The sequence below is a fragment of the Cibotium barometz genome, chromosome 8 (assembly GCF_041138505.1).
Source record: "Cibotium barometz isolate CiBa-2024 chromosome 8, ASM4113850v1, whole genome shotgun sequence".
NCBI classification, from domain to species: domain Eukaryota; kingdom Viridiplantae; phylum Streptophyta; class Polypodiopsida; order Cyatheales; family Cibotiaceae; genus Cibotium; species Cibotium barometz.
The window spans coordinates 62,623,348-62,767,526 of record NC_141053.1 but is presented as its reverse complement, the minus strand read 5'-3'; the positions used below and the strand labels follow the sequence as shown (position 1 = coordinate 62,767,526).

General features: G+C 43.8%; 2 protein-coding genes across 7 annotated transcripts; both read right to left on the bottom strand.

The window, feature by feature from the left end:
• Window positions 1-6,585: 6,585 nt before the first annotated feature.
• On the bottom strand, window positions 6,586-9,143 carry LOC147636530 (COBRA-like protein 7). The gene is made up of 2 exons (XM_086801158.1): window positions 8,158-9,143; window positions 6,586-7,994 (listed from the first exon to the last, which is right to left on the bottom strand). Exons 1-2 carry the CDS (start codon window positions 8,702-8,704, stop codon window positions 6,610-6,612), a joined length of 1,932 nt encoding a protein of 643 aa, XP_086657284.1. The 5' UTR covers window positions 8,705-9,143; the 3' UTR covers window positions 6,586-6,609.
• Window positions 9,144-39,317: 30,174 nt separating this feature from the next.
• LOC147636529 (zinc finger protein CONSTANS-LIKE 9-like) lies at window positions 39,318-99,505 on the bottom strand. 6 transcript variants are annotated; one of them, XM_086801995.1, is made up of 6 exons: window positions 98,877-99,505; window positions 97,734-98,150; window positions 40,796-41,044; window positions 40,344-40,693; window positions 40,077-40,237; window positions 39,318-39,964 (listed from the first exon to the last, which is right to left on the bottom strand). In XM_086801995.1, the coding sequence occupies exons 1-5, from the start codon at window positions 99,285-99,287 to the stop codon at window positions 40,108-40,110; spliced, it is 1,557 nt and encodes a 518-aa protein (XP_086658121.1). In that variant the 5' UTR covers window positions 99,288-99,505; the 3' UTR covers window positions 39,318-39,964; window positions 40,077-40,107. The 6 variants fall into 6 exon arrangements, with proteins under 6 accessions (XP_086658121.1, XP_086658122.1, XP_086658123.1 ...); XM_086801996.1 differs by having other exon boundaries at window positions 39,318-39,926; XM_086801997.1 differs by having other exon boundaries at window positions 40,105-40,237.
• Between the last annotated feature and the right edge of the window lie 44,674 nt (window positions 99,506-144,179).

Sequence of the window (144,179 nt, the reverse complement as noted above, 5' to 3'; positions counted from 1 at the left end):
CCAGATGATTGAGAAGGGTTTGCAGGTTCGGTTTAACCCTGATGGTTGTTATGTTGAAGACTTTAAAGACAAGTGCAGGTTGGTTGCAAAAGGCAACAGAGTGGGACGTTGAATGTAAACATGCCTGAAGTGACTGCTGCGATGTTTGCAAATGGTTCAGGAATTGTTGCAGACACATACATTTGGCATAAAAGAATTGGACATGTGAATGTGCAGAGAATGAAGTCTATGCAGACTAAAGAAATTGTGACAGGGCTGCAAAAGTTTAAAGTTCAAGGTATGCAGAGAATATGTGAAGCATGCCAATTTGGAAAGCAAACAAAACATGTATTTCCACGTAACAGAAATGTGAGAAAAAATGTACTAGATGTTGTGCATTCAAATGTATGGGGTCCTACGAAGACCATGTCTATGGGAGGCTGCAGGTATTATGTGACATTTATTGATGACCACTCAAGGAAAGTGTGGGTATACTTCATGAAGGAGAAGAGCAACGTGTTCACTCATTTTCAGAATTTTAGAGTTATGATTGAAAAGCAATCAGGGAAATATGTAAAGTGCCTAAGGTCAGATGGAGGGGGAAAGTACTTCTCCAATGAGTTCTCTGAATTTTTAAAGAAGAATGGTATTCGGAGACAGTTTACATGCAGGTACACTCCGCAGCAAAATGGAGTTGCTGAGTGAAAAAATAGACACATTGCTGAGATTGCGCAAGCATTGATGGAAGAGAAGAATATGCCGTATAGCTATTGGGCTGAGGCTGTTTCTACAGCAGTTTACATCATGAACAGGACTCCAACTATAGCCATACATGATGTAACTCCCCAAAGGAGAGGTTTACTGGCAGAAAACCTGATTTGTCTCATCTGAAAGTCTTTGGATGCATTGCATATGTGCATGTGCCAGATGAGCTGAGAACTAAGCTAGATCCAAACACAAAAAAATGTGTGTTTATTGGATACTCCCTTGAGCAAAAGGGATACAGGTGTTATAACCCTGCTACACGTGAGTTGAGGGTAAGCAGGGATGTTGTCTTTGACGAGATGAGTAGCTGGTATGCTGTTGAAAAAGAAGCTGTTGGGCTGATGTGAGTGGAAATGTGGTTGCACAGAATACACGTCAGCAATCACAGTCTTTGAGTGGACCAGAAGAGTCCTCATCTAGTGGTTCAATTGATAGACCATGGAGTGGCAGACTGCGTCATAATACCAGTCCTGCAAATGTGATTAGTACACCACATAAAGGAAAAGATAAAGTGGTTGAGCCCCTTAGTATGCTTGACATTTTTGCAAGGCATTCTCATGTTGATGGGAGAGTCTAGTGGCTCAGAGATGAGCCTTGATGAGGAGCTTGGGATACCAGCTATGAGAACACCTGGTATAAAGAAGGCTATGGAAGCCATGAATGCAAAGCTGCAAAGATCTGGAAGAGTGAAGAATCCTCTGCTGCTTATGATGGTTATGTGGCACATCACTATGCATACATGGCAAAGGTTGTGCAGGTTATAGAGCCCACATGCATTGATGAGGCTGTTGGAAATGTGTGTTGGGAGAAAGCTATGGATGAGGAGATGGATGCACTATATGGAAATGAGACTTGGAATTTAGTGCAATTGCCTGAAGGCAAGAAAGCCATTGGATGCAAGTGGGTGTACAAAGTAAAACATAATAGTGATGGAAGCATAAATAGGTACAAGGCTAGATTGGTAGCCAAAGGATATGCGCAGACATATGGCATTGATTATGAGGAAACTTTCAGCCCAGTTGCCAAGATGGAAACAGTGTCAAGAGTTGTGATAGTAGTGGCTACGTCAAAGCAACATGCTGTTGGGTTGGTGAGTCAGTTTATGCAGGTTCCTCGGAAGCCGCATTTGGATGCATTGAGATGCATACTGAGGTATGTGAGGTCTACTTTGCATTGTGGACTGAAACTGGGACAGAGATATGTATACATGGGTACACAGATGCTGATTGGGCTGGTAGTATCTCAGATAGAAGATCTACTAGTGGATTCATGTTTTCTTTGGGGAGTGCAGCTGTGACTTGGAGCAACAAGAAGCAACCTACAGTTGCTCTACCCAGTACAGAGGCCGAGTACAAAGGAGCTGCTATGGCAGCATGTGAGGTAGCTTGGTTGAGAAAGCTACTTGCAGATTTGGGTCTATCAGTGGATAGACAAGTTGCCATTTTCTGTGACAACATTAGCAGTATACAGTTGGCCAGGAACCTAGTTTTTCATGCTCGCACGAAGCATATAGAGGTCCACTATCATTTTGTCAGAGAGAAGGTCTTGGCAGGAGACCTTGACCTTGTTTATGTCAGCACACACACCGGATCAGGTAGCTGACATCTTCACCAAAGCATTGGGTACAGAGAAGCTCTGCAGATTCAGGGATTCACTTGGTGTACATGAGATGGAGTTGAGCTCGAGGGGGAGTGTTGAGATATCGAGCTCATCTAGTGAGGCGGTGGACACTAATGCCCGCCTGGGGGGTAGGCCCCACACTTACACTACTGGCATGGTTGGTGAGATCATGGGTGATATGCGGCCAGTGGGATGACAGGCTGTGTGACAGCGATTCTAGAGACTGGCATAGTTATAGCTCCAGCTCATTTAGTTGGGTTCACACTATAGAGAACCCTAGTATGTATTTGGTTGAGTACCTTTTCATATGTGTGTACTCTTATCTTTGTATATGGTGTGTTGAGTGTTGAGTGAAGAAGAAGATTTTCAGCCTCTCACCTTGTGTGTTCTCCATTAGGGTTTTGTAAGTGTGTGTGTGCTTGCAAGAGCTCAAGCTCTCTTCTCCCCTGCATCTTTTCAATTTTGAGAAAGATTGTTGGAACAAGAAGAATACTCCAAACAACACTCAAGAAAAAGAACCAAATGAAGGGGCTTCCTAAGGAGGCCAACCATCAAAAAGACTCTTCTAGTTAATGGAAGAGGGGACCCCTCTCCTCTTGTGCTTAACCCACTCATTGAATTCCTACCCTTATGTAAAACTACAGGATCTAAGCCAACACTGTAACCTATGAGACACATGTGATAGACCACTCTAACAAATGACCAAGAGTGCCAGTGTATGTATGGTGGTAGTAGTTTACCACTTGAGGGGGAGTGTTAAAATAACCAATAATTTGGGGTAAACGTTTGGAGCAAGGGGGAGTGGCATGTGACCCTCAAAAATTTGTATAAGTTGCAAAAGTTATAGACTATGGCTCTCAAAATGTCAAAGGGAGCCTAAAGGTTAAAGAATATGTGGAATGGCGAGCCCATGTGGAGGCCAAAAGTAGGCACCTAGAAGAAGTGGGAATAGAAGCAAAGTGGGTGCTCACTTCAAGGAAGATGGTGCTCAAATCTAGAAAAGATTATGAGATACTTAATCAAGCTCATGGGCCTTGTTTAATGGCTAATGGAGATGTACTAAAGCCTATAAAAAGACACTCTATCTAATGGATCAATTATATGAGCTTTTGAGCTAAACCTCTTGCCTTGTCATTATGCTTCATTTTTTTCATTAGCATTGTCATTAGTGTTAATCTCTTTCTTGCTTTTTATTAGCATTATTATTAGTGTTAATCTCTTTCTTGCTTTTCTAACATGCTAATATGTTGGTTTTAATCCATTTCTACACACTCTGATGTGCAAGTTAGGGTTAGTGGGTTGTGTGGTTTCCAAAACGACACTTCATCAGCTTGGCTTTGAGGATATAGGCTAGTTTGCAGCTGAGGACACATTATGTGAATGCCCTTTGTGAATCCCTTTGGTTTGATGTAGTCCTAAACATTGGCTTTTACCCTTCCTCATGTTCCCTCTTCCTCGTCCAAATGGAAAAGACTTGGAACTTGGTTCCATTGGTGAAGACACTTCTATAATGAGGTCTTATGGAGAGTGGGACTCCTGCTTGCACTTTATGCCCTTACTGTTGTGTGTTTTGAGGATTACTTATTCCTAATAGTAACAAAAGCGACATGTTCTAGTTGTTGTAATTATAATTGCTAGGCCACTTGTTGTTGGTCTTGGTTAACTTTGGAGAAACCCAGCTCAAGGTCAACACTAAAACATTTAAAACATTGTGGCATTCCGACATGGTTTGACCACGACATTGTGGTCTCGGGGGGTCACTCGTATAAATATGTAAGTATCACGTGGGTTCAACAGAAGGACATTTTAAATATTTAAAACTTACAGAAATATATTTACAGAGGGGATTTATTTATTGTATTTTTAAAAAAAAATTTACAGATTTGAATAGGAAAGGATACATTATATTCACTAAAAAATTCACAGATAAGGAACTTTTTAAATAGGCCTTGAACGCACGTGATATAGAGGATTTACATATAGTGACCCCCCCGAGATTGTGGTCGTAGTCAACTTACGATAAACCCAGCTTATTAAGGTCAACACCAAACACTTAAAACATTTTGGCATTGGACATGGTTTAGCCACTTCTTGATAGAGCGAACCATGAGGTTCATGGTTTTACTCCCACTCCTTCACTAGAGCTTCACCCAAAGATAGGGTAGTTTAATGGCCTTTTCACAAAATTTATATGGCATTGTTTACAGAGCTAGTTGGCAAATCTGGAGCTCAGAACACTATTATTGGGGCGGCTCCTATTATCAGGTGTTCTGCTACTCCTATGCTCATGTCCACATTTCACTTGGATCATTTCTTCCCAAAGCTCCTCACTTGAGGTCTATCCAAAGGAGTCTAACCTTGTTAACAGTGGAGCACTCTACAGTAATGTGTTAGTTTACTGGGATCAAAGGCTTGGTGGGTTTTAGAAATTGTGGTTTGATGCGCTACAATATACTATATTGTTGACTGTTTTATTGTTTCCAAATATTGCTCTAGAATGGTTTGCATGAAAGGTTTTTAGTTCTTCTAGAGTAGGTATGAAACTAATTTTAGACACGTATTTTTTTTGTTAGACTCACGTCTGCAAAAGCTCACATGCCCAAGTTCATAACTATGGACTTAAGCCCACAGGCTCAGGTGTCTAGACTCATGAATTGAACTCCAGGTCTATAGGCTCATGTGTCCAAGTTTGTGTATGCAAGCTTACGTTATTTTGTATGAACTAAGCACATGTAGTTTCTTTTTATGGATAGCCTACCTAGGGCACGTACTTTTAGGAACTAGGCATATAATAGGGTAGGGTTATTAGTCAAGGAAATAAGACATCAAGCAAAGAAGGCACCAAAATGCTCCCTTGCTACTCATTAATTAATTTTCCAAGGGATACTAGGGGATATTCATCGTAAATGAAGTTCATTTTATAGGTTTTGAGAGTTTATTTTTTTAGTAGTGTATTTAGATATGAACTTGTCTTTTCTGGCATGTCAAACTACTCTCTCGCCAAGGACCTACTTGTGATTGCGCTTTGAGAGAGAGAAGGTGCAAGAGATCTCTCTCTCTCTCTCTCTCTCTCTCTCTCCTCAAAGCACTCTACTTGCAATTGCGCTTTGTAAGAGAGACTCTCTCTTATAAATAGACCGCACGAGCTTTGTAGAAGGTGAACTAGGCGACCCTTGTGTTTCTCTCTGTTGTGCCACATCTCTATCTGCCTCCTTCTCTAGGACTCTGTGTGTGTGTGTGTGTGTGTGTGTGTGTGTGTGTGTGTGTGTGTGTGTGTGTGGAGGTGCAGCTCTTAGGGCTGCCATGATTGTTGTGTTAGGTGAGGGAGGATGCCTAACAGGGTGGGGTGGGTGAGCAAGGATATGCATCTCTCAAGTGTCTGTTGGAGGGGGATGGACTTGCCTCTAGGTTAGGGCTGAATTTGAATGCCGACCCCAAACTTCAATTAGAAGGCCAAATTTTACTTTGGCCTTAGCTAGCCTTCAAATTCACATAAAGACACACACATATATATATAATCAAATTGATGGCCTTCTACTTCCAGCCCAATTTTAGAAAAGGCCTTCTCTACAGTGCTCCCAAAAACCCGGTTTCTACAATAATTCTCTTGGTTGAAATTTAAAAATCCCGATTGGAATTTGACATTACCTTTAATTTTAAGAGTTGAAATTTGCACATTTTAGTTATAAATTTGAGCATTTGTATTTCTAGTGATTTTCAAGTCTAAATCCTGATTAAGCCTAAGCATTGCCTAACACTTTTTTCGAGCACGGCAGCATTGCGAGTCTAGGTAGAGAGTCCGGACTTTTTACAGGGTAGAGAGTCCGGACTTTTTACAGGGTATAAAAGGTACCTGAGATATTTATTAATACCCACATAAGGAGGCGTGATTGCACGTCCAAGATCTCAATGGGTGCATGCACATGCATTGGAACGTATCATCTCTCTCTCTGGGATATAGCTATTGTGCTATCTTCAATCTAGTAAGGCCTCGGGGCTCTACCCTACATTCCTACGCAATTAAGCAGGCTTATGTTTTGCAAATGAAAACCAGAAGTAGTAACCAGAAACTATCCTCAACTCGCCACAAAAAGCACATGAAAAACCAAAACAAAAAGAATCCGTAAAGCTGCAACAAAGCTGTTTACTAATTAGTGTGTTTGCTTAGAGAAGTCGAAAGGGCCAAGAGCCCAACAGCGAAACTACTAATAGTGTGTTAGCGAAACTACTAATTAGTGTGTTTACTTAGAGAAGTCCAAAGGGCCAAAAGTCCAACAGTAACAGGGGAAGAACAAAAGCGGGCAAAACGCTAAGAAACGCATCCGCACTGCCGGATAAAAAAACGTCTGGGAGCACACACTCATTTCCATCAAAGAACACCTTGATAGGGAAGTAGTCGCGAGCTGTCAGATTGCCCTTCAAACCTTCCTTGGTGAATGACAGCACCGACTGTTGAATACCAGGATCATAGTTGTCATAGATTCCATGTAAGTAGTTGAGCCCTGGTAACCCGTACATAAAAATAGTGTTGTTCCCGGGAGTGGAGTAATTGAAGCTATAGGCCTGCTGGAAGCCAGAGAAAATGGCAGGGCCAAGCTCGACCGCAGCAGACCATTCTGCAAATTGTAGCCCTTGCCAGTTGAACACTGTGATCCGCGCACTCCACCCGTCTGTAAAGGCTGATACAAGGTGCCAGTTGATGCTCACACCACAGTTATCAGGACACGGCAAGAGCTGTGGTACAGGCAAATTGTTGAGCTGAGCCCATGCAAGCGTCTCTGCTGTACGATTCGCAAACGGCACTGCTACGAGCTCGAATGGAATGAGCAAAGCCTCGGCAGTGCTGTCGCAAGTTTTCTTGGATGGGCAACCGCATGCACATGTGCTACATGGCGCAACTGAGTCGTTGTAGTAAGCCGAAAACGAGACACAACACTTTGGAGGGGAGTTGGGCACGTCTGTGACATTGCATGTGACTTGCCAGGTGAGAATAGCCGCTTGTCTTCGTTGTGCACTGCTGGGATCAGGAAAGCGAGTGGGTTGGACCAGACGTGGCTGGTCACAGACGTAATCGGCATCAAAGGATCCAGAGATTTTCCAGCTCACAGGAGGGTAGATGACAGTGCTATTCTTGTTCTCAGGAGGAAGCTTGAATACTAACAACTGAAAGATCGCCTTCGACTTGCTGGGATCCTGGGTTGCAGGGAGGAGTGTGCCATTGCGACAACAATACTCGATCATGCCAACATTGGTGTCATTGGCTTTGTACTGATCATGGTCTATGATTGTAGGCGTAGCTTCACAACTCATTACGTGAGAAAAGTCAGTTTCAGCATAGAAGGTTCCTGCAGGCCCGAACAGGCAATCACTCTGCTCTTGCTCCATTGTCTGTGCACCTCTCATGGAATAGATAAACTCGCCATACTGCCATGCCCACTGTAACTTCCAGAAGTCCAAGCGCCCCGCCGGGCTATCATTGGACATGGTCACTTGCGCCATATATTTGTCAGCATAAGCCTGAAGCACATCATAAGAGATTGTGATGTCGCCCTTGTATCGTGGCAAATAGTTATTGTCAGTGAGTGTCAGACTCGAGTTTACTTTGATGCAGCATGTCATGATGGTATTATCTGCAAAACGCGCGATTGAAAGGTGATTACAAGATCATTAGGAAAATTGCTATAAGGAAGAGGTTGCAAAAATTGCAAAAACAAACGAATGGCTAAATTGGTTTATGCAGTACATGCAGGTTTACAAAAATTTCAAAGGAGGTCGAGCCAGCAATCTCCATACCAGTTGCCGCTGGCGTGCTACATTGATATCCAGGATTGACGAGGGTGATGTTGTTTGGCATGGATGTTACGCGGTCCTTCCCAAATTCAGTTCCCTTGAGGATGAGGCTCACGCCCATCTCAGCGTAATCCATGGCAGTACCAATCCCTGTCTTCAGAACAGTGTTAGGGCTTGTGAGCGTGATACCTCCACTGGCATTGGCGGGCAGCTGCGAGCCGTCTGCAACCAGGGCACCACCCGCGCTCACAAGTATCTCCCTGTTCACATAGCCGATGAAGACCTCCCAGCCTTTCACATTCTCCTCGCCTGCGTTGAAGATCTCGAGGTTTGCACTGAAGGCATAGGGCTGATCGAGGGGGTTCTGCACCAGAGGAAATGCTTGCACGAGGGATTGCAGGCTGTACATGACAGACACCCCGCTAGGGCAAGATTTGGAAGCTGCGGCAAAGGGAGGGGGTGGAGGAATCGCTCTGGAATCTTGAGGGGCAGATGAGGACAAAGCGGCAGAAAGCAGAAGCAGAGGGAGAAAAAAGAGAAAGGGATACATGGCGAGGTTCGGGAAAAATGGGAGCCTACGTAAATGATTGCGTTTAGCTTAGCCCCACCTGCAAGGAAAGCTGTCTTCCACCAAGTTCGTTAGCTATGGAAGATTTATTCACACTTCAAGCGATCGCCGCGTGATCGAACAAAACGAATCACGTGTTTTATCCCGTTTAGTACCATGTAGTGCGTGGAATGATCAGAGATAATAATCAGAATTATATTCACGAATTGCCCCCGGGCTTGAGATAGAAATGTGAAAATCAATAATCCAGGTCACAGTGTGATTAAGAGAGCTAACAGAGAGTCCTCACGCCGTGAAAGAGGGGATGGTACACATAGCAGCCACAACTTGGTCACAAATTGGCGTAAACGTAATGACCAACAATGCTAATAATACAGAAGTTACAATATAATCTAGAAACTGTGGGAATGTTAAATCTAGTTTAGTCGGTGATGATCGTCGCCACGGGAGTCGTTGATTAAGCTATGTAATGTGCATGGCTGCGTTAGAAAACGCCTGGAGAGAGCGAAAGAGAGAAGAAAACGGACACTGCGATATCATATCAATCAAAATTCACAAATATCCTAGCCTACGGCTGCCCTTGCAGAATCCTTTGATGCGATCAACGATTATATAGCAAGAGATGAGGTATGGCAAAAGATCTGCGTAGAGCTACTGTAAATGTACCTCCATATAAGGTTAACAAATCCATGGAAGCTTCAAGGTTGTTGGTGGGTGAACCAAGATACGCCACTTCAACTTCGTCTAGAAGACGGAATCAAGAGCACTAATTTAGCACGATCAAGATAACACCCTAAAACGGCACTGAATCCGGACTTATGTGTTGTTGTACAGAGCGCAAATAGAAGATTTATGTGTAATCGCATCACTTACATTTTCTTGCCGAAGGTGCTTCTTGTTGTTGTGCATCCACACTTTGAACACGTGGCATTTGACGCGATGCAGAAAATGAAACGGAACGAAGCTGCTGTTGGATAATGAAGCGTAACGAAGCTGTTGGATAATGAAGCGAAACGAAACGTCAGCCAGCCAATTGCGTTGCAGAGCCGATTGCTTCCCAACCAAGGCTCAAGGAGAGGAGAGACCAGAGAAATCGTGATTTCTAAAAAAAAATAAGAGGAAAAAATCGTTTCCATTGACTCTTTGTATTCCCTAGGTTGAGTACTAGTAGTATTTCTAAAAAAATAAGAGGAAAAAATCATTTCGATTGACCTTTTGTATTCCGGATTCCATTTTTGTGTTTCGCTTTTTTAAAGTGTTTTACATACCGCATCAACGTGCAGGTTGAGTACTAGTAGTATTTCTAAAAAAATAGGATGAAAAAATCATTTCAATTGACCCTTTGTGTTCCGGCTTTCATTCTTGTATTTCGCTTCTTAATGTCTTTTACATACTGCATCAACGCGTAGGTTGAGTACTAGTAGATATAAAGGAAGAGTATCAGAAAGTATCACATGGCAAGAATGTGGAGGTTTGGGAAGGGGAGAAGGAGGTTTGAGGAGGTTCGGGTAGAATGTGAATTTGAAGGTCTCAAAAGACGTGTGACTGGCTACTAGTATATATTATATATACAAGAAGGTGACCCACACATTGTACACATATGTGTATGCAAGTGTGTGTGTATATACATCTATGCATAATATAAGCATGTGTGAGTGAGTGTGTGGGCGTGAATGTGTGTGTTTATGTATGCATATGTGTATATGTGTGTATGTGTGCATGTGTCTATGTGTCTATATGGGACTCTCTCTTATAAATGTATATATGTGTGTTTCTCTCTCACATGCACTCTCTATGTCTTTGTCAGGTGCACAAACACAACCCTTTCACATATATACACATGCACATGCTCTCTCTCTCTTCTTGCATCTGTCTCGCGCGTACACACTATCTCATCTACATAGAATCTCTCTCTCTCTCTCTCTCTCTCTCTCTCTCTCTTACGTACACACACACACACACCCCCTCTACACGCACGTGTGATTGTGTGTATTGTGTGTGAATGTGTTTGAATATAATAGTATTAATATAATATTAATATATATTTTAACTCCTTATTTTATTATAATAATATAATAAATTTAAAATAATATATTATATTATTATATATTTACTATATTCATTTTTTATTTTTTTTGTTTTTTTTACTTTTTTTATTTTGTATATATTTATATATTATATCATTTATTTATTTATATTTATATTAAATTATCATATTTATAATATATTATTATATATATCTTTAATTTTCTTATTTATCCTTATGTATCTTATTTTATATTATATTATCTATTTGAATGTTCTTCTCCCACAGCATGCCCCTACACTCCTGTCTCTCTCCCCTTAATTTCCTAATATGTGGCGTCCACCACTTCCCTCCTCCCTTTCCTCTCTCTCTCTCTCCCCACCCTTACACACACATGTACACATTTGCAAATGCACTAATGCAAACACACACTCTCTCCCCCAACATATACTCTCTCACACAGAAATTCTCTCTCTCTCTCTCTCTCTCTCTCTCTCTCTCTCTCTCTCTCTCTCACACACACACACACACACACACACACACACAAACTCCCTCTCTCTTGTAACATACACGCTCCCCCACATGGAAACTCTCTCTCTCTCTCTCTCTCTCTCTCTCTCTCTCTCTCTCTCTCTAGCTACTACATAGCTAGAGAGAGAGTGGGGAGGAGTTGTTATTTTAGTGGACTATACATTTCACACACCCAATCATGTTCGTCGTACATTCTTTAGTTTTTTCCTTACCTATTTCTAGGGGGCTGCACATGATGTGTCGCAAGGTTTCCATTGTCATGTACCCTACAGCTTGGATTAACTCTTTAGACCTAGTAGCTTGAGTTTTTCTATGGCATTTGTGGTTGTATTAAACTTGAATCCCCCTACACTTCTTGTATCGGAGTCTATGCCGCGAAGCCAAAAGTTATGGTGGACCTCTAGGCTGTTCTAAAACACTCCAAGGTTTATGTCAACCGAGCCAAAAGCTATAGATGTAACCAATTTCTTTGTGACCATTCCAGTTATGGTTATAGAATATATTCCTCCTTCTTCTATAGGGGTGTTGCTTCTTGTTCTTAAGCTAGATTGGTTAGGGTCCAAATCGAGAGCAAATGCCTCCATGCTTATTCTTTCTAGTAGCGGGAAGTCTCCTTCTTATTGGATAGTTTGATGAGTCTTTGACTCCCATTCGCTAGTTGGATGTCCTACAATAATGTCTCTAATGGCATCTATAAAACTCCTTTGAATAGTTGTAGGGGAGTCAAGAACTCCAATTTCTTGGTCCATATGCATCTCTGAATAGATAGATTTCCATTAACAGCCCTCACTCAATCTAGCATGCTCCCGCTATCGCTCAAATTACCAATTCCTATGGTTTCTTGTGAGGTCTCAGGGATTTTGAAGCATGCGCAAAGATTCCTCTTAAGAAGGTACTCTTGGTGTAGTGTTATTCAAGGCACTCTCCTCCTATGTGGGATTTAGTCTAAAAATCCTTTATGCCCTCGTGTTGTATGTGTAAGGGTGATCAGCTTAGAGAATACCCCCTTGACACAAGTCAAGTAGTGGTCTTGGATATTCGGGATTCAACTCAATTTTTTATGTTTTCTAGTCTCTATTAAACATGTGAACATGCGTGCATTCACAAGTTAGGAATGTGCATTCCCACATAGGTACATGCATGGCTAAGTGAGTTGGGAATGTGTGGCTAGGTCCCACTTGTGAACGTGCATTCACAACATTAGGAATGTGCATGGGGAATTGAGGACATGTATGGCTACATAAAATCTATGAACATGAATTTCGAGATGAGAACATGCATGGCTAAGTGTCTATGGACTTGTGAACATGTGCGTTCAAAAGTGAGAATATGTGTTTCCACTTTGGCACATAAATCAAATAGGTCTACCAACTACAATGGTAGAAGTTAGGGCCATATGCTTGAGAAGAAGCTAAAGCTAGAGTTGCAAAAGCCAAGGAGCATCGCAAGGCTTCTGTGTTGAGGCACATAAATCAAATAGGTCTACCAATTACAATGGTAGAAGTTAGGGCCATATGATTGTTAGTTTTAAAATGTTTTTATTAGTATGATCATTAATGGAAAGAATATTATTTGACCTTTCCTCTATGAGAATATTATGCAAATCTTCCCTATCAGACTTAGGAACGTGCATTCTTATTTTATGAGCCTACATATGCAGGTCGAGTCGAGCACGTACACAGGCAAACCAGAGATCAATTTTCTGTGTTTTGGTGAAAGAATCTAGATTTTTCTCTCTGATTTCTCCTTAATTGTGTATGTTTTTGGGTTTTTAATTTGATAGAATGCTTTAGTTTTCCCTATCTAATGATGTTCACAATGCAACCAAATGGTTTTTCTCCAAGGATTAATGGTCAGATTAAGTCCTAAATTTTAAAAAAAATCAAAGAAAATTGAATTAAGTACTTACTTGTAATCATGTAACTCAAGCCCGAAGGGTTTCTCCTTACTCCATTGCACCAAGGTAACAAAATAAACCAAAAAACAACAATAAATAAGAGTTAAACCGATGGATGTGCACTCCAAACAGGCTATGCAATACTCCAAATGCAAAGTATATCAAGGTAGACCTAAGCAAAGGTAATTCCCCTGATACAGCACCAAATATGGTCTCATTGATTGAGGACACTTGCGCTTGGCAAGGTAGGGATAAGGAAAAGAGAATGAAAGGATCTTTTACTAGTTTGCACCTCTTTTTCCATTCTTTGTAGAGTAACCCTCTCTTATGGAGAGCTAGTCCTCAACCTTGCCTCCTTCATTTTCACACAAAGGTCGAGCTTTATAAATGGGAGGGGAGAAAAGAGAGAGAGAGAGAGAGAGAGAGAGAGAGCTATGGAAATCTCAACCTCTACTTCAACACCACGCACTACAACACATTGAGAGCATAGCAGCGTTTTTGCTGTGTTTCTGGAAGGAAAATATTAGGGGTTTTCAAAATACTCAGCACAACGATCTATCGCTACTCCTTTGCCTGCTAAAAGCAATGCGTTTAGCAGTGAAAAATTGCTGCCTAACTAGCAGCGCAATATCACTGCCCAGCAGCACTATCTCGCTACTCAACAACAAAAAAATGCTGCTTATCATCAGCAATGTCTATAGCAAATGATAAAACACTGCTATATTGTAAAATATCTCGCTTTTTTGTCGCTTCTTTTTTTTGCAAGTTTTTGCCTTGTCTATCACTTCTACCTCTCCTACCCTATCCTCCTCAAGCTCAAGCAAGGTATGTCTACTATTTTCCTTCATTTCCTATGCAAACAAGCTTTCCATTAAAGCTTTCTTGTGAGTATTTCCCTTCTCTTTCCTCTCTTTTAAGTTTTTCTTTTCTTCTTTTTTCCTTCTTATTGAAGCCTGACCCTAACCCTAGCTTCTACATAGAAACCCTAATAGAGAGATTTGATGGAGAGCTCTCCATCAAATCTCTCTATTATGTTTTCTATTTAGAAGCTAGGGTTAGGGTTAAGCTATAATGAGAAGGGAAAAAGAACGATTCAATAAGTTTACTGTGTTATGCAAAATCTTTCATTAAGATTTTTATTTAAATTAGGGTTTTTTATATGCTTCTATTAGGGTTAATATTAGGGTTACTAATACTTTCTTTCTTTATTTGGTTTGATTTGGTAGGTTATCCACACGTACAAGCCTCATAAGGTAAGAGATCTCTCCCTTTTATGTTTCCTCTCTTATGCTTTTACATGTTATAGGGTTTGTAAGTTTTAGGATTTGTTATTTCTTCTCCCCTATATGGATAGCATAGCTCCTCTCTAGAGGTGGCCATATGCCTTAGCCTCATGTATGAGGCTAGTCCATAAAGCTTATGCATTAGCCTTATGCATAAGCCTCATACATAAGGGTAGTGCATAAACCTCATGCATATGACATGCATTACCAAATGTATAAGCCTCATGCATGAGGCTTATACATAAGGTTTATGCATGAGACTTTTGCATAAAGCCTCATGCATAAGCCTCATATATAAAGCTTATGCATTAGAGATAAGCCTCTATGTATAGCCTTATACATAAGCTTATGCATGAGGCTTATGTATTAGCCATATGCATAAGCATCATGTATAAAGCCATATTCATAAGCCATGTATAAAGCCATATTCACAAGTCTTATGTATATGGCTAATGCATAAGTCGGGTACATAAGCTTTATGCATGAGGTTTTATGCATAGGCCTCACATATAAACTACATACATGAGGCTTATATATAAGCTCATGCATAAGCTACGTACATGAGGCTTATGTATTAAGCTTATCCGTATGGCTAATACATAAGCCTCATGTATGCGGCGGTGGCTTATGCATAAGGTTTATGCATGAGGCTTATGCATAGCTTTATGTAGGCTACAAATGCGTAGCCTCCTGCAAGCTATGAATGCTATGCATAAACCTTATGCATAGTATGCATGAGCCTTATGCATTAGGCGAGTGCTACCTAGGCATACACGTAGCTACGACAATGCATCGGAAGCTCCCATTACATGCCGAGTGCTACCTAAGGATGCCAGTACTTACCGACATGCTGATAGCTTCCTATGCATGTCGTGCAAAACCAACGCATGCCGGTAGCAACCTACACATGCCAGTAGCTTCCTACGCATGTTGGTAGTTACCAACATATGGCAGTAGCATCCTACGCATGCCGGTAGCTTCCTATGCATAAGAGTTTTAAGTATTTATGTTTTTTCTTGGATAGATGGCAAATAACTTGAGGCATGATGTTACACGTGAAAGAGGAGTCCATATCCCAACAATATTTGTAAATATATATTAGCCTCAAATTGTATCTTATCTTTTAATTAAAGAAAGTTATCTTAAATATAAAATGTTCATTTGTTTGTATGTCTATAGCTTGAAGCACTGGACCGTCCCCCTAAGCAAGAGGAATATGATTTTGCATTACAAACGGGGTTTACAAGCTCTATTTGATAGGGTTCAAGCACTACTACATGTTAGCCTAATATCGGCGCCTATACCGACGTATTGAACGGGGTCTAAAAAAGCCCCGTCATCGGTATAAACGTTGGTATATGCGCCGGAACAAGGACATCGGTATAAGCGTCGGGAAACAATACCGACGCCCATACCGGTGGCTATACCGACGTCTCATCGGCGCTAATATCGACGACTATTCCAGCGTCTATACCAGCTACTATACCAGCACTTATATCGGGGTGTATACCTGCCCCTATACCGACGTTTACCGATGTCTATACCGACGGCAGTACCGGCATGAATACCGGCACATATACCAGTGTATATACCGGGGAATATACCGACATTGTACCAGAAATTTTTTTTGGGCAGAATAGTGTTGCCTGGCTGTTGCGTGGCTGCCTGCCAATGAACAGGATCAACAACAGCAAACAGACAACACCATTCTGTCTGAAATAGAGCACAAAAAAAACCGTGCTCGTTTTTTTATTTTCCAGATCGATAAATAAGAAATTAAATTAAACATTAATACTCAGGAATGTTTTGATCATATACCATTAGTTTGAAGGTCATCTTACATCATGGTAATGCCTCCCAATTGACGGTCTCTCCTTCTTCTTCAAGCATCTCAAATAAGGCCACAAGGCCATGTTTGTGAGCGTACTTCTCCTCTCGCCTACTTGGTGGGCGATTCATGGCCAACTCCTACACAAACGATTAACAATTATAACTTTTAGAAATCAACATTTAGCCCACATACATACATTTACATAAATAAAATTGCTACAAATACTTACGAATTCATGGCGCATGGTTTCGTAACCACCACTCCCAAGATGAGAAGCCCCTACTGTTTGGAGTCTTGCCCTTGCCACCTCTCTTTGTTGTTGAAACCTCTCTGGTGTCTCTATGAGCTCCTGAGCAATGGCTGCCCACTCCCTGGCATCTAGCCAAACAGGTTTCTCTTTCCCCTCTCTAAATGCATCCCTCGCCTCTGACCTACGATGCCCCATCAAAATGCGAGCTGTATACTGTATATCCACTCATTAGAGACGACATTCATAGGGTCAGATGGCTGAAACTCTTGCTTTATCTTTGTATTTATATAATTTTTCTTCCCCTTATCTTACTGATCCCATTTAGTCATGACAGAGTCGTGAAACTGTATAGTGCACAATTATCGAATGCGTGTCTTCATTGCCTTCCCTGCACTATTCATTATTGGTGCCCCATCCCTAATTGTGTATATCTTGCTATTGTCATGGTCATGTGCACCCCAGGGAGTGGAAGGTGACCCTATGGGTGTGCTATCAACAGATGAGAGCGAAGGACGACGCTCACGTGGTGGTGGTGTCACAGCATCTGTGGCACTACCACCACAACAACCTCCCCCTGAAGACCTACTACGTGAGCGCCATCTATGTGAAGAGGTGGTAGATCGAGCTGTAAGAGGAGTGGAAGGCTATGTGGTATGAGGTGTGGGAGCTGCTGTCGTACCCACGGGTGTGGGAATTGGCATCGAGAAGCCAGATGGTGAGGTAGATGTCCCTGCTCCAGAACCCCAATAACTCTGAGCCATGGCTCTCTGCTCTGGAGTCATGGACGAAAGAAAACCATATAACTGCTGGGGACTCATGCCCTGCGGTGTAGGATTAAATGAGAAATCAGGACTGTAGTCGTAAGGCAGTGAGTCACCCATGGCCTGTTGGACAAAAAACCATATGACAAACTTGTGCGAAATGAAAATTACACGGTAAACAATGAAAGAACCATATGACAAACATTAACAATGATAAACAACAATGGTAAAGAATGAAAGGACCTTCAATGTCATAAAATCATTACAAATATGTCATAACTATTTGCATAATCATTAAGATACATCATTTTAAAAATCATTATCTATTCTATCATCCTCATTAAGATCAGTAGCCCCAAAGAGATCTATGTCTATGTACATTTCAGCATCCTCATCATTAAAAGTCCCTTGATGAAGGATGTCCTCATCATCTATGTCTTCTTCCTCAACATGTTTTTCAGCTTCCTTGATTTGCACCTCTTCATTTGGATCTTGCTCTAGTTGCTCCTCTTCATTTGCTTGCTCCTCTTCATTGTTGATATCGGCTTGTTCTTGCTGCTCTCCACCACCCTGTGCATCCACATCACCTTGTTGTAGCTCAAATTCTTCAAAAATTTGCTTATTGCGGGGGGCGACTTGAACCACAAATAGCCAGCGTGGATCTTTTGGATCCGCTTTAAAGACAACCTGCTCACAATGCTCTGGGCGCACAAAAGTATCTTGTTGATCGGTCCATACCTTTGTGGAGTCCACTTGGATGAGGCCACTCTTGTCTCTACGTACAGTTGCATGTGGCCCATTCATGATTACCTTGAACCACTTCACATCAAAGATAAACAACTCAAAACTTCTGAAGCCAACCTTTAATATATCTTGAATGGTTCCAAAGTAATCAAGCATTCCAGTAATTGTATTATCATCACTTGCACTTGCACGACTTTCTTGAACAAACTGTGCTGTGACACCACAATCAAAGGTTGCTCTTCTTTGGTCTATTCGTTCTACTCGAAAATGACGTCCATGTGACCAAAACGCCCCATATTTGTGATACTACAAATAGCACATAAAGATTGTTGATGGAGAAACAAACACTGAGACATGTAAAGAAAAAAAAGAGAGACATGTAGAACTTAAACACTTACATGCCAATCGCATCCTTTTGTAGGCTCCTCCTCCTCCTCTGTTATAGTTAAACCAGCACGTTTGGCTTCTAAAATTGTAGCTTCTAGCCATCTACCTGTGGGAAAGTCCGGAAGAGCTTGCATACCTTCTGGATATGGGAGATTTCTTGTAGTGCAATTCCTTCTGAAACTTAAACGATCTTGTACTCGCTGTCGCTTGAGAGCTTCATATGTCTCAATCCACTTCTCCATTACATGAGAGTTCAAGATGCAAAATTTGTTGATTTTTTCCCTCAAATTGTTATCCATCTTTCTCTTAATGCCTTGGCCTTGAGGTTCCTCACCAATGACTTGCCTGTTAGACTCTTGAGACCATAGTCGAGGTATCTCTGGATCTGAGGAACTTAAATATTCAGTGATGTAAACAAGGGACTCTTATATCAGCCACCCTTCTGACATACTACCCTCTGGGCGAGCCATTTGGCGAACAAATCCCTTTAATGTCTTCATATACCTCTCCAAAAAGAACATCCATCTTGAATGGACTGTTCCAGCAACTGCAACCTCATCTACAACATGAACTAGCAGATGCATCTGGATTGTTAATAAACTTGTAGGGAAAAACTTCTCTACCATGCAGACTGCCTCTATGGAGTTTAAACGCGTTGTCTCCAAAGTGTCTCTCTTTATCTCTTTTGAAGAAATCCAGCGCACCAATGTGCCAATCTTATAGATAGTAGCTCTAATGTCTTCAGTGAGGCAATCTTTTATTGATATGGGTAGCACAAATTATAGAAACTTGTGCCAATCATGACTCTTGAGGCCACTAAGATCATCATCCTTTGTAAATGCACTTTTCAAGCAATGCATACAACCTTTAGGAGTCCGAAACTCTGAAATTGTCCTCTTGACTTGTTGTTCCTCCATCTTACTAAAAACCCATGGGGCTCTTGGAAGTAGCACCTTTCCATTGGGTCTAGTGCGAGCCCACAACTCTTGCATGCAACCAATCTCTTCCAAGTCATCCCTTTGGCCTTTAGTCTCTTTTTTTCCTGTCATGGTCTTCCACAGAATGTCAGCTACATTCTTGAAAATATGCATCGGGTCAAGCAAATGGTTTATAAGGAGATCACCCTAATAGGGGAGTTGGTGAAAGATAGAGAGCCTCTTCATCCCAGGACATGCCAAGTTGCCACATTCCTCCCATTTGATCTTCCAATCGCTTGCCTTCAATGCACTTGGAGGAGGTCTTCCTAGATTACCATCCCGCAATTCATGATTTTCTGGAAGATACCTAACATGTCCTTGGTAGACATTCTTTCGTAATGCTTTTGAGTATCTTGAATCAAGTCGAGGACCACATACAGGACATGCATTGTAACCCGATATAGACAAACCTGAGCATTCTCCATAGCCAGGCCAATCATGCATTGTCCACATGAGAATACCTTGCATAGTTGTAAGTCTTTGGCCACTCTACTGCTTTGACATGTCCTTCACTTCAATTCCGTTCCACAAGGTGCGTAACTCATCAATAAGTGGTGCCAAATATACATCCATGTTCTTCACCTTGTACTTTCCTGGAACTATTAATGAGAGCAACAAATGATGATCTTCATGTTCATGCTCCTCGAAGAGAGCTTCTTGTTGCTCGATGAAGGCATCCAACATTTCTTCCATTGGACCTTCTTCCATTTCCTGACCTTCTTCCATTCCCTCGGGTGCTATTAATTGAGCTCCATCTGTCACTCCCTCCTGCGATATCCTCATCCTTTGTTGGGGACGAGAATTCACAGGCGCAATGTTATCAAGATGCGGCTGCACACTTGCTTGGTTGTACGATTGAAACCCTAAAATCTCTATGCATGCATTAGGAGATCTATGCATACATAGAGAGCTCTCAACATGCATAGAGAGCCAAAAAAAACACAAAACCCTAAACGTCCTATATCCTAAATTAAAAAGCAAAAGCAAGAGCATATTAGTAAAAGTGGAGAAGGAGAAGAGGAGAAAAGAGGAAAGAAGGAGAAAAGAGGAGAGAGGAGAAAAGAGGAGAAGAGGAGAAAAGAGACAATACATACCTTCTCTGCAACTCTACGAAAAACAGAGAAAATACGCTCTCGGCTGTAAAAAACTTACGAGCGTCGGTATGTGCGTCGATATCAGCGCCGGTATATTCTTCAAAATGTGCGTCGGTATCAGCAACGGTATATGCTTCGGTATGTTCTTCGGTACACGCGTCGGTATACGAAAATTTGAAATTACCCCGCCCGACTTGTCTCCTCCAAGATTACGACGGGCATACCGACGTTCTCGACATTTGCGTCGGTATTTTAACGTCGGTATGCCCTCAAGCTCTAGTAGTGAAGATGAAGGGTATATTGTTATTATTGGAGGAGATGCTTGACAATCATGTCAAGTAAATACATTCTTGGTTTGCTATAGTAGTCTCTTGCCATGTGTCTTCGCTTCCCACAGTTGTGGCAAGTGAAGGTCCTTCCTCCTACTCTGCCTCTTCCTCGTCCTCGTCCTCCCCTCGTGAGAATCCTCCTCGGTGAAGAATGCTTTTTCCTCTCCAGCTGTTGAGTCCAACCATTTCTTCTCTTTGACCTTGTATCTCAATGTTTTCATATTCACCTTCTATCTCATGCAGCTTCAATTCAGGTACATTATTTAAGGTTGCTACAATGTTTTCATATTCACCTTTGTCCACACTCTTCAGAAGCAATTCTAGTGCCTCATCATCCTCTACCTTCTTACAAATGGCTACCAGTTGTTGCTTAATGCTTTTGTATGTTGAGATTCAAGCTCGATGTCAGTGTGTGCCAGCTATGCTATGTGCTGGCATGTTAGGTAGCAGCATGTGTGAGACATAAATGACCGCGTCCAGCTAGTCATAGTGTGTGGACATTAGATAGGGTTAGATGTGTGTGGACACAACATATAGTGTGTCTAGTGTATTATGGATTATGGCTTTATGCATTGTGTGAGAAGGGAGATGGCTTCCCTCTATGGTTAGGGTTTGCAATATACATTAGGGTTTGCTCCTGTGTGTGTGTCTCCTCTCCCTCTACCTGTTTTTCAACATGGTATCAGAGCCTGGTGTTCTCTATTAGGGTTTATGAGTGAGTGAGAGAAGAGGGAGAAGAAGCTGTGAAGAAAAGCTGTGAAGCTTGCCATTGATGCTGTGAAGCTTGGAGCACACCGATTTCTATCATATCTGAGAGCTTGGCCTACCGGGTAAGGTATTCTAAACATCCTTGAGCAGATTGCAGGTGATTCAGGCAAAAACAAAGCAAATTAGGGTTGCCCAAAGCAAAGGAAAATTTTGGTTTTTGGAAGCTTTCTATTGAAGCTTGGAAGCGGTGATGTATGGTGAAAATAGATGCAAATATGGTAAAGAAACATGTATGTGACAAGGATGAATGTATTGGCAACTCATGTGCAAGCCCTACACTAATTTTGGAGCAAATATGATGCATTTGAATGAGTGAAAATTACTGGTTTTTGAGCTCTCACAAAACAGAGAAAAAGAGGTCAATTTTTGATGAAATTGGAGCAAGTTTTTGGCAAAAATCAATTCATTGATGGGTTGTACACTTTTGTTGGAGTGTTAGGCAACATTATATGCCATCAATTGACACTTTGATTAGCCCAAAAACCCTCAGGAGTAGGCGATGTAGCATCTACAGAGAAATAGGGTAGTTTTTTCATTTTTTTGATGTGAGGAGGCTAAATACGACCTGGTTGGTTGATTAATTCAAAAATTGGCTTAGCAAATTTGTAATTCACATACCCAAGGAGGTTGCTATATGATTGGATTGAGCAATTATGATCTATGGAGCTAGAAATGAGCTGATTAAACAGGTTTCTACTGTGTTCAGTGAAACAAAGTGTGATTAATCGACTAATTACTCTCTCATCTTAAACAATTGGTCTAATTTCTTTTACATGGAGTTAGTGGACATCATTGCTAAGCTAATAAATGCTTGGTCTCTCACTTTGGACAAGGATTGAAGAAATTAGGCAATTTTAATACTGGTTTTTCTGGTTTTTTCTCAGAACAGAGAAGGGGGTTTGACAAAATTGGTATGTACACATCTTGGATGGTGTTGATATGCAACATTGAGGTTGTTTAGGTGTCAATGCAAGTTATACACACTTGATTGAACCACTACATTGTAATTTGGAGCCTTGGAAAGCTCATCAAAGTAGGGTATCTTGGACTGCATAAACCAGTTCATTTTGGATGCATATAGGTTGATTTTCTACATCAAAATTGAAGTTTGTTTACTACTTTGAAGTATCTGGAACACTCATTGGAGTGTGGTTGAGCTGAGGAAGGCTCGTTTACAGATTTGGACATGTGCAAAAGGTGTACTTGCATTGAGAAATATGTCGGATAATCCATTACAAATTGTTGGTGAAAAATTGGATAGGAAGAACTTCCAGGCATGGAAGTATAGGATCAAAAGTTTTCTGAAGGGAAAAGGTTTTTGGAATCTCATTACAGGTGCTGAGCCAGAGTCGGAACTACCCCGATAACCTACACAGCAGAGGTTATAGCTCATAAGCAATGGTCAGAAAGAGCATACAAAGTGTTGCATTATCTGTCTATATGTATTTCGGATGCTATACTCATACACATACATGATGCTCAGAATCCCAAGGATGCATGGGATACTTTGGTAAAGCTGTTTGATATAGACACGAGTGCTCGCAAGTCTCAATTTTGTGACAATAGATACATAATTCTAAGCGGAATAGAAGGAGCATCCATGATTATGTACAAGAGATAAAGAAGTATGCAAATGCATTGGCAACAATCAATGCCCCCATGCCTGATGATGATCTGGTAGACATTACCTTGCGTGGTCTTGGCAAGAAATATAAATCTTTTGATACATCCATCTCAGTTTAGAGTACATATTTACTAGACTTTAATGAGTTGGTTTCACTCTTACTTGTTGAGGAAATCAAACTCAGTGACACTTTTCAGGATGCATCTACTAGCCATGATGATAATGGCAGAAATCAGGCTTTCTATTCGCAAAGAGGCTTTAGAGGCAGGGGGAGATTTGCATCACGTGGCCGTGGTAATGGTCGTGGATTTTCAGCCTACATAAGGTGCTAGAGGTGGTCGTGGATATACACCTCAAAGAGGCAGAGGTAATCCTCGTGGTAGAGGACGTTGGCAAGGCCAACAAACATCTATGCAAGATGTGGAATGCCATTAATGTGGGAAATTTGGTCATATGGCACGTGATTGTTTCCGCAAACAAAATGATTTGAGAGGGGGTAGAGCACAACATCGTTGACATTATGCACAACATGGTGGTGGAAATTATGCATCAAGCAGTAATGATGGCAGTGCAAATCACTTGTTTGCCATGAAACATGTTGTGGGATCTATGATGACAAATGCTGAAAATGATGACACTTGGTATATGGACTCTGGAGCATCAAACCATATGACTTGTCATGGTGAATGGTTTGAGCATATGAAGCCTATGGATGTGAAAGGCTATGTGGAGACAGGAGATGATACCCAGCATGCCATTACACATGTTGGAAGTGTACCATTGGTTATGCACAATGGTGAAACAAAGTCTATGGGAGATGTATTGTATGTGTCTTCTATTACAAAAAGCTTGGCCTCAGTTGGTCAAATGGTGGAACAGTGATTACAGGTTCGTTTCAACGAGTGTGGTTGCTTCGTTGAGGATTTCAAGAATGGATGTAGAGTCATTGCTAAAGGCAAGAAAGAAGGTAGGTTGTTTAAGCTGGATGCTGGGATTCCTGAGTTAAAATCAGCCATGTTCTCTAAAAGACGAAATGTGGTACAGGACATTGATATGTGGCATAAGAGGATTGGACATGTGAATATACAAAGGTTGAAAAACATGCAGGCTGCCTAGATTCAAGTATGATGGGAATATGCATGTTTGTGAAGCCTCTCAGTTTGGAAAGCAGGCGAGGTTGCGGTTTCCTAGAGAAGGCAACATGAGTAGCAGGCCACTTGAGATAGTACATAGCGATGTTTGGGGTCCTGCACAAAACCCATCCATCAAAGGCAGTTTATATTATGTGACATTCATTGATGACTTTAGCAGAATGACTTGGATATACTTTCTCAGAGAGAAAAGTGAAGTGTTGGGAAAGTTTATGGACTTCAAAGCTTTTGCAAAGAAGCAATATGGTTCTTGGATTAAATGTTTGAGAACAGATGGAGGTGGTGAATACACCTCAAATGGAGGTGCAATATGGTTCTTAGATTAAATGTTTGAGAACAGATGGAGGTGGTGAATACACCTCAAATGCTTTTGAGCATTTCTTGAGAAAGCATGGCATAAGAAGGCAATTGACTTGCAATTATACACCTCAGCAAAGAGGTGTTGCTGAGAGAAAGAATAGTCATTTGTGAAGTGGCCAAGGCAATGTTCAATGAAAAGAGCATGCCAGATTAATATTGGGTAGAAGCTTGTGCTACCGCGGTGAATATACTTAATAAGACACCCACAACAGCCATACATGGAACTACACCAGAGATGCGGCTTACAGGTTTTAGGCCAGACATTGGACACCTCAAAGTGTTTGGTTGCATAGCTTATGTACATGTGCCTGACAAGAGAAGGAGGAAGTTGGATCCTAAGGCAGAAAAGTGTGTGTTTGTTGGATATGCACAGGATCGTAAGGCATACAAATGTTATAATCCACAAACTAGGCAAGTGGTTATCTCATGAGATGTGGTGTTTGATGAACTTGCTAGTTGGTACAAAGCAAAGGATGAGGGTGTCATCAATTCACTTGAAGCTGATGTGCATGTGAACTTGCCACAAGCAAGTTCTAGTTCTATTACTATGTCTAGGCCAGCAGAGGCTGAGAGTAGCATTGTACGTCCATGGTCAGGACATTTGAGGCATGAGAGTGTGAGCACTAGGAGTAGTGCTGTGGATAAAGGCAAAAAGAAGGTTGAAGGAATTAGAATTACAGGTTATGAGTCATCAAGTTCAGAGAGTTTGGATGAGGAACTTGGTATACCTGTTTTACGCACACCTAGTGCAAGGCAGGATAGATATGTGCCACCACATGCTAGAGTGACAGGTGTTCAGAGTGATCCGCATGCATTGCGGAGATCCCAAAGGGTCAGATATCCAGTTACAGGTTGACATATCATGATTTTGCTATGCATTACGCATATATGACTTCTTTGGTGAAGCATGTGGAACCTTCATGCTATACAGAAGCTATTGGAAAGCATGTATGGGAGAAGGCAATGGATGTTGAGATGGACGCATTGGTTCATAATGACACATGGGATTTGGTTGCATTACCACAAGATAAAAATGTTATTGGTTGCACTTTGTAAATGGGTTTACAAAGTGAAATGCAAGTCTGATGGTTCCATTAAACGACATAAAGCGAGATTGGTAGCTAAGGGTTATGCACAAACCCAAGGTTTGGACTATGATGAAACATTTAGTCTAGTGGCAAAGATGGGAATAGTAAGAGCAATCATTGCTATGGATACAGCAAATGGTTGGGAAATGTATCAAATGGATGTGAAAAATGCATTTCTAAATGGTGATCTACAAGAAGAAGTGTATATGGCATAGCCAAAAGGATATGTACACCCAAAGTATCCCACTCATGTATGCAGATTGAAAAAGGTATTATATGGTTTGAAGCAAGCACCTCGTGCTTGGAGTGATAAGATGAGCAGATATCTTATCTCCCTTGGATTTCAGGTTTCTACAGCAGGTTCTTCACTCTATGTGAAGAAAACAGATCATGGGATTGCCTTACTTGTCATCTATGTGGATGATTTGATCGTCACACAGGAGATCATGTTACAGATGTGATGCATGTGAAGAAGGCATTGAGTGGGTAGTTTGACATGAAAGACTTGGGTGAATTGAGATACTTTCTTAGAATTGAAGTCATCAAAGACCATGCAGGTACATGGTTAGTGCAACGCTAATATGCATTGGATATGTTGGCAAAATATGGCATGACAAGGTGTAAGCCAATGAGTACACCTTTGGAGCAAAATGTGAAGTTGCGGGCTGATTTTGGTTAGGAGTTGTATGATCCATCTATGTATAGAAAGATGGTTGGTAGTCTCATTTACATGACTATCACATGCCCGGATTTGAGTTATGCTTTGGGGCTAGTAAGCCAGTTTATGCAAAGCCCCAGAAAACCTCATTTGGATGCAGCGAGACGCATTATGCGATATGTAAAGACCACTGCACATTATGGTCTTCTTTATGAGTATGGTAAAGGCTTGGATATACATGGCTACACAGATGCTGATTGGGCAGGTAGCTCATATGACAGGAGGCCTACTAGTGGTTATGCCTTTACACTTGGAAGTGCCGTGGTGAGTTGGAGTAGCAAGAAGCAACCTACAATTGCTTTATCTAGTACAGAATGAGTCCTCTAGGGCATCCATATCCATCCCATGAGTCCCATGAGTCCTCTAGGGCATCCATATCCCTCCTATGAGTGCTCTAGGGCATCCATATCCCTCCTATGAGTCTTCTAGGGCATCCATATCCCTCCCATGAGTCCTCTAGGGCATCCATATCGTCCTATGATTCCTCTAGGGCATCCATATCCCTCCCATGAGTGCCATTGGGATGCCCTACAAAGGAGGAATATGGTGCCGGAGGAGGACGTATTCGTCTTCCCAAATGCAACATCTTAGAATTTTTTCCTTGTCCTTCTTGTTGTAAAGTTGACCCACAAAAATTAGTTGGTACGGGGCTGCTCTTTTGATTAAGCAACGGGCGTGATCCTTGTTGAGGAGAGGATTAGCTCTCGTAAAGCTAGTGGTTAAAAAGTGAGCCACTTCTTCGCCCCATTCACGAAATACGCAAAGTTAGAACAAGGTGGCATCTAGTAAATCATCATCTATTCCCACTGGTTGTTTGCCATTGGGGATGTCCCACTAGGAAGGTTGGTTTGGCTTAGTCTTTTGAGTATAAGGAATTCCTAGGGCTAACAAGAGCTACCACCATTATCTTACATCAAGGAGTCAAGGTAGATACACCAAAGGGTCATACATTCAAGATATAAAGCAATGGTGTCCAAAGCTACAACTTGGACAGGCGCCCATAATGGTGTGATTGAGTATTTATGGCAATTTCCGCTTTCAAGAGCATGTGGTAGCATGTAGGATGAAGTCCCAAGTGATGTTCTTCATAGATATATTATGAGAGTAGTCATTGTAATAGCACTAGGCCTCTTATGAGCCTAAAGTGCCCGACTGACCACATTTTAAGTGAGTGTGAACACTTATGGCCATGTATATGAGTGAATTTCTCTCATAATACAACATACTCTCCCATTATGCAATTGAGACTTGCTCTTGCTAATCTCTCCCTAATGCATGCTAGTGAGTGTGTGTGAGTGATGTGAGGCGAGTACCCATAGTGCAATGCGATGTTGTGACAATGCTTGCAAAAGGTGCAGTGGAATTGCTTCTCAAGGAGTTATAGAGCGTGGAGACCTCAAGGGTTACGAGCTCAACCATTGGAAAGATCCTCACAACAGTTGCAGTTCACCGGGTAATCTCTCATTATGTGTTTCAAGGAGGGTTAGGGTGATCCATAACAAAGGGATGGGAACAAGGATTTCAGTGCTTGTTCTCCTATGATGGTTATCCCCGATGTTTCTAAGATATTCGGCCACCATGTCTCCCTGCTAGGGGGTAGCTGTTGCAGTGGAAACTGCTGTTTCTACTAGCCTTTGTGGGGGTGATTGGTCTGCTGGCTAGGATATACTTGAGCTTCTTCTACAGGTCTCAGATTTGAGACCGATAGGCATGGTTCAAGATAGGTTGTAGGAGGCTCATCTTCCACTTGCGCTTGGCATTCCCTGACCACTCCTTCCTCTCTTCTCAGGTTCAAATCCCTATCGGTACCCTGCTCCAAGGTAGCCCAAGTTTATGGAATTATATGAAGGATTGGATGGAAGGATGCCTCAGGGCATACATGCACAAATCTATGGAGCAAGATAGCTCCAATGAATCTGAGAGGAAGAAGAATTTATTCTACCCCATAAGGTAACTGGCTCCCCAATGCTTCGAGTGAACAAACATGGTCAATACAATAAAGGATACAAACTCAATGCGGCTTTACCGCCGCGATAACCTCCAATGGCCTCCAAGTTATAGAAATCTTGGATGGTGAAGCAGGAGTGCATTGTTACAAAAAATTGCTAAGAAAAATGGGGAGTGCTTGCCTTGGATGACACCACATTTTTGGTCAAACTTGTTGATGGAGCCACAGTTAGAACCATCGGTCTACTAGGGGATCTTAAAATTAAGATCCTTGGAACTACTTATCCACCACACCTTTGTGGTGATGAACTTTGGACGTCAGCCAATTTCTTACAACTACATCCTTGGCAGACCATTCAAGAGAATAAAAAATGATACATGATTGGGATACCAACCACATATACATTCGGAGAAAGATCAAAAATTTAATATCAATCTACCATGTGGAAGGTACACCCCATGAGCGTGGTGGCAGACCATTTGTAGAGGACTCTGTCACAACAACGTGATCCACCGTAGTCCATCTGTGTCAAACATGTCACAAAACACTAGAAGATGAGAGGGATAGTGAGGAGTGTTCACCTCTCCGGAGCCAGAAGACTCTAAGAATTGGATGCATATTCTTGCTACCTTGGACATTTTTAGATGCACTGATACAAGGTTTGCTACGATAGATGGGCAAGAGATTACATCTCTATACATGCTTAGTTCAGCATACCTGCCCAATATCACCACCCAAGGACTTGAATAGGCTATTAGAGCGAATCCATCAAGAGGCACACACTCCCGTAGAACTCAGAGGCCTGAGAGATTCCCTGGGCCGCCACAACGATACATCTTCCCAAATGATTCAGATACCCACTGTCTCAAGTATATTGGGGTGGTGGAAGCACATTACCTCCCTTTTGATCCACACGACCATCCCACAGCCACAATAGGGCCCGTCGAGTCCAAACCAGAATAACAAAAGCTTTGCCACTCAGCGCGTAAAGCATGCAACAAAAAGTTAGCACTGGCTGAAAAAGAAGCCAAAAGGCTAGTTGATCAAGAAAATGCTAAATCCGAAGAGACCAGACAGGTGCCTAAACATTTCAAAACGTTCTAGACGGCCAATTGATTTGTCCAGCATGATTCGGCTCAAAGGTCTGACAGTGAGTAACTAAGGACCTCTTATGATGATATAGCCAAGGTCAAGGAGATAAATTTGGTAGGCCCGGGCGAGGACCAAAGGTCGATGTATATTGGGGAAGACCTCTTTACAAACGAAGAGACCAAGCTTATCGCTTTACTAGCAAAATTCTAGGATTGCTTCTCTTGGAAGTACACAAACATGAAAGGTGTACCTCTTGAAGTAGTCCAGCACACCATTCAATGGTTGATGGAGCCAGGCCAGTCAAACAACAGGCTTATCCAATGAAGTCGAAATACTCCAAGATGGTTTGCGAGGAGATCGACAGACCCATTGGTGTAGGATTCATGTACAAGATCGAGCATATGGAATGGGTATCACCCATTGCGATAGTGCCCAAGAAGAACGAAAAATTCAGAGTGTGTGTAGACCTTAAAAAGGTCAATGCCACCACCATCAAGGATTATTATCCCCTTACCTTTCACTGAACATGTGCTAGAATGAGTAGTAGGAAAGGAAGCCTATAGATTCCTTGATGGATTCTCTGGGTACAATCGTGTTGGATCGATCCCAAGATCAGCACACAAAATAGCCTTTGCCACCAAAATGGGGCACATATGCATATCGTGTCATGCCCTTTGGGTTGACCAACACCCCTGGAAACTTCCAATGTCTCATGTGCATAGCTTACAGGAATATCTTTGGAAATTTCTTGAGGTCTTTATGAATGACCTTTGTGCCCACTCTTCCTGGAAGGAGCACCTAGCATGTTTGCGTAAAGTGCTAGAAAGGTGAAAGCTATATCGTATCTCGTTAAACCCACATAAATGTTAATTTTGGGTTTGACATGGAGTGATCATAGGGCATATTGTCTCAAGGCAAGGAATCTCAACTGAACTGCGGCTCATCTTACAACTTCCCTCACCCACTAACTTCAAGGGAGTCCAGCGTGTCATGGGGCACGTCAGTTACTATCGACAATTCATTTTTGTGTACATTGATATTGCTCGACCTCTTTGCAGACTCTTAATCATCTTTGAGTGGACTGAAGAATGCTAACGGTCTTATACAATGCTCACAAAATCCATGGCAAGCGCTTCAATTCTCAGGTCCCCCAACTAGGACATTATTTTCCATGTCCACATCGATGCCTCTGTTCGTGTGTTGGCCCAACCAGAAGAACACAAGATGGATTTCCCCATAAGCTTTGCCAGTTCGCCAACTCAATGAAGCAGAGAGAAACTATACCACAGCTGAGAGAGAAGGAATAGCCATGGTCTACACTGTCAAGAAGTTTTGCCATTATCTTCTGGCAACTAAGTTTGTTTTCTTCGTAGACCATCAAGATCTTATATACTTGGTAAACAAGCCCTGTATATGACAAGTAGAATCACCAGGTGGCTGCTTATAATTCTCGAGTTTGACTTCACTTCTATCACGGTGAGGAAATGCTGTCAGCATATTCTAGCAGACCATGTCAAGGATCCCTAACAGTGAACCACCAGTGGGAGTAGATGATGAATCACCAGATGTCGCCCTATTCCAACTATGCTTGATTCCTGAATGGGGCGAGGAGGTGGCACACTTCTTAGCAAATGGCTTACCTGTAGATCCCCTCCTCTCAACAGAGACCAAGCCCGCCATCTAATCAAACCCCTAACAACTCATTGCAAGCCAACTTTATAAGCAGGGAAAAGATAAAATTATATGCCGATGTGTCCGAGAAGATGAGTATATACTCCTTCTTGAGCAGGCTCACTCTGCCTGTGCAGGGCACTTTGCAATAAATATCACTATGCGAAAGGTCCTCGCGGAGTGGCTGGGTTATGGTGGCCCACTCTAATTGGCGGACACAACAGAATACATCAAGCGGTGTGATGAGTGCCAACGTATAGCGATTCCCCGCTTCAAAGACCACATGCCCCTAAACTGAATTGTGTCCTTATAACTATTTGAGAAATTGGGTATAGATTTCATTGGACCCATCAATCCAGCAGCCAAATACTCTCAAGTTTGATACACAATAGTAGCTGCTAAAACGGACTATTGCACTAGTGGGTAGAAGCTCGACGAGCGACCCAAAAAGCTAATGCGTGATTGACTACCAAATTCCTATATGAATCAATCATTACACGCTTTGGTTTCCCCCTTGAGCTCGTCACACAGTGAAAATGGAACACATTTCATTAATGAGGTAATCCAATTATTCTTGCAAGAATTCCTTGTCACTCATAGAAAGTCCTCCCCCTATTACCCACAAGCAAATGGCTAGGTGGAGAGCATGAATAAAATTTAGTGTGCCATTCTGACAAAAATTGTGGAGGCCAACCGCAATGATTGGGAACAAAAGTTATCGGTTGCACTTTGGGCGAACTTCTTATAAGATAGCAACAACCAATGCCACCCCTTTCAGTTTAACGTATGGCACTGACACTGGCATGCCCATGGAGTTCTTAATCCCCAGTTTGCGTGTCGTATTACAAGAAAAGCTCACTGGAAATGTCTTATGTTGTCGCCTATGTAAGCTTGAAAATGCCTTTTAGCAGTATACAATATTATTGTTAAGAAGCTAAGGTGCAAACAATGGCATCTTAAGGATAAAAAATGAACGAGGGCGATATGGACCTCTGATTCAGTACCAAGACACTGTATAAAAAGAAGCTCAAGCTCTAAGGCTTAGGACCTTTCCTAGTCACTGAGATAACACCACAAGGTGCGCGAAAGGCTTGATGGTGTAGAAATGGCAGGTTATTTCAATGGTAGAAAACTTAAACACTAATGTAGCCCTCTCACTGAGGCTACCTTAAGAGTCATCCACATTAAAAAATAGTGCAAGAAACACCATAATGAGGAAATGAAAAAATGTGCACAACAAGAGGCCAAAGTAAGGCGGCAAGCCAAGCTTCAGCAGAGACACATCATGCTCAATATGGCCCAAGTGGTCGACCTTGAAGAAGAAGAATGGGAGGTGAAGCCAGCTCAGTTGTGGTTAGGAATGACCATCCCGAGACGAGCTTTGTCCAAAAATTAGCTCTTTTTGATATAGGGACTAGTTACAATTTGATGTCCCATGAAACATGGCATTCCCTTGGGGGACCCCCACTGAAAGAAACCCCTGCCATCATTACCACCGTGACTTCACAGCATGTTCATTGTTTAGGCATAGTCATGATTTTATTCCACATTGGAAATAATCCCTTGGAAGGGAAGTTCTATGTAATGTTTGCAAGAACCATGTGTGAACAAATACTCCTTGGAAGGGGTTGGATGGGACATAATAGGTGCAACATCGACTGGGATGCACAAACGGCGACCTTATAGTAGCTGACCTCTAGCCAAGTCACTATTCCTATGATAGATGAAGAGCCATCCCCCCTCTGCTCCCCCATGCCAAGAATTTCCCCCTTCACCACCCAGCATCATTCTATCACCACACTCCCACAAATCCATCCCCCTAAAAGAGAGGCTACTCATCATTCCCACCACATCAATGCTTCTCACATCCTCCCTACACGCTCGGGTAGCAGCAACCCACTCTCATATCGTCGCTTCACCAACCACCAACCCACACTAACCGAGATAACATTTCTAACAAAACTAACAACACTCCATTAGGTCTGCAATCTCCCCATTGGGTACCCAAGAAGTTACTCGTCTCGCAGCACAAGGCTATTATGAGGGCGAATCTCTATTGTGGATCCCTCGATGATCGAACCCTCCCCTTTGTCCAAAGGCACCCAAAGCTCCTCTCCCCCACATCGACAACAAATTCGCCAACCACAAGCCTACATGGTAGAGGAAAAACACAAGCCTAAACGCTCTCCATAGAACCCCAATTCACAATCAAACCCTCAACCATGCTCAAAACCAACCCCCATTGGATCCCCAAACCTCTCCTACGAGTCCAACACTTCTACGAGGGCAATCATCATATTTGGATCCCAAATCTCCCCAACCGCAACTGCCACCGTGTGTCGCTCAGTAGTCTACCTTTCAATGGAAACTAAAGGTGACCTTCGTTACAAAGACTGCCCAGGAAAAAGGGAAGCATAAGCTTCACAGTGACAATATAACCCCCATCCTGCCTGCCGATAGAGCTAACTATTGATATACCCTCAACGTTAACAACTCCCCCACCTTTCATTGTGAGGCTACAAAGGAATACTATAATGATATCATCAACTCCTTCAGTGTCAGGTACTTCCTTACCATCCACCTAAGAATCTCTCAAGGATGTAGTATCCCCCACCATGCCATCGCCAAATTGGAATTGACTTCTCACCTTGGAAAATCAGGCACGCGGTCAGTACAAAACCCGCAATAGGTTGCTGGCAGCATAGCCTTTAGGTATAAAACCCGATTCAGGGTGCTCACCAAAAAAAAAGGGAGAAGAAGAAGTATGCCACGAGCATTCCAAATTTGCCACGGTCGTACTCTTTTCAAGTTCTTATGTGCCACGGCCGTTTGGAATTTGCCACAGTCGTTCCACCTCATGCAGTGAAATGACCCGGTCGTTCCATCCTCAACTAACTACCACGGCCGTTTAGAATTTGCCCACGGCCGTACCAACTTCTAGTCTTGAAGCGAACACCCGTTCCCTTCTTCATTTCAAAAGGCCCCCACTCTTCCATCCCCAACCTTCTTCTCCCCCATTCATTTTCCCACACCACCTCTCTCACCCACCCCACCCTCACCACCCTTTTTATCTCTATAGTTGGGAATGTCACTACATTCCGTGACCTTCAGTCCACGTCCACAGAACCCCCACCCCTCTTCAACGCCAACCTTGCCACATGAGAGCCTCTGCCTCAACCACCCCTCCACCGTCGTCATGATAATTTTATAGATCGATAATATATGGATCGATAAACTTATCGATCAATACACAAAGCCCTCCCCACACAACCTCAAAGAGGGCAAGATTCCATCACTGGAGCGTGAGGAGGTCAACCCTCTTAACTGGCGGGACCCCCTCAACTATACGGAGTTCAAGTAGGCGATTGCCATCCTGCTCGGTCGACAACTCCATGAAGATCCTATCACCCACATCACGGACTGCATGGACATCCATGTCCTGCATCCTTATCTAGAAGCCAAGCATTGCGAGTGGTGGTGGCGGCGAGAACACCCCACAAGGGTGTGCAGAGGATACCACCAGCCACCCGCCCACTGCTCTCCCCATCACATTCGAACTTATGGACGAGCAGCCAGCTTGAGGCGTGCTTTCCTCTTCAAACATTTCATTTGGGATACTACAACATGCCTCATACACTCCGCATCAGCCCAGACTACCTCCCTATACGAAGACGGTGGGGGTGGCATGTTTTCCATGAGGAGCAGAATCTGAACCCTAAGCTTAAATTCAACTTTCCTTGGTTCTCTCTGCCATCATCGCAGAGCAGCCATGTACTAAAGAGACAATGATCCGACGCTTCCACGACTTCATCCGTCACTAATAACGACCAAGTCCCAGACCCAGTCGTGGTCACAACGATCCGCTTCTTCCACTTGATCATCACGTTGCTAGAGTCCTTTCCAGTTTGGGACCACTACAATGAAAGCGCGCAGGGGTTAGCCTTCGACATCAACAAAGACCCAACCTTAAAGTAGATCTTTACCTACTATGAGTGCTTCATGTGGATGCCTGCGTGGTGCATGAAGCTTCGCTTTTGAAGACATGTTGGAGGCTACCTTTTGGACAAGCTACAAGGTCTTCTATCAAGCCCCCCTACTCAAACCTTGCATTGCAAGTTCCTCCGAACTTATTTGATCTATTACAGATATAGCTCTGAGGACGGACCTACATAAGGGAGGGGGTATGCTAACCACTGTGGTTAACATTACCTTTTGTGTGGCGACACTCTTTGTAATCTATCTTTTGTAACCGTGCAATGCGTTGATTGTATAAGAGACATGGGATGACTGAGCTTATGGCTTGTGTAATGCCAGTCATGAGGAATAGTTGTACGTAGAGCTAGTGAAACTAGGAAGACTAGTTTTGGGCCCCCAATTGTAATGGGCGGCCGGCCATTGTAATTATGAGCTCTTATATATAACTCATTTTATGAAATATGAAAAGGGACAACCCATTTGTTTCATTTGAGCTTGGCTCTTCTCTCTCTCTCTCATTTGAGCTTCTGGATGCATGTTGGCTTGTGTTCTTATTTGCTTGCATGTTTTATTATCACTGTACGTAAGTAGGGATGGTAATGCTCTCATTTCTCTTCTTCTCTACCCTCTCTTTGCTATCTACCAAGTCCCTTTTTCATGCTAGTTGCATGAGGTGAAGGTAGTACTCTCCATAGCTCCCTCCTTCTTACTCTCTACCTAGCCATTGGATCTCTTCTTCGGTGACACAAGAAGAGGTGGAGTGAGCCCCTAGCGGCTTCACATTGAGGAGTTAACCCTCTTAGGGTTGGCCAAGTGCAACTCTCCGGACTCGACCCTTGCATGTATCTCTCTTCTCTTCTTTTTCTTTCTTGCGGTATAGGGGGTAGCATGTTTTGCTAAACAGCTCCGAGAGAGAAAATGACAATGCTGAAGGGCAGAGAGAACTAGAGAGGGGGAAGGACTACTGCACGCAGAGAGAGAGAGAGAGAGAGAGAGAGAGGACAGCATGCCAAAATGTCTTCTTTGTATAGTTGTCTTTTGAATTGTGTACCGTGTGTCGAGATCCTACACGTCCGAGACCCGTCAAAGCAACTGATAAGGAGAAAACATTTTCATTTTACGAAATTGCCATAATAAGTGCATTTTAGGTATGCTAAATGCGTTGCATGATGAGGAAGCACTAGATTGTCTTAAATGCTTGCACTCCGAGTACCAGACAAGTACGATAGCCTCTCTCAAGATGCAATCATGTTTGCTTGGATCTTCAAAGCGTGCAGTCTATGGTCGCACAAGGGGGCACGAATTTGTAATGGGATTGTTAATCATAGGTTGGAAATGATGTTCTTGGCATTGCTCTAGTGGTATGTATGTACCAAGTGTGGTGCTCTCAGGAAAGCATGGGCTCTCTTTTGGAGGTGTGCCTTATTTACTATTTTTGGCCAAGAGGACCAAGCTAAGTAAAGATGTAGCACATGGGCGTTTCCAATGATTTCCTTGCATTTTAAAATCCTAGGCAACATAGGAGCAATGATAAGGAGGAACAAATTCATGATGAGATTGCTCAACACGGGTTATTGGGAATAGTTTTTGCTCTGTAATGCTCTTTGTTGGATATGTTTGCCAAGTGCAGTGCTCATGGCAAAGCATGAGTGCTTTTTGCCACCATGAGTGCCATACATGTCTACAATGGCAATGTTCAGGTGATTATGCATGTCAAGTTTGGTGCTTTTGGAAATGCTTGCAGGTGCTTGAGGAGATTTCTTCTCACGGTCGTCTTCAAGTGCAGGATGTATACAGCAAGGCCAAGTTGAATTTATAGGAGCAAGCATTGATCTGTTTTGGACAGATGTAATGCTATGGCCTCTCTTCCAACACGACGACATTTTTATATACAAGTGTGTATTTATGTGCATCCATTTTGCCCATTGGAGACATTGAAAGTTCTTGGAGGGACTTATTTCTTGGAATGTTGTCCCTTGGGATGCACTAATTAAAGGCTATGTTTACCAAGGCCAATCAGCACATGTAGTGAACCATTTGAGATGTTTCCTCTTGGAGTGCACTAATCATAAGATATGCCAACAAGCAGAGCCAAGATGAGTAAGCATTGAACTGTTTTCAATGGATGCAATGTAGGAGGCCTCTATCCACATGCAGTGACCTTTTCTTGCATCTTGAAAGGCTTTGGAAGCACGGTGGTAAAGGGGATGGCTTCGTGATGAGATGGTTGGAGGTGGGTTGCTAAAGAGTAAAGTTGGACAAATGCAACATGAGACCTTTGTCCATGTGTAGTAACCTTCACTCTGAAGCCTTTCAAGATGCTTTAAAGTCTTCCACTTAAAATGTATAAGCAAGGATGTGATCTCTTGGATTGCACTCATCCATGTACAATCAAGGCTGCTGGGAAATGATATTGGTAATGCTATGTCTTAGTATGCACTAATTGTAGGATTTATCCGACAAAATTGAGGTGCAAAGGCATTTCCCTTAACACATCTCACAAGCCTAGAACAGCATAGGGGGAAAACAATTCATGATGTATGTATGGGTGTATGGGTGTATGCATGCACACATGTATGTATGTGCATGTGATGTTTGATATATGTATATGTATGCGTGCATAAACGTGCGTTTATGCATGCATACATATACATATATCAAATATCACATGCACATACATCACATGTATATGTATGCGTGCATAAAAAATGCATGCATACATATACATGTGATGTATGTGCATGTGATATTTGATATATGTACATATGTATGCATGCATAAACGCACGCATGTATGTATATATAACATTAGCATGACATTTTATGACGACAAAAGAGTGCTTCTCTATATATGTTAGGTAAGAGATGCAGTACTCAAACAAAAATCTAATCCCAAACACTCTCCTAAACATGGGAGCAACAATAGACTATAAATTCTCATTAATTTACAAATAAAAGTAACAGGCCTTAGTTTTTTTGTAACTTTTGCAACCAAAACTCAAGAGATAAGAGATCTTGGATTTAAAGCTCTTGGATTTCGAGGCAAGCTGGGAAACGTTAATTTTTTTTTAAACTACAAAGTTTTGAGTATTGTATTGTTTTACATTGATGCAGTGCAAGGGCTTTTCCCTAAATGTTGTGACCTTCAATCACATTTTGAACCACTCTATGAGCATGTATACAAAGTCACTATGTATATGTATATGTATCTCTATTTTCTCTCTTATGATTCATTTAGAAAAATGACATTTACATATAACCTAGAAAATGTGTAGCCTTAACTCATTACATATGTGCATATATGTGTGTCTGTGTGTGTGTGTGTGTGTGTAGGAGCTATATGCATGTATACATGTATATACATATACATTCGTACATACACATACATACGTATATATAATAAACTCATAAATATATATATACATACATGTATGTGTGAACAATATATATGGATATCATGGGTCCTCACATACATTAATTGTGTATGTGTGTGCGTGCGTGTACACACATACACACATGCACTCACAAGCGTGCGCGCACACACATATCTTCATGTCGTAAGTATGGCTTCAACAGATTACACGTATGCATACACATATATACATGTGTGCGTGTTTGTGTGTAGCCCAATGTGCCTAGTTTTTATTTTGGCTAGGCCCTATTGTGCCCAAGCCTTGCCCGACAATTAAGCCCACTTTCTATTCAAAAGAGGAAAGGGGAGGAAAAAGGGTAGATAGGTAAGTGAATGCAAAAATGCTTCCTTGACAAAGTAGTCTTTTTTTAATGGTGTGTCCAGCTCCTACTCGTAGGAGCCACTAGTTATTATAAAAGACAGAGCATCATTCTTTAATCGAATGGAAGAAAACCAGGATACTTTTAAGAGTTTTTATCAAAAAGCACATTAAAGGAAAGCAACTCTCCTCTTTTCGTCTGCGTCTTCATATGTAAAACCAATCATCTGCACCATCGTTGTACGGGCGCCAACGACTGCATGATATCATCAACGTATTGTACAACCACGGGCAAGGAAACAAAATGTACCTGTAGGGCCAGTGTGTAGGGGCTGAAAGACACAGTGAACTTTAAGCTTAAATAGAACTTTTGCCATCTCTATTGACAAGGCTTGAATTCCCTCCGAGAGACGTTAACAAGACTAGCCTTCCAAGAGCTTCATGTCTTTGAAAAAGAGTGGAAAAATTTACATCAATGATGCTTTCAAAGTGGCAAGAAACTCCAGGCTTCTTTACAAATGCCATCCTGCATGTATGCAAGAAGACATCAAAAAACACTTGAAAACATGTCTGCTGTTACACCACAACCGAGGGAGTCTCCATGTTAGTTTGACTGGCCGTTGGAGAAACTTGTGCATCCTTCATACAAGAACCTTCCTTCTTCATGGTACAACCAGATCAAATCACAGTGAGAACATCACGGCCAGTACATGGCTTCACGACAGCTGTTTCCATGTTGTATGCACAAATCACGGAGGGAGAACATGACCGCCAGTAGGCTGCTTCACAGCACCTGCTGCCATGTTGCAGGCCCTGCTTAATAAACTGCATATGAACTTTGCAGTGTATGTGCGCAAATAGAGCGAGCAAGTCCTCCAACCAGCATGTAGAAGACTGCAGGAAGAGACCCAAGAGCAAAACCTCAGCATCAGACAGTAGTGCTATCTTTGTTATCGCACCCTTGGGAATCTGCACAAAGGTTCACCTTACCCCTTATTCTCTGCCACCTACCAGTACCAGCACTGTAAGAAGGTTGCTGCTTACAGGGTCTAGTAACAAAGAACATATGAAAGCATGATCAAATAAAGAAGCCATCTACTTTGTGCTCAAAATTCCTACAAGAAAAGGGAAGTTGTGGATCAACGACCACTCAACAGCTCTTTGTTACATCTAGAGGATCGTAATCAAACGCTTCTCCTGCCTTCACAAAACGGCCTTTCACCCGCTTCCTGATGTCTGCCCGAGCTTTCCGAGACTCGTAGCGGATTGTCTTCTCATATCTGTACAGGCAAAGCCCAAAAGGTTATCATTGGACAGATGGTATATTGCAAAAATGAAAAAAAAAAAAAAAAAAAGCTGTAGGACATTGCACGGAGGATGACTTACTGACGGTGCTGCTTCTTCTCCTTGTACCTAAGCATGGCATGATCCCGTGCTTTAGTCAGGGTTGCACTATCGGGGCTTGTGGGCCCCCATGGGGGTTTCCCTTTTAGCATGGCAGATGATGATGTGCGGCAGTCAGGGTGATCAGCACCACCTCCACTGTCACCACTCAATCCTGACAGTGACAAAGAAAGACTTGAACAAGAGGGTCGCAACACCGTTCGACTACCACCTGCTTTTTGATACACAGCCCGGACACCTAGATTTTGGCCAAGTTCAGATGAGTCGATAGGTTTCACATCTGTAGGCTGAGAGTCCGGTGAAAGAGAGCCCATTGGTCCTGTCACACAAGCCTGCATATTCGAAAGTGTATCAGACCAATCATACATGTCACCACAAAAAGGGAAAAAGTTATAAAAACACAGGACAGAAAACAGGACACTTTGAATACCAACATTTTGAGAATCTAATGTATTGCCCTCAGGTATACTCTCCATGTGAACACTGGACTCAGCAAAAGATCCACTCTGTCCCATGGACGAACAAGCAGAAACTAAGTCTTCGGATTCAGGTGGTTGCAGGTGAGAGCCAGAGAATATATCCTCATAATTGTCAAATGTGAGATCAGCATCAGACACTTTGAAGCCACCACTAGCAACACCATCTTCACAGGTACCAAGGTCTTCAATATGAGGTCCCCAAAGCTGACAACCCCAACAAAAGAAAAAGCAGCTTACTTCAAAATAAAAATAAAAAAATGCAAGTAACATGATATGCATAAAAACTCAACAAGAATGAGCCATACTAGATTAGAGAGAACACCAAGGACCAAACAAATCTCCACAGGCCACCCTTGCCCCTTTCCCTTGCATTTCAGAAATCTTAACATTAGTCATTTTCAGCTTGCATTCAATGCAACCCTGTTTGGAATGGAATTATCCCACAGTTCTGGCTTAGGGAATCCATATCTGTAACTTCTTGCTGCAAAATGTCAATCCAATGATGGCCTTTCATGTCACATGCACAAATGTGGACATGGCTAATCTTCTGCTAATCCCTGAATGGGCAGCAAGTTTAGGTTAGGATTAGGGTATCTGACATGCAAAGTAGTCAACCCACCAGTCGGCCAGGTCATAAGCACCATACAAGGGATTCAACAGCAAGTAATATTAAAATGATTTTTGTGTTGTCCTCTGCTGGCCAACAGCAGTCGGGGCTGATGCAAGGATATTCCCATGAGCCTATACATAGCAAGGGCTAGACAATCATTAGATCATCTGATCCCCAGTTGGGGGCAGGTCATCGGCAGTCCTTAGGCAGTCTTTTGGTCAAGAATTCAATCCACTTTTGGAAGGCAAAAGGCCATGGAAGTTGTACAGTCAAAGGCGTCTTGTACCATATCAATATACTGAAAACGGTTCATCTCTCTTCCCTCTCTTGTCTAATCACTGCTTTTTCTTTAGTGTTCCTAATCAGTAGACTTAGGGCTGGATCAAGTACAGTGAGGCTTCCGCAGATGCAACATTGGTATCAGAGCATTCGGGCTCAACCATCTAAGCACTAAGCTTTCCCAAGAAAAGTGCCCAGATCCACAACTAGGGTAGCATTTATGAGGTGGTCGGCAGCAAGAAAAGCTAGAGGAAAGCATTCCCTAGGAGTCATGTGCTGAAAGGAGCATACCATTGGCTCTCAGATCAGTTCCAAAGGTGGAGCATCACGCATGATCATTCTCAACAGGAGACCATAGCTGTGTAAAGGAAATGGCTTGCATGTATGGGGATAAAGTGGAACAAAGGCATAGTTCTCAAACCAGACTTGGAGTGGAATCAAAGTAACAGGGTTTTCAAAAGTATCAGAAGTCAAACAGTCACAAGAAAGAGCCAATAGTCCAGGAAGGAAGGATGACAAGTTCCAACCCATCATCAAGTTTTGCAGCAGGGAATGTCACATGCACACACATGGACGTGGCTAATCTTCTACTAATCCCTAAAGTGGCAGCAAGTTGAGGTTAGGATTAAGGTATCGGACAGGTTCTGACAAGCAAAGTAGTCAGCCTACCTTGTCAGCCAGGTCATAAGCACCATACAGGGGAGTCAGCAGCATTAAGTAATATTTAAATGTTTTTTGTGTTGCCCTCTGCTGGCTAACAGCAGTCGGGGCTGATGCAGGGATATTCCCATGAGCCTATAAATAGCAAAGGCTAGTCACTCATTCGATCATCTGATCCCCAATTGGGAGCAGATCATAGTCAGTCCTTAAGGCAGTCTTTTGGTCAAGGATTCAGTCCGCTTTTGGAAGACCAAAGACCGTGGAAGTTGTACAGTCAAAGACATCTTTTTGTACCATATCAATATACTGAAAATACAGTTTCTCTCTCTTTTCTCTGCTGTCTAATCATTGCTCTTGCTTTAGTGTTCCTAATCAGTAAGCTTAGGGCTGGATCAAGTACAGTACAGGCTTCCGCGCATGCAACATTTTAGGTGGGGTAAGAGACCTTTTAACTCCAAGAGGTGTATCGAACTGTAAGCTAGCAATGAAATGGGCCCAAACCTAACCATTCACTCAAAGGGACTTGTTGCTTACACCTTGTAAATGTTGGAGCTAAGAAGAGCCGCTCCTCACAGAAGGCCTTCACATAGAGTATGCAAATGCTCTCAAAGATAACTCCCTCTGTCTTGCTCACACACATAGTTGCCAGACGTTTTTAAAACGGGAAGTTTTATGAGTTTTATACTTTTAAAAACGTTTTTTATTTTGGAGAAGGTTTTTAAATAAGTTTTTTATTCATTAATTTTTTAAAGCTGTAAGTTTTTTATTCATTAATTATTTTTATTTTGGAGAAGATTTTTAAATAAGTTTTTTATTCATTATGGCCTGTATCTATAGTTTTTAAGCCTAGGTTGTTGGAACCACAGATTTCATGTATAAAAGTTAATCTTGTGCATGAAAACAATGACCAAGGAACCACAGATTTCCTTCACATAGAGTATGCAAATGCTCTCACCCTCTATCTTGCTCACACACATAGTTGCTAGACGTTTTTAAAACAGGAAGTTTTATACTTTTAAAAACGTTTTTTATTTTGGAGAAGGTTTTTAAATAAGTTTTTTATTCATTAATTTTTTAAAGCTGTAATTATGGCCTATATCTATAGTTTTTAAGCCTAGGTTGTTGGAACCACAGATTTCATGTATAAAAGTTAACCTTATGCATGAAAACAATGACCAAGGAACCACAGCTTTCAAGTCCTTGTAAGTTCTCGCATTAGGAGAAGGTGCATCTTCATTGACTTTAATATTGATTTACCAATGACCATTCAACATTAACCATTCATATACATTGTAAAGTTTAAAAATCGAAAGAATGATAACTGAAGAACTCAGACTCCAGAGGCTAGAGCTAAGAGACAAGTAACATAATCCACCATCCATGATCCATGATCAAAGTTGAATCAAAATGCCAAATTCCAATCACAAGTGCCAAGTACAAATGAAATAAAAATAATGTCAATACTGAAGACTGACACTCTAGAGTCTACACATCCATCTCAACATCATGCTCAGATGCCTCAGCCTCTGAAGAAAGAAAATTCAGCCTATCATTAGACATAGCATCCATATTTTGAAGACTTGGTACAAGGCTATCACGAACAAAAACCAAGTATGCAGAAAGACTCTTTTTGATTGCTTTATTAATTTGGATGTGTGATACAAGTGGGATGGAATCCCCTTCGTTGCCAGCATCAATAAAATGCATGCGGCCTTTATGCATAAAAGAAATCATATTGGTCTTGTAGTCTTTGCGGGGCTCAAGCCTATGGTGCCATGGCTTGCCCAACAATACATCACATCCATTTAGTGGAGCAACTAGGAATGTTCATTATCAAGGTAGCCCTGGATATGGTTGCGCAACTTCCCTATCAAAGGTGTAACCTGCACCTCTTTACCAATAAATGCAGCTTCGGCTTCAATCTGAGGTCCCATGTTCTCAACCTCAATACCCAATGCAGCTGCCGTTTGCATAGAGATGAAGTTAACGGTTGCACAGTCATCAAACATGAATAAGGCAGGCTGATCCTTGGTTTGCCCCCAAGCTTTGCATACCATTCGCTCCTTTGCATCATGACTTGTATTTCCTTGAACATCAGGAACTCCATGTACATTAGCCTTGGTCTGCTTGTTCTCGTGCTTTGGTTTGCGATCTGGGCATTGTCGAAACATGTGGTCTTTGCTACCACAAGAAAAACATTTTCCATCCTTGGCATATTGCTCTCTTTGCTCCGGGGTTAAGCCGAATTTGTTCTTCCTTGGGCCCTGATCTTTAGATGTGGTATTTTCAGCTTTACCACCCTTGTGGGTCTCTCGGAAGTTTTTTTTAGGTGGCTGTCCACCCTTTTGCAGATTTGGGACAGCCTTGTCTTTCCCCTTTGAACCGCCCTGATCCTGTTTAATCTTGAGTCCGTAGCAAGAGCAGAAGCTGTGAGCTGTTGCAAAGTATGTTTCGGGTGCAATTCAATGCCCGAACGATATGCTGGTTGCAGTCCAGAGCGAAACTTCCTCTTTCTTTCATCCTCAGTGATTTGCATAAAGGGAGTTACTTCCAGCAACACTTCCCAGAACTTGTTAACATACTGTCGCACGCTTTCATTATCTCTTTGCTCCAACCTGTCCCACTTTTGGATGAGAGTTTGCTCCGCATTTGGTGGCAAAAACTGAGCATAGAATCGGTCCTTAAATTCCTTCCAGGTGCAAATGGGATCCTTGGTAATCTTTTCAGTGATCCACCAATGAGCAGCGATTCCTTTCAAAAACATGCTAGCATGGCGTAGTTTTGACTTTTCAGTGAAGTCCTCATCACTAAAAGCAATGTCGAACTATGCCACAAATGCTAACACTTTAGAAGCATCATGTTCTCCATGAGAGACATCAAACTTATCAGATTCGTCACCTGCTTTAAATTCCTTGAGCTTTTTGGCATGAGGCTCATGGTCTTCTCTTTTTCTTTTCCCCTTATCCAACGGGGCAACCCTATCTACATGGGCTCCATGGGCCGTCATAGAAGTTTCATGAGGCACGGTGGCATGTGCTCCACGAACTTGAAACTCGGATGCATGTGACTTTCCTGCATAGGGCATTGTCTCTCCATGAGACAACTCAGAAGGCAAAATTTTTTCTTGAAGCAGTCCTGTCTTACTTACCATGAGATACATGTCTTGAATGCATGTGACTTTCATGCCCTCCATGAGCACTAGCATAAATATAACTGTCAGGCTTTGTGCCTTGTGGAGAAGATGCATGACGAGAGGTGACTATCACCTCTTCCTTTTGCATAAAAGATTTCGCCCATTTTTAAGTGAGTGTGAACATATAACCTTATAAATCAAAAGATTAGAGATTAAAGTATTAAACTAACATGTGCAATACACTTACCACCTGTTCACATGCACCAAAACTCGTCAGAAGACAGAGCAAACTTCACGACTCACTGGTAGGCGTCCCCCCTCAGTAAGTAATACGTCAAGTAGGCAAACACAAAAATACAAGTCATGCGAAAACAGTTTCGAACATGCAAAATATGAGTGTATGTACAAATGGTATCATGGACATATCTCTCGTTCATGGAACAAGTACAAAATATCTGTCGGCACAAAAATGGCACGACGTAAAACGTAATTCTTGGTCTTCCTATGGAGTGACAGTCCCATAGGTAAGACACAGTTCTAGGCACGAGCCTCCCTATGGAGTGATAGTCCCATAGGCAAAACACGGCACGAATACTAGCTCTTCCATGGCGTGACAATCCCATGGGTCGAACACAGTCCAGGTCATACACGGATTGCACCAGTCTGGCTCCCGTCCATACGACACCATCCTGCTAACACACGGGTGGCACCAGTCTGGCTCCCGTCCATGTCAGCAAAATACTAGCCTCTTCACATAAGACACCGGCCTGGCCTCAAGTGAACGAGACTCAAAATCTGGAGATGGACCAAATGGTCGGCCAATTGGTGACAAAAAGTGGTTTACAAACCCTCCATAAGGCGGAGGTTCCGACCGCAACAACAGCAGCAACAAGGGCAAAGGGAAGTCTTCTAAGCAGGAGCTTGACTCGGATCGTGATGCCTTGAAGGAAGAGTGGACATGTAACCATTGTGGCGAGAAGGGTCACTATTGGAGGAAGTATCGTTAGCGGAGCACCGAGAAAGGTGCAGATTCCTCAGCCCTAACCGTGAAGACTCCAACTTTTGTGCGCTTGGAGATTATGGACATTGAAGTTTCGTCTTCTTCAAGTAGGGATGCGGTTGGACTCACCGTTGGGAATTCTCAGCAGTGGATTCTAGATAGTGGTGCTTCTAGGCACATGACTCCTTCTCGAGAGTTGTTATAGGATCTTTGCAAGTGATGGGAGAGAATTAGGGTTAGTTCATGTGTGGGAGACTTACACAGAGAAACACAAGGGAGAGAGAGAGAGAGAGAGTTGTGGGGATAAGTCAACTCACCAAGTATAAGTGTGTGACTCCCTTATCACACATGTATATTGCACTAGTACACATAGTGCACTTAGTACATTAAAAGTACTAAGTGTACTATGTACTATAACTTATGGGCTTGTACACACTATAAGGGTGGGCATAACGCCTTTACCCCAACAACCTCCCACTTAAAGGCAAAGTGCCCTTAAGTAAAGGAAAAGAAAAATCAGCATGTATGTCACGTGCATCCCGCACTTGGATGCCACGTGGACATTCTGTACAGTAGGTGCAGGACCTGGGATGGTGAACTGGTCCCATGTGAGCCCAGTCCGGGACGAGTCAGCCAGGGATCCATCTCAGTCGTCCGAGGTCAGGTGTGCATCGTCCTGCACATGAGTCCAAGGTCAGGTGTGCATTGTCCTGCACATGAAGCAGTGCTAGTCCGCGCTGTGAGTCTCCCTCTGGAATGATGTCAGATGTGCTGAGTATCTGGTTTGCAACTGGATGCCAGGCCTCTGTAGGCATGTAGTTTGCATGTAGAGATGGGGCCAGCCCATAGGGCTACCCCAGGGCAAGGTTTTGCATTGGCATACTTAGCATGGGCATGGGGGAGGTATAGAACCACCCCCAAGGGGCCAGGAGGGCCCAAGACATTGCCCACCAGCCAAGGCAAGGGCTGGAGGGGCAGTCGGCCAGCTCCAGAGCCTCTGGACAGGCAGCCGACAGAGGGTAAAAACCCTAGAACAGAAGGCGGCCAGGTGTGGGGGGCAGTCCCACACCTCTGCGTTGAATGCCCAGCAGCCAGGGTGCTGTCCCAGGAGGCTGCGCAGGCTGGACAGAAGTGTGAACACAAAGTGCAGGCTGGACAGAAAGTAAGTATAGTGTGAACTACATTTATTTATTATAACTCAGTCGTGGGGCTGTTATGAGCAGGCCGACTGGATGATAGGAGGGGTATAAAAGCCCAAGCCAAGATCTCAATGGGATCATCTCACAATTCACCAAGAGCCTCAAGCATTCAAGGGCCAGGACAGAAAAGGGTTTGCTAAAGCTAAGGGGTGAAGGACTGAAGGTCAAGGGCAGGTTTTCCAGCCAAGAAAAGGTCAAGTACTTTGTATTTGTTTCAAATTTACATCATTCGAATAAAGCAAATACACCATCCGTGGTGGGGGCCCTACAGAGGGTAATTGGGACCCAATACTGTGTCCTTCTCCATCTTCCCCTTCTCTCTCTATTTTCTGCACATCGTCTTTCAATTTGTGCGTTAATTCCGTCGCGAAAAGAGTGCTGTTTTCTGAGTTTTGAAGTACCGATCCTTCTCCGAAGCTTCCGCATATTACAGTGGTATCAGAGCCTACTTCAAGGACGAAGATTCAGCAAAGAAAACCAGAAAATTTTTCGCTCGTGTGGTTGGTTTTTAGACGCCGGTGGACTACCCCTTTCGGAGTGACTCCTGTCCCTCGAAGGACGGTTGGTTTTTAGCCTCCGGAAGCCTCCGGAAGTCTCCCACACAGATAGTGGATGGTCAGATTGCGTTCCGGAAAGGAACTGCATTTTCCCGCTATGGCGAACTTCGGCGACGAGAGAGAACCAGAACCATGGGACCAGAGTGCACCAGGCAGCCCAGCTAGGGCACCCAGCTTGAGTGTACAAGACATGTTCCAGCAGATGATGCGAGCAATCGCAGACCAGACAACCAAGTCGGACGAGCAGAAGGCGCGGATTTTGGCTCTGGAGGAGCGTTCTCGCTCTCCAGCGTCGCGTTTTCCATCTCCTCCTCCCTCTCCTTCCGTACCCCAGATACCAGATCCTCGTCACAGGGACCCTCTCGAGGGGTCACAGCCGCAGTCAAGCTCCTTGCTTGAGATGCAGATACGGGCATTGGAGATTCGACAACGAGAAGATGAAGCCATGCGACGCGTGGAACACGAGCGTTACCTCCGAGCTTTGGACGCCAGATTGACATCGGCGGCGCCCTCGAATCATTTTCCCGAGAAAATGAACTTCAGTAAGTATAATGGTAAACTCGATCCCACTACTCTGTATTCATGGTTACATCAATTTGAAGCTTACTTTGCCGCAGTTAGGAAATCAGATATTGACAAAGTGATCTTAGCCAGTTGGTATTTGGAAGGTGAGGCCATTCCTTGGTGGACTCAGTGGGCTCATGCCCACACCAGATCAGGTATGGCAGCTTATGGGTGGGACGAGTTCGTCCGTGACCTTAAGCAGCGGTTTTTACCGCCCCACTACCTTGAGCGACTCGAAGACGAGTTCAGGGGTGCGCGTCAGAATGCGCAACCAGTCCTTCAGTTTGCCAATAGAATTTCGACCTTGTGTCTACAATTAGGCTTATCTGATGCGGACAAGAAAGGGCAGTTTTTGTATGGCCTGGACACGCACATCCAATGGGAGGTGCGTATGTTTAGACCCGCCACCTTTGAGGACGCACTCTCGCTTGCGCAGAGTGCAGAAATGAAACACAATGGTGGCAAGCCCAAGACTTCCCAGCCGGCTTCTCCCAAGGCTAACGCTTCGGGGGGCAAAAGCCAAAACCAGAGGGGGTCTTCCCCAGGACAGAGCCCGGGAGCCTCTGGCTCCAAGAACTCGAACAATGCGTCTAAGCTTACTCCAGACCAGAAAGCGGAGGCAGGCAAGACAGGTGGCAAGTTGAGTGCTGAGGAGCTTGCTCAGTACAGGAAGGAGGGTAGATGTTACTTTTGTCACACAAAAGGACATACTTCTCGGGATTGTCCGAAGAAGCCTCCAAAGCCCGCCGCCGCCTCCACAGCTTCCGTGGTGAGCACAGCTCCCACACAGACCCCAGTGGCTACCCCTAGTTCTTCAACCCCCGGTGCTTCAGTTGGAGCAATTATTAGCCGGGAGCTCGAAGATAAGCAGAAGGGCGCCCATGACCAGGAGTATGAGCGCAACGAATTGCTCAAGTCCTTTGGCTACATAGGTGGCCAGAGAGTCGTTGTCTTGTTTGACAGCGGCAGCACGGAGGATGTGATCACGGAAGAGGCCGCTAGGCGTGCCCGTTTCGAGCTCACTCCGGTGGACAAACAAGTTGAGGGTTTTAGCACAGGTATGACTACGAGCGTCAAGTATGAAGCTCTAGGTGCTAAGTTAGTCATTCAGGGCATAGAGTTTGTGCGTGACTTTATGGTTGCCCCTCTTGTAGGAGCAGACATAATTTTGGGTATCCAGTGGTTTCACAAGTTCCTTCCTGATGTCAAGTGGGACAAGCACACGTTCCAGATTGATCGGAATGTGTCAAACACCCTGTGACCATTAAGTGTGAGCCAGGTATTCCAAACTTTCCGCTCATAAGCCACTTGCAGGCTAAGCGAGCAGTTAGGAAAGGCGCACAGTGTGCGATGATTTACATCCAGACAGCCCAAACAGTGGCCAGTGCTTCCGAGAAGTACTCGGTGCTCCATGAAAAGTTCCAGAAGATTTTTCTTCGGGACAGTCTCCCTCCCCAGCTTCCCCCGTCCAGACCGGAGGATCACAAAATTGATCTCCTCCCAGGCTCGGAACCCCCGAGCAAGTTTCCTTATCGCCTTTCTAAGGCAATGGAATCGGAGTTGGACCGCCAACTCCAAGAATTGTTGCAAGCTGGCTTCATCCGTCCAAGCGTGTCGCCATTTGCAGCACCGATCTTATTTGTCAAGAAGAAAGATGGGTCTTCTCGGTTGTGTGTCGATTATCGTGCACTCAACAAGCTGACTATCAAGAGCCGATTCCCGATGCCTCGAATTGACTATATTCTCGAGAGGTTGAATGGAGCTAAGGTGTTCTCTAAATTGGATTTAAAGAGTGGGTACCACCAGGTTCGGATTGTTGAGGGGGACATCCCCAAGACAGCTTTCCGTACAGAACGGGCCCACTATGAATTTGTGGTCATGCCATTTGGTTTGACGAACGCCCCAGCTACATTTAACCGCATGATGATGCGTATTTTCCGGGAGTTGATTGGAGTGTGTGTGTTCATATTTTTGGACGACATACTCATATTTTCAGCTACAGTTGAGCAGCATGACATTGATGTGGAGAAAGTCCTTAGGTTGCTGGAAAGCGACGAGCTCTATGTTAATGAAAAGAAGTCAGAATTTTATCTGTTCCAGGTGCATTACTTGGGATATATAATCAGTGCCGAAGGCATTCGACTTGATCCGGCTAAAGTGGCCGAGATTGTTAACTGGGAAGTACCTCAGACTGCTTATGACATTAGATCATTTGTGAGTATATGCCAGGCATATTCCACCCACATTGACAAGTTTTCCGATCTCTCGGCAGACCTCACCGATCTGCTAAAGGGAGTGAAAACAAGGAGGCAAAAGATTCGAATGACTCCACGAGCGTTGGAGGCATTCCAGAACCTCAAGGTGGCTTTGTCGGAAGCGCCTTGTCTAGCCCTTGCCTCGTGGGACGAACCATTTCAAGTGATCACCGATGCGAGTAACATCGCAATTGGAGGTGTATTGCAACAGAATGGTCATCCAGTAGCTTTACATGTCTCATAAGTTACTGCCCGCCGAAAAGAATTACTCAGTCTACGATCGTGAACTCCTAGCAGTCATTCAGGCCTTGAAACATTGGAAACATTTCTTGTATGGCCGTGACTTCGAGGTTCGCACTGACCATCAGGCATTGCGCTGGATTCAGACGATGCCCAGTGCACAGTGGAGTGATCGACAGCACCGCTGGAGTCAGATATTCCAGCAGTTCGGTGGTATGATTGAGTACCTTCCAGGAAAGGCCAATCCAGTGGCCGATGCTTTGAGCAGGAAGGGACAAGTATCTGCGATTCAGACCACTAGACTGGACCTTGTTGGTACAGGACTAGAAGACATGAAGCACACGTACGCGGATTCCGAGGAATTCGGTACTCAGTGGGAACAGGCATTGGATGCCACAGGACCATGCCATTTTCTGATACGCGATGGTTGGCTTTACTACAAAGGCCGACTGTGTGTCATGAAATCATTCCGGGCAGCTCTTCTCCATGATGCCCATGACGCCATTACAGGTGGTCATAGGGGCATGAATTCGACTCTGGAGAAGTTAGAACGGCAATACTATTGGCCAAAGATGAGGCGTGATGTGTTTACTTATGTACAACGCTGTGACATTTGTCAAAAGGTGAAAGCTCCTCGTGGAAAGAAGATAGGGTTGTTACAGCCTTTGCCAATTCCTGAGGGTCCTTTCCAAGACATTTCGATGGACTTTGTCACAAATCTGCCTCCGAGTCCGAGTAAGCGTAATACACAGTGTTTGACTATTGTTGACAGGTTCAGCAAATTTGTGATGCTTATTCCTTGCAGGGCCAATGTGACCGCCCCGAGGATGTTGCCCAGCTATTCATTCGGCATTGGTACCCGATTGGGACCATAGTGTCAGACCGAGATGCCAAGTTTACCAGTCATTTTTGGAGGGCATTGTTTGATAATTTTGGTACTAAGTTGAATTTTTCCAGTGCATTCCACCCACAGACAGATGGCCAGACAGAGATATACAACCAGTTGGCCTTTGATGTGCTGAAGTGTTATGTCCACGATCAGCAAGGTAAGTGGGAATCGTTTTTGCCTTTAGTTCAAGCTATTTTGAATGACTCTTTTTCTTCAGCTATTGGCAGGACTCCATATGAGGCAGCGTTTGGAAGGCCTTTCCAATCGTTGTTAACCAGGACGTCGTCTTCAGTACCGGAGGCGAACAGAGTGACGGAGTCTTACCAGGAGATCCTAGAGTCCGTTAAAGACAGATTGGCTAAAGCGCAAGAGGCCTACACTCGACAGGCCAATAAAGACCGAAGGGACATGAAGTTTTCGGAAGGAGATTGGGTATATCTTCGGATTATGAAGCAAAGATTGAAGCAGGTGGGCAAGCGATGCCCAAAGTTGTCTTTCAGGAGCTTCGGACCATTCCCCATCCGGAAAAAGATTAATGAGGTGTCTATGCAGTTAAAGCTACCTCCGAGTTGGACTATGCACGATGTATTTCATGTCAGTTGGTTAAAGCCATATGCAGGTCCACCCCCTTCAGAGGTCAAAGACGAAGCGGAACCAGACATCATTGATGAAGCAGAAGTAATGGTTCCAGAACAGACCTTCTGCACCGTTTCAAGCATGGCTCAGGCCGAAGACTACGACAGTTCCTCACGAAGTTTCAGGACCGAGGAACTCATGAAGCGGTATGGCTCGACAAAGAATTCTTCGAAGACTATCCGGCTTTATTGACGGATTATTTGGAGGCTATGCAGCTTCCGTCAAGTTAAGCAGAAGGAGATGTCACGTGCATCCCGCACTTGGATGCCACGTGGACATTCTGTACAGTAGGTGCAGGACCTGGGATGGTGAACTGGTCCCATGTGAGCCCAGTCCGGGACGAGTCAGCCAGGGATCCATCTCAGTCGTCCGAGGTCAGGTGTGCATCGTCCTGCACATGAGTCCAAGGTCAGGTGTGCATTGTCCTGCACATGAAGCAGTGCCAGTCCGCGCTGTGAGTCTCCCTCTGGAATGATGTCAGATGTGCTGAGTATCTGGTTTGCAACTGGATGCCAGGCCTCTGTAGGCATGTAGTTTGCATGTAGAGATGGGGCCAGCCCATAGGGCTACCCCAGGGCAAGGTTTTGCATTGGCATACTTAGCATGGGCATGGGGGAGGTATAGAACCACCCCCAAGGGGCCAGGAGGGCCCAAGACATTGCCCACCAGCCAAGGCAAGGGCTGGAGGGGCAGTCGGCCAGCTCCAGAGCCTCTGGACAGGCAGCCGACAGAGGGTAAAAACCCTAGAACAGAAGGCGGCCAGGTGTGGGGGGCAGTCCCACACCTCTGCGTTGAATGCCCAGCAGCCAGGGTGCTGTCCCAGGAGGCTGCGCAGGCTGGACAGAAGTGTGAACACAAAGTGCAGGCTGGACAGAAAGTAAGTATAGTGTGAACTACATTTATTTATTATAACTCAGTCTTGGGGCTGTTATGAGCAGGCCGACTGGATGATAGGAGGGGTATAAAAGCCCAAGCCAAGATCTCAATGGGATCATCTCACAATTCACCAAGAGCCTCAAGCATTCAAGGGCCAGGACAGCCAAGGGTTTGCTAAAGCTAAGGGGTGAAGGACTGAAGGTCAAGGGCAGGTTTTCCAGCCAAGAAAAGGTCAAGTACTTTGTATTTGTTTCAGATTTACATCATTCGAATAAAGCAAATACACCATCCGTGGTGGGGGCCCTACAGAGGGTAATTGGGACCCAATACTGTGTCCTTCTCCATCTTCCCCTTCTCTCTCTATTTTCTACACATCGTCTTTCAATTTGTGCGTTAATTCCGTCGCGAAAAGAGTGTTGTTTTCTGAGTTTTGAAGTACCGATCCTTCTCTGAAGCTTCCGCATATTACAATGTACATGATAATATACAAGGCCATATCAAGGCTGAAACTGGCCTCATCCAATGCCCATCAAGTGTCTGCAATGAGCAAACCGCTCCGAAGGCAAACTCTTCGTCAACAGATCAGCCGGGTTGTCATCCGTATGAATCTTAACAAGCTGAATTTGCTTGTTCTCTATCACCTCTCTGATGAAGTGATACTTCACATCCACATGCTTCGTCTTTGCTGATGGGGAGAAAACCAGAATTAGGGTTTAGAGTTCATTCATGGGAGACATACACAGAGAAGCAAGGGAGAGAGAGAGAGAGAGAGTTGTGGGGATAAGTCAACTCACCAAGTGAGTGTGTGACTCCCCTATCACACATGTATATTGCACTAGTACACATAGTGCACTTAGTACATTAAAAGTACTAAGTGTACTATGTACTATAACTTATGGGCTTGTACACACTATAAGGGTGGGCATAACGCCTTTACCCCAACAACCTCCCACTTAAAGGCAAAGTGCCCTTAAGTAAAGGAAAAGAAAAAATCAGCATGTACATGATAATATACAAGGCCATATCAAGGCTGAAAATGGCCTCATCCAATGCCCATCAAGTGTCTGCAATGAGCAAACCGCTCCGGAGGCAAACTCTTTGTCAACAGATCAGCCGGGTTGTCATCCGTGTGAATCTTAACAAGCTGAATTTGCTTGTTCTCTATCACCTCTCTGATGAAGTGATACTTCACATCCACATGCTTTGTCTTTGCATGAAAAACAGGGTTCTTTGCCAACTGAATGGCACTCTGACTGTCACAATGCAACAATGGAATATCCCCTGTATAACCCAAATCAACCACTAACCGAGATAGCCATAATGCCTCCTTGCAAGCCTCTGTGGCTGCAATATACTCGGCCTCTGTAGTAGATAAGGCAATGCACTTCTGCATCCTGGATATCCATGACACAGCACCTCCTGTGAATGTAAATACATAACCGGTAGTAGACTTCCGGTTATCTGGATGACCAGCATAATCCGAATCCGTGTAACCATGCACTAATGCATCCTGTTTGCCAAAGCAAATGCACAAATCCTGTGTGCCCTTCAGGTATCTCATGACACCTTTCACTGCTTCCCAATGCTTCTTGCCAGGGTTGGCCATGTATCTAGAAACCACTCCCACTGCAAATGCAATGTCTGGCCTAGTAGCAACCATGGCATACATGAGACTGCCACAAGCTGAAGCATACGGAATCTTGGCCATATCAGCCCTGTCTCTATCTGACTGTGGGCTGTCCATAGCACTGAGTTTCACATATGGAGGCAAAGGAGTACTAGCCTTCTTCCCCCCGTCCATATTGAACCTCTGCAAAACTTTGCCAATGTATTCCTTCTGAGACAAATACAACACATGCTGATTTCTGTCCCGAAGTATCCGCATACCCAAGATGTGATTTGCATCACCCAAATCCTTCATATCAAAGGTCTCATGCAGCCTCTTCTTCAAGGCATCCATCTCTTTACGAGATTTCCCGGCAATCAACATATCATCAACATACAAAATGAGAATCAAGAGACTGCCATCCAAAGCTTTCTTGGTGTACAAGCAGTGATCTATGTCACTTCTCCTGAATTTCTGAGTTTTCATGAATGTATCAAATTTATGATACCATTCTCTTGGTGCCTGTTTGAGCCCATAAAGACTCTTTTTCAGCTTGCATACAAGCTTTTCCTTCCCACTTATTGCATAACCCTCTGGCTGCTGCATATATATCTCCTCATGGAGATCACCGTGAAGAAAAGCAGTCTTCACATCCATCTGAATCAAGTCCAGATCATCATGCGCAACCAAAGCCAACACAGCTCTAAGTGTGGTCATTTTGACCACTGGAGAGAAGATCTCATCAAAGTCCACACCATATTCCTGCTTGAAGCCCTTAGCCACTAACCTGGCTTTGTATCTTGGCTTTGCATCTGGTGCAACTTTGAGCCTATATACCCACTTGCATGGCAAAACCTTCTTGCCTGCAGGTAAATGCACCAACTTCCAAGTTCCATTTTTATGCAGAGAATCCATCTCTGACTTCATGGCACGCTCCCATAGAGCCTTGTCTGCCCTCTGTAAAGCCTCTTTGTAACATGAGGGCTCCCCACAGTCAGTGAGCATCAAGTAGTCAACCCCTGGAACAAACCTGTCAGGGGCTCTGGAGGGTCTAGTGGACCTCCGTACCCAATGACCATCATTTGCAGGTTGCTGTCCAGCCTGCATATCACCCATTGGTGGCTCCTGTTCCATGCCATAAGGCTGAAAAATCATGCCCGGTATCTCCTCCAACTGTGGTATATCCATAGGGATATCTTCTGCCATCTCTGGCTGTCCATTTGGACCATTTTCAGCACCATTTAAGGGCTGGTTTTCCTGCTGTAATGGCTGATTTACAGCCCTTTGTTGTTGTCCATGATGTCCATCATCATCAAAGATGACTCTACCAGGCTCCTGTTGCCTTGCAGGCTCCTTATACATGCATGTTTCATCAAAAATGACATCATTGCTGCGTATGATCTTTCTATTCATGGGATCCCAAAGTCTATACCCCATTTCACCTCTGTCACCATATCCTAGGAATATGCATTTATGAGACTTAGGATCAAGTTTGGTGCGCATTTCCCTGCGTATGTGCACGTACGCAACGCAACCAAACACTCTCAAGTGCTTGTATGACGGAGGCTTCCCTGTCCATACTTCTTCTGGCACTTTCCCACCAAGCCTCGTGTTAGGTGACCTGTTTATAAGGTGAACGGCTGTCATAACAGCTTCAGCCCAAAAACCATGAGGTAATGCAGCATGTGACAACATAGAACGGACCTTCTCCTGTATGGTCCTGTTCATCTCTTCTTGAAGAAGAGCACCCTCAACATCTGCATATGACAGCATAGCATTCGAATTGCTAGTGGCTGTCCTGAATGTGTCCCAACTCTCTGGCAAAGTGCATAACAAAAAAGTGGCTTTGAACTCATCGTCCATTGCCAACTTTTGATTGATGACTTGGCTGACAATACCATTAAACTCATTGAGATGGGCTGTCATAGGGGAGTCACACACTCACTTGGTGAGTTGACTTATCCCCACAACTCTCTCTCTCTCTCTCTCCCTTGCTTCTCTGTGTATGTCTCCCATGAATGAACTCTAAACCCTAATTCTGGTTTTCTCCCCATCAACTGGTATCAGAGCACTAGTACACATAGTGCACTTAGTACATTAAAAGTAAGTGTACTATGTACTATAACTTATGGGCTTGTACACACTATAAGGGTGGGCATAATGCCTTTACCCCAACATTTGCATGAAAGACAGGGTTCTTTGCCAACTGGATGGCACTCTGACTGTCACAATGCAACAATGGAATATCCCCTGTATAGCCCAAATCAACCACTAACCGAGATAGCCATAATGCCTCCTTGCAAGCCTCTGTGGCTGCAATATACTCGGCTTCTGTATCAGCCCTGTCTCTATCTGACTGTGGGCTGTCCATAGCATTGAGTTTCACATATGGAGGCAAAGGAGTACTAACTTTCTTCCCCCCGTCCATATTGAACCTCTGCAAGACTTTGCCAATGTATTCCTTCTGAGACAAATACAACACATGCTGATTTCTGTCCTGAAGTATCCGCATACCCAAGATGTGATTTGCATCACCCAAATCCTTCATATCAAAGGTTTCATGCAGCCTCTTCTTCAAGGCATCCATCTCTTTACGAGATTTCCCGGCAATCAACATATCATCAACATACAAAATGAGGATCAATAGACTGCCATCCAAAGCTTTCTTGGTGTACAAGCAGTGATCTATGTCACTTCTCCTGAATTTCTGTGATTTCATGAATGTATCAAATTTATGATACCATTCTCTTGGTGCCTGTTTGAGTCCATAAAGACTCTTTTTCAGCTTGCATACAAGCTTCTCCTTTCCACTCACTGCATAACCCTCTGGCTGCTGCATATATATCTCCTCATGGAGATCACCGTGAAGAAAAGCAGTCTTCACATCCATCTGAATCAAGTCCAGATCATCATGCGCAACCAAAGCCAACACAGCTCTAAGCGTGGTCATTTTGACCACTGGAGAGAAGATCTCATCAAAGTCCACACCATATTCCTGCTTGAAGCCCTTAGCCACTAACCTGGCTTTGTATCTTGGCTTTGCATCTGGTGCAACTTTGAGCCTGTATACCCACTTGCATGGCAAAACTTTCTTGCCTGCAGGCAAAGGCACCAACTTCCATGTTCCATTTTTATGCAGAGAATCCATCTCTGACTTCATGGCACGCTCCCAAAGAGCCTTGTCTGCCCTCTGTAAGGCCTCCTTATAACATGAGGGCTCCCCACAGTCAGTGAGCATCAAGTAGTCAACCCCTGGAACAAACCTGTCAGGGGCTCTGGAGGGTCTAGTGGACCTCCGTACCCAATGACCATCATTTGCAGGTTGCTGTCCAGCCTGCATATCACCCATTGGTGGCTCTTGTTCCATGCCATAAGGCTGAAAAATCATGCCCGGTATCTCCTCTAACTGTGGTATATCCATAGGGATATCTTCTGCCATCTCTGGCTGTCCATTTGGACCATTTTCAGCACCATTTAAGGGCTGGTTTTCCTGCTGTAATGGCTGATTTACAGCCCTTTGTTGTTGTCCATGATGTCCATCATCATCAAAGATGACTCTGCCAGGCTCCTGTTGCCTTGCAGGCTCCTTATACATGCATGTTTCATCAAAAATGACATCATTGCTGCGTATGATCTTTCTATTCATGGGATCCCAAAGTCTATACCCCATTTCACCTCTGTCACCATATCCTAGGAATATGCATTTGTGAGACTTAGGATCAAGTTTGGTGCGCATTTCCCTGCGTATGTGCACGTACGCAACGCAACCAAACACTCTCAAGTGCTTGTATGACGGAGGCTTCCCTGTCCATACTTCTTCTGGCACTTTCCCACCAAGCCTCGTGTTAGGTGACCTGTTTATAAGGTGAACGGCTGTCATAACAGCTTCAGCCCAAAAACCATGAGGTAATGCAGCATGTGACAACATAGAACGGACCTTCTCCTGAATGGTCCTGTTCATCCTCTCTGTTGTCCCGTTTTGTGGAGGATCATAAGGAGTAGAGAGCTCCCTCTTGATGCCTTTAGCATCACAAAAGTCCTGAAACTGTTTGGACATATACTCTCCACCATTGTCGGAACGCAAAGCCTTCAGTGTTTTGCCAGTTTGATTCTCAACATGAGCAACAAACTTCTGAAACACTGAGAATGTATCACTCTTCAAACGAAGAGGATAAATCCACACCTTGCGTGTGGCATCATCTATAAAAGACACAAAGTATTTTGCCCCTCCCAAAGAAAGCTGAGGCATACGGATTGATCGATTTTATGTGGGCGACTGGCTAGGGGAGCGAGGGGGCTCCGTCGGCATTCTCGCTGGCACTTCATTTTCAGATCATGCGCCAGTTATATTGACATTGGAGGAGGGGACACGGGAGCCCAGCTTACAGATGAGGATCCCAGAGAGGGTGCTTGCAGATCCCAGTTTCGCTGAGGACATTGAGAGGATCTGGCATGATAGTCAGTGCTCTGACCAGGATGCAGCGGGCCAGTGTGCCCAGGGACTCATTGATCTTAGCTCTTTTCTGCACGCTGCAGCTTTGACACGACTGGGAGAGATTCGCGAGCGGGAGCAACGGCTGAGACGCAGCCTTGCTTCGCTACAGCGCCTTCAGGAGCAGCAGCCTGCATGTGAGTGGGTGGCGTCCCAGCTGAGCCAGGCACGCCAGGAGGTTAGAGAGGTAGAGGAGCAGAGACATGAGTTTTATTATCGTCGTCAGGCCTCTCAGTGGACGCAGCTTGGAGATAGAGTGACTGGGGAGTTTTTTGAGACCACTGAACCCCGTCATGCGCGAGCAGGAGTCCGCCAGCTTGGTAGACCGGATGGATCGGTAGCTACTGAGCTCGGGGAAATCAGAGCCATTGCCACTGCTTTTTATAGTGACCTGCTTTCAGCGGAGCCTGCCACTGAGGATCGAGATGTTTGCAGACAGACTGTGTGGGCCCATGTGCAGAGGAGGGTCACAGACCATATGCGTACAGTTCTAGGTGCGCCTCTGTCAGAGATTGAGCTTGCCGAGGCCTTGAGGGTCCTGCCGCGACATAGTTGCCCAGGGGAGGACGGACTGACGCCGGCCTTTTTTATGCGCTATTGGGATCTCTTGGGGCCTGGCCTCCGCAGGGGCTTTCAGCATGTTTTGGACACTGGGGTGATGCCGCAGAGCTTTTCAGAGGGCTTGATTTATCTTATCCCCAAGGGGGAGGGAGTATCTGATGACATTCGGCATTGGAGGCCTATTACGATCCTCAATACAGTCTACAAGGTCTTGGCAAAGGCCTTGAGTTTGAGGATCCAGCCCTTCCTGGGGGAGTTGATTCATGCTACTCAGACAGGATTTGTCAAGGAGCGCAGTATCCTTGACAACATCTTTACTTTCTGGGAGGCGACGGCTCGAGCTAGATTTCTTGGAGAGGACTTGGTCGTGATGCTTCTCGATTTTGAGAAGGCATACGATAGAGTTGATTGGGGATTCTTAGAGGGCACTATGCTTCGCCTGGGCTTTGAGCCAGGATGGATCAGAGGGGTGGCAGCTCTGTATTCCACAGCTCGCAACCAGGTGCTGATTGCAGGAGGACGGGGGCCGAGTTTTGAGCTGACCAGATCAGTCCGTCAGGGGTGTCCTCTCGCCCCTTTCCTTTTTCTCTTCTTCGCGGAGGCTATGAGTATGTATTTGACGGCAGAGGAGGTTGGCTTGAGAGGACTTCAGCTCCCAGTCCGGGGGGAGGATTTGCTGGATGCTGAGTTTGCAGACGACACGGGCTTATTTTTGCATGGCCAAGAGGCCAATCTTATTCGGGCTGAGCAGTCGCTCCAGGTTTTTAGTGCAGCTTCGGGAGCATTGATCAATTGGCGCAAGACAGTGGCCTTTTGGATCAATAGTGCTCCCACTCCGGCATGGAGCCCGGACCCCGGTTTTAGATGGATTCCTCCAGGCACAGCAGTGCGGTATTTGGGATGCCAGATTGGCCTTGATTTGTCACCTGAGCAGCAGATTGCCCCGCTTCTTCTGAGCATTCGGAAGAAGCTATTGTATTGGAGTACAGCTCGACTATCCTTGGCTGGGAGGGTGGTGGTGGCAAATCAGGTGCTGTTAGCGACCATGTGGTACATTACGTCTTGCTGGATTTTCTCGAGCTCTTGCATCAGCCAGGTACAGAGGCTGATCAGGAACTTTCTGTGGTCTGGGTGGGACGGTCAGCCAGCTCGGGCAAAGGTTGCATGGGCAGTTATTACACTTCCGCTGGCTCAGGGCGGTTTGGGCATTATAGATCCAGTCGATCAGAGTAGAGCCTTATTGGGGAAGCTTATTGTTCGGGGGTTGCTTCCAGGCGCTGAGCCCTGGAAAGAGCTCCTCTTGCAGCGCCTGCAGGCTCGGGCGCCCCCTGCAGGGGGTACTTGGGCACCAGAGATTCGTTGGATCTTCATAGAGATGAGGAGGACAGGCCTCAGTAGAGGATGGGAGGACAGATTTGCTTTGAGCATCCTGAGAGCTTGGGAGCTGCTGAGACCGGGGCTCTCTCAGCGGCCTCCTTCTTGTGTTGAGGAGCGGGCCAGACAGCCGCTCATCTGGAGCCCAGCGGTTCGTACGGAGCAGGGTCATATGCTGGGTTCTCGGCCTCGTCTAGCCTGGGGACCTTTAGCGGCAGGCCCAGCTCGTAGTTTTGGAGACTGGCAGGCTTTCTGCAGTCTACCAGAGGAGATCCAGGTGGAGAGGCTGAGTCACTTCAGAGGGGGGTTGATTATGAGGGATGATATTCAGGAGGCACTCACAGAGGAGTGGTTCACACCTCTCGAGACAGTGGCCCCACGGTGGATGGGAGCCTTTACACAGTTGGAGATCCTGATTGCTGTCAGAGCTAGCACTGAGGATGGCCGATGCCTCTACTATGAGATTCAAGATGAGGGCAGACTCCAGAGAGTGGAGGAGGAGTCGCCTTTGGTTGCAGAGTGCACCTTTCAGAGGATTCGGGTAGTGGCTGCCGCTTCTCAGAGGTGGCATATTGACCCCGACCCTGCTGATGTGCTCCCGGATTGGCGCATATGGGCATATGCAGCGCACCCCTTGGCCCGGCTACAGTGGGACCCCGGGGAGTACGAGTGGCATGATCCTTATGCATCCCTTGAGGCCACAGAGATCACCTTTTTCCAGTATACTGTTCGGCTGGGACGGCATATTTTGACGGCGAGGAGGACGGTTTCTCCAACGGCAGCGGGGCATTGGCGGTTGCAGGGACTCTCACAGGAGTTCCTGGAGGATTTCTGGGCTCGGCTCTGGGCTAGCCGGCAGGCCCGCAGGATCTCGGCTTTTCAGTGGCTGGTCGCCCACAGGGGCTCAGCAGTTGGCACTTGGCTTGTTTACAGTGGTCTTCCGGCGGCCTGCGTCCGATGCGGCCACCCTATGGAGACACAGAGACATTGCCTTTGGGACTGCCCTCAGGCACAGCACATTTGGCTGCGGATGCTGCGTATTCTGGCCCCCCTCTCTCCAGAGGGTATGTTTACGTGGGGTGCCGCTGCTTGGTCGACTTCGTCAGGGCCTGCTATATGGGCTATGAGATGGAGCAGGGCAGTCAGGCCATCAGATTTATTAGGGGCCAGCCTCGCCTGGTTCCGGCACCGGATTTCTCGTCCGCCAGCTGGACACAGGAGAGGGATTTACGATGGGAGCTCCTCAGCAGCCTCACCATCTGGTTCACCTGGAGGGCCCGGTGCTTTACGGCCTTTGAGGGGAGATTGGAGCCACCAGCAGAGACTGTTCGGGGGATTTGGCAGGAGTTGATCCACACCCTGCGAGGACAGTACGACCGCATCCGGGGAGACTCGGATGAGGCGATCTTACGGCGCCAGGCCTTTCACACCACTTGGCGCTGTGGCCCGTTCTACACCTTACACACGGGATCCCCCCGTTGGCACTACAGGCCACCTGTTTGGCTCTTCCCCCCCCCTATTGTATGATTTAGCCGCTCAGTTCTTTATACTGATGCTTGTATTTTGCAGCACCTAGGGAAAGTCTCCCGGGCTGCCATGATGTATTCGCTGCTCTTCGCTATCTTAGGAGCAGGAGAGATCTTTTGTAGCCCTTCGGGCGTTTTTATATAACTAATGAAAGGATCTTTTCTCGGAAAAAAAAAAAAGAAAGCTGAGGCATCTCACATACATCTGTATGCACAAGCTCTAACTGAGCATCTTTCTGTCCAAGAGCTTTCTTGTGGGGGCACTGTAGTTGCCTACCATATATACAATGCTCACAAAACTGAAAACTTGAAAACTTTAGAGAAGGCAAGTAACCCAAACGAGACAATTGCTCCATTCCCTTGACACTCATGTGTCCCAACCGGCTATGCCACATAGAGATTTCCGGCAGCTCGGTTGCATTTACATTAGCATGGTGACAAACACCTGCATGCATAAAGTAAAGAGTGTCCACCTTAGAGCCTCTGGCAACAACCAGTGAGCCCTTACTAATCTTCCACTTTCCACTACCAAATGTGGTAACATAATCAGCATCATCAAGCTGTCCAGTAGAAAGCAGGTTCTTCTTGATCTCAGGCACATGCCTGACATCATGGAGCATAAGCTGTGAGCCATCTGAAAATACAAGCCTCACATCACCTCTGCCAAGAATCTTGCATGCATGGTTATCACCCAAATAAACCACTCCTTCATTGCCAGCAGTGTACCTGACAAACAAGTCTCTGCAACCTGTGACATGAAAGGAGGCACCTGAATCAATGATCCATGAGTGCATACCATGACCACCTGTAAGAAGTGAATGGGCATCAAGTGAAGAAGTAAATAGGACCTCATCCTCACTGCCACCTGCATGTGACACATTGATTTCTTCAATCTTGACTCCACTTTTGCCCTTTGGCTTTACATCTTTGGCTTCATCTTTCTCTTTGTCTTTGCCTTTTCCCTTTTCTTTTTGATCATTTTTCCATTTGTAGCATTGCTTTTTAATGTGTCCCTTCTTGCCACAATAATGGCATTCCAAATCCTTTTTGGAGCGAGACTTGCTCCTTCCCATTTCTTGGCTTTTTCCCCTTTGTTGGGATCTCCCACGTGCATTCATTGCATTGGACTTTCCAATAGAGTTGTTTTTCCTGTTCATCTCTTCTTGAAGAAGAGCACCCTCAACATCTGCATATGACAGCATAGCATGCGAATTGCTAGTGGCTGTCCTGAATGTGTCCCAACTCTCTGGCAAAGTGCATAACAAAAAAGTGGCTTTGAACTCAGGGTCCATTGCCAACTTTTGATTAATGACCTGGCTGACAATACCATTAAACTCATTTAGATGGGCTGTCATAGACGCCCCTTCCTTCATCTGAAGACCTATGAGTTTCTTCAACCAATACACTTTGCTTGAGGCACTTTGTTGGGCATACAAGTCCTGCAATCTCTGCCACATTCCCTAAGCTGTCTTCTCTTCACGAATGCTGAAAAGTAATGAGTCTGACACAGACAACATGATAGTAGATCTTGCCAGCTCATCCATATCTTCCCACTCTTCAGCAGTAAGAGAAGCGGGCATTACACCCCTTTCTTTGATAGGCTTGTGCTGCTTTTTCTGGAGCAACACATTGTAGCACTGGGTTTGCCAAATATCATAGTTATGCGAGCCTTCAAGCTTCTTGATGTGAAGCAATGAAGAGCTCTCACCTGTGGTTGCCATAGCAAAATGCAACCTGTCGATGCCTGACTCCCTGCAAAATGTGCAAACACTGCACCAAAAGCACACAAAGTGCTCACAGTTGTTCTCCCAAGCTTATCTCCCACTGCGGAAGCACAAATGCAACTTTTCTCCCACTGTATGTGATGAAATCACCAAAATCTGGTTGCTGCAGATTTTGGACAGCACCTTAAATGTGCTCTTTTGCCCTTCCAAAGTACTGTACAGCAGTACTAAGTGCTCACCTGTTATGTACCAAACCTGTCCCGGCAAGTGCAGCAGCTGAAATTGAACCTTTTGGTCACTCAAAACAGTGTACAGCCATGCCAAAACTTGCACAAAGTTGTGCCAAATCTGTACCAGCAGGTACAGTAGCAATAAATGCTCTCCTGGCTGTCCAAATGAGTGAAAATCAGACTTTTACAGTCTCGAACACTGCATACAACAGTTCCGAACAGAAATTGGGCAAAAGCCCCTTGACTGCAAGCTGATTTTTGAGGATTCAAGGCATAAATGTCTTGCCTGCTGCTTTGCCAAGCTCAACAAGCATAAAAACTTGAAAAGCCCCTTGATTTAAGATTAATTTCTGATCATACATGGTACATTGACGCACATGAAGGCATCCAGAGTGTTCACGATGCTTCCCCCTGGCCACATATACATCAAATACATGAAAGCCCCTTGATTTACAGGCACATTGAGTGCTTGTAAGGCATCAACACATTATCCACAGCATCAAATGCGATTGCCTGCATGCAAATCAACTCAATCGGCACAAAAGCCCCTTGATTTGCACTGCAATTTGCTGCAATTTTGCCCAAATGTGCGATTTTCACATCATACAGCATGTATGAGTGCTTAATTGCACAATTACATCAAAAGCCCCAAATTTCGACATCCAATTTCCTACAAATTGATCCTGATTGTGACCAATTTCCTGCAAATTGATCCTGATTGTGACCAATGTCACCCAATTTTGCCAATTTTGCTCAAAAATTGAGAAATTCGGCACCTGTACCTGCTCAATTGATTGAATTGATAAGAAATTTCCAAAATTGAAGGCAAATACCTCTTAATTTTTTGAATTTCTCTGATCTGCAGGCTGAATTTTGTTGTTGCAGGAAATCTGATGATTTGTTCGTGGAGACCTTTGTAGTCGGGCATTGGATGTCAGGCGAATGACATAGCTGGCTACTGCTCAATAGATGCCCAAGGTGTGAGCATAAGAGCTGGTGTGCATCGGGCTCAAGAGAGGCGGCTTTATACAGGTGACTTTGCAGGCAATGGCAGCCAGAAAGGACATCTAAGCAGTGTCGTGTGTACGGCTGAGGCTGGGTGCTGGCTGCGCCTGCAGGGCAGCGTGGTTGTGCTGCTGGGCAAAAGAGATCCTGACGCCAGCTGCTGGGCAGCGTGGTTGCACCTGGCTGACCCCCACGTTCAACGCCTGGCGGCTATAGGCGCCTGAATGGCTGGCATGCCTGGCTCAGTTGCCTACGCGCTTGATTATTTTACGCCGTCAAACGCCTGTAGCCGTCTTCGCCTGATAGCTCTACGCTATCTTCTCCACCTTCGCCTGGGAGAACTGAGGGCAGCTATGGTACCCGCAATGGTACCTCTGGCTTGGGCTATGGCACAGCTGCTGCTGCTCTCTCAACCCACCTGCCTGCGACTTGTCACACAGTCGACCAGTAACCAGCACTGCGCAAAGGCGACCAGAGACAAATTCTGATGCAGCACGCAGATCCGTACAGCAGCACACGCCTGTTCTCTGCAGCGACAAAACCCTAGAAAAAATAACCTGCTCTGATACCAGTTGATGGGAGAGAATTAGGGTTAGTTCATGTGTGGGAGACTTACACAGAGAAACACAAGGGAGAGAGAGAGAGAGAGAGTTGTGGGGATAAGTCAACTCACCAAGTATAAGTGTGTGACTCCCCTATCACACATGTATATTGCACTAGTACACATAGTGCACTTAGTACATTAAAAGTACTAAGTGTACTATGTACTATAACTTATGGGCTTGTACACACTATAAGGGTGGGCATAACGCCTTTACCCCAACAGCAAGCAAATAGGTTACATCCTTACTGGTGATGCATCTACTATCCCAATTCATAGTGAGAGCAGGTTGGAGATCATTCCCGATGGCAGAGGGGAAAAGCATTTCTCCCAGGTTCTTTATGTCCCATCTCTTGGTTTTCATCATTTGTCAGTGCATGGAGGGTGGAGTATGATGAGCATTTTGTTGCTCTATGGGACAAGGCAACATGCTAGGTTGTTTGGGAAGGCGGAGTGGAGAATGGGATTTATAGACTCTCAACACTCTCTCTTAAAGGTCCTCAACTAGGTGATTTGTGGCAGTTTCGTCATGGCCACTTGAATGTGGATACACTACGATGGGCTTTTCGGGACCCGATGGTGGATGGCTTGCGAGATGTTGGCGGTAGACCGGGACGTTCCAGTAGGCCGAGACATTCCAGTACTTGCATAATCTGCAGGCCGACAGCCTCTACAGGCAGTCGACCAGCACTCCTAGGGCATATAAAAAGGCAAGAGCAAATTCAGTCTGAAAATCAAAAGATAATCTTCAGCAGTCAAGCATGTATGCTTAGGCTTGTATCTTTGCATACTTCCAGCCTACTTGTGCTCTCAGCCCAAGGCATAGAAGCTCAGTCTCTTCAAGAGTTTGCAGCACACCTTCTCTCAGTCCTCGGGTCGGTGTATTACTCTCGAAGATAGCTTCACAGATGCCTAAAACTTATGCACAATTCTACCCAGCGTTTGGTCGCTTTGTCCTTGCGTTTCGTGGTCAGTCAGTTAGTTTGTCCGCTCAGTCTTGTGGACACAGTTCAGCTTGTTTATAGTTCTCCAGAAGAAAAAATAAAGCAAATACTCCTGCTTGCGCGCGCGCGGGGGGGGGGGGGGGGGGGGGGGGGGGGTGTTGGGGGGAGGGGGGAGGGGGGAGGGGGGGTTGTAATTCGGGACCCCGTTTGGTGTCGACTCTTCTACATCTATTTTTAGTTTCGTGTATGCTGTTTTAAAGGATTGCTAAACTCACTAAGCTCAGGTTTAAAGAAAAGGCCCCATTGTTTCACACGGTTCTAGCTCAGCACATCCTACACACAACGCTAGACTTGTGGCTAAGGGCTATGTCAGCGGCCTAGCATCGACTATGAGGACACCTTTGCACTGATAGCGAGGAGGACCACGATTCGGATAGTTCTTGCCCTTGCCTCTTCTCAGCGGTGGCCGGTGTATCAGATGGATGTAAAATCTGCGTTCCTTAATGGTGACTTGCAGGACGAGGTGTATGTTGAGCAACCTCCAGGCTTTGAGGTTCCGGGATCAAAGGGTATGGTTTACAGGTTGCAGAAGGCGTTGTATGGTCTTAAGCAGGCTCCTAGGGCTTGGAATTAGAACATTGATTCCTTCTTTCTACGGAAGGGATTCCAGAGATCAGTTGCAGATCCGAACTTGTATCTCTTTCGGGAATGTTGTATGGTCACCTTGATTATCCTTTATGTGGATTATCTTATTCTCACTGGTGGTCATGTGGAGCACATAGCTGTGACGACGGCTGCCTTATCAAAGGAGTTTGAGATGACGGATTTAGGCTTACTCCGTTCCTTTTTGGGATTGGAGATTCGGTAGACCCAGAGGGAGTTCTTTGTTTCTTAGCAGCGGTATGTTCATGATAGTACATGATCCTTGTGCGTAGGTTGATGCCTCCTTGTATTTGAAAGCTCGTTGGTTCATTGATTTGGTTGCTGAACACCAGATTGGACTTGGGTTTTCTAGTGGGGCTGTTGAGCTCCTTCATGTAGACATCTTTGAAGATTCATTGGGACGCAGCAAGGGGCCAACCCATAGGGCTACCCCAAGTCGTAGTGTGGGCATGGGGATGGTGTGAAACCACCACCCCCATGAGGGCCAAGAAGGCCTTGGCTATACCCACCAGGAAGAACATGGTCTCCTTCGGGGGAGACGTCTTCCGAGACTGATGAGTACTCTCTTCTGTAGACATGATGCTGAAGTCGGTGGTCGTGCCGGAACGCAATCTAACCATCCAAGGATGCCCCCACGCTAGGATACGGTGTGTGTGGACAATCTAAATCTGATACCAATGTGATATGCCGCACAAGTCTTTGTATTGGAAGATCCTGTCACACAAATGCTCACACCGTCTTCTGTATCCTAAGTTTCATGAGTTTAGCAATCCACTTTAATACTTCAAATTTTAAAAAGATGAGAGAGAGATATATGAGAACTGTACACCAGATTGGGTCCCAAATTACCCACTGAAGGTGTCACGTGCATCCCGCACTTGGATGCCACATAGACATTTCTCTACAGAAGGTGCAGGACCTGGGATGGTAAACTGGTCCCATGTGAGCCCAGTCCGGGATGAGTCAGCCAGGGATCCATCTCAGTCGTCCGAGGTCAGGTGTGCATTGTCCTGCACATGAGTCCAAGGTCAGGTGTGCACTGTCCTGCACATGAAGCAGTGCCAGTCCGCACTGTGAGTCTCCCTCTGGAATGATGTCAGATGTTCTGTGTATCTAGTTTGCAACTGGATGCCAGACCTCTGTAGGCATGTAGGTTTGCATGTAGAGATGGGGCCAGCCCATAGGGCTACCCCAGTGCGAAGAGTTGCACCCTTAGTGTGGGCATGGGGGAGGTGTAGAACCACCCCCAAGGGGCCAAGAGGGCCCAAGCTATGCCCACCAGCCATGGCATGGGCTGGAAGGGCTGTCGGCCAGCTTTAATGCTGCTGGACAGGCAGCCGACAGGGTTAGAAACCCTACCCAGCAGGTCGGCCAGGTGTAGGGGCAGTCCCACACCCATGCGCTGAGTGCCCAGCAGCCTGGCACTGTCCAGCAGGCATGCGTAGAGTGGCCAGCAGCTTGAATAAGTGTGAAAGCACAATATTTCTCAAGACCTAGTCGTGAGGCTTCATAAAGCTGGCCGACTGGATGATGAAGGGAGTATAAATACTCCAGCCAATAATCATTGAAGTCATCTCATAATTCACCAAGTGCATCAAGCAAACAAGGGCCAGGACAGCCAAGAGGTTGCTAACGCAAAGGGGTGAAGGACTGAAGGTCAAGGGCAGCTTTTCCAGCCAAGAAAAGGTCAAGTTTCTGTATTTGTTTTCAGATTTACATCATTCTAATAAAGCAAATACACCATCCGTGGTGGGGGCCCTACAGAGGGTAATTGGGACCCAATACTGTGTCCTCTCCATCTCCCCCTTCTCTCTCTATTTTCTGCACATTGTCTTTCAGTTAGTGCGTTAATTCCGTCGCAAAAAGAGTGCTGATTTCTGAGTTTTGAAGTACTGATCCTTCTCCGAAGCTTCCGCATATTACAGTGGTATCAGAGCTCACTTCAAGGGCAAAGATTCAGCAAAGAAAACCAGAAAAATTTTTCGCTCGTGTGGTTGGTTTTTAGACGCCGGTGGACTACCCCTTTCGGAGTGACTCCTGTCCCTCGAAGGACGGTTGGTTTTTAGCCTCCGGACGCCTCCGGAAGTCTCCCACACAGGTAGTGGATGGTCAGATTGCGTTCCGGAGAGGAATTGCATTTTCCCACTATGGCGAGTTTCGGCGACGAGAGAGAACCAGAACCATGGGACCAGAGTGCACCAGGCAGCCCAGCTAGGGCACCCGGCTTGAGTGTCACAGACATGTTCCAGCAGATGATGCGAGCAATCGCAGACCAGACAACCAAGTTGGATGAGCAGAAGGCGCGGATTTTGGCTCTGGAAAAGCGTTCTCGCTCTCCAGCGTCGCGTTTTCCATCTCCTCCTCTCTCTCCTTCCGTATCCCAGATACCAGATCCTCGTCACAGGGACCCTCTCGAGGGGTCACAGCCGCAGCCAAGCTCCTTGCTTGAGATGCAGATGCGTGCATTGGAGATTCGACAACGAGAAGACGACGCCATGCGATGAGTGGAACACGAGCGTTACATCAGAGCTTTGGACACCAAATTGACACCAGCGGCGCCCTCGAATCATTTTCCCGAGAAAATGAATTTCAGTAAGTATAATGGTAAACTCGATCCCACTACTCTTTATTCATGGTTACATTGCCGCAGTTAGGAAAACAGATACTGACAAAGTGATCTTAGCTAGTTGGTACTTGGAAGGTGAGGCCATTCCTTGGTGGACTCAGTGGGCTCATGCCCACACCAGAGCAGGTATGGCAGCTTATGTGTGGGACGAGTTCGTCCGCGACCTTAAGCAGCGGTTTCTACCGCCCCACTACCTTGAGCGACTCGAAGACGAGTTCAGGGGAGCGCGTCAGAACGCGCAACGAGTCCTTCAGTTCGCCAATAAAATTTCGACCTTGTGTCTGCAATTAGGCTTATCTGGTACGGACAAGAAAGGGCAGTTTTTGTATGGCCTGGACACGCAAATCCAATGGGAGGTGCGTATGTTTAGGCCAGCCACCTTTGAGGACGCACTCTCGCTTGCGCAGAGTGCAGAAATGAAACACAATGGTGGCAAGCCCAAGACTTCCCAGCCGGCTTCTCCCAAGGCTAACGCCTCGGGGGGCAAAAGCCAGAACCAGACGGGGTCTTCCCCAGGACAGAGCCCGGGAGCCTCTGGCTCCAAGAACTCGAACAATGCGTCTAAGCTTACTCCAGACCAGAAAGCGGAGGCAGGCAAGACAGGTGGCAAGTTGAGTGCTGCTTTCTCAGTACAGGAAGGAGGGTAGATGTTTCTTTTGTCACACAGAAGGACATACTTCTCGGGATTGTCCGAAGAAGCCTCCAAAGGCCGCCGCCGTCTCCACAGCTTCCGTGGTGAGCACAGCTCCCACACAGACCCCAACGGCTACCCCTAGTTCTTCCACCCCCGGTGCTTCAGTTGGAGCAATTATTAGCCGGGAGCTCGAAGATAAGCAGAAGGGCGCCCATGACTAGGAGTATGAGCGCAACGAATTGCTGAAGTCCTTTGGCTACATAGGTGGCCAGAGAGTCGCTGTCTTGTTTGACAGCGGCAACACGGAGGATGTGATCACGGAACAGGCCGCTAGGCGTGCTCGTTTCGAGCTAACTCCGGTGGACAAACAAGTTGAGGGTTTTAGCACAGGTATGACAACGAGCGTCAAGTATGAAGCTCTAGGTGCTAAGTTAGTGATTCAGGGCATAGAGTTTGTGCGTGACTTTATGGTTGCCCCTCTTGTAGGAGCAGACATAATTTTGGGTATCCAGTGGTTTCACAAGTTTCTTCCTGATGTCAAGTGGGACAAGCACACGTTCCAAATCGATCGGAATGTGTCAAACACCCCGGTGACCATTAAGTGTGAGCCAGGTATTCCAAACTTTCCGCTCATAAGCCACTTGTAGGCTAAGCGAGCAGTTAGAAAAGGCGCACAGTGTGCGATGATTTACATCTAGACAGCCCAGACGGTGGCTAGTGCTTCCGAGAAGTACTCAGTTCTCCATGAAAAGTTCCAGAAGATTTTTCTTCGGGACAGTCTCGCTCCCCAGCTCCCCCCGTCCGGAGGATCACAAGATTGACCTCCTCCCAGGCTCGGAACCCCCGAGCAAGTTTCCGTATCGCCTTTCTAAGGCAATGGAATCGGAGTTGGACCGCCAACTCCAAGAATTGTTGCAAGCTGGCTTCATCCGCCCCAGCGTGTCGCCATTTGCAGCACCGATCTTGTTTGTCAAGAAGAAAGATGGGTCTTCTTGGTTGTGTGTCGATTATCGTGCACTCAACAAGCTGACTATCAAGAGCAGATTCCCGATGCCTCGAATTGATTATATTCTCGAGAGGCTGAATGGAGCTAAGGTGTTCTCCAAACTGGATTTAAAGAGTGGGTACCACCAGGTACGGATTGTAGAGGGCGACATCCCCAAGACAGCCTTCCGTACAGAACGGGCCCACTATGAATTTGTGGTTATGCCATTTGGATTGACGAACGCCCCAACTACATTTAACCGCATGATGATGCGTATTTTCCGGGAGTTGATTGGAGAGAGTGTGTTCACATTTCTAGACGACATACTCATATTTTCAGCTACACTTGAGCAGCATGACATTGATGTGGAGAAAGTCCTTAAGTTGCTGGAAAGCAACGAGCTCTATGTCAATGAAAAGAAGTCAGAATTTTATCTATTCCAGGTACATTACTCGGGATATATAATTAGTGCTGAAGGCATTCGACTTGATCCGGCTAAAGTGGCCGAGATTGTTAACTGGGAAGTACCTCAAGGCTCAGACCGCTTATGACATTAGATCATTTGTGGGTATATGCCAAGCATATTCCACCCACATTGACAAGTTTTCTGATCTCTCGGCAGACCTCACCGATCTGCTAAAGGGAGTGAAAACAAGAAGGCAAAAGATTCGAATGACTCCACGAGCGTTGGAGGCATTCCAGAACCTCAAGGTGGCTTTGTCAGAAGCGCCTTGTTTAGCCCTTGCCTCGTGGGACGAACCATTTCAAGTGATCACCGATGCGAGTAACATCGCAATTGGAGGTGTATTGCAACAGGTGTACTGCCCGCCGAAAAGAACTACTCAGTCTATGATGGTGAACTCCTAGCAGTTATACAAGCCTTGAAACATTGGAAACATTTCCTGTATGGCCGTGACTTCGAGGTTCGCACTGACCATCAGGCATTGCGCTGGATTCAGACGATGCCAAGTGCACATTGGAGTGATCGACAACACCGCTGGAGTCAGATATTCCAGCAGTTCGGTGGTATGATTGAGTACCTTCCAGGAAAGGCCAATCCAATGGCCGATGCTTTGAGCAGGAAGGGACAAGTATCTTCGATTCAGACCACTAGACTTGACCTTGTTGGTACAAGACTAGAAGACATGAAGCACACGTACGCGGATTCCGAGGAAGTACACAGTGGGAACCGGCTTTGGATGCCACAGGACCATGCCATTTTCTGATACGCGATGGTTGGCTTTTCTACAAAGGCCGACTATGTGTCATGAAATCATTCCGGGCAACTCTTCTCCATGATGCCCATGACGCCATTACAGGTGGTCATAGGGGCATGAATTTGACTCTGGAGAAATTAGAACGGCAATACTATTGGCCAAAGATGAGGCGTGATGTGTTTACATATGTACAACGCTGTGCCATTTGTCAAAAGGTGAAAGCTCCTCGTGGAAAGAAGATAGGGTTGTTACAGCCTTTGCCAATTCCTGAGGGTCCTTTCTAGAACATTTCGATGGACTTTGTCACAAATCTGCCTCCCAGTCCGAGTAAGCGTAATACACAGTGTTTAACTATTGTTGATAGGTTCAGCAAATTTGTTATGCTTATTCCTTGCAGGGCCAATGTGACCGCCGAGGATGTTGCCCAGCTATTCATTCGGCATTGGTACCCGATTGGCGGGATTCCTAGGACCATAGTGTCAGACCAAGATGCCAAGTTTACCAGTCATTTTTGGAGGGCATTGTTTGATAATTTTGGTAATAAGTTGAATTTTTCCAGTGCATTCCACCCACAGACAGATGGCCAGACAGAGATATACAACCAGTTGGCCTTTGATGTGCTGAAGTGTTATGTCCACGATCAGCAAGGTAAGTGGGAATCATTTTTGCCTTTAGTTCAAGCTGTTTTGAATGACTCTTTTTCTTCAGCTATTGGCAGGACTCCATATGAGACAGCGTTTGGAAGGCCTTTCCAGTGTCACAATACGCAGCGGAGATGATGACCAGATATGGGAACACGAGCAAAAAACGCAGGCAAAGAAACAGCACAAGAGAGAGAGAGATGTAGGCGTGTAACTCTGCTCTATATACACAAGAAGATCCCGAGAAATGATACAAATGAGGTATGGGGACTGGGGTCCTATATATACCTCCCATAGAGGGCAGTCGGCCAGCTGAAGGAATGCCCATGACTGATGAAAAGACCCACGACTGCATAAATGCAGTCGGCCAGCAAAACAGGTACCCACGACTGATCAAATCCAGTCGGCCAGCAGCCCTGAAGCCCATGACTGATGTAGATCCAGTCGGCCAGCACTGGGTTGCTCCCGGCATCATTTGGCAGCCCTCCCAAGCCTCAGAAAAATGGAAAAAAATAGGGGAAAAATACGGAGAGTGGGGAAAAATGGGAAAACACCTCATAAGGGCGGGCACACCCACAACAAAGGCCTTGGTGTATAAAACTAGACAGGAGATGACTTCTAACACCCCCTCTCAGCTCCTGGCTGTGAAATCAACCACTGGGAGCTGGGGTGCCGCCTGAGCAAATCCTGAGAGCGACTTCGTGAAGAGGTCCACCGTACTGTCCTCCGTCGAACAGAACTCTAGCAAGATGTCATCAGCAACGATCTGTTCACGAACAAAGTGCCTCTGGATGACCATGGGTTCCTCCAGTGGAAGCCCAAACCTGCCATGCAACCTCCTCCTGCTCCGTAAAACTGCTCCTTGGCCATAAGTAGATCTCCTCGTGTCTGGATCTCCTCCCCAAACCGAGTCACTCCAACCGCGGAGTCGGACTCCATCCTACAATCCCCCTCCTGTGTACAAGAGTCCATGATCCTTCGCATCCCGCAGAAACCACAGGAAACGCGATCCTGCCTCACAAAGAGACATCTGCAACCAAGAGCTCAACTGTCTCATCAGGAAGCTCCCGTCCAATCCGGTGTCCATCAACCAGATCAATGAACCATACAGCTTCTGAGTCACAGAGACATTACACTACTCACAAGGATCAACACCTGTTACGGTGCACAAGCAAGTCCTGGAAACCTGATGAAACCTGTCAACCACCCCCTCTGAATCCGGAACCACAAAGCCTGGAGAAACCACCTCCTTCTGCAAGTAAGCACCTGTCGCCTGCCTGGCTTTCCGTAAGGTCCCCGTGGAAAGAACATCCTCATCTACTGGAAGTTCTATGTCCCGAACACGACGAGACATCAGAGCATAAGTGACCTGTTCAGCTTCCTCTGACTCACGAACACAAGAACTACAAACCTCAGTACTGGAAAGTTCCTGCCAACTGCTGCCATCTACTGGCAAGCTATCCACCATCTGGTCCCGGAAAGCCCGCACCTGCAGCGTATCCACACCTAAGTAGCTATTACCACACTGCCACTCATCACAATCCTGAGGACCTGGGAGAGAGAGTGCTGAAAGCCTATAGACTCCATTCTCCACTCCACCTTCCCAAACCACTTGGCATGTTGCTTTGTCCCGGAGAGCAACAAAATGCTCATCAAACTCCACCCGTACGCCAGTCTTGCAAACCTGATGCACTGACAACAGATGAAAACCAAGTGCCGGAACATACAACACCTGGGAGGAATGCTTTCCCCTCTGCCATCGGGAACTATCTCCATCCTGCCCTCACTGTGAACTGGGATAGTGGACGTATCCCCAGTAAGAATATGACCAGAAAGCCTGCAGAGATCCTGTAAACCGGAACGGCAAGGAGTCATGTGCCTGGAAGCACCACTATCGAGAATCCACTCCCGAGTATCCGTTGCGGAGAGTCCTCCAATCTCCTCCCTGCCTGAAGAAAATGAAGCATCGGTGTCCATCACCTCTAGGTGCACAAAAGCCGAAGTCTTCATGATTGCTGAGAAGTCTTCACCCTTCTCGGTCTTCCGCTTGGGACACTGCCTCCAGTAGTGGCCTTTCTCGCCACAATCATTACAGGTCCTCTCTGCCTTCAGTTTCTCGCAGTCAGCGTCGAACATCTTCTCAGAAGACTTCACCGATGAAGCCTTCCCCTTGCCCGAGTTACGGCCTTTCGACCGTTGGCCAGTAAAGGCCTCCGAACCTCCACCCTGAGGAGGGTTCGTGAATCGTTCCTCCTTGTCCAGGACCATGGGCACAAGCTCCTCCCACGTGATGGTGCTGAGCCTGCCACTGGTAATCAACGACGAGTAAAATGCTGAGTACGAAGAGGGCAAATGTGACAGCAACGTTATGGCCATGTCCTCTGACGATATCTCCTTCCCAGCCTGAAGAACTTCCTGCTGAAGAGCCTGCAGCTTGTTAATATGCTCCCGCATCGTCGACGACTTTGCAGGGCTCATAACCCACATCTGTACTTCCAAGGAAATCCTCTTCATGGGCGATACCCTGTTGTAAAGTGAGGCCAAATGCTGCCATATACCTCTGGCCAGCGTCATGTGCTTTACATGATTAATTACCTGTGGTGTGCAATTGAGGAAAATAAACGAACGGACCCTGGCGTTAACGCGATCCCACATCTGCGTCTGGGCCTCCCGGTCCTTTCGGGTTGACGGTAACTCCTTCCTCTACTTCCGGCCGTGGAACACCAACAACGACAAAATCGGCGAGGTCGTAAGACTCCAGAACGGATTCCATCATCACCTTCCATATGCCGTAGTTGCTCCCGTCCAACTGACGGTCCACCGGGAACGTGGGGAGTGTCAGGATCTTCACATGTCTCTCGGCCATCTCTAACAGATCTGCCATAGCGGGGATGTACTCTGAAAAGGGTGGGTGGGTTGGAACAAAGAAGAACTAAAACCTGCAAGTGGCTGTCCAGCAATTCAGCCCGCCTTCCTCTTGCTTCTCCTCTTCCCGATCAGCCCAAAACAGTCCACCACTCAGCCACAAAACAGCCCCCTCTTGCTCACACAAATCCCAAGAACTATCTAGAGCCTAGGGCTCTGATACCATGTCAGAATACGCAGCGGAGATGATGACCAAATATGGGAACACGAGAGCAAAAAACGCAGGCAGAAAAACAGCACAAGAGAGAGAGAGATGTAGGCGTGTAACTCTGCTCTATATACACAAGAAGATCCCGAGAAATGATACAAATGAGGTATGGGGGCTGGGGTCCTATATATACCTCCCATAGAGGGCAGTCGGCCAGCTGAAGGAATGCCCACGACTGATGAAAAGACCCACGACTGCATAAATGCAGTCGGCCAGCAAAACAGGTGCCCACGACTGATCAAATCCAGTCAGCCAGCAGCCCTGAAGCCCACGACTGATGTAGATCCAGTCGGCCAGCACTGGGTTGCCCTCGGCATCGTCTGGCAGCCCTCCCAAGCCTCAGAAAAATGGGAAAAATAGGGGAAAAATACGGAGAGTGGGGAAAAATGGGAAAACACCTCATAAGGGCGGGCACACCCACAACAAAGGCCCTGGTGTATAAAACTAGACAGGAGATGACTTCTAACATCCAGTCGTTGTTAACCAGGACTTCGTCTTCAGTACCGGAGACGGGAGCTTCGGACCATTTCCCATCCGGAAAAAGATTAATGAGGTGTCTATGCAGTTAAAGCTACCTCCGAGTTGGACTATGCACGATGTATTTCATGTCAGTTGGTTAAAGCCATATGCAGGTCCACCCCCTTCAGAGGTCAAAGACGAATCGGAACCAGACATTATTGATGAAGCAGAAGTAATGGTTCCAGAACAGATCCTTCTGCACCGTTTCAAGCATGGCTCAGGCCGAAGACTACGACAGTTCCTCACGAAGTTTCAGGACCGAGGAACTCATGAAGCGGTATGGCTCGACAAAGAATTTTTCGACAACTATCCGGCATTATTGACGGATTATTTGGAGGCTATGCAGCTTCCGTCAAGTTAAGCAGAAGGGGATGTCACGTGCATCCCGCACTTGGATGCCACGTAGACATTTCTGTACAGAAGGTGCAGGACCTGGGATGGTGAACTGGTCCCATGTGAGCCCAGTCCGGGACGAGTCAGCCAGGGATCCATCTCAGTCGTCCGAGGTCAGGTGTGCATTGTCCTGCACATGAGTCCAAGGTCAGGTGTGCACTGTCCTGCACATGAAGCAGTGCCAGTCCGCACTGTGAGTCTCCCTCTGGAATGATGTCAGATGTTCTGTGTATCTAGTTTGCAACTGGATGCCAGACCTCTGTAGGCATGTAGGTTTGCATGTAGAGATGGGGCCAGCCCATAGGGCTACCCCAGTGTGAAGAGTTGCACCCTTAGTGTGGGCATGGGGGAGGTGTAGAACCACCCCCAAGGGGCCAGGAGGGCCCAAGCTATGCCCACCAGCCATGGCATGGGCTGGAAGGGCTGTCGGCCAGCTTTAATGCTGCTGGACAGGCAGCCGACAGGGTTAGAAACCCTACCCAGCAGGTCGGCCAGGTGTAGGGGCAGTCCCACACCCATGCGCTGAGTGCCCAGCAGCCTGGCACTGTCCAACAGGCATGCGTAGAGTGGCCAGCAGCTTGAATAAGTGTGAAAGCACAATATTTCTCAAGACCTAGTCGTGAGGCTTCATAAAGCTGGCCGACTGGATGATGAAGGGAGTATAAATACTCCAGCCAATAATCATTGAAGTCATCTCATAATTCACCAAGTGCATCAAGCAAACAAGGGCCAGGACAGCCAAGAGGTTGCTAACGCAAAGGGGTGAAGGATTGAAGGTCAAGGGCAGGTTTTCCAGCCAAGAAAAGGTCAAGTTTCTGTATTTGTTTTCAGATTTACATCATTCTAATAAAGCAAATACACCATCCGTGGTGGGGGCCCCACAGAGGGTAATTGGGACCCAATACTGTGTCCTCTCCATCTCCTCCTTCTCTCTCTATTTTCTGCACATCGTCTTTCAGTTTGTGCGTTAATTCCGTCGCGAAAAGAGTGCTGATTTCTGAGTTTTGAAGTACTGATCCTTCTCCGAAGCTTCCGCATATTACAGAAGAGCCCCCTATCCCAATAACGAGATCGTATTTGCTTTATTACTTTAGAGAGAATGACTGTGGACTGTACATAAGCCAAACGCAAGATCTCGGAGGATCGGAAGCCTGGCTGAACTGTACACGGCTGTAGAAACACCTCAATGAACTGATCTCGAGCCTATGCACTTTTCCCAAGGGCATGAGGAAGGGCTGCACACCTGAGGCTGAGAAGAGAAGGCGGTGGACTGTTCTAAGCTATGTTAGAATGCTGTGAATGCTTATGAATGATAGAATACCTTTACCAGATGACTAATGTATGCCTGGATGATGCACTGAATGCTGGATACTGATGTAGACTGATGAATCAAGGCTGAAACTGCTCGAAATCTGCAAATGCAGGTCTGTAGGGCTGTTTACTGGCGTAGGACTGATGCTGGACTGAAACGCAAACTGTAGGGGCTGATGCTGGACAGAAACGTAGACTGTAGGCTGCTGTAGATCTGTAAACGCAGACTGTAGGGGAGTGAACTGCAGGCAGCTGGTTTGTATGCAGAAAACGCAGGGGTGTGTGCTGATTTAGGCCTATAGATGTAGTATATGGCTGCGCTTATGGCGGTAGGGACTGCTGAACTGCATGCGTTGGAGAACCAGGGCTGGCTGAAGCAAACTCAAGCACTCCAAGGGCTGGATGAGACTAGTCTAGTGCTGAAGGCAAGGGTACTCCTAGGGCTGAGGAGGAAAGCTCTTTGAACACTGAAGATTGAACGGGAAACTAAGCCCTATGCAAGCCTATTTATACTAGGTAGGGGTTGGTCAAGTTGGCTGGTCATAATTTAATAAACTTTATGTTTATAAATGACAATAAATGCCAAATAAATACCATAAAATATGAAAAAAATACCAGATAAATCCTAGTAAATTCCCTAAGGCTTCTGAGATGTTCTAAATGATGCACAAGCATATGAATGCATATTATGCAGGATGCAGAGTGCTTTGATGCAAACCCTAAGGCTTCTACTGACTCTATATGCATGAATGATTCTCTCCAAGTGGGTTAAGAGACTTGGCTGACTAACTGACTTATCCTGGACTGAGGATGTACAATGGTGTCACGGCGTATGACAAATATCATCCTACTGGGTTCTAATACTGTACAAATGTTGCACTGCTGATGATGAGCCAATTTGTCACCATGCACTGAGTGGAGTGCATGTGACAACGCACGACCTAGCAAACATGGAAAAATACATAGGCGCCAATATAAGGTCCAAATCCCACACTCAATGAGATGCACAAATTCTAACAGAAACATATGCACTTCCCACTGGATTCGCGTGTCAGGGCCATAGAGGAGCTGTCCTTTCTTATCCTTATCAGAAATGCCCAGTTGCAAACATAAGTTTGACATTTTGCTAGCATACTGTAGGACTAGTTACACGTTTGATGTGCCCCCTGAACTCATCTTCGAGTTGCTCAAGGTAATGGGGCGGTAGAAACCACCGCTTAAGATCTAAGACGAATTCACCCCAAACATAAGCTGTCATACCGAATCTGGTGTGGGTTCATATGAGCCCACTGAGTCCACCTGTCACGTGCATCCCGCACTTGGATGCCACGTAGACATTTCTGTACAGAAGGTGCAGGACCTAGGATGGTGAACTGGTCCCATGTGAGCCCATTCCGGGACGAGTAAGCTAGGGATCCATCTCAGTTGTTCGAGGTCAGGTGTGCATTGTCTTGCACATAGAGTCCAAGGTCAGGTGTGCACTGTCCTGCACATGAAACAGTGCAGTCCGCGCTGTGAGTCTCCCTCTAGAATGATGTCAGTGATTCTGTGTATCTGGTATGGTACTAGATGCCAGATCATTGAGTAGTTAGTTAGGGTTTGCTTTTAGAACAAGGGGCCAGCCCATAGGGCTACCCCAAGTCGTAGTGTGGGCATGGGGATGGTGTGAAACCACCACCCCCATGAGGGCCAAGAAGGCCTTGGCTATACCCACCAGCCATGGGTAGGCCATGGGGGGCTGTAGGACAGTCCCAGGGGCAAGCCAGGGGTAGCCGACTGGTTATCCAGCCCTAGGAGAGGTGTAGGGCAAGTATGGGGCAGCCCATACAGGCTACCCAGCCTCCAGAACAGGGGGTATTCAGTACCCAGCCTCCCAGGCAGCAGGCGCCTAAGTGCCCAGCCTTGTTTCCCATGCGCATAAGTGCCCAGCCCTGCAGTAAAGTGATGCACAGCATTTAGGATCATTTGCTGTATTTTCTCAGTCGTGGGACATTTATTGGCTGGCCGACTGCAGTAGTACTGGCCGACTGCTCATACTAGAGTAGTATAAATAGAGAGCCCACAATCCCATTCATTCATCTCATTTTCTCACCAAGAGCTCAAGCATAAGAGGCTAGACAAGCCAAGAGGGTGCCAAGCAAAGGGGTGGAGGATTTCAGGTCAAGGGCAGGGAATTCCCAACCAAGAAAGGTTCAAGATTTCTGTATTTTCTTCAGATTTACATCATTCTAATAAAGCAAATACACCATCCATGGTGGGGGCCCTACAGAGGGTATTTGGGACCCAATACTGTGTCCTCTCCATCTCTCTCTTCCTCTTTCTATTTTCTGCACATCTCCTTTCAGTTTGTGCGTTAATTTCCGTCGCGAAATGAGTGCTGATGGGTGTCAATGCAAGTTATCCACACTTGATTGAACCACTACATTGCAATTTGAAGCCTTGGAAAGCGCACCAAGTATTGAAGTTACCGATTCTTCTCCGAAGCTTCCGCATGTTACACCACCATGGGATAGCCTCACTCTCTAAAAACCAACTAGCCAAGATCACTCTATCAGTATCATTCTTCTTAACAGCAACAAAATAAGCTTCGAATTGATGCAACGAAGAATAAAGGGTCGTGGGGTCGAGTTTAACATTATACTTACTGAAGTTCATCCTCTCAAGAGGATGACTCCAGGAAGAAGCTAATGTCGCTCTTGTGTCGAAAGCCACAAGAAATCTTTCGTGCTCCACACGTCATCTAGCATCTTCTTGTGTGGCAGCACGGGATGCTGCTGCACGGTCTTCCATCAATCGAATCTCCAATGCTCACATCTGCAACTCGAGTGGCAAACTCGACTACGGTAGTAACCCTCCAGGAGGGTTACTTAGAAGAGGATCTAGTATCGGGTTTTGGAAAAGAGAGGGAGAGAGAGGAGTCACTAATCCTCATTAATTGGCACAAATCTGTTAGTTTTTGGATTAGTGACTCGCGGAGAGTTGCTTGGGGTGCAAAGCTTGGTTTTACTTGGATCAACAAAGGATGCACTGCTAGATACTTGGGATTGATATTTCTCCTGCACACCACTTTACTCCGGTACTTATGAGTATTTGGAAGAAGCTTCTTCATTGAAGCTCCGCGAAATTGGATTTAGCCTCCATAGCATTGGTGGCTAATCAGGTATTGCTTGCCTCGGCTTGGTTTATTGCCTCTTGTTCCTATATCCATCCCGATTGCTATCAGCCAACAGAGAGAAGCATAAAAATCATTTAAATATCCTTTAATGATGTTGACTCGCCTATTTGAAGGCTTACGTCATGGCCAGCTCATTCCTTTGTCCTTGGGGCTTCACCTTGACTATCAGAGCTTATCAAATGCCTTAAATTGATCCTAAATTTTTTGCCTAATCAAGGATTAGCTAACAGACTAGCCAAGTCCACGTGTGTGCACGTGACAGTGGCAAGGCAGGTGAAGGAGCTCATGGATATTGGATGGGTTGAGCCAAGTCAATTGACATTTGCTTTATCCGTTCTCTTAGTGAAGAAGAAGGATGGATCTCTTAAAATGTGCATTGATCTCATCAAAATTACAATCAAGAATAGGTATCCTATACCTCGCATTGATGATTTGCTTGATGAGCTTAAAGGTGCAAGCGTGTTCACAAAGACAGACTTGAGATCGAGGTATCATCCAATTCGCATGAAAAAGGGTAATGAGTACAAAACCACTGATGCTATTTGGCTTGTGTAATGCATCCACTACATTTCAAGTATTGATGAACAAAATGCTACAATCATATTTGTTCAAGTCAATGCTTGTGTCCTTTGATAATATCTTGATAGAGTGCAAGAATGTGGATGATCACTTGCAAAATGTGAGAGAGGTTTTCCATCCATTGAGAGCCAACCACTTGTATACTAAAGAGAGAAAATACACTTTCATGGAAAATGAGGTGGAATATCTTGGGCATATTGTGAGCAAGGATGGCATAAGGGTGGATCTCGAGAAAGTTGAATGTGAGAGGAATTGGCCAGAACCTGAAACTACTATTCAACTTAGGTTTCTTGGGTTTGTCTTCCTTCTATAGGAGATTCATTGAGAGATATGCACTAGTGTCGGCACCCCGCACCAACAAGCTCAAGAAGGAGGCCGCCTTTTGAAATGCCATTGCCGACAAGAGTTTTGAAGAGCTCAAGAGGTTACTTATCACCACTCCTATCTTAATATGCCCAGACTTCTCTAAGCCATTCACCATACGAGCCGTTGCTTGTGGAAGAGGAATTGGGGCTGTTTTGTATCAAGATCGAGGAGTCATTGCTTATGAGAGTCACAAGTTGAATTAGAAGGAAGTGGCTATGCATGTGTATGCATGCAATCAAGAAATGGCATCATTACTATCACCATTTGGCCACCCAAATGGTTCTCTCCAGTTTCTTGTGCCCGTTTGTGGATCCAAGTGTCTAGGATCCCAGTTTCTCATGCCTTTTTATGGCCAGTCTGTGGATTCGAGTGTCTGGAATCCAAGTTTCTCACACCTGTTTTGTCCTAAAATGCCAGTGTTGTACTTGTTCCATACCTGGGAGGTTTGCTCATAACAAAGTGCACATGCACACATGTTTGCATGCTTGAAATTGTTTTTGCGTGAAATATTTTCGTGTGTTTGCCTACTATGAATGTTCAGCTCATGGGCTTGGGATGGCTACCTATGCGATTGCCCTGTATTCTAACGTGTTTTGTGGCTTGTGAATAGGTGGTAAGTGCACTCAAAAAACCCTTTTATTAGTTATTCTTTGTAATGTTTAGAACCTTTGCAAGTTCACATTCATTTGAAAATGGGTGGACATTTTTATAAAGTGCTCGGGGCCCAACTTAGTGGGCACCCTAGTGGCCACTAAGTGGGCACTAGTGACCACTTAGTGGGCACCCTAGTGCTCGGGGCCCAACTTATTGGGCACCCTGGCGGCCACAATGTGTGGGGTGGGCCCCCCATAAGTGAGGGGTGACCACCCATGTGGCCAAAGTTTGGTGTCTAATAAATCCATGCACAATTCATTTTCGCCCTCTCTGCAAGCAAATCGTCACTTTGCTGCATGACTACCTCTCCCTCGTTTTTGCTCATTGCGAGTGCTAAACTTGTCCACTTGCAAATTCGAGCACATATCTATGATCAGCATCATAAAAACGTCCTACTACACCCCTTCACGGCTTCCTGGCTACTTCATCATGGCGGCTTGTGTGGATGCCGCATCATCATCACGCAACTGGTTCTGTTGTTGTTTGGTCCCATGTGCTGCCCCGATCTGCCCATTGTTAAAAGTAAGCAAGCTCAAGTAGAAGATGTTATGTAAAGTATGTGAGGTTAAATAGTTTATTGTTAACGATAATTTTTAAAAAGCACACTTTCTGTTTTTTTTTTTTTTAATATAAGGGCATTGTCACCTACACACCCTTCGGGTTGCACGGTGACAAGCTGACATCATCATCATCTACATCACCAGCATACACATCATCAAGGAGGGTCTAGGAGTCCAGTCGGCAGCCATCAAGTGCCTTCATCCAGCACTCGGCAGCCCATAAGGGACTCAAGCAGCCAGTCAGCTAGTGTCAGTGTGAAGGCCAGCACAAGGGGCAACATTGAAGACAAGCACATTATTTTTATCAGAATTTTGATGATTATTTGTCCAAACAACTGGCCGACAGCACCAATTGCTGGCCGACCAACACCTCAAGCATATATATAAGCATTAGACATAATTCAGCATTTCATCAAGTCATTTCTCAAGTCAGAAGTTGAAGTCAACATTAGCATCAGCATCATAGATTTGTTCACAGATCTCAACTCAGTTGTAATCATTTGCATCATTAATATAGCTCCATTGCATTCATCTAAATTCGTCTCTATAGTAATTAAGTTAATTAAGGTTGTGACACTACGATCAACCCTCATCATGTAGTAGTAGGCATAGACCCAAGCATAGTAACTAGGTGGTCAAGCCCACAAGGCCCAACACAGCACACAAGGCAGGTGCACAATTGCACACAAGATATGTAGCATGGCTGGCAGAAAGCCATGCAACAGCACCGTCAACGGGCGCAAGAAACACAACCAGCACAGGCAACAACACCAGCCAGCAGCAGAGTCGTCGTATAACCGACGGAATAGAAGAGACCTCTCTCTCTTCTACTTTCTCACGAAGGTATAAAGGGGAGTTCATGTCAATCTTATAGCCTTGCAATTCTTCCCCAAACATGCATGTGGGATTACCTTTGGCCACATGGCAGAACATTGTGAGGAGCAGTTTTGTGATGCATGCAGATGGGACCGAGCAAGTTTAGAGGAGGAGAAGCCATGAGAGCTTCTGATGGTGTGATTTGGAGGGGGCTTGGAATAGAAGATGGAAAGGACATGGGATGTTCTGTGTGAACTCATGATGCAATGGATGAGAATAAGCTATGGTGGATGATGTCCATGATGATGATGCATGGTCATCTGCATCTCATATTCACATGGGATTTGTTTGCATGGTAGCATAGGTTTGTTGGGAGTTTAAGTCTGAGAGAGGATGGTTGTGAGTAGTCATAGCATGTTTATGATGTGGGGATGATGAAATAAGTGAGTGTATATGATGGTGTTGAGAATGGCTCATAGCTGGTCATGTGCATAGGAATGGTGCATTAGTATATGCATCCAATGTATATACATAAGTAGTAGTCCACTTGGCGCATGGGAGGACACCACCAATCGGGGAAGAGCAAAAAGCAAGTAGTTGAAAATAGAAGGAGGGTTGCCAAATTGATCATGCCTGCTATCTCGCAGCTCCATCCTGGGGGGTTTCTCTCTGTGCATTTCGTGAGCCCTATAGTGGGCAATTCACTGAGCGATACCATTAGTTAGGATTTGCATTTTTGTATACATAATAGACTCACTGAGGTTCTACTTCAGTGTTTTAAGGGCAACTTGATCCAGCTGCAAGAAGGCTTCATTTGGTGGTCTTTTCATGAGGAAAACACTTTCTTTGGTGCCATGTCTTCCATCCTATAAGGGCCTACAGTGAATTGTGATGGCCCATGCATGCATTCCTTTCACGTTCATAAGGATGGCAGTGGTGCTAGCGATTGCGATTGCTCTACTTTGAGACTCAACAAAGGCAAAGTTGAAGTGCTGGACAGCAGGGCATGGAAGAGAAAGCTGAGATCTTGGATGGTCAGAAGAGCTGAACAGAGGAGAGGAGAAAGGGGAGAGAAGGGGCAGCGTAACTTCTAGAGAAGAATCAGGTTGACTGCGAGTTTTGAAGGTGGGATATGACTGTGCAGAATTTGACTACTTGCAGATTTGGTGTTAGAAAACGTGGACTACAGAGGTAAGCCTCCTGCAGATTCGTTTTTTTTTTAAGTTTTTCGAAGCTTGGTTCAGCTCTCAGGAGTTTGTGAGCTCTGGCCAGATTTTGAAGCATTGGGCAGAGGCTGAAGGTCCTGTCAGTAATTCTATGAATGGTTTGTTTTTGAGGAAGTCTGCAGAGGTGAGGTTAGTGCAGGAAGAGATCAAGGCAAATGGACGTTAGTGCTGTGATCATAGTCACACGGGACGGGAAATGGGGACGGGGAACGGGGACGGAAAAGATTGAGAATGGCCATTCCCTGTGACTATAGAGTGACATGGGATGAGAATAGGAACGGGAAGATGCTGCCATCCCCAACATTCCCGAGTCTAAAAATGCCCATTCCCTGTGACTTATGGCTGTGATACTCACTACTGATGAAAATACCAAGGTGAGGATTTTTGCAGGTTGTTTGGGTTTTGGAGTTATGCAGCTCTATGCATAGCTGCAGAATTCTGAGAGAAGAAGAGTAAGGAATGTGAGTGGGATTGGTTTGGCCAGAGCAGAGGGTGAGCCAGAAGACAAGATGTAACTATTTGGTCCTCCTAGCTCTATTTCACATGATGAAACCCATGCCCGGACACCAGACAGATGGAAGAAGACATGGGTATAGGGTCCATAAGGTTTGATTATGAAAAAGCACCATTCTTGGTCAAAAAGCAAGAATAAGCAAAAAGTCAAACAAGGTTGACCACGAGCCAAGGGCACCATTGGAAAGAGGAGACTGACCCGGACCAAAAAGCTAAAAGCCACTTTTTCAAAAAGCAGCTCCAAGGCCAAAAACAAGGCCCTGAAGCTAGAAAAGCAAAACAAGAACTTTTGACTAAAGATAAGTAATATTTAACTATTAAAAAGACCAAAAGAAAAGTAAAAGGCAAAAGCAAAGCAAAAGCATCACTTTTTGGCAAAAAGCAAGGCAGGAACCTCTCTTGTAGCATCATGAAGGAGATCGTGGAGTGTGTGCGCGCATCATTATGATCATGGAGAACAAGCCACTGAGGCCGAATGAGTGGAATCCGCCAAAGCTTATCTACGAGCCAAAGGAGTTACCATTGTAGAAGGATCTAGAGCTACCGGTCTATTTCGCGTGGAGAAAACAGGGAGGCTATTCCCAGGTCAACTTTTTTTCAGATGCAACTTCTTCGGGATAGGTGAGAGAAAGGAAGGCAAATGAAATTACATCAACCGGCAAGATGGACTTCAAACCGGGAGAGAGGAGCATCAAGTTTGATGCTTTTCACAGAAAGCAAGATACCCAAAAAGCTTTATCCTTTATCAAGCAATTTGATGCTACTTTGGTGACGACAAGTCCGAAAAGTTAAAGCTTCACATGGTTTGTATGCATTTGAAGGATGCCGCCTTGAATTGGTGGCTAAAAGTAATACAAGAAGGGACCGAGCTGAAGACGTGGAGGGACTTCAAGACTTTGTTCAACAAGAAGTTTTTACCCGCAAACTTTGAAGCTGATGTGCAAAAGGAATGGGGGATGAGGTAAAGCAAAAAGTTGGTGAGGATGTGGCATCATACCTTAACAACTTTTCAGCAGTCTTTTTTGAAGTTTACTTCTTATACCCCCATTCCATCACTAATGGAAATGCATAAGTCTGTCAATGGATTGCAACCTAAGCTTATGCAAGCAGTTTACATGGCACGACCAAAGACATTGGAAGAAGCTCAAGACAAGGCTTTGCAAAGCCGAGGCCTTGTGCATGCCTTGGATGGACGGCAAGACAAAGAACGACAATCGGAATCCATCTCAAAAGAAAAAGTTTAAAGATGGATCCCCATCAAGAAGCCGATTCTCTCGAGAAGAAGGATGGGAGTGGAGACAAACTCCCACTCTTTCGAAGAAGATTGTCCCTCGAGCAACATGAAGAATATGCCAAAGAAGGGAATTATTTTCAATGAGGAAACAAGGGACATATGGTTGCAAATTATCCTGTCAAGCCAAAGCAAAAAGCCAGAGCGATCAAAAGATCACCAAATTGACATCATGCCAGGAAACTTGAAGAGTGGTTTGTAGTGGTGCTGTCATGTGCATGTCTGCCCATGGACAAATCCTAGAGCTAATCCTAAAGGGGCAACCAGAAAAACAGAGTAGAACTAGAAAGTTATGAGCATGAGGTGCAGTTGTGGCCAAGGGGCAGAACATGAAAGAGAAGAAGGATCTGTCGGCTGCATTGGTTGCTGTCGGAAGCAGGGAACTGTGTCGGCTGCAAGAAGACTAGGCGGCGCAGCCAATGATGGTGTTTATGCCCAGTCGGCTAGCACTTTGTTTATCCAAGGGCCTATAAGTAGGCACAAGAGCTCATTGTTATATTCATTCATTCCTTTATGGGGATGGGTCCTTAGGGTCCAAGTAGGGACCAGATTTTGGTGATGTTTCACCTTTTGTATGAGACAGCCTAGGGCTGTAGAAGAGTACCTTTTTGTACTATATGATATATACTGAATTTTCAGCATCTCTCTCTCTCTACTCTCTCTTCATGTCTGCGTTTTGCATCAGCATGTTGCCAGTCACCCTTGGAGGATCAACCTCCCTTGGGACCGTTGCCTGAGAACCTATCTGGCTCACCGAACTGCCATCCCCATCTAGCACTGTGTAACACCACCAACAAACCTCCTGGGAGTTCTTCCCGATCTGTGTTCCTTGCCTTGGGCTTCATATCCGTGTACTTTCTTGTACCTTGGACCTATACACCATCATCTGGGACTGAATCAGTGTTTAGCTTTGCTGAGCCTGATGCTCTGAAACCAATGTAACACGCGGAAGCTCTGGGAGTCTTCTTTCAACCCTAAACACTCTTGGAAACCATCTGATACAAAACGTAGATATAGAGAGAGAGTAGAGAGAGAGAGAGAAGTGCTGGAAATTCAGTATATTCTATGGTACAAAAAGGTACCTAATTCTGCAGCCATGGGCTGCCTTACATAAAAGGTGGTAACACACCAAAAATCTATCCCCTATGGGACTCCTAATGACTCAAACCCCTAGTGGGAGTGAATGAGTTCAATGATGAGCACTTGGGCCTGTTTATAGGTCCCTTGGACAATGTAGGAGCTGGCCGACTGCTGGTCGGCTAGTTCTGAATTCTTTTAATGCTCTTTTTAGCGCAGTTGACTGGATCTACTCCTAGCTCATGCTGCTGCTCGACTGGACTCCAGTCCACACACACACTAGCGCCTGCAGCCGACTGGTGCCTTGACCATCTTCTGATGCGTTTTCAGCCGCTTGGTTCTGTGAGCAGCCGACAGCATCCTTTTGGTTCTTCTCCAAGCCTTGCTTCAGTCTACACTGCAAAAGGTGCTCTATGCTCTGTGCTCCATCATCCTGGTTTTTCTACCTGGTTCATACTCTTTATCTGGTTGCCTTTTCTGGATCTAGCCCTGAGAATGTCCATGGCATCTATGATGCACATGACAATGAATCCTTTGAAGAAGTGGATGAATCTGTGAGACTGCCATGTATGCAACTTTGGCAAATCCCTCCTTTGAAACTTTGCCTTTATCTTTGGTGTTGTCCTTGTCAAATGCTTTAGAAGCATCCTAGGCTTTATACTTGGCTTTTGCTCCTCGAGAATTATCACGACGAGCAAAGCAGCAAGCCTCAGTATGACCCATCCTACCACAATAATCACATTCATTGCTTTTGTCCTTGGATTCCTTAGAATCCTGTTTGCCTTTGCCTTTGCCTTTGCCTTTGTTTTTGTTGTTGTTGGAGTTCCCTTTTCCGCCTTTGCCTTTGCCCTTGTCAAAGGCAACAAAAGCAGACTCTGACTTGCCTTTTCCGCGAAGCATGCACTTGTCATGGAGATAACTCACGACTTCCTCGAAAGGGGAGAGGATCACGGAAATAAATATTATCCCTCAAAGAATCAAAGGAAGCAGGCAACTTACCAAGAAGTTTATGGATGGGAGTTGCAACTTGATACAAGAAAACTCTCCAATCTTCTCAATCAGGTTATCTGACTCAGAGATGGTAAGCTTCTCCAGATCTGACTCCAATTTGGCAATCTTCACTGTCAAAACTCTCCCATACCTCCTCTGGATCTCTGTCCACATCTGATGAGCATTACTCCGGGAGGAGACAAACTATGCCTGTATGGATGGAGTCATGCAATGGATGATGATAAGACGAGCCCGAGCATCCAATATGCTTCTCAAAGCAGGGTCCACCAAGTGAGGTGTGGAGATAGCCATCCACACACCGGCTCCTTCCAGCAACAACTGAGTGTAGAAAGACCAAGTATGATAGTTGGTTGCTGGTTGCTGTAAGCTCTAACTTGGGGAGGATTGTAGGATGGTATGTGGGTAGGGGTGGGAACAAGACCTGGATGAGAGAAACTCAGAGAGGAGAGATTGGGAATAGGAACCACCTGTGGAGCGTTGGGAGTAGGGGATCCAGGCTGTGATGGTGCTGGAGAATCAATAGGAGAAGGAGCAGCAGTAGAGAAATCTCGTGAAGCCATGTCCTCTGACAAGAAACCTTCTCTGAAGAAAGGAGCTGAAGAAAAAATCCACAAGTCCTCCTCGCAGGCTGTGCACAGCAAGAAGAAAGGGAGGGAGGGTGGGAAACTAAAAGGAGAGGAAGAAGATCTCTCCAAGATGTAGTTCCCTGTCCTCAGCACCTAGAAGAGGGCTTCAGCAATCAGAAAAATCAGCAATCTTTGCTGAAAATTCAGATATACAACAATCCCAAGTGTCAAATGAAGAAAACGCAGCACTCTTGAGGAAGCCTCTACTTCCGGAAGAAAACGCAGCACCTTCTATGCTGAAATCTACAGAAAATGCAGCAAACTGTCGAAGCCTCTGCTCCAAAACAGAAAACGCAGCTTTCTTCTGCTCACAGGTCAACGTTTTTCTCTGATACCATGAAAGAAAGTGAAGCAAATATAAAACACAGATGTAGGCCCAGGTACAAGACCTGTAAATGCTGAAAACTGATGTTTATTGCCGAAATCTGAGCACGAGGGAAGCCCATAGGTGCTGTACAATGGTGAGAAGTAGTAGCAGCTGCTAATGACCTCAACTGAATGCTGAAAAATGAGATGAATTGAGGGAAAGGGAGCCAGCCCTTATATACTCCCTCAGGATGCTGGTCGGCCAGCTGTAGCAGGCCGACAGCATGGAAGTAGCATAAAATGCCTAAAAATACCAAAAAATGCTGAATAATCTCTACTAAGATATGCCAATGCAGGGCCTCATAAATGGCCAATACAAGCATGAAAAAGATGATGTAGACCCTCTAGAGATTATATAATCCAACACTCCCTTCTCATCAATTCTCATCTCATTCTTGCATATCTGCTGGAGGTCATTGGCTGTTGCGACACTCTCTTATGCTTATAAGCACCTATGGGCTTCCCTCATTGCTCATCTTCAGCAATAATCAATTGTTCACAGCCTTCCACAATTTGTGCTTTTGCCTATGTGTGTTTGCTCTTTCTTTCATGCCTTGCCTGTAAGGTGGGGAGCCACTATGTGGACTTTCTCTTGCAGATCTATCAGCTTAGCCAAAGGAAAATATGCATTAAAATGATGAAAAAATTGATTGACAGTTGAATGATCACACTTACCGTCATAGTTACTAAAGTTTCGCTAAGTCTGGATGATAGTCTTTGTGTTGCGGGAGGCTTGCTGGTGGCACCGATGAGTGGAGAAAACGAAGAGAGGGAATGTTGGAACTGCAGATGCATGGCCTCTCTTTCCCGGGGCTTCCTCATATTCCAATCTTTCTTCTTTTTCTTTTCTTCTTTTTGAGCTTTCTCTTCCCACCATCTAGCCTCGTCTTCTCATCTTTGTTGTTCCATCTGAAAGAAGAGAGAGATGAAGTCGGGGGAAGCTGGAGTATTGGTTTTGTTGCGATGGCCTCCAAGAGTTGGAGATACTCCATAAGAAGTTGGTTCTGAGCTCTAAGTAGAGCTATGGTATCTTTTGATGGTGGAAGAGGATGATCTCCTTTGGGAGAAGCAAGCTCTTCCTAATGATGTGTACTCTCCTCTATAGACATGTTGCTAAAGTCGGTGGTCGTGCCGGAGCGAAGTTGGACCATTCAAGGATGCTCTCAAACTAGGATGCGGTGTGTGTTGACAAGCTGAATCTGATACCAATGTAACATGCAACGGAATTATGCGTAGATGAAAGGGCTTGTCACACAAAATCTCGCACCGCCTTCTATATCCTGAGTTTCGTGAGTCTTTAGCAATCCACTTTATCACTTCAAACTTTAAGAGAAAGAGATTTGTACACAGTATGGGGTCCCAATCACCCAATGAAGGGCCCCCTCCTATTGCTAGGAGTATTTGCTTTATTTCTTTGAAGAGAATGAATGCAAAACTAACTTTGACATGAGGATGAACCCGAACGCAAGACCTTTGGAAGACCAAACGATGGGCTGACTACACACTACTGTAGAAGCACCAAAGATGACCAATCTCGATGCCAATGCACTCTTCCAAGGGGCTGTAGGACGACTGCAAACTGTGGTTGAGAAAGGGGCTGTTTGGAGACTGTTCTAGGGCTGAATATGCAAGCGAATGGTATGCAGGCTGAGGATGATGCGTTTTTTACAAAAGAAGGGATGAGGGATGAAGCTGTGTTTTCTGCAAGAGAGGAGCAGAGAGAGAGAGATGTGTTTCAGCCAGGATGAAGCGATCGATGATTAATGATGATGATCCATGAATGAGGGAAGCGCTTCATATATATAGTCGTGGGAAAGCTGGTGTAACACGTTGAAGCTCTGGGGGTCTTCTTTCAGCCCTAAACACTACTGGAAACATGCTGATGCAAAATGCAGACATGAAGAGAGAGAGTAGAGAGAGAGAGAGAGAGAGATATGCTGGAAAATTCAGTATATTCTGATGGTACAAAAAGGTACCTACAAATCTACAGTCCTTGGCTGTCTTCTTGAAAAGGTGAACATCACCAAAACAGTCCCTAACTATGACCCATCCCTTAAAGGAATGAATGATTCTAATGATGAGCATCTTTGGCTATTTATAGGCCTTTGGACTCCTTGGGGAACTGGCCGACCAGCAGTCGACTAACCGACTGTGCATGGACTCCAATAAATGAAGCGCTTCAGCCGCCTTTGTCTTGATTCAGCCAACAGCTCCTCATATCTCAGCTGACAGCTTCTTGCTTAGTTTTGGTACAGCCGACAGCAACTTCCATGCCTGCCAATGCCAATCCAAGCCCTTGCTCCAAGTCCAAACTACACCTTGTGCTCCAAATCCTAGCTCTAATGGTCTTTTTCTTGGCTGCCCCTTCTGGATTAGCCCTGAGAATGTACATGAGCATGTCATGCACATGACATCCCCCTCTGCTAAACTTGATGATGGGATTCCAACCTTTTCCTTGGATGACTGTCATCATCCCAATCTTTTCCCGAAGTCCCTCTGTCATCCATCCATCTCTGGCAACCCTTTTCTCTAAAAGCCCGGCCCGGTCTCCAAAACCACTCTGACTCTGAATAAAATCTATGCATCTGTTCCCTCCAGTCCCCAATCCATTCTTTCCCTGACTCTGAACACTGTCTTGGTTTTCATTCCTAAGAAATGTGTCTGGCACTCTCACATCACCCCTTGGAGGATAATCTCCCTCGGGACCGTTGCCCAAGAACCTATCTGGCTCACAGGACTGCCATCCCCTCTGGCTTTGTGGAACACCACCAACAAACCTCCTGGGAGCTCTTCCCGATCTTGTGTTCCTTGCCTCGGGCTTCGTACCCGTGCACTTTCATGTACCTTGGACCTGTACACCATCATATGGGACTGAAACAGCGTTTAGCCTTGCTAAGCAAGATGCTCTGATACCAATGTAACACGCGGAAGCTCTGGGGGTCTTCTTTCAGCCCTAAACACTACTAGAAACATGCTGATGCAAAACGCAGACATGAAGAGAGAGTAGAGAGAGAGATATATGTTGGAAAATTCAGTATATTTTGATGGTACAAAAAGGTACCTACAAATCTACAGTCCTTGGCTGTCTTCTTGAAAAGGTGAACATCACCGAAACAGTCCCTAACTATGACCCATCCCTTAAAGGAATGAATGATTCTAATGATGAGACTCTTTGCCTATTTATAGGCCTTTGGACTCCTTGGGGAACTGGCCGACCAGCAATCAGCCAGCCGACTGTACATGGACTCCAATAAATGAAGCGCTTCATCCAGCCGACTGTGCATGGACTCCAATAAATGAAGCGCTGACATGCACAGTCAGCCAGCCGACTGTGCATGGACTCCAATAAATGAAGCGCTGCAGCCGCCTTTGTCTTGATTCACCCGACAGCTCCTCATATCTCAGCCGACAGCTTCTTGCTTAGTTCTGGTACAGCCGACAGCAGCTTCCATGCCTTCCAATGCCAATCCAAGCCCTTGCTCCAAGTCCAAACTACACCTTGTGCTCTAAATCCAAGCTCTAATGGTCTTTTTCTTGGCTGCCCCTTCTGGATTAGCCCTGAGAATGTACATAAGCATGTCATGCAAATGACAGCTGGTCAGTTTGCTCAAAAGCAAGTTGGCTAGCACACGACTTGATAAATAAGATAATAATGTGCTATTTTATATGCTTTAAGGCTGCCGACTAGTCTTATGCAATGGTTATAATGCTAAGCAAAGGGTACAAATGCTAAGGAAAGGTTCACATGCACATGAAGTAAATGCTATGCAATGCATACCATGATCTAAATGTTAACCCTATGGATTCTAGGGACAGCTACATGCATGAATGATTCTCTTCAAGTGGGTTAAGGGACTGGTCTGACTAACTGACCTTCTATGGCTGAGGAAAGACCTACGTAGCTCATGCCTGGCATGTCACGGACTAGGGCTTACAATGGGACCACAAGATGCACTGATGATGAGCAACTCTAATAAAGATCTATACATCTATTCCATCCAGTCCCCTTTCCATTCATGCCCTATCCCTAAACACTGTCTCTGGTCGTCTTTCCTGAGTATTGAGTCTGGCACTCACTCAACCCCCTTGAAGGATTGACCTCCCTTGGAGCCGTTGCCTGAAAGCCTTTCTTGGTGTGCCCCAAGTGGCATCCGACTCACAGGATTGCCATTCCCTTGGGTTTTGTGGAACACCACCAACCAACCTCCTGGGAATTCTTCCATGACTTATGTTCCTTGCCTTGGGCCTTGTACCTGTGCACTTTCGTGTACCTTAGACCTGTGCACCTTCATTTGGGACTGAATCAAAGTTTAGCCTTGTTGAGCCTAATGCTCTGATACCAATGTTACATGCGGAAGCTCTAGGAGTCTTCTTTCGGCCCTAAACACCATCTTGGAACATGTTGATGCAAAACACATGCAAAAGAGAGAGAAGAGAGAGAGATAGCTGAGTATTCATTATAATCTATAGTACAAAAAGGTACATACAAATCTTGCAGCCATAGGCTGCCTTCATGAAAAGGTGTGTAACCTAATCTAAAACCTAGTCTAGTGATCCAGCCCAATGCTGGACTGAATGACTGAAAACAATGAGCAATATTGCCTTTATAGGCCTTGAATAAACTCATGGACTGACTGACTACTGGGTGGCCAGGTCCAGGACAAAATTCAGGAGTCTGCTGCTACAGCCAACAGGTCTTCCTTCCTTCCTTCCAACGCTGGCCAACAGCCCTCCTTGTCCACCACCAGTCAAATCCCTTGCCAACGCAGCAACCTATGCTCCAAAACTTAGGTTCTGATCTATCTTTATCTTGTTGCCTCTTCAGGATTAGCCTGGGATTAGCCAGTGCATGTCTTGCACATGACAGATTGTGCAGGAAGCCTAGCCTTGGCTCGGGGGAGATCGGTGGATGCCGGTCGCAATTGATTTGTCCATGAAGTACCATGTTAAGCGGAATTGGTTAATAATGGGCGTGTTGTTTGGAGAACGCCATCAATCTCTTCACCAAAGGCGTTACTCCTCAATGTGAGGAGTCAAGGTATCTTGAACATTGGAGGCTATGCCTATACTACGTTTCGAGCAAAACACAACCACACTGTTTGAAAGATGTACACCAAAACAACTTTCTGCGTAGCAGGATAAAACTTCTACTCCAAAATGCCCATGTACTTGCTCTTTATTGCCTAAATGGATGTATAGGAATCATATTCCCTTCACTATTCTCCTTTCCCCCACCCTAAATACATCTTCATGAATTAGGGTACACTGTAGCAAACACCTCTATCACAATCAACCCAGTGGAGTTGTGTGCACTGGGGCACGGAGGCATAAGGAACACACGCCCCAATGCAGTTTTGCCTGCCCTCCCTACTTTACTGCACAAAACTGCCATAATTAGACCTTCGAGGCTGTTGTGCAATGATATCTGCTCTCTCCTGCAGTAAGCCTCCTCCCAAGCTAAAAAAGACTATCTTCTACATTCCATCATAAATGTCATGAAATGAAAAGAACAAGCTATAGACAAATGCCTAATACATGATAAGCGTGTACCTGATTCATTTGACTTTCAACATTGCAATGCCAAAAGGCATCATCCTGAAAAATACAGTCTGCTATGTTTTCAGTCTTAAGTGGTTCGGGTTCTTTGGGATCGTCTTCCATTAAGAGTTCGTCCATGAGTGCTTGCTGGTTCTGACGGCCAGTGTTCTTTTTTTGATGTTCTTGCTGCCAACATGTTTGTTGTTCATCTGTTCTGCCACTCTGCTTTAACTGAGGAGGTCTCATTGTGTGAGGTGTGACTGGAATTGCAGATGGCAAAGACAACTGTTGCTGCTGTGTTGTGAATTGGGATTGTAGCCTCTGTAACTGAAGGAGTTGTTGAAAAACTTCTTGCTTTGTTTTTGCAGGCAAGCATGGAACATTCTGCATCCCCGCACTCAGCACGAGGCTTTGGGCGAGATGATTGATCTGCACAAGCAGTAGACACATGTAAGGCACTTCCTGTCACAAGTAAGAGAAAATTCTACACCAACTACAGCTTCTACATTGGTTGATGTCTCCTTTTCCTTTATCCCTTTTGATGCCTGAATTGTCTTCTCATACTCCATGGATTTTATAGCAAAATTTTCACTAACAATTTTAACTATGATTTTGCAACCCAAGGATTGTATTAAGTGCATCAACCCTCTTGAATCACATGGCCTTTATCATATGACTTTTGCATGGTTCTGCTCCCATTGAGTCATTATATCTTCATCAAAACGTTTCATATGATTCCCCCCACCTTCTACTCCAAATGAATTGTGCAACAGAATGTCATGAACCCATAAGCCCTAGCTTCCATTGAATGAACCACAGGACAGTCATGCACTCGTAAGCCCTAGCTTGTGCCACAAAGCCATTGAATACCCATGACATAAGCCCAAGCTTCTGCTGCAAAGCCATTGAATGAGCTACATAGATGGTGAGCCATGCACCCATGGCTATAAGTTGCAAGCCCTAGCTTTTGCTACAGAGACGTTGAATGAGCCACATACGTGGGGACTCATGCACCCATGTCTATAAGTCACAGGCCCTGGCCTCTCCTGCAAAGCTTTTGAAAGAACCACATATATGGGAAGTCATGCACCCATGGGTGGCTATAAGTCAATCTTCTGTGCAGATACATGACTCATATATAGCAGCTGTACTTACCCAATAGTTGTTGCCGTCTTGGGCACACGGTACACCAGCAGGGAGGTTCCCCTGACCAGTCTGGTGAGAACTTGACGTTGTAGGATCCATCATATCACAGCCCCAGAGGCGAGCGAGTTCTGTTGCAGAAGGGCAGCCTGTAAAGCAGTCGATGGTGTGGCAGTCGTGGCCTTGATGGGCATGTCCATCACACTGCTGGCACAGAGAGAAACTGTCCGTCAGGCAACGCACAACGGCAGGCTGGGAGCCGCAGCTATTGCAGAGAAGGGTTCGCGAGTGGCGCCGCGAGAGGGCATTTGCTGCATGAACATGACGATCGCATGACAGACATAGCCGTGCATCATCTGCTCTGCAGAACACAGTTGAAAGAGCTTCCGAGCAGAAATTACATGGCACCTCCATAGCCTTCATATGGATCGGTCTTCCAAACCCTAAGTCTTCACAGCGCAGAACCCTAGCTTTGTCCCTCAGCACAGAACCTGTTTCCCTCTTCTCTTACACAGCAAAGAAACCGTAGTTCTCTCTGCTCTTTTCTGCCATTGTTAAAAACCCTCATTGCATTATTCGATCTGCAGGCGGGTACCTAGAACCTTTTGAGCACGGGGAGTGTGCTGAGTGCTCTCTTCCTGTTTAAAGAAAATGTGAGTTGCCCTGAAAAGTGCAAAAAGTGCACGACCGGGACGCGACGCTGACGTGTCTTCGCCAGCCTCGCCGGCGGCTGTGAAAAAGGTACGCCGCCGAAAAGGTTCCTGATTTTTCTACCATTTACGAGGAAAAGGTTGCGTAAGGCGTTATTTACGTAGTGCCACGTGGAAGTAAACTTTACAAGTGGCGTAGCTATATAATTTATTGGGTCTTTTTGTTTAGGTGGGAGAAGTGAGTCTCCTCTTGACTCTCTTCACCTCATGAGACAAGACGACTCCAATATGCATCCCAAATCTTTTGTGGGGGTTGCAATAAATAATTATAGAATATAACCTTAATCTAGTCCTTTTGCATGTGCACGCAGACACGTGCACCCCAAATCTTCTATGGGGATTGCATTAATAAGTTATTGCATGTGAACGCAGAAACGTGTAACGTTTGCATGCATTGTTGCATGTGAACGCGAACACATGTAACGTTCGCATGCATTTTTTTTGCATGTATTTTGTTTTGTGTGGTTGTCGTCGTCTATCTTTCCCATCTTCTGGAACCTGTGGACGGGTTAGTATGGCCAATTTCGTCGCCGACTTCTGCGATGGTTTGGTGTGCTTCGTCTCGTCGACTTCTACGATGGTATGCCCGATTTCGTCTCCGAATTTGTGATAGTATGGGATGGAATACACTTGTTTTGTTCTGTTTGCTCCTCCACGTCTGTCTTTCCCATCTTCTGGAACCTGTGCTCGGGTTAGTATGGCCAACTTCTGCAATGGTATGGCTGACGTCTGCGATCTTATTACCGATTCTGGCATGGTATGGGATAGATAACAAGAGGTAGACATCTATATGCTTTGTATGGCCAAGCAGACTTAAAAAATAAGGTTTGCCTGTCTCTTGTAAACTTATTTGAGAGAGCATATGTATATATGGACAACTACAGAGCCAGTAAACTGGGAGCCTCATTGCAAAGCACACTTTTGAAAATGGTGCGTACCGGTAAATACTACCCGGTAGCTTCATGGATCATTCCCAAAACTGGTTCCCGCATGAACAAACAAAGATCAACTACTTTTTGGAAAGTAATGAAACTCCCTCACTTCACCCAATGTATCGACATTGAAGAAATTTTCTTCTCCGACGAACCCACCAGAAGATACTTCAACCAGATGAATCCAACACCTCAAGCTCAACATGAAGATGAAGCCAGTGACAATACCGAGGAAGAACAATATCGAGGAAGAACAATATTGAAGCAACAATGAGCTGGGGACTAGAAACAACCCGATTGTGGTTGATGATGATGTGTGAGAACAACAACAAGAAGACTACAAAAAATCATATCTGTGTATATGAAAGGATTGCCAACTTCAAGAGATCTATTGTGGAAGGGCATAATTTTGTACCTCTATCACCTGAAGTATGTAAATATGTGGGCCTCAGTGAAGAAGATGGTTGTTTTCTATAGGTTTTTCGGTTTTTGATAGAAAGCCACTTCTATAGTATCAAATGTATAGTGTCCCTTTTGTAAATTAGGCTTTCTGTTTGATGTATCGTCACACTTATGTTTTGCTCTCAAATGTACATGTCTCTTTTCTATATGATGTATATAGTTTACTTATGTCAAATTTATATTAATTAAATTTCTTTTCAATGCCGCTACTAATTTTTGTCAAAACGTATTTGACTAAAATTTGTCAAAGGTCTTTTCACTCCCTTCTAAACCTTTGAACCTTAATACATCTTTATTCTTTTGTACTGAAAATTGAATAAGCACCACCAACAAAAATTAATTAATAGTGAAAGAGTGAATAAATATGTCTAGCATTCAACTACTTCTTATCCACGGTCTTTGAAACTTTTGATTTGCAATCTTTTTATCTAAGAAATTTTTTATTTGTAAATTTCTTATCCATGGCTTTTGAAACTTTTTATTTACATAATATAGTAGAATAGGAGCCCCTTTTTGTATTGATTTTATCGAGTTGAGCTAACAAGCTTTGAAATGTGTGTGTACACACCCATGTGGACATATATGCACACACATACACTGACACTTAAACATGTACATGTGCATATTGAATGATGTTGAGTTATTGAATAATTTGAAACTTTCATAGTTGAATGACACTACAAGGAAAAGCAACCATAGGCACGTTTATAGACACGTTTTGACAACGTGCTTTAAAATGTTTACGGGCGTGTCTATAATCGCATGTACAGACACACGTCTATATGCACGTCTATTTAGGCATCTATATGCACGTCTATTTAGGCATCTATATACGCATCTATACTGATATAGACGTGCAAATAGACACGCATATAGACATGTAAATAGACACGTATATAGACGTCTAAATAGATACGCATATAGACATGTAAATAGACACGCATATAGACGTCTGAATAGACGCGCATATAGATGCCTAAATAGATGCCCTTATAGCCTCTGTTATAGATGCGCTCTGGAATTTAAAAAAATCCAGAGAGCTGCGTGTAGATGTACAACTGTATTTTATACACATGCAGCTGCATTTTCTGGCACAGGCAGCTCTCTGGTTTAAGGTTTTGTTTACTTGTACATAGACGAATCAAGATCAGCAAAGATGTCAACATAAAAACTTAAATTAAAGATAGATATGCATAAAAAGATTTGTGAACACACTTCGAATATTGATTAAAGAAGATGAGAAATTACATTTTACATCCAAAAATTTATCCATACATGATCGTAGCCACATAAGGCTTGAATAAAAACATAGATACATAAAGAAGATGAAAAATTTCATCTTATACCCAAGAAATTGTCCATACATGATGGTAGCCACATGAGGCTTGAAAAAGAAACATAGTTGCATAAACCAAAACTATACATGAAGAAAAACTACAAGGGAAACTACTCGAAGGAGTCATCACTCTCGAGTCATCTTGTCCACCTTGTGTGCCTACATAAAGTGAATATATATATAAATAAAAATAGAAAGTATTATAAAGGTCAAAACATGTTTTGTAAATAAAAATAAAAAGTATTACCTATATTGGTGTTCTCCTTGCTCGATTGTATTGTTTGTCGCACGGAGATGATCCCTTCATCGTGAAGATAATCCCATGCATCTCCTCTATTGTGGCGACGATGGTAGCCAGTCTCTGCTGGGGTAGAATCTCTACCCATAATGTCATGCTACATCACAAGACAAACATTATAACATAACTCAAATAGAGAGAATACAAAGAAAAGACATAAAGTTGCACTATACATACAAACTCGGCCTCCCATGATGCACGACCTCCAGTTCTGAAGTGCGACGATCCATATCGCTCCATTTATATTCGTTGTGCTTCTCTTTGTTGTTGGTTCACTACTCCTTTTATTAGGAGCTCCTTCTTGGCTTTCTTCCACTTGCCCCTATGATGAGCAGTAGATGGCTTGCCGTGTCCATTTTGACCAGCATCTATTCGGGCTTTCTTCTCCTTTGCATGTCTCCTTATTACTAGAGATCTCCTATTCTTAAGTGTCTTTGATTTTGTGTTGTGCCTGTCTACTGTTAAACCTTTGGTTGTGAGGATTAGGATACTTCTTTTAGACAGCTTTAATGCAATCATCCACTAGTCTCTTCCTTTGCTGCTTAAAATGTATAAAGCAGTCTTTATAGTATGCAAAAACACTTGGCGCAAGTAGTTTACCACCCTTCCCACGAGAGTCATCAACTATGCCGCCCACATCTGTGATATCATAATATGATATATCACCATGATGTGGTGGTGACTCTAAAGAACTATCCCCACCCCCACAGTATTGCCCTAGGCATCCTCTATCTTCTCTACCTCCACTCTTAGTGCTAGTGCGGCGTGAGGTACGACCGCCACTATCTCCACGACTACCCTCCCTACTAAAACGACGACGGCGGTTGCCACTCTCATGAGAGCCATGATGATTGTGAGGTGTCACATCACCTGAAGGTGCAGGTGTAGGAGATGTTGTAGCGCTAACTGGGGCTGACGGATAAGGGGTGAATGTAAAGGCAAGTGAAGTGCCTAGCAAGGGTAAAGTGCCTGGCAAGGGACTCTGTTTGGGGACCTAATGTTAAAGGGGTGCCTACTGCATAGGTTGCTAATTGCTCGGGGGTGGGAGTATAGCCAAAGATGCCCTCTACCTCCCTAGCAAACCATCGTTGAGACTCGATGAGAGCCACAACCTATGGGTCTGTGGGACAAGAGGACGAGGACCCAGGCCACATCTATACAAACAAAGAAAATATTTAAAAAATATTATGAAATGAAGACTTCCCGGCTCTTTAAGTCAATTGATCCCGAGAATCATCTCATTCTTCAAAACACAAAAAATAAACAAATATTAAGAAAGCATGTAAGCCGTTATGCAAGCCAGGAGTCATCGCATTCCCGGCACTATGCATTATGCAAGCCGTTACGCAAGCCTTGCATAAAGCATTATGCATTAGGCCTTATGCATAAGGCCTTAAGCATGAGATCTTATGCATAAAGCACTATGCATAAAGTCTTAAGCATGAGACCTTAAGGATACAGCTATGCATGAGGCCTTATGCATAAAACTATGCATGAGGCCTTAACCATGAGGCTTATGCATAAAACTATACATGAGGCCTTATGCATAGAGCTTATGCATAAGGCTTATGTATAAAGCATAAGGCCTTAATCATGAGCCTTATGCATAGAGCTTATACATAAGGCTTATGTATAAAGCACTATGCATAAGGCCTTAATCATGAGGCTTATGTATAAAGCACTATGCATAAGGCCTTAAGCATGAGGCCTTAAGCATAAAACTATGCATGAGGCCTTATGTATAAAGCTATGCATGAGGCCTTAAGCATGAGGCTTTAAGCATAAAACTATGCATGAGGCCTTATGCATAAGGCTTATGCATAAAGCACTATGCATAAGGCCTCAAGCATGAGGCTTATGCATAAAGCACTATGCATAAGGCCTTAAGCATAAGACCTTAAGTATGTATGAGCATTATGCATAAATCTTATGCGCAAACCTACAAAACAAATCCCCAGAACCCAAGGGTGCAATAATAATAGAGGAAAGAGAGAAAAGATATGAAAGCACTTACCTCTTTTTCGTGATGTTGAAAGAGAGGATTAGAGGACCTACAAAACCAACAAAAGGGTTAGCAAAAGATTAGTAAAGCTTGCATAAAGCAATACATGAGACATTATGTTTAAAGTACTATGCATAAGCTTAAAGTACTTAAGCAGCATAAAGCTTATGCATAAGGCTTATGCATAAAGCCTAAATCATAAGGCTTATGCATAAAGCTATGCATGAGACCTTATGCATAAAGCTATGCATGAGGCCTTAAGCATAAGGCCTTATGCATGAGAGCTTATGCATAAAGCTCATGCATGAAGCCTTATGCATAAGGCTTATGCGCAAACCTACAAGGCTTATTCATAACGCTTAAAGCATAAGGCTTATGCATAAAGCACTATGCATAAGGCCTTAAGCATAAAACTATGCATGAGGTCTTATACATAAAGCTATGCATGAGGCCTTATGCATAAAGCTTATACGCGTAAACCTACAAAACAAATCCCCAACACCCAAGGGTGCAATAATAATAGAGGAAAGAGAGGAAAGATATGCCTAAACTAAACCGTATCCCGGCACTATGCATAAAGCATGCATGCATAAAGCTTAATGCATGCATAGAGGTCTATGCATAAAGCTTAATCTATGCATAGACCTCTATGCATGCATAAAGCTTAATGCATGCATAGAGGTCTATGCATAGAGCTTAATCTATGCATTATGAATCCATGCATATAGCTTAATTTATATATTAAGCTCTACGAATAGAGCTTAATGCATAAATTAAGCTCTATGATTAAGCTATGCTAAAGCTTATGCATAAAGCATGCATGAGGCCTTATACATAATGCTTTATGCATGAGGCCTTATGCATAATAAAGATTTAAGCATAATGCTTTATGCATACAGTCTTATGCATAAAGTATTATGCATAAGGCTTATGCATAAAGCACTATGCATAAGGCCTTAAGTATGAGGCCTTAAACATAAAACTATGCATGAGGCCTTATGCATAAAGCCTATGTATAAAGCTATGCATGAGGCTGTATGCATAAACCTATGCATGAGGCCTTATGCAAAAGCATTATGCATAAAGATTATGCATAAAGCTTATGCGCAAACCTACAAAACAAATCCCCAGCACCCAAGGGTGCAATAATAATAGAGGAAAGATAGAAAAGCACTTACCTCTTTTTCGTGATGTTGAAAGAGAGGATTAGAGGACCTACAAAACCAACAAAATGATGAGAAAAGGATTAGTAATGCATACATACAAAAGCTTATGCAAGCCTTAGGCAAACTATGCCGATATGCAAGCCTTATGTAAGCTATGCTAAAGCTTATGCATAAAGCATGCATGAGGCCTTATGCATAAAGCTTTAAGCATAAAGCTATGCATGAGGTCTTATGCATAAAGCATTATGCATAAAGCATGCATGAGGACTTATGCATAAAGCTTTAAGCATAAAGCTATGCATGAGGTATTATGCATAAGGTTTATGCATAAAGCATGCATAAATCAAAACCCCTCTTTTTGGTAGATAAAAATAGAGGAAAGAGAGGATAAAAAGATAGGAAAAAGAGGAAAGATAGGAAAGCACTTACCTCTTTTTGGTGATGTTGAAAGAGAAGATTAGAAGACCTATAAAACCAATAAAAGGGTGAGGAAAGGATTAGTAATGCATACATACAAAAGCCCTAAGAACCTAATGCATACATATAAAATCGAAAAGATTAAGCTCTATGCATTATGAATGCATGCATAGAGCTTAATCTATGCATTAAGCTCTATTCGTAAAGCTTAATGCATAGATTAAGCTCTATGATTAGAGCTCTATTCATAGATTAAGATCTATGATTAGAGCTCTATTCATAGATTAAGCTCTATGCATAAAGGACCTACAAAACAAAACCTCTCTTTTTGGTAGATAAAAGTAGAGGAAAGAGAGGATAAAAAGATAGGAAAGAGAGGAAAAATAGGAAAGAACTTACCTCTTTTTGGTGATGTTGAAAGAGAAGATTAGAAGACCTACAAAACCAACAAAAGGGTAAGGAAAGGATTAGTAATGCATACATACAAAATCGAAAAGAACCTAATGCATACATACAAAATCAAAAAGAGAGGAAAGAGAGAAAAGCATTTACCTCTCTTTGGTGAAGTTGAAAGAGAGGATTATAAGACCTACAAAACAAAACAAAAAGTTAAGAAAAGAATTATTAATACAAAACCCTAAAAGTGAGAATAGCATGGATACACAAGGAGGTTTAAGCCTTATGTATAAGGAGGTTTAAGTATAAGCCTCTTATGCATAAGAGGCCTCTTATGCATAAGCCTCATAAGCTTATGCAGCATAAGAGAGAGAGAGAGAGAGAGAGAGAGAGAGAAGAAAATACCATTCAAAAATTTTAAACATAAGAAGCTTATGCATGAGAGAGAGAGAAAGAGAGAGTGAAGATAATACCAATCAAATACCCTAATTCTAAACATACCATTCAAAAACTATGAATATATGAAGAGGTGGGAGAGACAAGTGGGATAGAGATCACCTTGTGAGGAATCGTCCTTGGGGGAGGAGACTTGAGAGGAGAATTTGTGAGGAGAGGACAAAAAGGGAGAGGTGCAGCCATCAGAGGAAGAGGTACAGCATAGGGAGCAGAGGGGAGGGAAGTGAAAATAGTTGCGGCATCGACGCGGGCGGAATTATTCAAAATTTTTTTTAACAGAGCATCTATACTCTTCGCGTCTATAAGTGCGTCTATACTAGTATATATGCGCATATAGACGCGCCTATAGACGCACCTATAGCTGTGCATATAGCTGCATAAACCCTGCCAAATTGCAAATTTGTCCATGGCCCCTCTCTCACTTCCATCTCTCTCTAGTTTGCATGTCTATGTTCTCATTCTCTTATAGTGTGATTGGGAAGTAATTTGTGGGATGGTGCACATTTGATGCACTATATGTAATTATTTCTTCCCTCCCTTCATCATGTACTATCATGATAATTTCTATATGTAATTATTTCTTCCCCCCCTTTGTCATGTACTATCATGATAATTTCTAAATGTAATTATTTCTTCCCTCCCTTCGTCATGTACTATCATGATAATTTCTAAAGATTGAATTAATCCCTCCCCCTTACTTGAGTGCTGGAAGCATAAAGAAATCTTTTCCACACTAGTGTTTTTCTAGGGATTTACTTGGCAATTATGATAGTTAACTTCTTTTGGCTTATTAACAAGCCATGGCCACATTAGTCATCTTCTTTTAGCTTTTTTACAAGACATATTTCTTTCTATAGTAAGTGACAATGAAGCCCCGTTTAAATACTTGGGAAGTTTTGTTTCATGTAGCATTTATGATAAATTTTAATGGATAGGTATAGGTTTCAATAAGATACAATTCTTTCAAGTGAGGCCATAAGGCATCTAGTAGGATATTGTGTGATGACATAAAACCACTTTGGTTGAAATTTGAGGTTAGATGCGCTAATAAGACCTGATAGCTTCCAAAACATTCATAGGATGCTCCAATATTAATTTGATCATCTATCTTATATCAACACAATCATTGCATAACATCTAAGATCATATTATAGGTCTTAGATAGATCATATAATATGGAGATCTTATAAATTATATATAGAGCTCCTATGAGCCATCACTACAACAAAACCCCCCCTTAGCAAGACGGGCCCAAAATGATGGGTTTTTCCAAATGCGTCGCTTAAATGGTGATGAACACTGTGAGAGGGATCCAGAGTAGCGATCAAACATGATGCATGGATAAATGAAATGTATATATATATATATATATATATATATATATATATGATGTATAGAGGAGTCTAGGTGGAAAAAACAACGTGTGGCGACCATAGTCGATAAGAGCAGATGAAAAAAAAAAAAGAAAACAGGTGTATGGGAGTACAAGAGAACCGAGTTGTGCAGCATTTTGGAAGGAAATCAAAGGCGGTGATGGGCCTAAGAAGGGGATTGTGTAGATTTTCAAATATACACTTGAGAGAGCACAAAAAGAAGAAGAAAGAAAGTGAAGAGGGTCAGGTGACTCCAGAGAAGAAGCTACTAGCAGACAAAAGGTCCTACATATTTCGAGGATTGTAGAGTGAGGTTCAGTGCAGCGAGAGTGAAATTGGATGAGTCGGAGCAAAGATAGCACTGTGGATAAGAAAATCAGATTGGTGGTTTCCTAATGATTTTCGTGTGGCGAGTCTGTTAAGGACATGACTTGTTCCAATTTTATTCAATTGTAGCTGCTCTCAACAGTCAGTTGAGTGCTATTTTATGTGTGTGTGTGGGAAAGGCCTATAGTTTGTGGTAGTAGGTTCATAGTAGTTTGAAGAGTGGCAGAGGTGTTCCTGTGAAGGATCTTCTAGTCATTAGTGTGTTCTTTTGATATATTTGAACCCATGTCTAAGGGGTGTTGAGACAAAGTCTGTCTTTGTTTTCGTTGAAGAAAGTTGAGAGTTCAAAGCTCGAGTCTATGTTAAGATTGATGAGAATTTGTGATATTGTTAACCTATGAGACGGACAATGAGACGTACTATGTTTTACGTCATGTAATTAGTTTAACTATGTTTGTTAACCTATGAGACGGACAATGAGACGTACTATGTTTTACGTCATGTAATTAGTTTAACTATTCTGAGTCATGGGCCGGGCTTGTCGGCACCATATGCAAAGGATAAAGGGATTGGGTGATCGCCAATGAGAGGCGCACCTTGAATATCAATAGGATAAGGGTTAGGATCGGCCGGCCATGTATGGGCGCCCATGTGTGAACGGCCAAGTCACCTATAAGAGTCAAATGTAACCCTAAAACCCTCATTCTCATGTGTTGAATACAAGAGTGCTCTTGCCTTATCCTCTTGGTTTCCTTCTCCTGCGTGTGTGCGAGAGAGAGAAAGAGAGAGAGAGAGAGAGAGAGAGTGAGAGAGAGAGTGAGAGAGCGATCGAGAACTGTGTAGCGGCACGGTGGTGGCGAGGCGGTAGAGCGGCGACGGCGGCTCCTCCTTCATGGCTACGACGTGGGAATCCTTCACGGCGGCGGTTTGAGCGGGTGAGTGACACACCTCTGTATTTTGTTTGAGCTTGCTTTCCTGGTTGTATGCTTGCAGCCATTCGTGGCTCGCATACGGTGTTCGGCAAGTCCCCAGCTACGACCTGTGCGACAAAAGCGCACATTTTTGGCACCGCTGTCGGGGAGTTGCCCTGCACCAAGCTCCAGTTTACAGCTCAGGTTGCTGCGTGAAGTGAAATTTACACTGTAGTAGGAAAGGTGTCTGTGTGTTTGTTGTTGAGGTGTTTCTATGTTTTGTAATTTGTTTCTGCAATTTGTCTTTTGCGTTTCTGTTTCTTTTGTTATTTTTCTGCTCCGCGTGTGGGCGCACGTTCTGTTATCTGGTTGTCTGCGTGCGAGGGGGGATTTCTGAATCCCCAGTGCTGTGTGCGAATTGCGTCGCGACCAAGGCTGAACCCTAGAAAGAAACCCTAGAAAACCTATCCAAAAAAAAGAAAAAAAAGAAAAAAAAAATAATTTCAAAAGAAATTAAATTTTATTTTTAAAGAAAAAAACCAAACGTGTGAAGACGAAAGATTTTTTACTTGGAGAAAAATTTTTGAAAAGAAAAACCCCCAATTGACCCCGAACCCGGCCTCGGTCTTTTGATATATATATATAGGAGAGTGAGCCTCCATAGCTTTCTTTCAAGTGAGAGCTTATGGAAAGTTGTGCCTATATGTAGCCCACTTCCCAAGGAGTAAAGTGAGCATGTGGGATAAAGCCCTCACCCTTTCCTCCACAAGGAAATAGGCTTTCGCTCCCTTCCCCCACAAGGAAACAGACTGTTTTGAGGACTACAGGAGCTCTGGATAGGCGAACACCGTGCTGTAAAGCACACTAGGACCCTTTGAACGATACGCTTGTTTTGAGCTATCACACGCCCTAGTCCAGGTTCGACCATAAGTAAGGGGGTAAAAAACGGGTTAAAAACAATCTAAAAACAAGTAAAAACAGGGTGCGAAATACCCAAGAAACCACTTGTGTGGGCTTCAAGGGTAGTTACCAACGCACGTAGGGTACCCACGTCACATGCATCTACGCTGTGGTCGGGTGCTAGAGTCTGAGCCACTAGAAAGTGTTTCAGTTTACGCAGGCTCACACCATCCCTCCATGTTAGCATCTTGGCCTTCCACTGGGGGAACCAGGGGAAGTGCAACCCAAGATCCACGAATAGCGAATAGTGATTCGTCCTCTGACTCAGAAGCCAAGGAAGGGCACCCTACCAAGAACCCTGAGGAGACAAGCCAAAACATGCTAGTTTGGGCCCCACAACCCAGATCTAGCATGTTATAGACCCTTCATATGTTGTTTCGCCTGGAGTCTCAATGCAGATTGAGCCCACGAGCAGTAACTTTAGCTTTCCAACCTTGGCTCAACTTTCTATTAAGGAATCCACAATGCCTACCCCAATGATGAGCATAACGAAAAGTGCACCTGTTACCGCTATAGTTAGTACGACGCCGCTGCTTAGTGGAACAGTACATACAACAGTGCGTGCCAGTGCCTATCAACCATATGTGCCTATCGCTACTCATGCTCATGTAGCTCCTATGCCTCTTAGTATGCCAATGGCATATGCTCCATGGCCGCCTTATCACAACCCTTATCCAAGAGGAGCTAGGCCTAGTCACATATCATATCCTAGTATGCCTCTTAGTATGCCAATGGCATATGCTCCACGACTGCCTTATCACAACCCTTATCCAAGAGGAGCTAGGCCTAGTCACATATCATATCCTACGTCATTTGCCAACATACCCAGACCAACGCCAACTCTTATCAGCCAGGCTATCCCAGAAGTGCCTCCACCAGCTATGCCTGCTCACCTAGGTGATCTCACAGCGTTTGCTCAGACGATCGGACGATCTATTGCGAAAAACATGCGGGGCATGCCTGAGAGAGAACCTAGAAGCAAGGCAGTACAAGTGGCTAAGCTCACTCAAAACTTCAGTGGTAACGAGGATGTTAGGAAGCACATTGAAGTCTTCGAACATGTGTGTGATTCCTTGGAAGAGCACAATGAGCTGCATAAGTGTAAAGCCTTAGGCTTAACCTTGAGTGGGAAGGCCGGAGATTGGTATCGAACCTTAAGGGTTGAAGAGCGCACTCACTACCCCACTCTCAAGAGACTGTTCTTGAAAGAATACATACATGAGGGTGTGCTTTGGTGGGGAGTAGCATCTCAACTCCAAAAAGCTAAACGCGAGGAAGGGGAGTCAGTGAGAGACTTTATAAGTCGATTGAAGCATCTAAATTCTCGCTGCACTCCCGATGAGCGCTTCAATAATAACCAACTGCTCGATAGATTCATCCGAGGATTGCACCACGAGGACATATACAATGGCCTAGTCATTAGAGGTCTTACAACGTGGGAAGCAGTCACTGCCAATGCAATCCAGTTAGAAGACAACTTGATGATTGCAGGTAAAAAGGTGTCTGCGAAGACAAAATCCGTTAGTTCGCAAGTATCTGGGCATGAGCCAATGATGGTACAACCTATTGCCAAGAAGCCCAAGATATCTGAAATGTCTGTGAGCCGACCTTACTAAGGCTCTCCAAGAATACTTTAGGGGTAATCGAGCTCCTCAAAATAGCCATATGTACCCAAGAAGAGAGCAACAATGGTGTTCGGTTTCCTTAGGACCACATAGCACGAGTGAATGTCCCACATTCAGAGTCAAATTCAATGGGAATTGCAATGCATGTGGTAAGTATGGCCATCAATCTAAAGATTGCCTAGTACTTAAGCGAATGTTGGCAAATCAGGCACCACTAGCCTGGCCAAACACACCTCAAGTACCAGCGCTAATGCCTGCACAACCTGTCGAGCAACCATCACAGCACATAGTTCCAAGGAATCCGAATGTAGTCCAATCTGTGCCATTACCACCGCCAGTGCTAGGACCATAACCTCCACATCCAAGGATTACCCCTGTAAACCAGATGGGTTGTGAGTCACATAGTGCATGTGGGGATCATGAAGAGGAGATAGACCCCACTGTTTCATATGGGATTGATACGTTTGAAATGATTCCCCAGTACTACATGGAGGATCATTTCGGGCAAGTCAAGCCTGTATATCAAGCGGCTGCTCTCGCCACAAGAGGGCAAAACCTTAATACCTTGGCGAGGAGACCACCTCTTCAATGCTACGATTGTGGTGGACCGCATCGTGTAGCGGAGTGCCCTAATAGGCTACAGAAGATGCAACCAAATCAAGGGAGCACATCGGGAATGCCGGTACTTACATGTAATCGTTGTGGCATAGATCATTTGATTGCTCAATGTCCACATAATCCTAATGCACCCAAGATTACGCCATTGAATTTGGTTGAGGTCACCAACCAGGCACGAGGAACCATACCTGTCGTACCCACGAATGTAGTTACACGGTCAATGCTTCAAAATCAAAACTACATTCTCGAAGAGAGGAATACTGCATCAATTGCTCGAGCAAAGAAAAAGAAAACGCGACGAAAGAGATCGCTTAATGCCACAAGCTCCAAGCCTAGTTCAAAGACTAACATAGGGACAGGAGACGACCTCGTGTATATGAATGATCCTGAAGATGATTCCGATTCAATAGAAACCATGGGGACCAAAGCCACTACCTTAAGGGAGGATCCCACTCGGGAGCTCAACGAGGGAGAATCAAGCGAGTACATAAATAAGGGGAAACAGAAGGAAACTTCCTTGGCCCCACAACCAAGTCAGTTAATGCCCTCTCGACCACCCAAACTGACTGAGACTCCCCAAGACAAGCCACGTGGGCCAAAGACCCTCAAGAAAAAGATTGGAACTTACCCGAACCCAGTTGAGGAAATTGAACAAGTGCAACACTTGAGGGGTTTGGTGGAAGAAACACAAAGAGAACTGGAGCCAAACCCTAGAAAAATCCAAATTCCAGACACAGTGTTTCCTACGCAAGTTCAGCCTCACAGGAACCATAAATCGTTAGCTATACCTAGTATCATTCGGGAAGAAAGTGAGGATAGGACATCCGGAAGTGGGCAAACACCCTTCTTGCTGGAAAGAATGTTTAGTGAAGGAATGCCTGACACCATCGAAGAGGAAGTAATTCCATCTTCACCAGCCCCTAGTCAAGGGGCGATGTCTCGAAAAGTACCATTGAATGTGTCCAAGCTAATGGATTTCATGTCCTCTGAAATCAGAACCACGATCATATCCAAATTATACGGAGATCCTGAGCAATTCTTAGCTCTTCGGGCATTTCTCAATGGAGAACTAAAGGCGGGGCTACCACAATTTGCAAATATGGATAGACCCGACATGCTTCAAGATGAAGGGGAACATTGGGATCTACAACCCAACCTAGATGAAGATTCGGTCGTTGAAATACCTGTTAACAAGTTGGGACAATACTTTGAAGGTGACGAATCTAATGCAACCCTCCCCACCATTACTACCAAGGGATTAACTCTAAAGGGAATCCTTGATGGTGGTGCTGGTGTGAGCATTGTGACTAAAAACTGTTGGGAATCTATGGGGAGACCTCACCTCGAAGTCACAAACATAGTGGTTAAGATGGCAAACGGAACTATTGCTAAACCTATTGGAATGTTAAAAGACCTTAAGATCAAGGTTCTGGGGTACAAGGTAAGACATACCTTCATTGTAATGGATTTCTCCAGGCATCCTATGTCATATCAAAAGATCTTAGGATGTCCTTTCATGAAGGAAGCACAAATGGTGCATGATTGGTCGAAAAACCATGTCTACCTACAATTCCAGGACTCTGTCATTCGAGTTGATCTTGAGAATGGTCGTGCACATCCTTTAGGAAGCAAGGTTATCATTGATAATCGATCGGATACCACTATTCACTCCGCCCCATTAAGGTATTGCTATACATGCAAAAAAGAGACTGATGATGGGAAAGATTCTCCTTATATGGATGTCCTACCGGGTATGACTGAGTCGGATAATGTGGATTGGGTACACCTAGCGGCAACCATAGACACATGGGGAAATAGAGGCACAAGTTGGGTAACACCTGAGGGGAAAGATATGCCACCGTTAGTGCCAATAAACATGATAGGTGTTATGCACTTGACTCCTGATGGGCAAGAAAGTGGCAAACTCCACTGACACTGAAAGCAGCGAAGACTCTGACCAATGTAACTCTGAGTCGTCTGAATCTCAAGAAGAAACTGACTCTGAGCCTGATGGGGGGGATGAATCAAATATTCACCCAAATGTGGAAGCAAGGTGCTCAAGGCCTAGGACAGTGACCTCCTACAGTTCATCCGAAAGTGAGGGGGACACAAGTGAAGATCGACCAAGTGAGTTCGAATCTGACAGAAACAAAAATCAGAAACTTGGTAAGAAGAAAACGAGACACAAGCGCCAACGCTATCGAGCTAATGTACGCACTGCAATAAACAAGGAGAGATCCACCGTAGAATGGCTTAGTTATGTAGGAGCTATTGACGCTCATCGTCGGAAGTTAGCGGATAATTGGGGACAATACCTCCAAAGTGTCATGTGGTGTATTCCGCTACCTCATGACGTCGCCCAATTAGAAATCGAAGAGAATCCAAAACTAAGTCATACTGCAAGAAGGCGGCAAAACCAAGAGTTAGCTCAGTAAACAAAAGGAGGTGGAATTGAAAGAAAAAAGCCTGGCACAACAAGAACTAGTAGACTTACACCCCGCACCTAAGCATTTCAAATCGTTTACCACAGGGGAACGTAAAGTGGTCTACACAAAAGCCCAACGAACGTCGACCAATGGGAGTAGCGGTGTCTACAATGGCCCTGCGGTAGTTAAGGAGATAGACTTAGCAGTCCGGGTGAGGAGTCTAAACCAGTTTTTATTGCTCAAGACCTCACCAAGACAGAAGAAGCTGCACTTAAGAAGCTTCTTAAAGAATTCAAGGACATATTTGCTTGGACATATCATGATATGAAGGGTGTTCCACCCTCGGTGGTGCAACACACGATTCCAATGATTAGCACTGCTAAACCAATCCAGCAACGTCCCTACCCAATGAATCCTAAGTATGCAAAGATTGTACAAGAGGAAATTGAAAAGCTTGTAAAATGTGGATTCATATACCCTATTGAGCACTCAGAATGGGTTTCTCCGATAGTCATCGTACCAAAGAAGAATGGGAAACTCAGAGTGTGCGTTGATCTCAAAAAGGTTAATGCAGCCACCAGAAGGGATCATTACCCCTTGCCATATTCTGAACATGTGCTTGAAAGAGTGGTAGGCAAGGAGGCATATAGCTTTTTAGATGGGTACTCGGGTTACAATCAGATCACAATTGCAGTCGAGGACCAAGCTAAAACAGCATTTATCACAGAGTTTGGAGTGTTTGCCTTTCGCGTCATGGCCTTTGGCTTGACCAATGCACCTGCAACATTCCAACGATTGATAAACACAGCCTTTAAGGAATATCTAAGGGACTTTTGTGAAGCTTTCTTAGATAATCTTTGTGTTCATTCCTCTTGGAATGAGCACTTGATGTGTTTACAAAAAATATTTGAAAGGTGTAGATTATATCGCATCTCATTGAATCCTTTCAAATGCCAATTCTGGGTTAAACACGGAGTTATTTTAGGGCATATAGTGTCCAAAAATGGGATTTCCACTGACGAGAGTAAAATCAAGGTCATTCTGGAATTGCCCCCACCTACCAACTATAAGGGAGTCCAACGCTTTATGGGCCACGTTGGTTATTATCGAAGATTTATTCTATTCTTCGCCGAGATAGCTCGACCATTGTATAAGCTTCTCATCGAGTTTATTTGGATCGAAGAATGTGACCGTGCCTATGAGATATTAAAGAAGGCCTTAGTGAGTGCTCCAATCTTGCGAATGCCTAACTGGGATTTAATCTTCCATGTGCATATTGATGCATCAAACTTTGCTATTGGGTGTGTGTTAACTCAACCTGGAGAACACAAATTAGACTATCCCATTAGCTTTGCCAGTCGCCAGTTGAACGATGCTGAGATGAACTACACCACTACGGAGCGAGAAGGGTTGGCAATGATATATGCAGTAAGGAAATTTCGTTATTACCTCCTTGCCACCAAGTTTGTTTTCTATGTAGATCATCAAGCATTGTTGTATCTGGTAAACAAACCATGCTCCGCAGGAAGAATCACATGATGGCTATTGATTCTTCTTGAGTTTGATTTCACTGTTGTTGTGAGACCTAGCAAAAAACATGTTATGGCTGATCATTTGTCTCGCATACCTAATGGTGAGGCTCCTACAGGGGTTGATGATGACTTACCTGACACTTCCCTATTCATGGTGGAGACAATGCCTGAATGGAGTGAGAAGATTGTTAACTTTTTGGTTAATGGCTTTCCACCCAAGGAGATTCGTAAAGATCTAGCTCGAAAGCTGATCAAAGAATGCGAACCCTATTACCTAATAGTCGGGACTCTTTATAAAAGAGGAAAGGATGACGTTCTTAGGCGTTGTGCCCGAGAGGATGAGTATCTATACATTTTGCAAGAGGCACATATGGGTGTAGCCGGTGGTCACTTCTCAGGAGACTTAACTGCGCGAAAGATCTTACAATCGGGGTATTGGTGGCCCACTATGTTCCAAGATGCATCACTCTTTGTGAAGGGTTGAGATGAATTCCAACGATACAAGAAACCCCAGAGGAAAGATCAGATGCCCCTACATCCAATCAAAGTAAACCAACCATTTGAAAAGTGGGGTTTAGACTTTGTAGGTCCAATTAGCCCAGCGGCCCGAAACACACAATCTCGCTATATTATTGTGGCCACTGACTATATGACCAAATGGGCTGAAGCGAAAGCAACACGTAAGGTAGATGCAAGGACAACAGCCAAGTTCCTCTTTGAAAATATAATCATACGCTTCGGTTGTCCTTTTGAACTTGTGAGCGACAATGGTACGCATTTTATAAATGAAGTGATTAAGGAGCTCACAACAATTTTCATGATATTCCATCATAAATCTACTCCTTACTATCCGCAAGCGAATGGCCAAGCCGAGAGTACCAACAAGACCTTAATCTCTGTTTTGACAAAGACAATTGAAGCTCATCGCACGGATTGGGATCTAAAGCTTACAACAGCTTTATGGGCCTATCGTATTGCGTACAAAGTGGCTATTAATTGCACACCATTCAAAATGGTATATGGCCAAGAAGCGGTCATGCCGTGGGAATTTGTCATTCCTAGTCTTCGTGTTGCTACTCAAGAGGGTTGGGATGGTAATCCATTAGTAGAGCATCTATATATCTTTGAGCGGCTAAACGAAGAAAGACAATTGGCTGTGTACAATGCCCTTGTGGAGAAGGATAGAAGAAAAAAATGGGGGAATGATGTGGATAGAGGCTTAGCTTTAGGGCTAGAGCCAGGACTCTACAACATCCTCTTACCGTATCCTCAGTATAGTAGTGTGGTGACTGGTAGGTAGGTTAGTGTTTTCAAGTTTTTTCTAGTTTGGATTCCTTAAACGAGTCTTTAATTTTTCACACTGATGTGCCTCTCGAGGTGTTAGTTTGTTGTACAGGTGAAAAAGTTTGAGGTGGGTTCGCTTTCAAGTCCTGAGATAGCCGCAATGCTCATACATAAATATCTCATCAAATTGCAGGCATTTTTCTCATCGAATCAAGGAGATCTCCAAAATACAGGTGTAATTCTTCCATACCCACTCTCTTTCGTTTTTACTGTTCAATTAATTGCATGAACTATAAAGCATGACCACATGGAAATTGTTAATGTACTACTTAGTTTTTGAAGTTGCCTGACGTGCTAGTGTGAATCATTAATGAGTTTAACCTTATTGGATATATTCTTGAGAATGCATGAAGTCTTTAGTTAACCTTGGAATACGATTGTCTTAGGTCTAGGGTCAAACCATCTTAATGTTTGACACCTGGCCATGTGTGTGTTGACCTCTAGGACATAGCTTTTACCCCTTTGTCGAAAGGATGCAAGGCAAATTATAGTTCAGGAGCGAAGATCAAAAGAAATAATTTTTTAAAAAAAAAAAGGCCTACAATAAATGGCAATACAAGTCTATGATGTGCTTTAATGTTGGCCTATGGCCTTATTGATACTTGGTAGGTGAGGAGTATTCTACTCCAGATCGATGCCTTGGTTGGTAGGGGGTAGCCTTGCCTAAGGTGAACTAATAGATTCCTGGATAATGCCTTGTGTTAAACATGGTACCAGGATCGATGTTAGTTTTGCCTTAGGAAGGTCGCCATTGTGTGTAAAAATTGTCACGTGCATTAAAAAAAAGGCAAAAGACTCCTGTAACTCTAATGTTTCTTGTGTCCCTAGACTCGTGGTATCAACTTGTTCTTAGAGTAGACACAGTGTGGTCATCTATTTATTTATTAAGCTTGGTTATTTTCCTTGACTTAGGCCAGCTATAAACCTTGATTAACCTTTGACACCTTGCTAACTCTTGATTTACTTCCAATAATTATTAAACTCCTGTTAATTTGTTACACTAGCTCATTCATGTGACCCCTTAAACTAAGTCTCATAGCAACATCCATTGTGGTCTGACATGCTTGAATTTATACACTTTATATCTTTTGAATTCCAGCATACTTTCACTCTACTTCCCTGTTTTGCAGATGGTCTACCACAACAACCCTATCGAGCTTACCATACCATAGCTTCCGAGGACGGAATCTACATCAGGAAGGGGGCATGTTAACCTATGACAGACAATGAGACGTACTATGTTTTACGTCATGTAATTAGTTTAACTATTCTGAGTCATGGGCCGGGCTTGTCGGCACCATATGCAAAGGATAAAGGGATTGGGTGAGCCGATGAGAGGCGCACCTTGAATACCAATAGGATAAGGGTTAGGATCAGCCGGCCATGTATGGGCGCCCATGTGTGAACAGCCAAGTCACCTATAAGAGTCAAATGTAACCCTAAAACCCTCATTCTCATGTGTCTAATACAAGAGTGCTCTTGCCTTATCCTCTTGGTTTCCTTCTCCTGCATGTGTGCGAGAGAGAGAGAGAGAGAGAGAGAGAGAGAGAGAGAGAGAGAGAGAGAGAGAGTGAGAGAGCGATCGAGCACTGTGTAGTGGCACGGCGGTGGTGAGGCGATAGAGCGGCGACGGCGGCTCCTCCTTCACGGCTACGCTGCGGGAATCCTTCACGGCGGCGGTTTGAGCGGTGAGTGACACACCTCTGTATTCTGTTTGAGCTTGCTTTCCTGGTTGTATGCTTGCAGCCATTCGTGGCTCGCATACGGTGTTCGGCAAGTCCCCAGCCACCACGACCTGTGCAGCAAAAGCGCACAGATATGGAGCTTCGTTTGTGTTATTCTGATTGATTTTGTTGGGATAGAATATCTATGTGTGTAAGTTTGTTGTCTTGGGAGTCAAAGCGATCTCATAGCTGAAACAATCAACTTTTATTGAGAGAATACAAAAAAAAGGGTTAGAAAGGTATCAGCCACAATCAGCTGTGCATCTAGGGGATCATTTGGTGAGGTAGAAGGTTGTTATGATCCTTTTGGATTCAAAGGAAGAAGCTTTAAGTTAACTCTAACAATCAAGACACTGACAGAAGTCAGCAAGCAGCCATCAATTGTCATCAACAATCAGATAGTTGGGTTTGTGGGCTGATTGGTCATTCAGAGTCAACCACTACCAGTTAGTTGCAATCAGTTGAGTGTTTATAAGGTTGTATCTCTATGTGGTTTGACTTTTTAGAGGGTCTAGTGGTGTTAGAGAACTCAAAGCTAAGGAAATCTGAGCCAGTTGAGTCAGTCGGAGTTGTCAGAAATCAATTCAATCATATCAGTTAATTGTGAGTTAGCTGGGGGGGGCAATAGAGAGTCTTGGATATCATATCTCTATAAACTCAAAGCAGCCTAAGGGTTAGGGAGAGTTGACGACAAGTAAGAGAAAGTTCCCAATTCAGTTAAGGCATCAGTTCCCAATTCAGTTAAGGCATCAGTTCCCAATTCACAATCAACTTCTGACGACTAGTGTCGGTAGGGTGTTAGCAAAGGAGAGCTGATAGGTTCTGTTGAGTTTTGGGGCAAGTACTTAAAGTTGGTTGACATTGGAAAACATTTTGGGAGTTGGGTGGACTGGCTTCCCAACCTTTCCCCCAACCTGAACAACCCCAACCCACCTCTTGAAAATGATGATGATAATCCGGGAGGAGTCAAAGAGAGACTGAAGCTACTTGACCTAAGAGGAGGTATCTAGTTCAATGGCGATGGTGGGCACCTCAGCCAGCCCGATCGGGCGAAGGTTGTTGGCCATACTGGCGTTTGTGTTCCTGAGGAAGTTGTCCATTGTCTCCTGGATCTGTCCTTTCAATATCACCATCTCACAGATGTGCCTCTCACTGGGTTGCAGAGCTGTATCCTTCTATGCACGCTATGATCAGGACTCTCGCCCAGGGTCAAGGTAGATGCTAAGGAGCATCTAACATGGTCCCCATCTTTGGATAATTCACTCCAACAACATGCTAAGGAGGATCTAACATTAGGAAAACTTGATAATTCAGGGTTTGAGTCGTCGGATTGGGAATCCGACTTACCAGGCATGCCAGGTGTTGGCCACCGAGTAGCTGGAGCCAACCACTAAGCCATAGTGGCACCATCAGAATGTCAAATCTGCCGCATATTAACTCTACTTATTAGGTCATTATGCTTGTAAATAATCCATGCTTAGAGCAGCACAACAATATCCCTATACTGCACTATGAGTGTAAGTGAGCAGTATAAAAGGATGTAAGAGGAACATTGTAAAGGTTGTTGTTGATAAGGCTATTGTAAGATTGCTATTTATGTATATTCTCTTTTTTTGGAATAAAGGAAGATCATCTTTTGTATCATCTTTGTGAGATAAAAAATCATTTGAAACAATGCTGACTGAAATAATGCTGATTGAAACAATGCTATGATTGGATCAGTGCAGACTGAAATAGTGTTGATTGAAGTAGGGAACATTTAGATGAGTAGGGAACATTTAGATAAGTATTGACTAAATCACAACTTATTGAAGAGTTAGTTTAGAACTGTCCAAAAAAAGAGCTAGTTTAGAACTGTCCAAAGAAGTCCTAGGAAGAGTTAGTTTAGAACTGTCCAAAGATAGAGCCTAAGAGCTGAGTATAAACTGTGGATGAATAAATACTATCAAAATCAATAATGACTAAAGTAAGAAGTTAGGAGGAGAGCTAATTGAACCAACGTTGACTTGGATGACTCAAGTGGTCCACTCATACTCGTAGATTCCTACATAGGAAGATTCAGATCCTCATTTGCATCTATGTCATCAACTATGACATGCTCACCTTCTTTGTACCAAGTTCCCATCTCATCAAAGATCACATCTCCACTAATGACAACCTGTTTTCATTGGATTATAGCATTTGTATGCTTTTCTCTCTTGCGCATACCCAATGAAAACACATTTTTTAGCCTTTGGATCCAATTTCCTTCTTCTCTCATCTGGTACATGAACATATGCAACACATCCAAAGAATTTCAAGTGACCAATATCCGGCCCCTAAATCCTATCATCCTCATAATAGGTGTACTCTCATGTATAGCTGCGGTAGGAGTCTTGTTCAACAAGTACACTACAGTAGCATGCTTCTACCCAAAAATAATTTGGCATAGACTTCTCATTAAGCATAGCTCTTGCAATCTGACTAATGATCTTGTTTTTCCTCTCAGTAACACCATTCTGCTGAGGTGTGTACCTGCATGTAATTTGTCTTCTTATCCCATGCTCTCTCAAGAAGGCATCAAATGCATGTGTGCTCACCACCACCACCATCACCATCTATCCTCAAACACGATCCATTGACCATACTATTTTTCCACCAATGCTCTGAAGTAAATGAACTTGCCAAGTGCTTCACTCTTCTCTTTCAAGAAGTAAATCCAAGTCATCCTGCTGTAATCTTCAATAAATGTGACATAATACCTGCAACCATTGATAGTTGGAGTCTGTGTTGGACTCCATATGTCACTGTGAATGATTTCCAATGGTCTTTTGGCTGATTTGACCATCTTTTGGAAATGGCAATCTTGCCTGCTTCCCAAATCTACATGCTTCACATATATGATTACTACCATCATATTTGAACCTAGTCAAACCACTAAACTATACGTTTTACTTACATGGATTTCAGATTTTGAATATTCACATGTCCAACTCTCTTATGCCAAATATCAATGTCTGGCACAATCCCTTGACTTTTTGAAAACATGGCAGACTTCAACTTTGGAGTGCCTGTACTCAATTTGAACAATCTACCTTCTTTCTCCCCCTTTATAATTAACTTGCAACCATTTTTGAAGTCCTCAACAAAACAACCATGTTGATTGAACCTGACTTGCATTCCTTGATCCACCATTTGACCAACCAATGCAAGACTCTTTGTAATTGTTGGCATATACAACACATCTGACATGGTTTTTACTCTGCCATCATGCATACGCAATGGCACACTACTAACATGCATAATAGGATGTTGAGTATCATCCCCTGTAGCAACATAGCCCTGATGTGTAGGCATCATCTTGTCAAACCACTCACCATGGCATGTCATGTGGTTTGACACTCCAAAATCCATATACCAAATATCATCACTCTCCCTTTGTGATGTCATAGTACCTATTACATGTTTCATGGCAAACAAGTGCTCCTCATGTTTTGCATTACTAGATGATGCATAATTGCCATGCTACACTCTTCCACCACGGAAGTCATTCTGCTTTTTATAGCAGTCTTTAGCCATATGTCCCATTTTACCACAATAGTGACACTCAATGCTACTAGCATTCTGTTACGGTGTTTGCCATCTCCCCTTGCCTCTAGATACAGATCTTCCTCTACCATGAGAGTGAAAACCACGACCACCTCTAGCACCGAATGATGGCTGAAAATTTTGTTGAGACTCTGGTGATCGATCCTACCCATGGCCATCTGCACGTCCTCTTGGGCTGAATCTCCCTGTGCCTCTAGCACCACGATGAGTGAAAAATGCTTAATCCCTTGAATTTTCATTTGTGTGCTAGATGAGGCACCTATTCCAAGTTTCATCTCTTCCACAATAAGTAATGAAATTAGCTCATCAAAGTTTGGGGGGTCTCCACCTCTAACCCTGATAGAGGTTTCAAATGCCTTGTACTCTTTACCCAAGCCATTCAATGTAATGGCTACTGTTAGGGCTTTCTTATGTAATTCTTAGATCTTAGTCAAAGGGCTTGGGGGTTAGTTATGTGTGGATGTACCTTTTGGGATCTGAACCAAGTAGTTATACCCTGATAGTTGCATCTAGGAAATACGTTGATTCTGATTCGCTAATGAATGAAGGAGAAGTTCTGCTATGTCTTTGCTCAGTGTTTATTATGTCTTTCTTGATGTTTGTGCAATCATTATGCTATCGTGAGATGAATCAGAGTCTGTGCTTTGATGTGCTCTAAATAGTGTTGAGTGAGTATTATTTGTTAACACCTTGTACAAAACCTTTTTGAGGCCATGTACACACTAGCGATCCTGCGAGTTTGAATGCCCTGAGTTCTGGGAGGATATGACATATTCAGAGGACCGCTAGTCTTGGATGTCTAAAGATAATTCGGGGAATTGAAGATGATATTATACAAGGTTAAGGGCCAAAGATGCTGATGCTGCTTTAACAAGCAAGAATAATGATGAAGAAGGTGATGATTATGATTCAGATTATGAAGTTCCTCCAGGAACAAGTGGAACATTGGAAACTGTTTTGGAAGAAGATGTAGAGGAGGAAACATTGGATCAAGAAGTAGAGGATATTAATGATGAGGAAGAAGTACATGATCAGTTTGTGGATGCTGTTCAAGGAGAAGGGATTCCGACAGGTTCGGTACAATCTGAATCGGATTCGGGCATTCCAATTTTAAATAGTGATTCAAATGTTAATGCAGAAGCAAGGAGTGTTAGGGATGCTCAAAATCCACCAGTATTCTCAAGCACTTTCAGGACATTTCTTGGAGGAACCTTGTTGAATAGAGTTATTAGGGGAAGTAGTAGGAGAAGGTTGCAGTTTCAACCATTACCAGTCTTAGCAAGGAGGCCAGTTAGAGGGGTAGCAATGAATCCTCAAAATCCACCAGCAGAGAACCCAAAGGTGAGATTAGCAAAGTTCAGGGGAAAACCCAAGGAGGACCCTGCCATGTAGCCCAATTCCAGTGGCTATGACACACTTTATGGGCGAGAGGTGAAGAAGAGGTAGTTTGCTGCTACCCTGGAAGGCTCAGCAATGGATTGGCTTAGCCAGTATGGTTTGGGACATTTTGGAAACTTTGATGCTTTGAGAGATAGTTTTCTTGCCAGGTTCAGAAGGGAGAAAACAGCCAATGACATCATAAATAAAATTAAAGATCTTCAACAAAAAGAAATGCTAGTAGAGGACTATGCTCAGAAGTTCAGGGTTCTCTCTAGAAGATTGGAAGGAGCAGATAGGCTTTCCAATGAAATGTTAGCTTCCTATTTCTTGAATGGATTAATAAAGACAATCAGATCAGCAGTGGCTAATGTAGACATTGTTGCAGGTTTTGATGCTTTGGTGCAAGCAGCAATAAGAGTAGAAAAGAGGTTGGGTGTTACCAAGAAGAAGAAGAAGAAAAAGAGGTCTGATTCAGACTTGGAATCTGACTCTGATGGAGACACAAACTCAGAGAGTTTCGATGATAATTCAGAATATAATAGTGACTCAGATTCAGATGATGAATCAACTAGCCAGAAAAGGAGAAAGAAGAAGAAATCTTCTAAGTCCAAAGATAAGGGCAAAAAGAAGAAGAAAGGATTGGATGATGAACAACTGTTAAAGAGGCTTAAAGCATTGAAGTATGCCTCAGTATTAGACCAATGTGTCAAATATGCTCAAAGGAAGTAATTTAGCAACCAATTGCTGGTATAACCCAAATTTCAGAGGAAGAGTTCCCCTTGGTGTACAAAGGTCAAAGCAACAGTAGCAGAATGAAACTTCATCTAATCAAGTCTTCCCTGCTCAAGCTAGAGGACCAAATATATAGTTCAGATCACAGCCTAGACAAACATGGCAATTAGATTTTAGAGGAGAATTGAAGTGCACTTATTGTGACAAAGAGGGCCATAGACAGGGTCCAGCTTGTGAGTTATGGTGCAAGCATAGGACAGAGAGGGGTATCCCAATTGTAAGGTACCCTGTATAGCAGATCAAATTCAGAGAGGAAAGATGCAGCAAAACCAACAAATAACACAGTTAAATGCAGTGACAGTGATAGAGGACCAGTTTCAGAGTAACTTTGATATGGTTGAGAATGTTGCTTGTGATTGTTCTGGATGTGTAGTCCATGCAAATGATAAGGATGGGAAACAACAGGTTCCTGCCTTGGCAGTGACAAGAGCTGCAAAGTTGAATAAAGGTCCAATTCAATGGGTGGATCAGGAGAAAGTTAGAAGCAAGGTTCAGAGGAAGTTGGACAAGAAGAAGCCAGCTTAGGAAGAAATATTGTTAGAACAAATAGAAGAGGTTTGTGAAGAACAAGGACAAGACAAAGGAGAAGAGGAAATTTCTATGGTTGACTCACTCTACGAAGCTCTGTTACATTCAGAAATTCAGATTTCTCTTGACCAATTGCTGACATTAGTACTAGGGTTTAGAGATTTGCTGTTTCAAAGAATTCTTCAGAGAAAAGGTGTTGATTCACCTCAAAGTAATTTTTCAATGAGTAATATTGTTCAGGTGGAAGATGTTGATTTCAAAGTCCCTACCATATCAGTCAAATATCAGGGCCAGTCCATACATGGAGTTCTTTGGATGGTGGATCAGGAGTTAATATACTTCCTGAGTCAGTTTATATTCAATTTGGGAGCCAAAAGTTGCATCCAGCACCTTTTCAGGTTAAAATGGCTGATCAAAGGAGATTACAACCTTTAGGTTTGCTAAAAAACCAAGAGATCTTCATTGCAGGATTGAAGTTTATGGGGTCAACTTTGATGCAATCAGGGAATTTGGCCTACCCAATGCTCCTTGGAAGACCCTGGTTCAGGCAGGCTAAGTTAAAGCAAGATTGGGGAGCTAATATGGTGGTCTTGAAACAAGGGAACCAGAAACAGACTTTACCCATGACATCTACTATAATTATGCCAAAGGAGCAGAGAGCTTTGTGGGCACAAGGCATACACCTGGCAGATGAAGTAGAAGATGATGAAGAAGAGGAATATTTGAAGGCCAATAAAGCAGTTATCCCAGTGTTTGATATAAATGTGATGACTATTTTGGGAGATTATGAGGATTGTTTTGTTGTAGCTGCAGAAGGGGAGAGAGACCAGCAATTACAGGATATTCAAACAAGGACTGAGATGACTAAGAAACAGTTCAGAGTTCTACAGGAATCAGAGCTATCATAGTCAGAGGAGATGCAGAATGATGTATCAACTGATCAGGCTATTGCAACAGGAGAGCAAAGATATGAAAACAGTATGAAGAAATCAGCTAGAGTTATGGAGGATGATCTGAATGAATGGAATTTGGGAACAGAGAATGATCCTAAAGTTGTCAAAGTTAGTGTTCATGTGGAAGGAGAATTCAAAGACAATCTTTTGAAATTGTTAATGGAATACAAGGATATTTTTGCATGGGAATATTCAGATATGAAGGGGATTGATCTTGCATTTTATTCCCATAGGATTAATTTGAAGCAAGATGCTAAGCCTGTTATCCAACAGAGGTACAGAATGAATCCTAATTATGCAAAGCAGGTTAAAGATGAAATTGACAAGCTGCTCAAGGTGGGATTCATTAAGCATGTACATGAAGCAACATGGCTATCTCCAATTGTAGTAGTCCCCAAGAAAAATGGAAGAATCAGAGTTTGTGTGGATTATAGAAAGCTCAATGCTGCCACCATCACAGATCCTTTTTCATTACCTTTTGCAGATACTCAAGGTGGGATTCATTAAGCGTGTACATGAAGCAACATGGCTATCTCCAATTGTAGTAGTCCCCAAGAAAAATGGAAGAATCAGAGTTTGTGTGGATTATAGAAAGCTCAATGCTGCCACCATCACAGATCCTTTTCCATTACCTTTTGCAGATACTCTGCTAGATTGTAGGGCATCAAATGTATAGTTTTTTGGATGGGTTCTCAGGATATAATCAAATCAGGATGGGTTCTCAGGATATAATCAAATCAAATGTATAGTTTTCTGGATGGGTTCTCAGGATATAATCAAATCAGGATGCACCTTGATGAATGAACACAAAACAGCCTTCATTACAGAATGGGGAGCATTTGTGTTCACAGTAATGAGCTTTGGATTAAAAAATGGACCACCAGCTTTCTCAGAGGTGGCAAGTAGAGCGTTTGAGCCCTATTTGTCTTCTTTTATGAGGGTATGGATGATTTTTGTGTGTTTGGATCCAAAGAGATGCATGTGGAGCACTTGAGGAAAGGTTTTGAGAGATGCACGAAGTATGATATGTCATTGAATCCATACAAATGTGCAATTGCAGTTAAAAGAGGAGTCTTGTTGGGCCATGTAATTTTAGAGGAAGGTATAGAGGTGGATCCAAGAAAAATTTAGAGCATCATAAAGTCCAAGAGCTGAGTGAATCTGAAGGAAACATCTAGGTTTGTGGGTCAGATCAAGTGGCACAGTAGACATTTAAGATATTTGTCAGATGTATGTGTACCCTTGTCACATTTAACCAAGAAAGGAGTAGAATTCAGGTGGTCAGAGGCCCAGGAAAAGGCATTTCAGACTTTAAAGAAGATGATGGTGGTAGCTCCAATTTTGCAGCCTCTTGATTGGTCTTTACCATTCCATGTATTTGTTGATGCTTCAGACATTGCAGTAGGAGCTGTTCTTATGTAGACAAAAATCAAGAATTGGTTCAGACTTGTCTACTATGCAAGTAGAATGCTAACTTCAGCTGAGAGGAATTACTCAGTTATAGAGAGAGAAGCTTTGGGCATGGTGTTCTCTTTATAGAAATTTCAACATTATCTCTTGGCTAACAAAGTCTTCTTCCATGTTGACCATCAAGCTCTGTTATTTCTTGTGAAGAAACCACAGTTAACAGGAAGGTTAGCAAGATGGATGTTGTTGTTGCAAGAATTTGACTTTGTGATAGTACATACTCCAGGGAATCAACATGCTGTGGGGCTGATTATTTAAGCAGACTTGAAAGTAAAGAAGATGCTGCAGGAGTTAATGATTATTTCCATGACTCTGATCTATTTGCTGTTCAGAGCTAGAGCTCTGACTCCTTTTAAGATCAAATGTTGCTGTTTCTCACTGATGGATTGCTACCAGAAGAGATGAGTGTGGATCAGAAAAGAAGTTTGTGCTGAAAAGCAAGCCATTTTTAGTCATTGTTGCTGGAGCATTGTATAGAAAGGGGATAGATCAGATAATAAGAAGATTTGTTCCTAATTTTGAACAAGTAGTAGTGGTACAAGAGGCACATGCAGGATTGTCTGGAGGTCACTTCTCAGGGGAAATAATAGGAAAGAAGATTTTACAATCAGGTTTGTGGTGGCCAACAATTTTGAAGGATGCTCACACATATGCCAAAGAATGTTTGGTTTGTCAGCAAGTGGGCCAACCCAATTCTAAAGATAGGATGTTAGACCACCCTGTGCTACCTCTAGATCCATTTCAAAAATGGGGATTAGATTTTGTGGGTCCTATTAAGCCAAAGAGCAAGACACGTAAGAGTTATGTTCTGGTGGCTACAGATTACTGTACTAAATGGGTGGAAGCAATGGCTCTCAGAGATAATAAAGCAGCTAGTGTGGTCAAATTCTTGTATAGTAACATCATGACAAGGTTTGGATGTCCCATTGAGCTTGTCAGTGATCAGGGAACACACTTCTTGAATGATGTTATCAGAGAGCTGACTCAAACCCATATGATTTTGCATAAGAAGTCCACTCCCTATCATCCTCAAGCAAATGGACAGGTTGAGAGTTCAAACAAAATCCTGCTTAAAATCATTAAGAAGATTGTTCAGGACAACAAGTCTGATTGGGATATGAAATTGGACTCAGCTTTATGGTCATTTCGAACAGCTTTTAAAGTAACCATTGGAATGACTCCTTTTAGGCTTGTTTATGGGTTAGAAGCAGTAGTACCCATGGAGTTTGTGGTGCCTAGCTTGAGAGTTGCTGCGGAAAGCAGACTCCCACTCAGAGAATCTCTGATCTATAGACAGCACAATCTGAATCAGTTGGAGGAAGACAGAGCAATGAGTGCTTATGTTTCAGAGATCATTCAAAAAAGGAGACAAGCTTGGGTAAATAGGAATGTCAAGTTCAAAGTCTTCAAAGTGGGAGATTGGGTCATGCTTTACAATTCCGAGTTAGGGCCACACCCTAGGGCCACACCCCCAGGGAAGTTGAGACTCAGGTACATTGGGCCCTACAGAATTGAAAAAGACTTGGGGTAAGGAACCTTCATACTTTCAGATGCCTTTGGAACATTGGTACCACAAAGGGGGTGAATGGGTTTAGACTTAAGCCATTTGTGGGCACTCCCCCTGTAGTTCAGAGTACATGTTCAAATCAGGGCAAAGTAAAAGATCAGAGAACAGAGGAAATTCAGAGCTTGTGTGTGGATCAGAGTCCGTTTGGACTTTTTAATTTGAACGGTGGGGAATATATTTTGCACGAGTCGGCTGTCAATTGGCTTGATTTAACTTTTTGTCCGACATTATTTGCGGTAATGGCCGACGTGATGCATGAGAATCCCTATAAACCCGCAGCAATGAGGGGACGGCATGCACAAATTCATCCAGCCCGTTCTAGCAGTGCATGGAAGAGGAGATTGTGAGAGGTGACATCTGCGTTTCAGAGGCGTCCATTCCAAAAGCCTCATTGTGCTATGTGCTGTGTGTCTCATTCTTCTTCTCTTTGTTCTACTTATTCCCCTGCTCACATGCCCCATAGTTCTACCACTAGGCCGGAACTTCTTGCTCTGAATACTGTTAGGCAAAGGTTAGCCATGGTGAAGGGTAAGCAGGCTATGCAGCAAGGGCAACCTAAGGTGGAGACCACATCAGTTTGACGGTCCCTGCGAGAGCATTCAGCACCAAGCAAAGAAGTGGAGCAGTGTTTTAGCTCGGATTCTGAAGAGACGGAGCAACAGGAGGAGACTTCTACGAAGGATATTTCTACTGCTGTGGGTAGCCTGATGGAGAACTTTGCACCTTTCAAGTACAGCATGGATTTGGAGAATAACGCAAACGTTCAGTGGCTTACTTCAATTGGGTTGATCGGGTATGCAAAGTTAGCCTGGGCTGAGTGGCAAGACAATATATATGCTCCCACACAGCTAGCTCTGCTGAGAAAGACAGAGGGAGTACTCAAAGGAGGTACAAGGGTAACCCCAGCTCTGATTTCTCAGGTATTTGAATTACCTTTTAACTAGGTTTGGAAGCTTTGAATTTAGTTTCTGATGAGGATATGGAGAGAGAATTCGGGAATCCTGTGGGCTCCAGACATTATTATCATTTGAAGATAGTAGAAGCCGCCAGGAAGCAGCAATTGCGATGGTTTATGGAGCGTGTTCTTTTACTCCAAAAGGTTGATTACATGTCAAAGGAATCTTATACCCCTTTAGCTGCAACAGCAGAGGCAGGAGTGGATGTGGATTGGGCCACTGTGGTACATCAGAGGATTATGATTGAAGTCGGAGATAAGGATAAAAGGAGAGAAGTTAGTAAGAGCAGGCTAGGCCCTTTCCTTAAGGCCTTATTTGATTATGACTCTTTTCAAATAGCTATACTTGCAAAGCCTGTGGACCCTAGACTTTCTTCACATACATTGGCTCTGACTCTGAAGAGGAAACTTAGGGATAGGCAGTTGACAGAGGAGGAGCAGAAAATAGTAGGGTGTCTCTTGGAGGCAGGTCTTGGAGGTAGGTTATAGTTTGGAAGAGGCTACAACTTCTGTGTTGCAGTCTGGGATAGATGATGATGATGAACCATTTTTAGGGACAAAAGTCTCTGGGATAGGGCAATCTCCGACTCCTTCTCAAACCAAGTTGGGGAAGAAGATATAGTTGAGTGAAAAGGAACATGTGGCAGGAGGTAGCAAAAGATATGATCTATTGAAGATGCAAGGGATGCCTTCGAAGGTGACTCTGTTGGTAGTAAAATCCGGTTCAGAGCAGTCTTGGACTATCACTACAAAAAATGTGGGAGATACTCTTGTAGTTCTGAGGAAGTTTTGTCTGTATCAAGTTGAAAAGATTAGGGAATATCAAAATAGAGCCTATGCGGAAGAGCAGTTGCAAAAGGCTAATGATCAACTTAGACAAATGCTTGCAAAAAAAGCTCAAGAAGTTGAAATGTTGTAGAATCAGATCAAAGCTTTGAATGCTGACATGGCTGAGTTGAAAGTTTCTTCAGCTAAGGAGATCTCTGAACAGACTAGTTAGTTGGTTAAGAATAGATTGTCTTTGAAGTTGTTTGAAGAATGGACAACATCTTTGAAGGATAGTGTAGAGTCTGAGATGCAAAGATTTCTTGAAAGACAGGTGGAGCTTGAAATAGAGAATAGGATGCTTTTAAATAGATTGGAACCCTTAGGATAGATGAAGGAGCAAATATTAAGTGAGCATGAAGAATTGTTTGTAGGAGGTGTTCTGGTCTCTGAAGCAGATGTGGGGAGAATCAAATTAGCAATGATTCAACAGGGATCAGTGATATGGAAAGAGATCAGAGAAAGAATTGGGCAGTTTGTTTTCAAGTCATATCAGAACCTCAAAGGCATTGTGAACACAATGGAGCAAGAGGTGAATTTGAAGCGCATTGCTCAATTGGAAGCTAAGGTGGTACAGCTTGTAGTTGAAAAGTCCAAATTTTAGAGCAAGGTAGATGAAACAGAGGATATGCTGGAATGTAAGACGCCGAGTGGTTTTGCTCTGAAAAGCACAATCAGGCCAGAGGAGTCTCATATGATGGGGATAGAAAGTCCTAGTTCTAATCCTTTTAAGCTTGTTAAGTTGAAATCATCTGTAGGGAAGCTGAAGAAGATTAGAGCCCTTTTTCAGACACAGGAAGAAGGAGCAGGTGCTGCTGAAGGAAAACATTTGGAGCTGTTCAGAAAAAGAGCTCTGATGAGCATGTGAGCTTGCTGATGGGTATGGATAAAGCTTTACCAGATGATGAAGACCCTGAGGTGGTGATCAACATTGCAAAGGAGGTTCAAATGGACGTGGAAGCTCAGCAAGACAAGTCTTAGAGATTCAGACTGACCAACTGGGTCAGGCATAGTGATGCTTGGAATGTTTACCACAGTGTTTTTCAACACTAGTAAAAAAAAACAACAAAAACAGACAAACACTAGGCATTTTCTTTTAAGGGAAATTTCATTTTGTTCTAGACACTCTCTTTATATGATCACAGGTCTACTGCATAAATTAGATTTTGCTGATCAGGGATTGATGGGTTCAGGTCAAATTTTTGGGAAAAATTTAGCCACCAGGCTGTGCCAAGTGTTAGGGCTTTCTTATGTAATTCTTAGACCTTAGTCAAAGGGCTTGCGGGTTAGTTACGTGTGGATGTACCTTTTTGGATCTGAACCAAGTAGTTATACCCTAACAGTTGCATCTAGGGAATTCTGATCGCTAATGAATGAAGGAGAAGTTCTGCTATGTCTTTGCTCAGTGTTTATTATGTCTTTCTTGATGTTTGTGCAATCATTATGCTATCGTGATGAATCAGAGTCTGTGCTCTGATGTGCTCTGAATGGTGTTGAGTGAGTATTATTTGTTAATGCCTTGTACAAAACCTTTTTGAGGTCATGTACACAGCTACCAAGTCATCATCATCCATAGGAGCACCAATAGATGCTAGTGCATCAGCAGATTCTTTGATCTCTTGCACATAATCATTTACACTTCTATTGCTTCGCATCACACCATGAATCTTTTGCTTCAATTTCATCTTCTTTGGTGCTATAGTCATATCATACAACTTCACCAAAGTATCCCATGCATCCTTGGGATTTTGTGTGTCTTGTATATGGCATAACATGGTGTTTGTAACACATATCGAGAAGTAATGCAACACTTTGAAGGCTCTCTATGTCCAATTTCGATGTGCTGTAAGCTAGGTAGGTGTTGTATTCATTTGGGGAACCCTTGGTTTCACCTCATCGCCTGTCACCAAGTTCCATAGGCCTTTGCCTTTGAGAAAATTTATCATACAATACTTCCAAATGTAGAAGTTGTGCCTGTCAAGCTTCTCACCAACAATTTTATCAGGACTATCACTTATGTTTTTTTACCATGATGTTCATTGAGGATTTCCAATACTCAACTCATACATGCACATACACACATAAACCTTGGCACCAATGCTGTCCACACAGCCAAAATTTTTTATGGCGATAACTTCTTGGACTCAAAAACACTGGTTGCAAATGCTGAAAACAACTTGGTGCCACTCACAAATTCTAAGAAATGCATCCAAAATAGTCCTCCACTTTGTAGAAACCTTTAATTTGCTTGTATTATGCATACAAGATCATCCACATAGCATTTGAGCTCAACTATGTACAAACAGTCCACTTTGCCTTGTTGTGATGACAGGCTTTTTCGAGCCTTCCAATCTTCCAAAACACTGGGAAATGATCAAATAAAGTGTGAACGATATACATTAACATCCATACATCCTCCATATAGCATATAAACATCATCCGAGCTCACAAAGTGCCAAGTACATGCCAAAAATAGCTCTCTATTTTGGTCGGGAACCTATAAACTGTTAATTACTGGCACTAATCCACTTCCAATTCACTCGATATGCATCCGAATCTTAGGCCCAAGCATTAATTAGCTTTGTATCAATGTGCTCTAACTCGATATGCAAGGAATTAGACCAATTTAAAAGAGGAGAGAGTAATTGCTAATTTAGTGAAGCTCTGTTCACTAATCTTAGTTAAACCTATTTAATCCAGCTTGGTTTGCATCATTGCACCCAAATTAGTGCTTGTGGGTTCTATAAAAAGATACATACATATGTAGGATCCAATTGCTAAGCTCATTATGCATGATGTGCATCCATTTGGGCTTGCTTCAAATTTTCTTCTACAGAGTGGATTTGTGCACTGATTTCTGGCCCCTTTGTTGATGGTTTAATTACTCCACAATGGCATGGTTGAGTGTGGCAAGCATGTGGGATGAGATATGGGACATTGTGCTATACCCTAATCACACCAATGTGCATAGGTTGACCCCCTCAAATGGCTCCAATTTCTTGCATACATCCTCTGTTCTTGTGTAGCTCAAAAACCAGAATTTGACCTCTTTAATATCACATAGATTTGCTCCAAAATCAAGCAAGGTATTGCATATGCATTGCTATTCCATTCATCAATGCTAGATACATGTGTCCTTCAACTAATACATGCATTTGCCTCTTCCAATCAAGCTCTCAAGCTTTCCATTAAAGCTTGCAAAAAACCAAAATTTTCACTTGCTTTGGGCAACTCAAATCTTGCTTTTCTTGTGTCAAATTACCTACAATCTGCTCAAGGGTGTTTACCTTTGCTTACCCATGGTCCTTAGCTCTTAGATCTATTGAGTAGGGGTATACTCCCAGCTTCTCTTTGCTCCAAGCTCCAATGGATAGCTCCAAAACAGAAATTTTCCCTCTTCTTTACTCACTCACAAAACCCTAATAGAGAGCACCAGGCTGTGATACCATGATTTTTTAAAGAGAGAGCAAACCCTAATCCAGTAGTGTAACCCTAACCAAAGAGTGAAGCCATATCCACTTTCACACAATGCATGATAGAAGAGAACTACACACCACACACTTAATGTGCTGTGTTCACACACCAAATAACCCTATCTAATTTCCACACACTGTGGCTTGCTAGACGTGGCCATTTATTGTCACACACATAGTGCTATCTACCATGCCAGCACATATCATACCTAGCTCTAGCTGATCGAGCTTGTAATCTCAACATGCCATAAATCATACTGCAAAGTTTCTCCTTCTGCGAGCCTGATCGGACATTCTTTCTTCCTTGGTGCCTCCGCACCTTTCTGGGGGTTTTCTTTTGCCCATGTTGTTGGACAATTCTCCTCCCTAGTTTGCGGTTTGTTGGACTGGGTTAATCGGCTATATGGTAACTTCTACATCTTGCGAACTGATTGGCCGAGGCCTTTATGGCCTTTTGTATAAATCTTGCGGAGCCATTGGTGGGCCAAGTTGAACTGCCACACCACTAGGGCTTGTACTATAGGTTTCTTAGGTGCTCTCCTTCCCTTATATTTGCACACATTAGTGCTGTGTGTGGTTGTCCTAGAAATGGCACCTCAAAGCTCATTTAAGTTGCATTCTTTGGCTCCATAGTTGTAATTCCAACACCTCGAGCACCAAGTGCCCATCAGACTTTCGGAGGGGAATTCATCCTTCACTACTCAACTAAGCCATGGCTGCTTTTCCTACTTTCTTGCTCTTTGACCTTGCTTTGTGGTCTTCCTTATCTTCCTCTGATTCCTCACTTTTTGAAGCTAACATCAGAATCCTCCTCCTCCTCCTCTGAACAGTCAAAAGTGGAATTTTCTGACATTCTCTTGCTTTTTCTCTTGCCTTTGCTCTTGTTAGACCCCACCAACACTCGCTTTTCCCTGAGAGTTAATTTAACTAGCTACTCCATAGTCATAGTTGCAAGATCGGCATTAGCAACTACCCTTTTCAATTGCTTACTCAATCCCTTCATGAAGTAGGAATTGAGGATTTCTTCCACCGCCTTGGTGGTAGATTGGTTGCATCCAATCATCAGAGAAGCTTTCGAAACGTCAACCTGTCAGGGTTTTCAAGTTCACCCAGCATAGCTTATCAAGCATATGCATGGTTGTCATATCTTCTCAGAATCTTTGAAGAAATTCATCTTTGATTGCATCATATGTCAAAAATTGAGCATACTCATACTGAGCAACCCAAAGAGTTTCACCCTTTTGTAACGTTGGCACAAAAGCTGTTTTCTTCAGGTATGATCCACTGGATGTTCACCCGCCGCTAGGCATTGTCAAAGATAAGGATGTGGGCATCCGCATTCTCTGAGGATTTCCTGGAGAATTTTAGATACTTCACCATGACAACTAGTTTGCTGAAGCATGTTGTATTGTTGAAAGTGGGGAGGGGGTGGGTGGTATTCATAGTGGTTGTTGTGACAAAGTTACCTTTGCTTCATCTTGTGATGATTCCGAGTTGCCACCAGCAAACTGAAGTGCTTGGTCTTGTAGCCGCACAAATAGCGTTGTTTGCATGTGGACATGAATGATGGACTTAAGCTTAGGAAAGCAAACATCAAGTGAAACAGGTAGCAAGTCGCATCATGGTTCCATGGTATTAAACATGAAGAGATCTAATGGATTAGTCATTAGAGGGCTCACAACAATTGCCATCGATCTAGAAGATAATTTGATGGTCTATTGTCCGGAATGACCACTACCTCGAACAATCTATTGAGTGTCTCTGGTTATACGCATAACAATACACCAGTCTAATACAGAACATGCAAAGGACGACATAGAAATAGCTTATCGCGGTTACAAGCGATTGTGCAATAATAGAAATTATTATATAAGACAGATCGGCTTGTGTGCATGAACTAGATTGCCACATGAAACACAAAAGACTTAAACGATGAAATATATAAAAGAATGATAGACAAAATAGAATATACAAAAAATGATAGACATGACAAATATACGTGAATGATACAGAAAGATCCTTTGATTAACAAAAAACCCACCTTTGTACAAAGTTCTGATTGAATCTTTATAGTGCTTAATGCTGCATAGTTATAGAGTGGTACAAAGATACAATCATGCTCTAAGCATGACTGATTTACAAAAGTAATGACCTTATTAAAAGGCTAGACCATACTGTTAAGTACATTGGCTTTGGCATTCCAATAGAATTCTGACTCGGCGGTTGTCTAGTCTAGTGGCTGTCTGGCCTGCCGGTCTGCTGGTGGCGGCTGTCCAGCTTGGCAATTGTTCGGCCTATGGCCCAACACTTGGTATGCTTGGTGGGATGGATTCCCAATTTGATGACTCAAACCCTCAATCTTCCAGTCTTCCTCCTTGATGTTGTCAATCACCTGGAGATAGGGACCATGTTAGATGTTCCTTAAACCTGGCAATCGGCCTATGGCCCAACACTTGGTATGCTTGGTGGGATGGATTCCCAATTTGATGACTCAAACCCTCAATCTTCCAGTCTTCCTCCTTGATGTTTGTCAATCACCTGGAGATAGGGACCATGTTAGATTGAGGGTTTGATGACTCAAACCCTCAATCTTCCAGTCTTCCTCCTTGATGTTGTCAATCACCTGGAGATAGGGACCATGTTAGATGTTCCTTAGCATCTTTCTCAGCCTAGGGAAATTCCTATTTCCGGACTGCAAATAGACATACCTTTGAATCCTGACATAGGAGTACAGATCCTGACATAGGAGTACAGATCCTTGTTGGCATCCTCGTCCACATTGTTGTTTTAGTTTTGTGAGGATACTCCACTGTCCTAATCATTAGGCAAAGTCAAATATTAGTCACCATGCCCTCCATGGTAGACATAAACTAGCCTCCTCATTGTTGTTCTAAGCAATCCTAATCTTGACATGCTTTAGGCACATTCCTGATCCCTTAGGACTGGAAGCTTCATTCTTCAACTTTGCTCATCTCATCATCATCATTGCCAGGAGAAGGTGAGTATGCATTATTTAGGCCGGGTGGAGTTGGGGCAAGGTTAGGAAGGGGCTGCGGGTTCAGGGAATGCTATTGTAGAAAGGTTTACATCCTCCTCTAGGCTCATGGTTTGGTTAGGTTGGCTCCCACAATGGTAACTATGAGGATCTACATGTAGTAACAGGCCTGGCGGATTGTTTATGTGGAGTTGCCTTGTTGCCAGATTGTTGTTGGAATTATGGTTAAGGTTGCAATGATGCACACACACAAGATAGAGAAGCTTGAGAGCACACAAACTCACTAGATTAGAATGAACAAATGTGCGCAAGTTACAAAAGATAAGTACACACCCCAAAATGAGTAAATAAGAACGTGTACATACGCATGGGGGAAAAAACCTCCTAGTGAGGGAAAAAGTGCCTCGACGGTCCTAAATGTGTTCACACACATCACTATCGTATATAATGCTATAAATCCCACCTGGAGTGATGTGTGTGAACACATCACTACCGTATATAATGCTATAAATCCCACTTGGAGTGATGATGTGAACATGTACAGGGTATGGTTGATCAATCTTAAAAAGGCAATAATCCCAAAGCTTTACGAAAATCTTTGAACTTTTCGTGAGAAAGGGCCTTCATGAATAAATGTAAGATTCCTCCCTCTAGCTTTTGAGGTATACAGGTGTAAGAATCTCCCCTTCTGATCTTGTAATTATTCCCCTCTTTGAAATAAAAGAAAGATTCTATTTTACCCTATTTTGACCTAGAGAGAGAAAAGGTCTAGAGGGAGGTAATCCAAAATTGAGATATTTTTTGATATAAAAATCCTCCTAGTGTCTAAAATGGTTTTCCCTGAAACAAAAATTCAAAAAGAACTTTCCAATGTGTAATTGAAATTAATTGAAAATAGGTAAGAAGGACCTTAGCCTTGAATTATGCTCCAGATTTTTAGAAATTTTTGAATTATGCTCTAATTAAGGTTCCTATGGGCCAATAGGATCAATCCAAGTGTGCGGAGGAGATAAATCTAATTTATAAAAGAAAAACCCCTAAAAATGAGTAAATGCTCACATAAGATGAAGAGTTGACTAAGGACAAGGTTTATTAGTAAACAACTATGAGTATTACTAAAAAATGAGATAGTTTGGGTATAATGATTCAATTTTGACACCTTGGTAAGGAGAAGGAGGGCTCTTCAAGGAGGCGCTTATTTCACATGTGTGGTGGAGTTTTAAACTCAAAAATATTGTGATATTTTTATCTCTCCTCTCTCCTGGATCAAACCAAATCAAAAGGGAGCCAAACTAGGTCCAAATCTTGTCCAAATTTAGCCAAATTGAACTTGGAAAATTCTAGAAACTAGTTGACTTGGTTAGAGGGCTCCCTCACCTATAAATAGATCCTTAGCCCTTTGTAAAAAAATATGAGAACTATACCATGCCAGTATTATACTGAAATAATGATATTTTCTATTATCCTCTAAAAATCCTCTATAAATTGAAGAGATTGGAGATTCTCTCTCTCTTCAATCTTCCTTGGAGACTTCATCAACATACCAAACCAATTGATTGGTTGGGGACCTCTACTTTGATCAAAGAATCAAGCAATTTAGGAGGTAAATTGTGGTTTATGGTCTTTTTTCTTTAATCTCCAAATGTTTCTCTCTTCTCAACCCCTCTAAAGCTTGAGAAGCATTCAATTGAATGGCTTTTTAATAAATTTAAGTTCTTTAATGAATTGTGGTGATAAAACACATAAATTTTCATTTATGCTTAAATTAAATATTTTTTTAAAGCATCTCTCTCTCTCTCTCTCTCTCTCTCTCTCTCTCTCTCTCTCTCTCTCTCTCTCTCTCTCTCTCTCTCCCCCCCCCCCAAAGAATGGTCATTCCTATGATCTATTCTATATTCAAATGAAGCTTCTGATGAAGCAATTCTCTAATCTAAAAGTAATTTCTATGCTTGTCAAATTAGGTGGCTTTTTAATGCTTTTATGCTATTTAATTTATGAAAAAATTAAGAATCAAGTCCATACTTGGATATTGATCCAATTAATGGTTATTCTAATCATAGGGATATTACTAAACTTTATGCTTTCAAATTATTTGAGAATTATCACTAATAGCAGTGGAGCTATGGTAAAATTTTTAAAAAAATTAACACATAAATCATTTTCATAATATGAAAAGAGGACTTCCTACCATATTCTAGGATTAATCATCCTAGATTAATTGAATGATTCTCATTATAACCATGGAAAATTTGATTTTTATGTTTATGCATAAATAGTAATTTTAGCAAAAGAGAAATTTCTAGTAATTTATTTTTTTGTTAAAAGAGAAATTCCTATGACATTTGGAATTCCATCATTAAGATGGGAAAAGAGAAATTCCTAGCATATTGGAATTAATGAGTATTTTAATTAAATTCAAAGATAAAATTTAGAAACATTTATTTTATCTATGAGAAATATTTTTATGTTAAAAGAGGAGTTCCTATGAAATTTGGAATTCCATCATTGAGATGGAAAAAGAGAAATTCCTAGTATATTGGAATTAATGAGTATTTTAATTAAATTTAAAGATAAAATTTATATAAATTTATTTTATCTATGAGAAATATTTAAATGTTAAAAGAGAAATTCCTATGACATTTGGAATTCCACCATTTATTTTATCTATGAGAAATATTTAAATGTTAAAAGAGGAATTCCTATGACATTTGGAATTCCACCATTTAGATGGAAAAAGAGAAATTCCTAGCATATTGAATTAATGGGTATTTTATTTTAGATAAAATGCAATTAATTAAATGCAAAAAGAGAAATTCCCAGGGTAATTGATCCCAGAAGCTAAATGAGAAGAGGAGGAATTTTTAGTATAATTCAATTTATGATTATTTATCAAAACTGAAAATATGTAGAATTGATTTCTATAAATCCCATGAATTCTTTTATCCAAAATAAGAATATTGAATATAATTCAATTCAGAAATTGAGAATGAATATGGAAATAGTCGTTGAGAAAAATAACCTTTAATTAGGCCAAGCAATTGGTAAAAATTAAAAAAAAGTCCCATTATCGGGATCAACCTAGAAAAAAGCTATTAAATGGAAATAACATGTGAATGGATGAGATAAGGTGAAAATAGGATGCGATAAGATGTGTATGGGATGTGATAAGATGTAAACGGGATGTGATAGAATGTGAATGGATGTGATAAGAGGTGTATGGGATGTGATAGAATGTGAATGGATGTGATAAGATGTATAGGGGATGTGATAGGATGTGATAAGATGAAAATAGGATGTGATAAGATGTGATGTAATGAGAATGAATGTGGATGTGTATGTGGAAGAATGGATGTGGATGTGTATGTGGAAGAATGGATGTGGATGTGTATGTGAAAGGATGTGATGTCGATGCGAGTGAATGAATGAGATGCGATGTGATGTGAATCGGGATAAGAATGAATGAGATGAGATGTGAAATGAATGAGAAGAGATGTGATGTAAATTGAGATAGATGTGAAATGAATGAGAAGAGATGTGATGTAAATTGAGATAGATGTGAAATGAATGAGGTGTGATGGGATGTGAATATGGGTTGATGCGAGTGGATGAGAATAAATGAGGAAAGATGTGATGAGATGGAAAATGAGGTGTGATTGGATGAGAATGGGTATACATATGAATTGGATATGGATTAAGTAATGTGGACGGATGTGGAACAATGTGAAAGACGAGAGTTCATCATAGGAACTGTATTTATGACTTGTTTTAAAATGATTGTTTTATGTCAAAAATGCTAGGGAAGCATTTTGACCGTCTTGTGAATGAGGTCGTGGAGACGTAGCTGATAAAGTTGCAACAACTGATGACGGAGAGTCAACAGAGGACGTCTCGCATAGCAAGGTCAGCTGAGGTCTTGACCAACCTCAGTTCAGTTCAAATGGTGAGCTTCCGATACGGTGGATGAGGGACCAAGGAAGCGGCCTATGAGTGAAGCGCTAGGTGACCTGCGAAGGATCCTAGAGGGTGCTGACCATACGGTGCTTGGGCTCTGGGTCATCAAAGATACCCACACGTGCGTCGGGGAAGATATTTCAACAAGGAGTAAGAGTTGTTTTCTGAAACCGGGCATGGATCTGGTTGATTGACTTTGCTGGTCCTCAACGGATGAGTCCGTGACTTTTTAATATGGATCTGTTGGTTGATCTTACTGATCTTCAACGGAGATTCCATCTTGATTTTTATAAGTGAATATAGTGCCGATTACTATGAGCTAGGAACTATCGAAAAGGTCCCTGAGTGGATAGGTGGTAGGCGTTCTGGTTGCCAATGATGCCATAGATACATCGATGAAGGAATGATTGGAAATAAGGATTCGACCGGACATTTTGAGGATTATGATCAGTGACACCATGGTTTCATTAAATGATTGTTTTAAAGATAGCTGAATCTGTGAAAAAGGTAATTTCATATTGGGTGTGTAAGTGGTGTGACTGGCGTTAAATTTGCATGAATATCCGGCTAGGGGGCCTGGGAACTCTTTTCCCTGGTACTTGGGACAAAACCTAACCAAATTCCTAATTGGATCCCATCACTACAGTGGTTGGGTGGTTGGCTAACCCATGGGACTGGATGGGGTTAGGCTTGATTGATGGATCCTTAAAATAATACTCAATTCTGTTATAGTACGATAGATGAAGTAAATCTCAGATAGTAATTGTTCTATGGAAAAAGAATCAACGGCTGTGTCTCTTGATGGGAAAACAAGTGCAAGTTTCTTCCTTGATCCTGACCAAGTGACTCACAGGTTCGGTCGGATCAGTTTGGTCAGTAATGACCCTGACTACGTTAGAGTACAAATATCCTGGTGGAATTGCCTGTGCTTTCCAGTAGGGGAGAGTTTTTTTGGGTTCGGTTTTTGAAGAACCAAGGGATTAGTCTCTTGACCGAATATCTGTGGGCGAGGCCGTGGTGAAGGATCCTAACTTGCGCAAGAAGTGCTACTTTCGCTACTAGCACCCCTGAATTCATTGCGCGGAGGGGGCAGGGATCTTTTAATAAATCTGCCATGTTGTCATATGTAGGTACATAGACCAAGCTAATCTCTGCTCTGTAGAGAGTCTTTCCCTGACATAGTGGTAATGCATCTCAATGTGCCTAGTGTGAACAAGAAACATTGGGTTCCTCGGCGATTGGTAATGCGCTCTGGCTATCAGTAAAAATCGTAGTGCTAGACGACTATCCAACACCCAAATCAGCCCCCATAAGATGTCTGAGCCACACACATTCAACTCTAGCTATAAAATTTACGCTGTACTCAGCTTTACAGTTGAAAGTGGCCACCATAGGCTGCTTCTTGCTGAGCCATGATATACATGAATCACCAAGGCGAAAGCAAAACCCACTAGTGGACACTCATGTGTCATAACATCCAGCCCAATCTGAATCCCTAAAAGCATGCAGCTGTGACTCACCCCCTTTTGGATAAAATAATCCAAAATACTGAGTGCTATGTAAATAGGAGAAAACCCGCTTAACAGCCTGCCAATGCTTTGTACCTGGGCTATGCATAAATCTGCTCAACTTTGAGACCACATATTGTATATCTATCATGTGTTGCATACATAAAGAAGGGATCCAACAGCCTCGACTGATAAAAACTAGCATCAAAAGAGTCTCCTACATCTTGAAGACTAAGTCGAGTACCTGTCTCCATAGGTGTAGCCAGGTTTAAAGTCTTCAAGATTAAACCTCTTCTCAATAGATTCTGTATATATTTA

Bases quoted from the DNA above. Each gene is read 5' to 3' on its own strand.
- LOC147636529 (XM_086801992.1), bottom strand. From the start codon at position 99,287: ATGAAGGCTATGGAGGTGCCATGTAATTTCTGCTCGGAAGCTCTTTCA. The intron at 40,694-40,795 runs GTTGGTATTCAA...TCGAATATGCAG, and splicing joins ATACATTAGATTCTCAAAAT to GCTTGTGTGACAGGACCAAT. The intron at 39,927-40,112 runs GTTGAGTGGTCG...ACCTTTGTGCAG, and splicing joins TCTAGATGTAACAAAGAGCT to ATTCCCAAGGGTGCGATAAC.
- LOC147636530 (XM_086801158.1), bottom strand. From the start codon at position 8,704: ATGTATCCCTTTCTCTTTTTTCTCCCTCTGCTTCTGCTTTCTGCCGCT. The intron at 7,995-8,157 runs GTATGGAGATTG...CGCGTTTTGCAG, and splicing joins TAGCACGCCAGCGGCAACTG to ATAATACCATCATGACATGC.